Here is a 144,179-nt window from a genome sequence, read left to right as displayed (position 1 = left end):
GTTTGTAGAGTGTGGAGATGTAGAAGGAAATGTCCGCAAGACGCCGACACCGTATGCTTGTAACTGGGCTGCAGGTTCCTAGTAGCATCATTGGTAGTAACAGTAGCAGCCTTATTCGTCTGAGAATCACTTTTATAAGGATATTAAGTATGCCATGGTATTAAAGTTTCTGAGAAGAAGGAAGAAATATAATTCCTATAGGTATCTACCAGATAGGCCCTACAGTTTGACAAGGTTGGTGCTTGTAAACAGCCGTGGTCTTACTGCAGGAACCATCCCGACAGTAGTGTGAAATTAAATAGGGAATCCACGGGAAATCTAAACCAAGATAACCAGAAAGAGAATTCGAGGCCAGCTCGCCTGAAACAGAGCAACCTCATTCCGTTTATCCCTAGCGCACACCACTGTTTTGTTCGTACATTCTTGCAGTGAAGTTGTTCAATGGCATAAAAGGTATTGCACTCTTCATTCGTTTCTCACACCAGTCAACCTTATCACCTCACACGGTACACGCATTACCTGTTTGACTTAATGACCATAAATATGATGTATGGATTCTAGTTTTTGTACCACGCCTTCCCATTTGCTTCCCTGAAAACTGAGTGAGCATCCCTCCATGTTGGGTGATATGTGCAACTCAATTTATCTATCGCAGAGTTTTATATGCAAAGTTTTCCAGAAAAGAAAAAAAACGTAACAGTGTAAAAATGTGTTGTGAAACGATGAGGATGTTTTACTTTTATGTATTTGTGTTACATTTTACGTTAAGAATTTGGTACCCTGTGATTATAGCGCCCAACGCAGTAAACCTATCGGACAAAGGAGACATACTGTTTAACGTGCAGCGCGAACCACGTATACTTCCTGTTGACTCTTCACATCACTGAGAGGCGAAAGTTTCGTTAAAGGCAGGCTGAGGTATTCCTTGGTGCGAACGGTTTCGTCCATCGACCACTCGCCTTCCAGGCACACGTGTTACCAGTAGACCATACTTTTTTTACAAAAATCTTTAATTGTGCTGAATTACAATGAATTACAGCTTTGTATAAAAGTTTAAGCAAAACTTAAGCACTACCAACACAGTCTTCAAACTGTTACATTAAGTAAGAATTAAATTTTAAAAAGCTAAATAAACGAAATGGAAGAAAAATCAGAGCTGGTACAATTGTACATTTGTATCCACAAGAAAATATTTCTTACAATGACGTAAATTCATTTTTTCTGAGCTATGTTGAAGCATTTTTTGAACAGCTTGTAGGCACAAAGTATGGAAACCAAAAAGCAGAATTGTAACAGTTTCCACAGAATATTAGTCTTTCCCTCAACTAAGAATTTCGCCTGTTTTACAAGAAATTGAACATGTAATACTTCTGTACGTTACTGATATGAATGATAAATTTGTTGTAGATAAAGTTTTTTGGCCAAAATTAAACTGCATACATAATAAAATTGGACCATAGATGCAGAACATGTAATTTTCTTCACTTTCACTATCCACACAAAAATGCTTTGCCTCTATCTACATTGCATTTTAATATAACGGTCTTATTCCGTCAGGCGAAGGTGTCTCTGGTTTGAATGTGGACGCCTCGTCGTCAATTTCAGTTTTTAAACTGTCTCGAGAACCACACCAAATAATCGTGCGCTGATGGTCGATCTCTGTCTACCAGATGACACTTTACACAACTGAACAGGTACATCAATGTACACAAATTACAGAACACATGCAAAAATATGCCTCTATTTTTTGTTCGAAATCGGCAGGCTCGATTTCGAAAACAAATTCAGCAATTTTTGGCTTACAAATCCAAATACGAACTCTCTCGTTTGCGAGACAACTGCAGAGTGACTACGTAAATGTGGCAGGCAGTGATTCGCAGGGAGCGCCAAGTAGCGTACCTGATACTATCTATGCATGTGAAAATTCCTGGCACGTTAAAACAGGTTGCCTGACCCAGACTTGAATCCAGGAACTTTGCCTACTCGTTGGTTCCAATCCTTGTCCAGTGAGCAGTTTTAATCTGTCAGGAAGTTTCACATCAGCGCACACCCCGCTGGAAGAGTGTAAGATCCTTTCTGGTATCTTGGGAGGATTCCTTTTTATCCGCGACGTGAGCGCGACTCAGGTGCGAGGTCAGTGGCAAGCTACACACACACACACACACACATACACACACACGTGCCAGCTGCTGACGCGACACCTGCTGTGAGTCAGCGACGGAGCGCGCCTGCTGCTGCTTCTGCTGCCGCTGCTCCCAGACTCCGCAGCCGAGCGAAGGATGGGCGCAGTCAGCGCGGCAGCAGCCTCTGCTGACGTCACGCCGCTTGCCACACCTGCGTGCCGCAGGTAGCGGCGGGTGTCAGGTGATGAGGAAGCGCTCGTACGCGTCAGCTGTTCTGCTGTCTTGTCACACGAAATGAAGCTCCCCGCCTGTCTCCTCCCTTAAGATAACTTCACACCGAAAACCAGCCCCAACAAACAAAAACATATAACTTGTGAGTTTGACAAACTTGCAACTGTTGTGAGTCTGGCAAACTTGCAACTGTTGTGAGTTTGGCAAACCTACAACTGTTGAAAACTGTTGACAACAGTTTCAAACTCTTGTAAACACACGTTCGATGTTTTCATTTTTTGTTACAGAAAAGCAATGGAAATGGATTCTGACTGTGAAGACTTCCCATTTGTTGTGATGCGAGAAAATGCTTTTGTTCTTTCAGAGTACATAATGAAACCACGTGCAGGATGGCAACAGATAGGCAGCCAGGAAAGAATGTTTAATTACCGAATATCTCACGCTGCAAGAATTGTGGAGAATTTTTTTGGAACATTATAAGCAGTTTTTCGTTGTCTTAGGACAACTGTGCACTAAGTACTGAAAAAGCAACATTAAAGACTTTTACAACTGTGTCTTTACACAGTTTTCTTAGAAGAAATAGAGAAAGTGCCATAGTTTTCTCACCACCTGGCAGTTTTGACGTGGGATCCAGTAACAGGCAGTTTCCGGAAGCCAGTTGAAGGATACCTCCGCAAAAAAAAAGTCTTCAGAAAAAAGAACAGCAAAGAATATATGCGATGAATTTGCAGCCTACTTTGTACCGGATGTTGGTAAAGTGAAATGGCAACACAAATATGAGTAAATAAATATCGAGTGAAAAGACAAATGTAATTAAAAACTTCCTAACAAAACCCTTATCGCTTTAGTTATTAACAATATAAGCCATTAATTTGTTAACTACTTCGAATCAGATGTTCACAAAATGATATGACAAGACAAATAAATAAATTTCCGTTGAAAATACAGTTGTAATTATAAAATATCCTACCAAAAGTCTTACAACTTCAGTTACGATGATCAATGACATTTTACTTACGATTGTAAATATTTTTCACCATGGCTTGTTCACCCCTACCAAAAGCTTCATATGCTCGTAAAATAGCCATTTCGGAACGTAGATCTCAGTTGTCCCAGACCCATTGACCAAATTTACAATGCTCACCATTGTACTGTTTTCTTATTTGTCCATTTCCTTTCACACTCCACAAGCAGTACATAAATTTTATCCTTAACTTCTTTCAACAAATCTTTCATTTTCTATGTGCATTTATACGCAGCATCCGAAGGATCCTACAGAGGTTTCCTCATATCAGTTTCCAACAAAAGCTGAATTGTTGGATCTGTTGACGACTCGTGAGTTGCCATTGTCGAAAGAAACAGCAGACGAAGAAAGAAACACAGCAGACGACACGGTAAATCCGCATGCGCTAGGCACACATCTCTGCCGTGTTTTTGCTCACTGACCATAAACTACAAACTGGAGACAAAACTTGCGACTTCAAACAACTGTTGAGAACAGTTGAAAACTAAAACTGCGAGTTGAAAACAGTTGTCAACCGAGTTTGTTGGAGTTGGTTTTCAGTGTGAAGGTACCTTTACAAAGACATCAGATATCTGCAAGCCTTGTGACCGTTACAAATGGATCAAATGCTCTGAGCACTGTGGGACTTAACATCGGAGGTCATCAGTCCCCTAGAACTTAGAACTACTTAAACCTAACTGACCTAAGGACATCACACACATCCATGCCCGAGGCAGGATTCGAACCTGCGACCGTAGCGGTCTCGTGGTTCCAGACTGAAGCGCCTAGAACCGCTGGGCCACAGCGGTCCCCTCGTGACCATTACAGTGTCACTGCCGAGACGCCACTGCGCATGCGCAGAGCGATACTCTTCAGTGCTAATACATTTGGTTGCCTTCAGTTTACCACGTGTGTCCATTCCGAGTGCAATAGAAGCTCGATCGTCCTTTGTGTTTTCCCTGTTTGCGTTACTAGTCTGCGATAACTACAGAATGAAATTATGACACTTATTAGTAATTCAAAATCAAAAACAGGAAACTGAATAGTCAATCTCGGGTGACTGCTCAGGAAAAGTGGTTGATAGAAAGGATTTCCCAATCTAACATTTAACTCCGTACTGATTCTCGGCAATGCTCCATATCACAAAGTTACAATGGAAATGGAAATGTCGTGTGGCTAGGGCCTCCCGTCGGGTAGACCGTTCGCCTGGTGCAGGTCTTTCGATTTGACGCCACTTCGGCGACCTGCGTGTCGATGGGGGTGAAATGATGATGATTAGGACAACACAACACCCAGTCCCTGAGCGGAGACAATTTCCGAACCCAGCCGGGAATCGAACCCGGGCCCTTAGTATTGACAGTCTGTCACGCTGACCACTCAGCTACCGGGGCGGACTGAAGCAAAGGGCCATCGTCTAATTCTACTAAAGACGATATCAGCAAGTGGCAAACAAAGGACCGTATACCGTTCTCGGATAACACGCTGAAACCTGTTCTACGCAAGGTTGTTCGAAGAACCAAGCCAAGGAATGTCGAGTATTCGTTGACAAGATTCTACGAATTGCTGATCACATTTGCCTTACGTCTTCCTCCTTGCCACCCGGAATTAAATCGAATAGGGAATATTCGGTCTATTGTGAAAGGTTGGATAGCTTCTAAGAACGTTCTCTACAGCGTAAGATCATGCTAGGAGAAATTCAATTCAGTGACTAAAGAAGATTGTATTCCTTTGTGCGAACACGTTAAAAAAATTGAGCGAGAATACATGCAGCAGGAAATCCCTTTCAACGATGAAACAGACAAAATAATAATACGTTTAGGTGGCGTAGAAAGTTAAAGCGAAATTGATTACGGCAATTCTTACCCTAAGGTGATAAAGAACTGGAAAGACTAACTGTGCTGCCTAATGGAGACTGAACTGAGTACTTACAGTCAATGTTTCCTGTTCAGCGATCATACGTTTGTTCCGAGCTGCGCAGCAGATCCCTCAGTAACGTATCATATGCTTTCAGATACGTGGTGCAGATCGTTCAGGTTCTTTGGAAAGTGAAGTGTTTCGATGGTGTATCAGTGGCTGAATGAATATGAGAAACGCTGGCCATCATTGCATGACTGTATTCCTTAGAAGCACCAGCAAGTCAAAACAGAAGCGTTACAGAAAAGATCTTCGGAACGTTTTGACCCTCAGATTTAAGGATGGCGATTTACGAGGCGCGTTGAATAATCAAGCTCTCGGTCAGTTTCAGTTGAAAAAATGCGGAATTTGCTGTGGGATTTCGTGGAATATTCCTGCTTCGGTCCCGCATAATTGCACTACTGGCCATTAAAATTTCTACACCACGAAGATGACGTGCTACAGACGCGAAATTTAACCGATAGGAAGAAGATGCTGTGATATGCAAATGATTAGCTTTTCAGAGCATTCACACAAGGTTGGCGCCGGTGGCGACACTTGCAACGTGCTGACATCAGGAAAGTTTCCAACCGATCTCTCATACCCAAACAGCAGTTGACCAGCGTTGCCTGGTGAAACGTTGTTGTGATGCCTCGTGTAAGGAGCAGAAATGCGTACCATCACGTTTCCGACTCTGGTAAAGGTCGGATTGTGGCCGATCGCGATTGTGGTTTATCGTATCGCGACATTGCTGCTCGCGTTGGTCGAGATCCAATGACTGCTATCAGAATATGGAATCGGTGGGTTCAGGAGGGTAATACGGAACGCCGTGCTGGATCCCAATGGCTTCGTATCACTAGCAGTCGAGATGATAGGCATCTTATCCGCATGGCTGTAACGGATCGTGCAGCCACGTCTCGATCCCTGAGTCAACAGATGGGTACGTTTGCAAGACAACAACCATCTGCACCAACAGTTCGACGACGTTTGCAGCTGCTCGGGGACCACGGCTGCGATTACCCTTGACGCTGCATCACAGACAAGAGCACCTGCGAAGGTGTACTCAACGACGAACGTGGGTGCACGAATGGCAAAACGTCATCTTTTCGGATGAATCCAGGTTCTGTTTACAGCATCATGATGGTCGCATCCGTGTTTGGCGACATCGCCATACTGGCGCCTATTGGAAGCGTGTATTCGTCATCGCCATACTGGCGTGTCACCCGGCGTGATGGTATGGGATGCCATTGGTTACACGTCTCGGTCACCTCTTGTTCGCATTGACGCCACTTTGAACAGTGGACATTACATTTCAGATGTGTTACGACCCGTGTTTCTACCCTTCATTCGATCTCTGCGAAACCCTACATTTCAGCAGGATAATGCACGACCGCATGTTTCAGGTCCTGTGCGGGCGTTTCTGGATACAGAAAATTTTCAACTGCTGCCCTGGCCAACAAATTCTCCAGATCTCTCACCAATTGAAAACGACTAGTCAATGGTGGCCGAGCAACTGGATCGTCACAATAGGCCAGTAACTACTCTTGATGAACTGTGGTATCGTGTTGAAGCTGCATGGCAGCTGTACCTGTACACGCCATCCAAGCTCTGTTTGACTCAATGCCCAGGCGTATCAAGGCCGTTATTGCGGCTGGGGGTGGTTGTTCTGGCTACTGATTTCTCAGGAAATATGCACCCAAATTGTGTGAAAATGTAATCACATGTCAGTTCTAGTATAATATATTTGTCCAGTGAATACTCGTTTATCATCTGCATTTCTTCTTGGTGTAGCAATTTTAATGGCCAGTAGTGTAAAAACAGGACTGGTACGGGCAAAATTGGAAATATGCGGTATGTTCCTATGGGACGAAACTGTTGAGGTCATCGGTGCCCAGGCTTACAAACTACTTAATCTAACTTACGCTAAGGGCTGCACACACACTCATGTCCCTGGGTGGACTCGAACCTCCGCGCGAACCGTACAAGGCGCCTGAGACCATGCGGCTTCCACGCGCGGCTGGTACGGGCAAAGAGAGTGTCCCTGAACAAAGGAAGGTATTGATAGGAACCATCGACCTTGATTTGAGGAAGAAATTTCAAAAATGGTTCAAATGGCTCTGAGCACTATGGGACTTAACATCTACGGTCATCAGTCCCCTAGAACTTAGAACTACTTAAACCTAACTAACCTAAGGACATCACACTACACCCAGTCATCACGAGGCAGAGAAAATCCCTGACCCTGCCTGGAATCGAACACGGGAACCCGGGCGTGGGAAGCGAGAACGCTACCGCACGACCACGAGCTGCGGACAGGAAGAAATTTACAACGTTTGGAAAACAGCATTGTATCTGGGTGAATCATAAAGAAACGGAGGGAGAGGAAGTTCCCAGAAAAAGTGTTAGAATGATGAAAGATCGTAAACGAACTTTCAAAGTAAAATTTTTTGTAACTGGGTTTTTAAACAACTCATAGTACTCTTAATGTTATGATTGGTGAATTTCATCAATCACGTGGTTCTAGGTAACTGGCAGGAACCTATCCACAGTATGTACTGAAACTGTGCCCTCTCGTGTCTCCTCAGATGGCCAAATCTTACTGAATCCGAAAACAAAGGAAGTAGGTTACAGTACCCTTGTTCGCCCACTGCTTGAATACTGCTCAGCAGTGTGGGATCCGTAGCAGATAGGGTTGACAGAAGAGATAGAGAAGATCCAACGGAGAGCAGAACGCTTCGTTACAGGATCATTTAGTAATCGCGAAAGCGTTGCGGAGATGATATATAAACTCCAGTGGAAGACTATGCAGGAGAGACGCTCAGTAGCTCGGTACGGGCTTTTGTTGTGTTGTTGTTGTTTCTGGGGTAGGAGACCAGACAGAGAGGTCATCGGTCTCATCGGATTAGGGAAGGTTGGGGAAGGAAGTCGGCCGTGCCCTTTCAGAGGAACCATTTGCCTGGAGTGATTTAGGGAAATCACGGAAAACCTAAATCAGGATGGCCGGACGCGGGATTGAACCGTCGTCCTCCCGAATGCAGTCCAGGGCTTTTGTTAAAGTTTCGGGAACATACCTTCACCGAGAAGTCAAGCAGTATATTGCTCCCTATATCTCGCGAAGAGACCATGAGGATAAAATCAGGGAGATTAGAGCCCACACAGAGGCATACCGACAGTCCTTCTTTCCTCGCACAATACGAGACTGGACTAGAAGGGAGAACCGATAGAAGTACTCAAGGTACCCTCCGCCACACACCGTCAGGTGGCTTGCGGAATATGGATGTAGACGTAGATAGATGTAGAATGATGTACTCTGGAGAGACACGAGCCTGCTAAGGTCGCCACGAGCATGCAGGAGATACAGAAGGCGGCGGCGTGACCTCGCATTAGGAAGACTGTGACACAACGCAGTCGGGACATCTCGGAGGTGGAAGTGTCTCCCCTCCTTGCTAATGGGGCGCGCGTCTCACGTTAGCTCTCGGGCGCAACAGACGCGAACTGTCGTCAGCGCAGCTTCGCCGTCGTGTCCGCCCCACTAGCTCTGCAGTGATGACGCTCGCGGGCTCTCCTTCACCAACTACGCACTGGCCGCGGCTTATTTTCCCGTTCTACCACATTGCCGCCGTTGCTACAAAGTGAACCGGTCTCAGTCGTTTGTGGACTGAATAAAACCGCACATTCTTTAGGTCGCAATAACAAGTCTCCATGTGGACGAGGAAATTTGGAAGTACACTACTGGTCATTAAAATTGCTACACCAAGAAGAAATGCAGATGATATACCGGTATTCATTGGACAAATATATTATACTAAACTGAGATGTGATTACATTTTCACGCAAATTGGGTGCATAGATCCTGGGAAATCAGTACCCAGAACAAACACCGCCTGGTCGTAATAACGGCCTTGATACGCCTGGTCATTGAGTCAAACAGAGCTTGATGGCGTGTACCGGTACAGCTGCCATGCAGAGTAGTGACTGGCGTATTGTGACGATCCAGTTGCTCGGGAACTACTGACCAGACGTTTTCAATTGGTGAGACATCTGGAGAAAGTGCTGGCCAGGTCAGCAGTGGAACATTTTCTGTATCCACAAAGGCCCGTACAGGACCTGCAACATGCGGTCGTGCATTATCCTGCTGAAATGTAGGGTTTCGCAGGGAGGGCGTTTCGTATTACCCTCCTGAACCCACCGATTCCATATTCTGCTAACAGTCATTGGATCTCGACCAACGTGAGCAGCAATGTCGTGATACGATAAGCCGCAATCGCGATAGGCTACAATGCGACCTTTATCAAAGTCGGAAACGTGATGGTACTCATTTCTGCTCCTTACACGAGGCATCACTACAACGTTTCACCAGGCAATGCCGGTCAACTGCTGTTTGTGTATGAGAAATCGGTTGGAAACTTTCCTAACGTCAGCATGTTGTAGGTGTCGCCACCTGCGCCAACCTTGTGTGAATGCTCTGAAAAGCTAATCATTTGCATATCACAGCATCTTCTTCCTGTCGGTTAAATTTCGCGTCTGTAGCACATCATCTTCGTGGTGTAGCAATTTTAATTGGCCATTACTGTATGTTTCTGGCAAATTAAAACTGCGTAGACGTGTGGTAGTCGAACCCGGAGGACAGCATCAGTCAGTAAGGGCATTTGCCCGCGAAAGGAAAGTTGCCGTGTTGCAAGTCTCGCGGCCGCCACAGTTTCAATATGGCTGAAGGTTTCATAACAGCGAACACTCCGTTGCACTGCGAAATATTCGCTGTGGAGATGCAGAACACTCTCCAGACTATAGGAAATCGATCTGTACAGCAATTTGTGAAACTGAGGTAAAAAAACTTGCAGACCCAGTACGTGCAGCAGAGTGCACTGCTAAGAGTCGTGAAGGGGACGACGCAGACTGTGTGAAACTGTTCGTCTGGCAACGTGTCGCGAAGGTTGCTGCAAGCGTGCCTCCGTTGTCACTGCACGGCAAGAATTGTTGTCAGCACGGGAGGTTACCCGTCCAATTGGCGTACCCCACAATGATGTCATTAGAACATTCGTTACCACATACAGAAAACCAAAGCAGAGGGGAAAATCCTATTGAATGGCCAAGTACACGTGCCAAGCAATTCATTATTACCAGAATGAGATTTTCACTCTGCAGCGGAGTGTGCGCTGATATGAAACTTCCTGGCAGATTAAAACTGTGTGCCCGACCGAGACTCGAACTCGGGACCTTTGCCTTTCGCGGGCAAGTGCTCTACCATCTGAGCTACCGAAGAACTACTCACGCCCGCTACTCACAGCTGTACTTCTGCCAGTATCTCGTCTCCTACCTTCCAAACTTTACTGCAAGAGCTTCTGTCACAGTCTGCCTTCGGCGGTGCTACGGCACGGACGTCTGTTTACGTCCCTGCCGGAGAAGTTCGCGATCGCGCAGTTGTTTACCTCTTCGGCGTACTCGTGCGTTTAGACGACTCGATATAGAATGGCACATGCATACCGAAAGTCAAGATTAGTTTTTCGAATGAATATGCGAGACCGAAAGCCTACGAAATAGAACGGCTCCTACGAGACGAAGTTAAACTTGACTACAACGAACTTATCGGAATCCACCTCTCCATAGTGAGCAGTGTCGTTTACGTCAAGCTGATTAACGATGCAGTATGTGACAGAATCATCCGAGCTACTAAACATGGACTCAAATTTCGTCACTCTGATGGACATGTTGGAGAAGTAACTATTGATCATGCAGGACTGGGCTTACGAAACATACGTATTTTCGAACTTCCCTTCGAGGTTCCGTCTGACTTGGTCGTTGACGCCTTACGCCCATATGGAAGAGTGCTTAGCCACGTTGAGGAAAAATGGTCCAACTTCACGACTTACCCCGTTCTCAATGGGGTGCGTCAAATCAGAATAGAACTGACACAACATGTACCCTTGTACTTGTTCATCGGCGGATGCAGAGCTATAGTCATATACGATGGACAACCCAAAACATGCTCAGGCTGCGGGAAAGAGGGCCACGTCCGTTCCGAATGTATGCAGCGGAGGATAGTGCAAGTTCCAAACGGCGAACCCGTACCTCCGTCCACGTTGACGCCGCTGCCACTAACGTATGCGGACGCGTTTCGAACGGATCCCATCCCGAAGAATGACCAGCTACAGAATCCTGACAGTTTACGGCAACCGACTGCGGCAGAGACCGCCTCCAGTGACGAAACGACGCACACCTCTGCCGCTCCGGCGCCGACGACGCACTTAACCGAGCGGAAAGGATCGGTAGGAGAAATGGAAATTGATCCTGCTGTTGTGCCGACAGCTGCTTTCGTCCCTGAGCACCGCGAGTCAATTCCGCACTCGGATACGGAGGCGCACACGCGCAAACAACGATCGCCGAAGCGCCACAAGAAACGACGGCTAGCGCCGTCGGATACCTGCTTACTGCAGTCCACGTCAGACGAACTTGGGTGTAACGTCGATACAGTGCATCCGGATGCGCAACGGGAGGTTCTCCCTCCCACACAGCAGTACGACGCGAATCATGCCACACAGGGGTTAAATACAGACACACCGGACGGAAAGCCGACGGAAGGAGTCCCTCCACCCACCGCAGCAACGCCACAGCCTTCGGTCAGCCCGGCCGGAGAGACACGACGGGAGCTGGACCTCCAGCACAGGAACTGGGCCGACGAATCCGATACTGACCCCCACACCGACGACGCACCCGCCATGGCGAGTGCTGCGTCCACCGGATGTTAACCGCGCAGAAGATGCAGACTGACGCACGGGCAGCATGTCACCGGGCAGCAGCACACAAATTAACATAAGCGTTCATGTGCGCTTTACGCACTGAGGAACAGCGGCAGGCATATCGAACAGCCTCTATTAATATTAATACGATCAGAACGCCTGTCAAATTGCAATTATTACGAGACATGTTGCACGCGTCAGAAGTCGACATCGTTCTGCTGCAGGAAGTATGTGTTGAGAGCTTCCCCGACCTCTATGAGTACGATACGTACATTACACCTACTACCGACGGCGGCAGCGGAACGGCGATACTTCTACGTAGCGGCATAGTAGCCGAGGACGTGGTGTACCTGCCGTCAGCGCGAGGACTGGCGCTCACAGTGCTGGGAGTACGGGTAGTTAACATTTACGCACCGTCGGGGACAGACAGACGGCGCGACCGATCCCGATTTTACGCAGAGGAGATTGCAACACTATTCTTAGGTCGGTATGAACATGTCTTATTTGGAGGCGACTTCAACTGCGTGCTCGCACCAAAAGATCAACACCCACGTTATACTTCGTGCCCGGAGCTGCGGCAACTCATACAGGACATGAATCTCATTGATACATGGGAGAAGATACATGGCGACAGACGTGGATACACCTACGTCACGAGTCACTCTGCAAGTCGTCTCGATCGCATTTACGTAACACGTCGTCTCGAACCTGCGATCCTCGATGCGAAATTGTGGCCTGTCGCCTTTTCAGATCACATAGCATATATATGCACGGTTTCCCTGAGTCGTCAACAAGTGTGGAGGAGTCGCAGTGTTTGGAAACTGAATACAGCACACCTTAGGGAACCTGAGTGCAGACGCTTAGTCGAAGACACTTGGAACGTGTGTGAACGACGCCTCCCGACTTATCCGACGACGTTGCAGTGGTGGCTGGAATGCGTTAAGCCTGCATTGCGCCGAGCGTTAAATGCATACGGAAGAGAGCAGATGATGTGGAGGCGACACACGACGGAATTTTATTTCACGATGCTCCGCGAACTTTCTGTACAAGCACCTTCACAGGAGCGTCGTGCCGGTATAAAGCGAGCACAGGCCCAAATAATTTCCATAACGCGCCGCCGACTGGAGGGTGTCGCAATCCGTGCAAGGGCCTTTGAACGAGTCCGTGGAGACTCCCCGTCGATGTATCACGTTATCAGAGAAAAACAACGTAGCCGCAGAACCTTAATACAGACGGTCGTACTGCCAGATGGTCGCCGCATGACAACGCAAAAAGACATTGCCAACGCTTTCGTGGAACACTACGGTCATCTCTATCAAGAAGCGGAACACGATCAGGCAGCCTTTCATGAGGTCCGACGAACGCTCTCCGCGTGTCTCGACGAGTCGGCCAACCTGGAGTTAACAGGTGAAATCACAGTTGACGACGTAATGGAAGCGATTGATAAGGGAGCGTCGCACAAATCGCCGGGGCCCGACGGGTTTCCGTTAGAGTTCTATCGTACATTTAAAGATCTCATGATTCCACGATGGACTGCCATGTACTGCGAATTGATGTCTCCCAACGTGACTCTTCCACCCTCCTTCGTGGAAGGAATGATCATCCCCATCCACAAACCACTGGCGGCACAGGGATACAGGCCTACCGGCCACTGACCCTTCTTAATTGCGACTACAAGATCTACGCCAGGATACTTGCAGCACGCTTTAAACGCGTGATACGCCAAGTGATTTCACTCGACCAAACCCAGCTAGGAGGAGCTAGCAATATACAAACGGCACTCAGCGACTACCGCGATGTTATCGCACTGGCTTCAACATGTCGTCTCCGGGGTGTATTGGTCTCGATAGACTTCGATCGCGCATTTGACAGGCTGAGTCATGCTTATCTCACGGACGTGATGACGAAAATGAAGTTTCCGGAAAGTTTTGTCACCGTCGCCATGAGACTACTCCACGGAGCCGCATCCAAAGTGCTCATCAATGGACGCTTGGTGGGGCCCATCACCATCTCACGATCGGTCAGACAAGGGTGCCCGCTGTCGACGATATTGTATGCCATCGCTGTCGAGCCGCTGCTTTGCGGGCTCCGGAATCGACTCCAAGGAATGACGATAAGGCACAACACGTTTATATGCCGAACATACGCAGATGACCTAGTGTTTTTAGCACGGTCAGGCGACGAGGCAAGAGTGGCCTTGCATTGGATTAATTTGTATTGTATGGCTACGGGAAGTCGTCTGAACATGGCAAAGTCAGGAGGGATGAACATCGGGAGTGGACTCCCGACAGGAAGTGTAGCACCATTACAGCCGATCAACAAGATGAAATGCCTAGGAATTATCTTCACTACAGACGTTCGACGCACGGCGGCACTGAGTTACAGACATCTTCTGCAAACAATTCGTGCGAGTGTCCGAAGTCACAGGTTAAGGGCACTGGATATGATACAACGGGTCACCTTTGCCAACACTTATCTAGCCTCTCGCATCCCCCACCTGGCACAAGTTCTTCCTATGCCGGTGGTGTTGGCCCGCCGAATCCTGGCGGCACTAGGATATTTTGTGAGCACAGGTCTGCTTTTTAAGGTAGGATACGAAACCCTCACCCTTCCTCGTAGTCGTGGAGGTCTTGGACTAGTCCACGTACGCGACCGAGCAGTGGCTATTTATGTAACCACAATGATAAAGCTGTGGACACGACACCAGACAAGTCTGACGGGCAGCTTGATAGACGAACTCGCTCCACCTTCTCTTTCGGCTCCGGTAGCGGTGGCTCACATCTCACCATCGCTTGCCCATATGCGAACCTTCTTTGTGGAACACAGTTATGTACATATGGAACTACCGACTACCAGGACGGAGACGGCACGTGATATATATATCTTGACTCGACGACGGCCGAATAATGCCATAGAGCGCCGCCAACCAACAGTTACGTGGTCAGTGGTATGGCGTACAGTGCACCACCCACACCTTGATACGGGAACGCGCGCACTGTGGTATCAGGTGGTAAATGGGAAATACGTGGCTCGTTCCAGGTTGCATACAATTCATATGGCGGACGAGCCACTGTGTCCGCAGTGCAATGTTATAGACACAGAGGAGCATCGCCTGATATGCGGTCCTTCGGCGGACGTATGGTGTTTGGTCAAAAAAATGATCGCCTTCCTCCTTCGGGTGGGGCCGCAAACAATAGAACCACGCACACTACTTCTCCCAGATAGGACATATTATCCCCGAACGAAGACAAACGCAGTGACTTGGATTCGAGGTTTGACTGTGCGTTATCTTTTCCGAGACGGCAGTAAGAATGTGCTTGACTTTTGGGCCTTACTACAGGAACATCACTCACAGCTTATGAGACATCCGAGATATCGAACATATTACGCAAATTTTTTAGGGAGTGCCTTGCTTGATCCCCCACCCAGTTGGGGTGTCCCGGGTAGGAGAATGTAATTATTGTCTGTAAGTATCAGAACAAGAACGGACCAGGACAGTGGAGAGGATCCACAACACACGTGAAGACGTACCCGACACCAACGCGAGGTATGCCGGGATTAGGGAGGTACGCGCCTAAAAGAGGAACGTAGAACGTTATTGTTTTGTACTGACAGAAGCAGGATATTTTATTTTCTTTTTTTCACTATTATGTAAAAAAAAAGTCCACTTATTTACGTTTCCCAGAAGAATTTTATTTTATAAAGTCATTGTCTTATATATTTAAAAAAAATGCTAGAAGCAGTTTATGTTTGTTACTGTTACACCAAAAAAAAAGAGATGTTTAGGGCTCGGACTATTAGGCCAGACGTCTCGGGTTCGATTCCTTCTCTTTTTTTTCTTCTGTCTCATTTTCTTTTGTTATTCCACCAATTATTCAGAAAGTTTCCCAAACCTACATTTGCTTAAAAAAAAAAAAAAAAAAAAAAAAACAAGATGGTAGAGCACTTGCCCGCGAAAGGCAAAGGTCCCGAGTTCGAGTCTCGGTCGGGCACACAGTTTTAATCTGCCAGGAAGTTTCAATTCATATTTACACTAATAGATAAAATAATAGAATAACGTTCGTAAAAATATTAATATAATAATACTGTCCAATATAATATTAATAGAACCTAACATCTTTACACTCACTGATCCATGAACCCCTCCACAGAATATTGAAATGAAAAGTCAAATCAGCTGTCACCAAAGTTTTCAAACACTCGCAAACAGTAGTATACCCCCCCCCCCAAAAAAAAACCTCGTCGGCTCTATCCCCCTCTCTCTCTCCCTCACACACACACACACACACACACACACACACACACACACACACACACACACACGGTATAAGGTACAAACATCAAAACTAGAAGTTAGTCTCGAATAGGTAAACATACCAAAGAAGATGAAACACGTAATGGAGTCGCAATATTCAAGTTGTTAAAAACAGTGTACGACGAAATAGTAGTGTCGAGTGAAAAAGAGTGAGAAACATGGTGATCAGTGTGTGGAAGGCGAGAACACAAAGATGTGATTATATGGCAGTGATAAAAGTGTTAGTCGACCTCCAGACCAGATGTGAGAGAACACAGATCAGCAAATCGTAAGTAATTACTTTTTTTACAAAAAAATCACGAAGTGAACCGTTTAATAATCTAAAACTAACGAAACTGTATCGTTATAGATCCTACTGATGATGCCTTAGAACAGGAGAAGGCGAAACGCGTATGCGATAAATAAAATAACTAGCAGCAGGAAAAGGCAGTTTTATATACAGAACAACTATGAACATTCAACCATTGTCATAAAACACAAACAGCTGAAGATCTGCCACATAGTAGTCGCCTGCTGCCGACAACACCAGTAAGATCAATGATACTTGTAGGAGTTGTCGAACGTGAAATCTGGCAGAAAATCCAGATTGCAGGAGTACGTAAGGTACCGGTTGATTGAAAAAAGAAGAAGTCAATCCATTGTTGAAGCGCGACGTACATTCCGACGTCGATTTATAAAGCAGCCACCGCTGCACAAGCATATTTATGACTGACATACAAAATTCTTGTAAGTTGTTTGCATATGCGACCGGAAGAGCCGTGGTCGACTACGCAAGTCTGATGAAAATGTCGAGCGTATCCGAGATGCGTTCACACGGAGCCACTGACATGCAGCAAAGCTGATTGTGTCCTGAAATTCACAAAGATTCCAATGATTTCATTTTTACGTGTAACGCCCCCCCCCCCCCTTTCCCCTTGAGGTGCGGCGTTACCTTGACAACACCATCTCACAACGATGGACCAGAAGATGTGGAGATGTGGATAACGAGACCTTGTTCATTGCTCTTGGCCTCCCAGGTCACCAGGCCTCACACATTGCGACATTTCTCTGTGGGGGTGAGTAAAAGACAGAGCCTTTGTCCATCCCGTCGGAGCTACTTCTCAATCGTTGACAAACCGAACTGTTGAAGCTGTCGATTCGGCAAACAAGGATATGTTCATTCGTGTGTGAAATGAGATGGACTATTGTTTCGATATTTCTCGACCGACGCATGGTTCTCATGTTGCGTGTATGGTACAGTGTCTGTGCGAACATAAAACTTTGAACCTTCCTCTATCGAGTGATATACATAGCGTGTTTCTATTTTCCATGGTTTGTCTGTAATAAACAACTTAAATCTGTTCCTTCTTTTTGAATGACCCTGTACACCCGCAACGAGACACAGTCAATATGCTCACTGTTGCGATAGCAATGGCGATGTTATCGATGACAGCGCTACTAAACTGGAGTTAGTAAAGACGGTTTCTCGAAAATCCTTCGCCAAAGAGGACGCAATAAATATTCCAGAATTCGAATCAAGAACAGCTACAAAAACTAGTAATTTACAAGCAGATAAGCTCGCTGTAGTGAAGCAACTTAAGTCAGTTTGTAAAAGCAACTCTTCCAGTCCAAACTGTGTACCAATGAGCGTCCTTTTGGAGTATGGTGACGCAATAGTTCCATTTGTAGTAATCATATACAACCGCTCGCCCAACGAAATCTTCGTAATTAAAAGACTAGAACGTTACTCAGGTCGCACAAGCACACAAGAAAGGATATAGGAGTGATTCGCTGAATTACAGACCAATATCATTGACTTCGATTTGCAGTAGGACACATATTGCGTTCCAACGTTATGAAATAGCTCGAAGAAAACGACCTATTGACACAAATACAGCACAGACAAAAAATACCATTCTTGTGATACACAGTTTGATATTTATTCACACAAAGTAATGAAATGTGCGTATGGCATTTTTCGCCGGGAATCTCCTTCCGGGGGATTGCTGCCACCTGTTGCAATTCTTTTTCCTTGACACAACTTCGGCGGCTTGCGAGTCGATGGCGATGGGGACAAAACACGCACTGTCTGTATGTCTGTCTGTCTGTCTCTGTCACACACACACACACACTCACACACTCGCACACACAGTCCCGAGCCCAGTTGAGAATCGAACCCGTGGTCCTGTGTTCGAGAGTCAGCAAGCTCCACAAGACCACGAACTATTGCCACACGAAATAATGAATACTATTGGCAGGGGATCTCGAGTTTCTAGATTTTTGGAAGGCTATTGAAACGATTCCTCACCTGCGGCCTCCAATCAGATAGAATGTCTATCGAGCATCGTTTCAGTTTAGAGAATGGACCCCTGAGCTTCTCTCAGACAGGCCACAGTTCGTAGTAACTGACGAAACGTCATCTTGTGAAACAGAAGTGATACCTGGCGCTCCCCGAGGAAATGTTATGGGCCCCCTGAAGTTCCTAATCTGTATAAACGATTTAGGAGACAATCTGGGCAGTTTTCTTAAATTTTTTGCAGATGATGCTGTCATATATGGTGTAGTAAAATCACTAGAAGATCAAAAGAAATTGCAAAATGTTTTAAGTAAGATATCAGTAAGAAGCGAAAAGTTGCAATCGAATGTAAACAATAAAAACTGTGGTGTCCTCTACATGAGTACTGAAAAGAATCTGTTAAATTTCTGTTACACGATAAATCACTGAAATATTAACGTTGTAGATGCAACTAAACACGTAGTGATACAATTACGAACAACTTAAACTGGAACTGTCACATGCGCAATTTGTGAGGATGATGAACCAAAGTATGCGTTTTACTGGTGTAACAGATGTCACAGGTCTAGTAAAGAGAGTGCCTACGATCCGCTTGTCCGTCCTCTTCTGGACTACTGCTGGGCGGTATGGGATCCTTTCTCGATAGGATTGACAAAGGACATCGAAAAACTTCAAATAAGGGCAGTTCGTTTTCTATTATTGTGAAACAGTGGATAGATTGTCACGGATATGATACGCGATTTGGGATGGAAACTAATGACGCAAAGGCTTTTTTTCTTTTCGACGAGACCGTTTCACAAAATTTCAATCTTCTCCTCCTAATACGAAAATATTTTGTTGATTCCTACATACATAGGGAAAAATGAGCATCGTAACAAAATAAGGGAAATGAGAGCTGACACGGAAAGATTCATACGTCCGTTTTTCCCACATGAGTGGGACGGTAGAGAGACAGTCTGATAGTAGTTGCATGAACCCTCTGCAGAGTGTTTAAATATGAACTAAGGAGTAGTCATGTAGTTGTAGTTAGCCTATCGACCCTCATAGAAGTGTGTAGGGGGGCTCCGTATCAATTGTATAACTCAGGCATGCACTCCCACGGGTTTAGCGGGGACATACATGTGTCGTGTTTTGGCCCTGTGTCATGTTAGGGGCACCTCACCACTATCAAGGGCAGTCTGAGGCTATGCACTATAGGGATAATACCCTTATCGTTGAGCCTTACAGTTAACATTTAGACAGTGGGTTCGACTCTGAGGATGGTAATGCACGGACACGCCACACCCGCCTCGACAACTCGCTGCTCCTGGAGGCAGGACTTATCCGAATGGAACGGCTTGCGGTGTCTGCGGATATGACCACGACTGAGCGGCTCAGATTTCCAGTTCGTTTTCACAGGAACGCGCCGTGGTACCTGTAACTCTTTCAGCATATCTTTGAAAAAAGCTTAGTGTCACCTCGATTCGGTCAACCCTTTCGTTAACGAAACAGTTTACTGGAAACCGCACGCGCTGTGTAAATGTATACGCCTCCACTCAGCTGCAATTCAGCTACGCACAACCTGTGTTTTCCCTCGTGTGATAGAATGTTCCGCTGACAAATGCATGTTCTTGGCCGTGACGTTACCGCGGCCTTTTGTGAGAGAGCAGATCTCCATCAGATCGCCGCACACTGACTCAGCTTCCTGCTAGTCTAGAGGCTCCAGGGAATGCACTGCGCTGGACAACTACAGCTGGCTGCAGCCGCCAACGTCCAGGGCCGTTTCATCCGACTGCGGTTACATTCACACTGTACTCTCCTGGCAGATGTGTAACTTACAGTTGACCATCGAGCGACCAGTACAACTCGTACATGGCTTGTCTCAGCCTCCACATGTCAGCACTTCGACACAAAAATCACTGATCATCACAAATCATATATATTGTTTCTCAAGTCAACATCTCTTTTTCTCGACACATCGCGCAGTAATGAATGAGGTATTGTTAGAGGGGTTTCTTTAACAGGCTTCCGACAGTGCATACCGATTTTGCACTAGAACTTACTATATTTGGAAACTCTTCACATAAAAGAGACATTTAACTAACATTCGCATAGGCTCATGGATACCTAGCTTCATACCTGTATTTTACGAGGCTAACTTATTAATCACGATTAAGAAACACCCTTTTCATATTACTTATTACAAATATCATTTTATTTCTCTTAAAGTACTTATTAACTAGATAGTTTGTATGAAGCATTGTCACACATAATACCCCTGACCGCTGCGGTAATCCATTATCTCTGGCCGTCGAACAAATCGACTTATCTAAACGAATATGTTTTTCAAATCGACAAACCTATTCTTCATTGTCGTCTCGAACAGTGATTTACCTACTGCGTCTACGGCCTGACGTGCATTCTGTGGCTGAAAATGTGTGACCTGTTAAAGTTATAGGTTACGTGGCCCTATTGACAGTTCCTCATCTCTGCCCGTCGTAAAAGCCGGGACACATTCCGAGTGCAAAACACATTTTTAATACATTGAAATGTATATACAAAGATGTATCGTAAATTCATGATTGTTATTTCAAGTTGTTCGGTTCATTTTTAAAGATTTTTCTCTTCATTTCCACAACTGCCCTTATCCCAACAACTACAATATTCCAAATACTGTCATTACTTAAAGCTATAAAGTTTCGCACGTGTTCCCTGGTTAGAAAATAATTGCGTAAAGACCACAAACTCTTAAATATACAGGGTGATTCAAAAAGAATACCACAACTTTAAAAATGTGTATTTAATGAAAGAAACATAATATAACCTTCTGTTATACATCATTACAAAGAGTATTTAAAAAGGTTTTTTTTCACTCAAAACCAAAGTTCAGAGATGTTCAATATGGCCCCCTCCAGACACACGAGCAATCTCAACCCGATACTCCAACTCGTTCCATACTCTCTGTAGCATATCAGGCGTAACAGTTTGGATAGCTGCTGTTATTTCTCGTTTCAAATCATCAATGGTGGCTGGGAGAGGTGGCCGAAACACCATATCCTTAACATACCCCCATAAGAAAAAATCGCAGGGGGTAAGATCAGGGCTTCTTGGAGGCCAGTGATGAAGTGCTCTGTCACGGGCTGCCTGGCGGCCGATCCATCGCCTCGGGTAGTTGACGTTCAGGTAGTTACGGACAGATAAGTGCCAATGTGGTGGCGCTCCATCCTGCTGAAATATGAATTGTTGTGCTTCTTGTTCGAGCTGAGGGAACAGCCAATTCTCTAACATCTCCATATACTGTAGTCCAGTTACAGTAGCACCTTCGAAGAAAAAGGGACCAAAAACTTTATTGGCTGAAATGGCGAACAAATGTACAACTAAATGAAACTTTATAGCTCCCTTAATTTGCCGACAGATAGTGCTTAGCTCTGCCTTTTGTCGTTGCAGAGTTTTAAATTTCTAAAGTTGTGGTATTCTTTTTGAATCACCCTGTATATGCGTTCTCACAATTACTTGTATTAATACAAACTGCGGTACTTAGTTTCCACTTGACTTGCATTATGTGCACGAAATGAGGAGGAAATACGGAAAGAAACCTATTCTTATGTACACAGGGTGACAATTATTGAACTATATGAAATGAGATCGTCATAACTTCTGAACGGTTTGCGTTAGGACGTTCAAAATGCACGACTGACCTCGGGGCATGATGGGAATTAGTATGTGCTTTATGGTTTGGTTTAACGACCAGGCCCTCTTTCATTTGGATGGTTTGCATGGGTTCGTCAATATGCAAAATTGGCGCATTTGTGGGACTGGGAATCCGCAACGGGTGACTGACTGTTGTGCAATTTCCAGTCGCGGAATAATCGGTGCGGCAGTCCTTGGTGCTACGGTCACTACCGAACGGTACGTGAAGGTTTTGGATGATGATTTCATCCTCATTATCCAAATTTCCGTATTTCAGCAAGACGTGGTTCATGTAAGACGGAGCTCGACCCCATAGAAGTAGGAGAGTGGCGTCCTGGAAGAGTACTTTGGGGACCGCATTCTGGCTCTGGGGTACCCAGAGGCCACGATTGGCCGCCATATTATCCGGATCTGAACACATGCGACTCCTTTTTGTACGGCTCTGTTAAAGACAAGGCGTACAGCAATAACCCCAAAGCCATTGTTGAGCTGAACACAACCATTCGGGAGGGCATCGACAGCATCGATATTCCGACACTTCAGCGGGCCATGCAGAATTTCTCTATTCCTCTGCGCCACATTATCGCCAATCATGGCAGGCATATCGAACATGTCGTAAAGTAATTCCGAATATCTGTAGCCACATTTACATGGTGAATAAGGTGTGTGAACGTCATAATTTGTAACTACTTTATGTTTTTTTTCTTCATATAGTACAATAACTGTCATCCTGTATATGCAGGCACTGGGACAGTAATAAATGGCTGGAAAACACGCTAGCAAATACTTAACACAAATTTATCATGTATGTATTGCGTACTTCGTGATGCACTGTGGGGCCTTGTGGAGCAGCAAGAATAAAGGTCAAGTAGATTATATGTGAATCTTTCGAATTTGGTCATTAAAAGGAAGCTAGCCTAAATAATGATTTTGTGAAAACAGGTGTTCAGGTTGGCTGGCCCATCTTTTGGTCCTGAGTCCTGATCACATTTTCCATCAGCGTGACCGAATGGCTGCACTCTAGCTGCAATCAGGCCAAAAGCCCGCTTACGGGTTGAGTGTTACAGGCTTTATCTTTTACCTTTTTATGATAAAGAAGTAAAGCAACGAAGGTGGGGCAAAGTGCCCACTCTAAGGGAAATTGAATTTTCACCAAACGATGGTTCCTGATAAAGACTTACAGCTTGTACATTTTGAATCTACGTATTGTAAGGTAGCATAACAAACATTTTTAAGTGAAAAAGAAAATAATTTATAGGAACTATGTTGTGGTATCGATAGCAACGATGCCAGGGCATAGTTTCAAAGGTTGGCACTACCACGAGACACCGACGACAGCGCCCTCTAGCTGGTGCTGTGCAGCTCTACGAGCTCCGCTACAGATTCGTCTCATTTCATCAGGTGCAGCCAGCCAGGAAACTTCGCTACAGCTTTGCTCTACGGGTCTAAGACTTCGCATCTGTACAAAGTTATGTATTCTTCTTGCATCAGTGAACCACTTTTACTCACTGCAGTACCGACGTATTTTTCCTGCTCCTGCTCCTACCAGGCGGAATACAAAATATATGCACTCTTCTGGAGGCTTACACAGTGACCACTACATAAGGCTTAATGTAGCCATTGTTATCACAACAGAACCCATATTTGTTGGTCTAATTTCTGCTCATTTTCTCGCGGCCTCTTGGGGCTCTAGTACCTGAAACAATGCCAGTCTGCTAGAGACCATTTTAAACTATTCTTTGTACTGTATCGAATGTAGTAGACCAGAGAAGATGTTAAACAATATAAAGTAAGTAATTGAAAATCATCACAAAGGTAGAGAATGGAGGATGAGAGAGTTGTGTATATAAATATTTAGAAATCAATATGATCTGTAGTAGTCTTCTCCTTCTTATTCTTGTGGCTTTGTCTCGCATCGGCGCGTACCCCACCAGCATAAGTCTAGTCTTATTCATGTAGATCTAAGTGAAAGTTTTCTAAATGTTCGCGAATCGTATAACTGAGGCGGGACTTGCGTACTAGGCTGGTATTCACCTGGTGGGATGTGGTGAAACCACCTAAAAACCACATCCTTACTGGCCAGAAAAATCGACCACCATCATTAATACCTCGTTCGGATTCCTTCTGGGACCGACGTACCTTTCCATCTTAGAGGCGCTTCTTTAGCACGTGCATGTTAACAGTAAGACTCCTATACTTCTGAAGATAGCAGGGGCAAAATACAGGGAGCGAAAGGCTATTTAAACTTCTACAGCAAGCAAATGGTAGTTATAAAAGTCGAGAGGCGCGAAAGGGAAGCAGTGGTTGACAGGGGCATGAGACAGGGTTGTGTCCTATCCCCGAGTTCATTCTGTCTGTACATTAAATAAGCAGTATAGGAAAGCAAAGAAAAATTTGGAGTAGGAGTTAAAGTTCAGGGAGAAGAAACAAAACCTGCCAACGACATTGTAATTCTGTCAGAGACAGCAAAGAACTTGGAAGAGCAGTTGAATGGAATGGATAGTATCTAAAAAGTAGATTATACAATGAACATCAAAGAAAGCAAAACAAGGATAATGGAATATAATCGAATTACGTCAGGTGATGCTGAAGGTTTTAGATTAGAAAATGATACTCTTAAAGCAGTCGATGAATTTTGTTATTTGCGTAGCAAAATAACTCACAATGGTCAAAGTAGAGAGGATATAAAATGTAGAATCTCAGTGGTAAAAAAGAGTTTCTGAAGAAGGGAACTTTGTTAATATAGACTTAAGGTTTAGGAAGTGTTTTCTGAAGGTACTTGTCGGGAGCGTAGCCAAGTATGGAAGTGAAACATGGGCGATAAACAGTTTAGACAAGAAGAGAATAGCAGCATTTGAAATGCTTTGCTATACAAGAATGTTGAAGATTAGTTGGGCAGATCAAGTAACTAATGAGGAGGTACTAAATAGAACTGGGGAGACAAGAAATTTGTGGCACAACTTTATTAAAAGAAGAGATCGATTGATAGGACACATTCTGAGACATCAAGGGATCACCAATTTACTACTGGAGGGAAGTGTTTGTGTGGGAGGGGGGGGGGTTAAAATCGTATAGGGAGACCCAGAGATGAATACAGTAAGCAGATTCAGAAGGATGTGGGTTGCAGTAGTTGTTGGGAAATGAGGAGGCTTGCACAGGATAGAGTAACGTGGAGAGCTTCATCAGACCACTTTCGGACTGAATACCACAACAACTGTCGAGCAGCTGACCGCCCAGGTGAATCGAGGGTCTACCAAGTGTCTGCTGTTCGTCCGTTCAGCGAACGTTGTTGCTATGGTGCTCCTCAGAAGGCGCCTGATGTGCCATGCTAGCTGCCGTTCATCGGCCACGCTGAGCAGACACGGAAGCGATGGGGAAATCCATTGAGATAAATGACTTTTGTAAAGGGCGGATTATTCTTACGGAGAGCCTGTGAACGAATATCTCGGAATCGACGAAGCTGGTCGAATGTTGACGTGGTACTGTCGTGAGCTTCTATGGAAAGAGATAGAAGGGTAGCTAAACTACCGCTAGGTGCTAAGTGGTTGGCCACCCACGACTCTTAATAGAACGTGAGGTTCGGAGACTTGTGTGTTCTGTAAATTAGGATAGATGGTGATCTGTGGCATCTCTGCCGAGAGAGCACGATGCTGGTGCACGCACAAATCTTTCGGACCACATCGTTCACCGTACATGGAGATCCGCAGCAGACCATCCCTAGATATTCACATTTTGACCCAACGATATCGTCAGTTACGATTGCAGTGAGCATGGAACCATCGGGAATCGACCGCCGATCAATGAATCACATTTTTGCTGCACTAGAACCATGGTCGTCTGAGCGAACGCCGTCATCGATTTGAACGGCGGCTCGAAACGTGCAGCGCGCCACGTACGCAGGGTGTTGACAGCAGTATTATGGTATCGGAGATATTCGTCTGCCCTTGCATGGGATTTGTAGTAATAATCGAAGACACGTTGACAGCTTCCACCAGTATAACTGTCCGTGTTTTGGAACCAGAAGCTTGCCGCAGTGGTCTGAGCCACATTGTAGTGAACTCACATTGATGACTCGGCGACCAAATTCGCCTGGTGGAAATCCTGTAGAACCCATTAGGGTTTCTATCGAGTGCCATCACAGCGTACGCAAATCAGCTGCCTGTTACTTACGCGAATTACATGACCTGCGCATAGACATCTAATACCACATACCTCCACAAAACTACCAACAATCTGTCGGATTTCTCATACACAGAATCAGTGACGTTTTTCGTTCCAAAGACGGACAAACAAGCTATTAAGTAGGTGGTCATAATGCTTTGGTTCATTAGTGTAAAAATTTTCATGGAATTCATAGGTCTACATCAATACTCTGCAAGCCATCTTCCGGTGTGTAGCGGAGGGTACTTCGTGTACCTCTGTCACTTTACCCTTTTCCTGTTCCAATCGCGTATGGCTCACGTGAAGAAGGAGTCAAATCTCTCTCATTTTATCTGCATCATACATAGGAGGAAGCATTATATTGGTGTACTATTACAGTAACGTACTCTCTTGGAATTTTAACTGTTGACCATACCGTGATGCAGAACGCATCTCCTGGAGCGTCTGCCACTTGGCTTGTGACGCTTTGGCGCTTGCCATATGAACCTGTAGCGAAACATGCCGCTCTTCTTTGGATCTTCTGTTTTTCATCTATCAGTCCCATCTGGTACAAATCCCAGACTGACGAGCAGTTTTCAGATACTGGTCGAACGAAGGTTTTGTAAGCTACTTCCTGTGCTGATGAACTACATTTCCATTTCACTCGATACTCATTGAAATAACTGCTTCCAGTGACTTTCCTGCAGTCGTGTAAACACACAACAAGGCTCTTTCTGTCTATGTATTCGAAGTACGTTACATTTGTTTGTGTTGAGGGTCAATTGCTACTGCGCGCACCAAGCGTCGCCCCTCTGCTGGTCTTCCTCTAATTCGCCAATTCGCCACAGTTTTCTAGTGATGCGGCTTCTCTATGTAACAACAGCATTAGCCGCGAAACATCCAACGCTGTTTACTAGGTCACTTATATATGTGGTGAAACCTAGTGGTTTGCGGCACGCCCGAAGTTGCTTCTACGTCTGAAGAGTTATCTCCGTTCAGCATGACGTGCTGTGTTCTCTTTTCTAGAAACTCTTCAGTTCAGTCACACAGCGGGTCCCATATTCTGTAAGCTCGTAATTGCGGCAATGCGAAACTGTATCTAACGCCTTCCGGAGGTCGAGGAACAGGGCACCTATCTGGATACCTATATCTACTGCTTTCCAGCTATTGTGAACGAACAAAGCGAGCTGGATTTCACACGATAGTTGTTTCCGAAATCCTTGTTGAGTTCCGCAGAGGAGATTTTTCGATCTCTAGAAATTTCACTATACGTGGGCATAAAAAATGTTCCAAAATTCTACAGCCGAGCGATGTCAGAGATATAGGCCTGTACTTTTGTGCGTCTGTTCGATGATCTTTCTTCAAAACGGAAATGACGTCTGCTTTTACATCTACATCTACATCTACATTGATACTCCGCAAGCCACCCAACGGTGTGTGGCGGAGGGCACTTTACGTGCCACTGTCATTATCTCGCTTTCCTGTTCCAGTCGCTTATGGTTCGCGGGAAGAACGACTGTCTGAAAGCCTCCGTGCGCGCTCTAATCTCTCTAATTTTACATTCGTGATCTCCTCGGGAGGTATAAGTAGGGGGAAGCAATATATTCGATACCTCATCCAGAAACGCACCCTCTCGAAACCTGGCGAGCAAGCTACACCGCGATGCAGAGCGCCTCTCTTGCAGAGTCTGCCACTTGAGTTTATTAAACATCTCCGTAGCGCTATCACGCTTACCAAATAACCCTGTGACGAAACGCGCCGCTCTTCTTTGGATCTTCTCTATCTCCTCCGTCAGACCGAGCCTTTTAGGCTCCCGTGCCTCAGTCCGTAAAAACGGTACCCTTAGGATGGGACAACTTTGTTGTACCGTCTGTTTGTCAGTCTGCTCTACTATTCAGCATCATTTCTCTCAGGAACCCGTATGCGTATCAAGTTGAATTTTATGTCACATATTAAGGTCCATGGTCTCTTGGATGTATCCTGCCTCGGGCATGGATGTGTGTGATGTCCTTAGGTTAGTTAGGTTTAAGTAGTTCTAAGTTCTAGGGCACTGATGACCACAGCAGTTGAGTCCCATAGTGCTCAGAGACATTTGAACCATTTTGAATCTCTTGGAGGTGTAAATAATTTGAGCTTCTAAGACAATTCAGTCATAAGATACGGCCGTTTACGTCACATATTTCCACACACGAAAACCCACTCATCAAAACTTACAGAGTACTCCCCGTTGACCTAGATGCATGAAATTTGGCAAGAAGCAATGTTCGACAGTACAAGTAAACGGAAAAAATCAGATATTTGTAATTATATAATAGGAAAAAATATTTTTTGCCATTTTTACCCGTCTGTCCGTTTGTCGGTCCGTCTGTTAAGACCCTTTCCTCTGGAACAGTTTGCCGTATCACGATGAAATTTATGTCACGTATGGTCCCTTGACGGCACAATAATTTTAAACTTCTAAGCGAATGCCGTCAAAAGATACAGCCGTTTATGCCATATATTCCGATAATCGAAAACTCACTCAACACAACTTATAGATTACTTCCCGCTGACCTAGGTCCATGGAATTTGGCAAGAAGCAAGGTTTCACAATACAAACTAGTTAATTTGTAATTACCTCACACAAAAAATATTTATTTTGACATTTGCTGCCGAATTCAAACTTGAAATTAAAACATGCTCGAAAGTCTTGGAATTCCTGGGACCGATACCGGTGTCTTGACAGTGTTAAGCCCGTCTCACACGGAGCAAGGTCCGCCGCAAGTTTGCGAGATGGCGTGCATGCCTGCCGGCTTGCAGGGAAAGGAGCCGGCTATCTTCCATGCCGAAGCTCTCCCACGGTGCAAGATCGGCAGCTAGGTGTGTTGTGATCGGCTGCATGTTGTATCGAACGAAGATGGCTGCTTCAGGTACAGATGTTCAGAGCAAACTGGCGTTATTAGCTGTTTTGGTGCTAAACGATGCAGAAATGCACGCTAATGAGAGAAAAAGAAAGAAAGAATGGACGAAAAACTGGATTAAGAGGAGAAACGCTGGAAAAGGTGTGCTCTCCATGCTTCATAAAGAGTTGAGGTTAGTTCGCATAACACCTACTTTTGTTTGAGAAGTATCACCATTTCATTACTGTTTGACTTTATAAATATACCAATAATGACTGTTATATACGGCTTTATTTTATAGGATAGAAGATCGTACATCCTTAGCAAATTTTATAGGAATGGATGTATTGGTATTTGAAGAACTGCTTTGTATGGTTTCGCCTCTTATTCAAAAGAAAGCTACATCGTAATCCATTACCATTCAAGATTATGTGCTTTCAAAAATCGGGTGAATATTCAGTGTGATATTTCTAGGAAATAGTCTTAAATGTTTCCGATTTTTGCAAGTAGTAGGTTTCTACATTCAACACAAAATTCATAGTTTTGTACTTACGTCGTTCATCCCAGTGCCACTGCTTTTCGATGATTTTACTTTGGCGTACTCCATTTTAAACTGAGTACGTAAACTGTGCATTTTGCTATAGCACTACTTGCTCGTCGTATATGGTCGAACAAGACACGCGCCACTTGCAACCCTTTCGAGTGCCTCTGCACGCAAGTGTTTATTAGAATAGTTCGCGCTTTTCACTGTTCTTCCCTATAAGTACATATCAATGCTTCAATCGCTTCCTTCGACAACTGCGGTGCCAGTATTTAATAATTATAAGAACTTCCTATCGCATCACACAACAGCAGAAAAGCGGCTATCAACAAAGGCTTCCCGCCCAAGCTTTCCGCGTCTGACGCCACAAACGAAACGTCTCACAAATGGCCAACGCAGGTAGCACGCAGGGAACCTTACAAGAAAAATAGCACCGTACCTATCCTGGAAATCTTATAAGGTTCCCAGCAAGGTAGCCCGCTAGCAGACGACGGAGCCCGCAAGGTAGCCGCCGCGCGAGCCAGCAAGGAAACTTGCAGCGAATCTTGCTCCGTGTGAGACGGGCTTTAATGTCCATAACAGGCAAATATTCTCAATATCCTCGATTCCGGGATGGATGAACTGTCTGTGCACATAATCAAGTTTGTACGGAACCCTCAATGCACCAGTCCTACCCTCACCTGGCCTTTTTTTTCCAGTCATCAGGAACGCTTCACTCCTCATGGTACGCTACCGCTAGAAGAGCGATGAGTTCTTTCACATATTGTGTGTAGAATCGAAAAGGTATCCCGTCATGTCCATTGGCCTTCCCTCTGCGGAGCGACGTCAGTTGCTTTTCGATCCCTTGGTCACTTTGTCGTTCAGGTGACGATTTAAAGGAGAGACTTTAAAGCTACTTCACTGTCATTAAACTTTGAAAAGACCCACTATATACAGTTGAGAATCTGTAAGAGATTTCCTTCCAGTATACGAATACATACAGATCGAAGAGGTTGACAGTGTTAAATTTCTGGGATAACAAAAAAAAAAAAAGGTTCAAATGGCTCTGAGCACTATGCGACTTAACTTCTGAGGTCATCAGTCGCCTAGAACTTATTAAACCTAACCAACCTAAGGACACCACACACATCCATGCCCGAGACGGGATACGAACCTGCGACCGTAGCGGTCGCGCGGTTCCAGACTGACGCGCCTAGAAGCACTCGGCCACACCGACCGGCTGGGGCTACAACTCGATAACAAATTCAGATGGGAAGGGCATACCACAGAATAGCTTAAGCGCCTAAACAAGTCTGTATCTGCCGTGAGAATGATGTCAGATGTAGAAGATATAAATACAAAAAAGTTTCATACTTTGCTTACTTTCATTCTGTTGTCATATGGGATCATATTGTGGAGTAACTCATCAAAGTGAGCAAAGTTTTTAGCGTGCAAAAGTGTGAACTAACAATCATTTATGGTGTAAATTCAAGAACTTGTAGAAACCTGTTCAAGAAACTTTGTATTCTAACCACTGCTTCTCAGCATATCTACTCCTTAATGAAATTTGTTGCAAGTAGTATATCTCTATTTCCAACCAGTAGCTCAATACATACAAGGGCAGGCCATGATGTTGGAATCACGCGTACTTAAAACTTTGTACACCTTTAGTAGGCCATTAAAACAAGCTTATTTATTTATTTTTTCATCACTAGTCGTATTATTTAAGTTACATGAAATCTGAGAGATAACGAAAGAAAAAAAATATCACATGTATTTTCGTGAAGTATTTGCATGAAGTTTCGGTTTATGTTTTCCATGTATCTATGACAAATACTATCCTGCATCGTGTGATGTCGAGAGCATATTCGACAAGGAATTGTACATCACTCTTGTGGTCTGGTAAATTGTGACTTACTATATTACTGATTGGGAATAATGTCATTCGCGTCATTATTTATCGAGGTTTGACTTGAACTTTCCAAGCCTGTTCCTAGTCCTTGAAAATTTAATTACAAATAGTGAATAGTGAAACAACGTATGAAATTCACTGCAACGTCATAAAAAAGCTTGTAAGTTGGCTGTTTAGGTTTTTATGTTGGTAACGCCACGTATGAAAATCACTGACTGTGCTGTTTGCAGTCTGTGGTTGGTTGGCATTGTTGGATGTGAACAGCGCGTAGCGTTGCGCAGTTGGAGGTGAGCCGCCAGCAGTGGTGGATGTGGGGAGAGAGATGGCAGAATTTTAAGAGGGGACGATCTGAACGTGTGTCCGCCAGAAAGAGTAAATTTGTAATACTGGGTATCATGAACTGATATATATATTATGACTTTTGAACATTATTAAGGTAAATACATTGTTTGTTCTCTATCAAAATCTTTCATTTGCTGACTATGCCTATCAGTAGTTAGTGCCTTCAGTAGTTAGAATCTTTTATTTAGCTGGCAGTAGTGGCGCTCGCTCTATTGCAGTAGTTCGAGTATCGTAGATTTTTGTGATGTAAGTGAATCATGAAAGGTATAGGTTATTGTTAGTCAGGGCCATTCTTTTGTAGGGATTATTAAAAGTCAGATTGCGTTGCGCTAAAAATATTGTGTGTCAATTTAGTGTTGATCATTATAAGTAAAGAGAGTAATGTCTCAGTACGTTCAGTTTTGCTCAGCTGTTTGAAAATCAAATAACGTAGAGGTTTATCAGCATATTAATTCATTAATTTTTCAAAGGGGATGTTTCAAGCTCGTGTTTTTCATTATATTACGTCTCAAATGTCATATAAATTATGTCATATAAATTAAATAATGTGACCAGTGATCCAAAAAATATGTATTAAAAAATAACTCTTAGCGAGATTCGAACAGTCGTCTCGTCCTCGACCTCTTATCGTTGCGTTAACGTTAACCATTTTTATATTTCGTTTTGTTCGTTACTGTTCGTTGCATTTGTTAGGGTCGGACGTCCCACGACACCCGTTCAAATTAATCGTTGATCCATTCACTCACAAGGGAACTTCCCCATCGCACCCCCCTCAGATTTAGTTATAAGTTGGCACAGTGGATAGGCCTTGAAAAACTGAACACAGATCAATAGAGAAAACAGGAAGAAGTTGTGTGAAACTATGAAAAAAATTAATAAAATATACAAACGGAGTAGTCCTTGCGAAGATAGGCAACATCAAGGACAACTGGAGTCAAGGAGCGGCGTGGTCTCCTGGTTAGCGAGAGCAGCTAAGGAACGAGAGGTCCTAGGTTCAAGTCTTCCCTCGAATGAAAATTTTAATTTTTTATTTTCAGTTTATGTGACAAACTCTTATGTTTTCATCACTTTTTTGGGAGTGATTATCACATCCACAAGAAAATCTAAATCGGGCAAGGTAGAAGAATCTTTTTACCCATTCGCTAAGTGTACAAGTTGGGTGGGTCGACAACATATTCCTGTCATGTGACACACATGCCGTCACTAGTGTTGTATAGAATACATCAGACGTGTTTTCCTGTGGAGGAATCGGTTGACCTATGACCTTGTGATCAAATGTTTTCGGTTCCCATTGGAGAGGCACGTCCTTTCGTCTACTAACCGCACGGTTTTGCGGTGCGGTCGCAAAACACAGACACTAAACTTATTACAGTGAACAGAGACGTCAACGAACGAACGGACAGATCATAACTTTGCGAAAATAAAGAAAGTAAAATTTTCAGTCGAGGGAAGACTTGAACCGAGGACCTCTCGCTCCGCAGTCACTCACGCTAACCACGGGACCACAGCGCTCCGTGACTCCCATTTTCCTTGATGTTTCTTATCTTGGCATGGACTACTCCGTTTGTACGTTTTATTAATTTTTTTCATAGTTTCACACAACTTCTTCCTGTTTTCTCGATTGATCTGTGTTCAGTTTTTCAAGCCCTATCCACTGTGCCAACTTATAACTAAATCTGAGGGGGGTGCGATGGGGAGGTTCCCTTGTCAGTTTTTTTTCCGATTTTGGTCGTCTAGGGACCGCGTTAAACAACTATTTTTCAATGTACATTTCTCCTATTGCGCTCCTCCTCTTTTCTCTTCTGCCAATATGTCTTCATCCTCTCTCTGTGCTGCTCCCTTCGGTCTTCTGTCCACACCGTTCCTCCAGTTCTTCTCTTCTTCACTTCAAATCCTTCAAAATGTTGAATTTTGTCTCTCATTAAGTCTCTGTTGGTTGCATCATCTTCTCCTATACCCGTCTCCTCTAAGTCTGCTTTGATTTCTTTGAACCAGGTAATTTGGGTTCTGGGGTTCTTGTCAAAAAACATGAATATTTTCTTTGTCAGCCTTTCATCATTCATTCTTTTCAAATGGGCGTAAAAGCCTACTCTTCTCTTCCTCATAGTATCTCCCACTTTCTCAATTTTGTCATACACTTCTCTATTACTTCTAAGCTTCCAAGTCCCATTCTCAAACCTCGGCCCAAGTACTCTTCTAATGATTGTCAGTTTGTTATTACAGAGTGCAGCTAACTCTCTGACGGAACACGCTGAGCTACCGTGTCGGCTTCCGTTCGACCACAATGACTTCCTACAGCCGGCACCTTAGCACAGACACATCAGTTACGTAACAGGCGCGTAAAACTCCTCTTGCTTTCTTCTCGGGATTGCCAGAGTAGCGCACCTTACTAATTGCACATTATGTTGTTTTAACGGCGTATTGGAAATAGAAATGCCGTGTGGCTAGGGCCTCCCGTCGGGCAGATCGTTCGCCTGGTGCAAGTGTTCCGAGTTGACGCCACTTCGGCGACTTGCGTGTCGATGGGGATGAAATGATGATGATAAGGACAACACTCAGCCGGGAATAGAACCCGGGACGTTAGGTATGACATTCCGTCGCTCTGACCACTCAGCTACCAGGTGCGGAAACGGCGTATTTAAGAAGTACAAACTTTCAAGTAAATCTGTGATCCCAACGTCGTGGCCTCCCCTTGGTAGATCAATACTAGGAATAACAACTGTCTACATAAAGGCCTAAAATCACTTACTTTGGTCCAAAAAGGGATCCAGTGTTCAGAAACGCCGTTTTCAACAAATTGCCAGCTACCATTAAAAACTTGGTTTCAGAGAAATCACAGTTTAACACGTGTTTGAAAGCCATATTGATAGGCAACTCCTTCTACTCTATAGATAAATATCTTAACAGAAACTGCTAAATCAGCTTACGTAAAAATGTCTGTTAGATTTCAGTTTTGACAGCACTTCGTCACAACAGTCAAGATTAGGTATTTTGTGTATGACAAATTCATTAAAAGTGCATAACTATGTTTCATTCTGACACTGTATTAATTCTGCATATATTAGCAGTTCCAGTTTATTGCAGTGTATTAACCTATTTTGACGATCTTCCGACGAACTATCAAGGCACTGAGTATTACAATGAAGCGCCAAAGAAACTAGTATAGGCGTGCGTATTCCAATACAGAGACTTGTAAACAGGCAGAACACAGCGTTGCGGTCGGCAACTCCTATATAACACAACAAGTGTCTGGCACAGTTGTTAGATCGGTTACTGCTGCTACGGTGGCAGGTTATCGAGATTTAAGTGAGTTTGAACATGGTGTTATAGTCGGCGCACGAGCAATGGAACACAGCATCTCCGAGGTAGCGATGCAGTGGGGATTTTCCCGTACGACCATTTCACGACTGTATCGTGAATATCAGGAATACGGTAAAACTTGAAATTTTCGACATCGCTGCGGCCAGAAAAAGTCCTGCAACAACGGGACCAACGATGACTGAAGAGAATCAGTCAACGTGACAGAAGTGCAACCCTTCCGCAAATTGCTGCAGATTTCATTGTTGGGTCATCAACAAGTGTCAGCGTGCGAATGATTCAACGAAACATCATCGACAAGGGCTTTCGGAGCCGAAGGCCCACTCGTGCGTGCGCCCTTGTTGACACGTGACACAAAGCTTTACGCCTCGCTTGGGCCTGTCAACACCGACATTGGACTGTTGACTGGAAATATGTTGCCTGCTCGAACGAGTCTCGTTTCAAGTTGTACCGAGTGCATGGACGTGTACGGGTAAGGAGACAGCCTTATGAATCCATGGAACATGTATGTCAGCAGGGGGCTGTTGAAGCTGGTGGAGGTTCTGTAATGGTGTGGGGCGTGTGCAGGTGGAGTGATATGGGTCCCCTGATACGTCTAGATACACTCTGACAGGTGACACATAAGTAAGCGTCCTGTCAAATCACTTGCGTCCATTCCGAAGGACTTAGGCAACTCCACCAGGACGCTGGACACCCAATATGACCAGAATTGTTACAGAGCAGCAACACTCTTCTGAGTTTAAACACTTCCGCTGGCCACAAACTCCCCAGACATAAACATTATGAGCATGTTTGGGTTACTAAAATGTAGACTTTCACGGCCGGAAATGTCATGTCCATTATAATTATCCGGGCTGTTATGCCGTGGTCGGTTGATGAATTATGTGTCAATACCCAACGTTTCGTCTCCGTCTGCGGAGGACATCTTCAAGGGGGTCTGTAGCTCGATGGAAGGTAAAACACACCCATTGGCTCGCTACTGACTGTCGCTAAATTCCGTGTCCGCGCGCTCCCGCGTCGAGGCGCGACGTCACGAGTTTTGAAAACGTCAGTGCAATTGCCATACTCAGTAGTGGACGGCTGGTACAAATCTTCTTCAACACCGGCATCCATATACTGTTTAATTTCGCGCTCATCTTCTTTCGATTAAATTATTAGGGTGTTTGGCGATTTCAATTGCCTCCCTGTAGAGCCTTTCGTAATATCCGCTTGTGGCCGCTAGTACCTGCGTCTCCTCGAAACGAATATGGTGGTTACCCGGCTGGAAAGCATGCTCCGTTTCTCCTCTTCTACAATTGCCATGTGCTCTTCAAACGGAACGATCAGCTGTTGCGGAGCATGCTTTCCAACCAGGTAACCACCATATTCGTTTCGAGGAGACGCAAGTACTAGCGGCCACAAGCGAATATTACGAAAGGCTCTACAGGGAGGCAATTGAAATCGCCAAACACCCAAATAATTTCAATCGAAAGGAGGAGAGCATGAAATTAAACGGTATATGGATGCCGGTGTTGAAGAAGATTTGTACCAGCCGTCCACTACTGGGTGATGGCCATGACGATCGACTGCAGCGGATAGCGGCCAATTGCACTGACTTTTTCAAAACACGTGACGTCATGCCTCGGCGCGGGAGCGCGCGGACACGGAATTTAGCGGCAGTCAGTAGCGAGCCAATGGATGTGTTGGACCTTCCATCGAGCTACAGACCCTCCTGAAGATGTCCTCCGCAGACGGGGACGAAACGTTGGATATTGACACAGAATTCATCAACCGACCGCGGCATAACAGCCCGGATAATTATAATGGACATGTTTTGGATCCCTTGCAACGTGCTGTTGAGAAGAGATCACCAGCCCGTCGTACTCTTACGGATTTATGGGCAGCCCTAGAGGATTCATGGTGTCATTTCCCTCCACACATTATTGGAGTCCATGCCACGTCACTTTGCGGCACTTCTGCCTGCTCGAGGCGATCCTACACGGTATTAGGCAGGTATACCAGTTTCTTTATAATACTTTCTGACATGTTCCACACCCAGTAGAATCATCTCATTTTTTGGTACATGGAACGCAAACTGAATCTAATCTAAAAGATTCCAGTGCAAGCTTTCTCTGTAAAACAGCCATGGAAAAAGACGTTTAGTATTTCGGCCTTTTATGCGTCAACCTTGTTTCAGTGTGTGTCCGTGTGCCACGTTGCTTTCCTGTCCCTTGGTCACTTTGTCGTTCATTAGACGATTTAAAGGAGGACTACAGTGCGAACTTTCTGTATGGAACATCTTTGGAAAAAGACGTTTAGTACTTGAGCCTTTTGTGTCTACATCTACATCTACAACTACATGGATACTCTGTAAATCACATTTAAGTACCTGGCAGAGGGTTCATCCAACCACCTTCACAATTCTCTATTATTCCAATCTCGTACAGCGTGCGGAAAGAAACAACACCTATATCTTTCCATACGAGCTCTGATTTCCCATATTTTAACATGGTGATCGTTTCTCCCTATGTAGGTCGGTGTCAACAAAATATTTTCGCATTCGGAGGAGAAAGTTGGTGATTGGAATTTCGTCGCAACGAAAAACGTCTTTCTTTTAATGATTTCGAGCCCAAATCCTGCATCATTTCTGTGACACTCCCTCCCATATTTCGCGATAACACAAAACGTGCTGCCTTTCTTTGAACTTTTTCGATGTACTCCGTCAGTCCTATTTGGTAAGGATCCCACACCGCGCAGCAGTATTCTAAAAAGGACGGACAAGCGTAGTGTAGGCAGTCTCCTTAGTAGGTCTATTACATATTCTAAGTGTCCTGCCAATAAAACGCAGCCTTTAGTTAGCCTTCTCCACAACACTTTCTTTGTGCTCTTGCATCGTCCCCTTAGAAAAATTAATGAAATACTGTGCTGGTAAGCCCCTACATTATTTGATTTTCAAACAGTTGAGCAGAACTGAACGTACTCAGACATTTCGCATTTCGCTCTTTACCTATTCTGATCAACACTAAAATGACACACAATACTTTTAGCGCAACGCAATCTGACTTTCAATAATCCCTACAAAAGAATGGCCCTGACTAACATTAAACTATACCATTCACAAATCACTTACTCCACAAAAATCTTCGTTACTCAAGCTACTGCAATACAGCGAGCGCCACTACTGCCAGCTAAATAAAAGATTCAAACTACTGATAGGCATACTAAGCAAATGAAAGATTTTGATAGAGAACAAACAATGTATTTACCTTAATAATGTTCAAAAGTCATCATATATATATCAGTTCATGATATCCAGTATTATAAATTTATTCTTTCTGGCGGACACACGTCCAGTTCGTCCGCTCTTAAAATTCTGCCATCTCTCTCCCCACATCCACCAGTGCTGGTGGCTCACCTCCAACTGCGCAACGCTACGTGCTGTTAACAGCCAACTGCCCAACACTACAATGGCAGACAACAATGCAAACTAGCCACAGACTGCACACAACACAGCCAGTGATTTTCATACAGAGCGCTACGTGGCGTTACCAATAAGAAAACCTAAACAGCCTACTTACACTCTGTTCAATTTAAGTTGTTCGTAATTGTAATACTTAGGTATTTAGTTGAATTTACCGCTTTTAGATTAGACTGATTTATTGTGTAACCGAAGTTTAACGAGTTCCTTATAGCACTCATGTGGATGACCTCATACTTTTCGTTATTTAGGGTCAACTGCTATTTTTCGCAGCATTCAGATATTTTTTCTAAATCGTTTTGCAGTTTGTTTTGATCTTCTGATGACTTTATTAGTAGATAAACGACAGTGTCATCTGCAAACAACCGAATGCGGCTGCTCAGATTGTCTCCCACATCGTTTACATAGATAAGAAACAGAAAAAAGGCCTGTAACACTACTTTGGAGAACGCCTGAAATCACTTGCGTTTTACTCGATGACTTTCCGTCAATTACTACGAACTGTGACCTCTCTGACAGGAAATCGCAAATCCAGTCACAGAAATGGTTCAAACGGCTCTGAGCACTATGGGACTTAACTTCTAAGGTCATCAGTCCCCTAGAACTTAGAACTACTTAAACCTAACTAACCTAAGGACGTCACACACATCCATGCCCGAGGCAGGATTCGAACCTGCGACCGTAGCGGTCACGCGGTTCCAGACTGTAGCGCCTTTAACCGCTTGGCCACACCGGCCGGCCCAGTCACATAACTGAGACGGTATTCCATAAGCACTCCATTTCACTACGAGCAGCTTGTGTGGTACAGTGTGAAAAGCCTTCCGGAAATCCATAAATACGGAATCGATCTGAAATCCCTTCTCAATAGCACTCAGCACTTCATGTGAATAAAGAGCTAGTTGCGTTTCACAGGAACGATGTTTTCTAAAGCCATGTTGACTGTGTGTCAATAGACCGCTTCCTTCGAGGTAATTCATAATGTTCGAACGCAATATATGCTCTGAAATCCTGCTGCATATCGACATTAACGATATGGGCCTGTAATTTAGTGGATTACTCCTACTACGTTTCTTGAATATAAGTGTGCCCTGTGCAACTTTCCAGTCTTTGGGTACGGATCTTTCGTCGAGCGAACCGTTGTATATGATTGTTAAGTATGGAGCTAATGCATCAGCATACTCGGAAAGGAACCTAATTGGTATACAGTCTTTTATGAAGTGATTATTGGTATACAGTCATTTATTAAGTGATTTGAGTTGCTTCACTACTCCGAGGATATTTATTACGCAGTGTGTGTGTGTGTGTGTGTGTGTGTGTGTGTGACATGCTGAGAAATTTAGCCTTGACCTAACAGCAAACAAACAACGCGGTCCACTCCGGTTTGTCACGCTGGCTGACTCGGGAAGACGCAAGACCACACAGGTACTGTTTGTGTTGTGCCGCCTGACCTTGAGCGAATACTGCGAGATGAGAGCGGCGCGTTGCGCCAGGCTGTGCGGTAACGGTCGGCGGCTCACACAGGCCGGGCCTGTGACGCCCGCAGCGCGGCTGTGCGTCCGTCTCTCTACCTGCGGAAGGTGTGACAAAGGCGGCAGGGGCCCGCGAATTGGCGAGTCGGCGCGCGCCAAGGCCGAGTCCGCCCCCGCAAAGTGTCGCCTTCCGCGGCCTCCCTCGGCCAGACTGCCCGCTCTGTGCCAGCTCGTTAGTGCTCTCGCTCCCTCGCTGGGCTCACTTTCTCGGCGGCCTGCACCTCTGCTCGAGCACACCCACTCTCCCTTTCCGTCTGCTCGCCTCGTCATCAAACTTACCTGTGAGGGTCAGTGGCAAGTCAACAACAGAAAACAGAGGGCCACGTTACAAATGATACTACAGGAAGGCTAATAAGGATCGAAGGACATGGAAGGGAGCCGCTAGGGATTAGCCGAGCGGTCTTAGGCGCTGCAGTCATGGACTGTGCAGCTGGTCCTGTCGGAGGTTCGAGTCCCCCCTCGGGCATGGGTGTGTGTATTTGTCCTTAGGATAATTCAGGTTAAGTAGTGTGTAAGCTTAGGGACTGATGACCTTAGCAGTTAAGTCCCATAAGATTTCACACACATTTGAACATGGAAGGGAGGTAGTAACTGAGAAAGGAGTGAGGCAGCTTTCTACAGCGTCTTTTAAAAATACGTCTACAAACTTTGGGAAAGGTTGCTTACACCAAAACAATAAAAATGTATAGTAAACCCTGAAATGCGTACCTTAAGACCTGTGAGCACTTGTTCAATAGCCGGCCGGAGTGGCCGTGCGGTTCTAGGCGCTCCAGTCTGGAATCGCGTGACCGCTACGGTCGCAGGTTCGAATCCTGCCTCGAGCATGGATGTGTGTGATGTCCTTAGGTTAGTTAGGTTTTTTTTTTATTTTGTCATCAGGGAATATTTTGAAGAGTTGCTCAATGTAGGTGAAAATACGATCAGTAATGTTTCAGATTTCGAGGTAGAATGGGATAGGAATGATGATGGAAATAGGATCACGTTTGAGGAAGTGGAGAAAATGGTCAATAGATTGCAGTGCAACAAAGCAGCTGGGGTGGATGAAATTAAGTCGGAACTCATCAAGTACAGTGGAATGTCAGGTCTTAAATGGCTACACAGGATAATTGAAATGGCCTGGGAGTCGGGACAGGTTCCATCAGACTGGACAAAAGCAGTAATCACACCAATCTTTAAACATGGAAACAGAAAAGATTGTAACAACTACAGAGGTATCTCTTTAATCAGCGTTGTGGGTAAAATCTTCTCAGGTATTGTTGAAAGGAAAGTGCGAGTATTAGTTGAGGAGGAATTGGATGAAAATCAGTGTGGGTTTAGGCCTCTTAGAGGTTGTCAGGACCAGATCTTTAGCTTACGACAAATAATGGAGAAGTGTTATGAGTGGAACAGGGAATTGTATCTATGCTTTATAGATCTAGAAAAGGCATATGACGGGTTCCTAGGAGGAAGTTATTGTCTGTTCTACGAGATTATGGAATAGGAGGCAAACTTTTGCAAGCAATTAAAGGTCTTTACATGGATAGTCAGGCAGCAGTTAGAGTTGACGGTAAACTGAGTTCATGGTTCAGAGTAGTTTCAGGGGTAAGACAAGGCTGCAACCTGTCTCCACTGTTGTTCATATTATTTATGGATCATATGTTGAAAACAATAGACTGGCTGGGTGAGATTAAGATATGTGAACACAAAATAAGCAGTCTTGCATATGCGGATGACTTAGTTGTGATGGCAGATTCGATTGAAAGTTTGCAGAGTAATATTTCAGAGCTAGATCAGAAATGTAAGGACTATGGTATGAAGATTAGCATCTCCAAAACGAAAGTAATGTCAGTGGGAAAGAAATATAAACGGATTGATGCCAAATAGGAGGAACAAAGTTAGAACAGGTGGACGGTTTCAAGTACTTAGGATGCATATTCTCACAGGATGGCAACATAGTGAAAGAACTGGAAGCGAGGTGTAGCAAGGCTAAGGCAGTGAGCGCTCAGCTACGATCTACTCTCTTCTGCAAGAAGGAAGTCAGTACCAAGACTAAGTTATCTGTGCACCGTTCAATCTTTCGACCAACTTTGTAGTATGGGAGCGAAAGCTGGGTGGATTCAGGTTACCTTATCAACAAGGTTGAGGTTACGGATATGAAAGTGGCTAGGATGATTGCAGGTACTAGAAGATGGGAACAATGGCAGGAGGGTGTCCACAATGAGGAAATCAAAGAAAAACTGGGAATGAACTCTATAGATGTAGCAGTCAGGGCAAACAGGCTTAGATGGTGGGGTCATGTTACACGCGTGGGAGAAGCAAGGTTACCCAAGAGATTCATGGGTTCAGTAGTAGAGGGTAGGAGGAGTCGAGGCAGACCGAGGAGAAGGTACCTGGATTCGGTTAAGAATGATTTTGAAGTAATAGGTTTAACATCAGAAGAGGCACCAATGTTAGCACTGAATAGGGGATGATGGAGGAATTTTATAAGGGGGGGCTATGCTCCAGACTGAACGGCGAAAGGCATAATCAGTCTTAAATGATGATGATGATGATGATGATGATGTCATCAGTCTACTGACTGGTTTGATGCAGCCCGCCACGAATTCCTCTCCTGTGCTAACCTCTTCATATCAGAATAGCACTTGCACCCTACGTCCTCAATTATTTGCTTGACGTATTCCAATCTCTGTCTTCCTCTACAGTTTTTGCCCTCTACAGCTCCCTCTTGTACCATGGAAGTCATTCCCTCACGTCTTCGCAGATGTCCTATCATCCTGTCCCTTCTCCTTATCAGTGTTTTCCACATATTCCTATCCTCTCCGATTCTGCGTAGAACGTCCTCATTCCTTATCAGTCCACCTAATTTTCCACATTCGTCTATAGCACCACATCTCAAATGCTTCGATTCTCTTCTGTTCCGGTTTTCCCACAGTCCATGTTTCACTACCATACAATGCTGTACTCCAGACGTACATCCTCAGAAATTTCTTCCTCAAATTAAGGCCGGTATTTGATATTAGTAGACTTCTCTTGGCCAGAAATGCCTTTTTGGTCTGCTTTTGATGTCCTCCTTGCTCCGTCCGACATTGGTTATTTTACTGCCTAGGTAGCAGAATTCCTTAACTTCATTGACTTCGTGACCATCAATCCTGATGTTAAGTTTCTCGCTGTTCTCATTTCTACTACTTCTTATTACCTTCGTCTTTCTCCGATTTACTCTCAAACCATACTGTGTACTCATTAGACTGTTCATTCCGTTCAGCAGATCATTTAATTATTCTTCACTTTCACTCAGGATAGCAATGTCATCAGCGAATCGTATCATTGATATCCTTTCACCTTGTATTTTAATTCCACTCCTGAACCTTTCTTTTATTTCCATCATTGCTTCCTCGATGTACAGATTGAAGAGTAGGGGCGAAAGGCTACAGCCTTGTCTTACACCCTTCTTAATACGAGCACTTCGTTCTTGATCGTCCACTCTTATTATTCCCTCTTGGTTGTTGTACATATTGTATATGACCCGTCTCCTCCCTATAACTTACCCCTACTTTTTCAAGAACCTCGAACAGCTTGCACCATTTTATATTGTCGAACTCTTTTTCCAGGTCGACAAATCCTATGAAAGTGTCTTGATTTTTCTTTAGCCTTGCTTCCATTATTAGCCGTAACGTCAGAATTGCCTCTCTCGTCCCTTTACTTTTCCTAAAGCCAAACTGATCGTCACCTAGCGCATTCTCAATTTTCTTTTCCATTCTTCTATATATTATTCTTGTAAGCAGCTTCGATGCATGAGCTGTTAAGCTGATTGTGCGATAATTCTCGCACTTGTCAGCTCTTGCCGTCTTCGGAATTGTGTGGATAATGCTTTTCCGAAAGTTAGATGGTATATCGTCAGACTCATATATTCTACATACCAACGTGAATAGTCGTTTTGTTGCCACTTCCCCCAATGATTTTAGAAATTCTGATGGAATGTTATCTATCCCTTCTGCCTTATATGACCGTAAGTCCTCCAAAGCTCTTTTAAATTCCGATTCTAATACTGGATCCCCTATCTCTTCTAAATCGACTCCTGTTTCTTCTTCTATCACATCAGACAAATCTTCACCCTCATAGAGGCTTTCAATGTATTCTTTCCACCTATCTGCTCTCTGCTCTGCATTTAACAGTGGAATTCCCGTTGCACCCCTAATGTTACCACCGTTGCTTTTAATGTAACCAAAGTTTGTTTTGACTTTCCTGTGTTCAGAGCCTGTCCTTCCAACAATCATATCTTTTTCGATGTCTTCACATTTTTCCTGCAGCCATTTCGTCTTAGCTTCCCTGCACTTCCTATTTATTTCATTCCTCAGCGACTTGTATTTCTGCATTCCGGATTTTCCCGGAACATGTTTGTACTTCCTCCTTTCATCAATCAACTGAAGTATTTCTTCTGTTACCCATGGTTTCTTCGCAGCTACCTTCTTTGTACCTATGTTTTCCTTCCCAACTTCTGTGATGGGCCTTTTTAGAGATGTCCATTCCTCTTCAACTGTACTGCCTACTGCGCTATTCCTGTATCTATAGCGTTAGAGAACTTCAAACGTATCTCGTCATTCCTTAGTACTTCCGTATCCCACTTCTTTGCGTATTGATTCTTCTTGACTAATGTCTTGAACTTCAGCCTACTCTTCATCACTACTATATTGTGATCTGAGTTTATATCTGCTCCTGGGTACGCCTTACAATCCAGTATCTGATTTCGGAATCTCTGTCTGACCATGATGTAATCTAATTGAAATCTTCCCGTATCTCCCGGCCTTTTCCAAGTATACCTCCTCCTCTTGTGATTCTTGAACAGGGTATTCGCTATTACTAGCTGAAACTTGTTACAGAACTCAATTAGTCTTTCTCCTCTTTCATTCCTAGTCCCAAGCCCATATTCTCCTGTAACCTTTTCTTCTACTCCTTCTCCTACAACTGCATTCCAGTCGCCCATGACTATTAAATTTTCGTCCCCCTTTACATACTGCATTACCCTTTCAATATCCTCATACACTTTCTCTATCTGTTCATCTTCAGCTTGCGACGTCGGCATCTATACAAACACACTTCGTGCAGACTTTTTTATTGCAATTTCCTGACGTATATCCGCAATTCCACTTGGCGGACGCCGTCCTAAAATTCATCACTGTCTCTCTAATTCACTTTGTAATACATAAATAACAAGTGCAACTACAAACAAGGAACCAGAAACCTGATGGGAAGTTCGAGAATAAAATGACGTCATAAGCGCGTGACTGCGTGTGAGATCGCTCTCTAAGTTTTCATCTATTTTTAGGTTTCAGATATATATTTTAACTGTTTTGTGATAATATTTACTGTATAAGTGACTTATTAGTGGTTTCTTCATTCACCTCTGCATTTCTTGTGTTGTGGCCTGATATTTGCTAGTGTTTCGTATCGAGCAACTTAACCTCTTACCCGTGTTTACATTCCGCGCTGACCAGTTGTAGCTGTAGCGGCGCATCGAAAGCTAAGTACTAATTAATTGTTTGTGTATAGTAGTTTATTTAGGAACTTTAGTAGTCTTCAACCGGTGTTCTTAGTGTTTTCCGGTGAAATAACTTCAGAAGAAATTTTTGCGAACTGCTTTCAGTTTCGTTAATGTCATTAGACGTTTGACTTTCTTTCTGTGTTAGTATTTTGTTATATTCTCATTTGTTGTTGATTAATACTGTCAATAATAGTAGTTACTTCCCTTGTAGAGCAATTTTGTGATAATTGTAGTCAGTTTTTAACATCTTCTTATTGTAGTAGCGGAACTTAGATAAAGTTGTTTTCTTGTTTCAATAATTGTAAAATTTTACCATGAGTGAGAAGTGTGGGCTTTGCCGTAGGTTCGTGAGTAGTGGATTGCGGTGTGAGACTTCTTCGAAGTATTTTCACTGGGGGGAATGCAGTGGGGAAGCCAGTGGGCATTCTGGTGAGATCCTCTCCTGGAACTGCAGGTTATGTAGCAAGAGTAAGTTGATAGAGGAGCAGGAGCGTAAGATCTGTGCCCTTCAGGTGCAGTTGAAAAACGCACAGGAGGAGCTAGATAGGATGAGGAGGGAGAAGGGGGTTGGGGAATGGGAGCTGGCTGTTGGCAAGAGATCTGCTAGGAGAAGGAGATTTTCAGATAGTTTTACTATTGGTGTTTGTAATAGATATGACCAACTGTCAGAGTCTAGTGGAGAGGAATCTCTAGTAGCTGTAGATGTAGGAAGTATGCAGCAGACCTCAGCAGTTACGGTGGCTAGGACAGTTGCAAAGTCTAAGAGAAAGAAGAAGGTTCTGCTGTTAGGTAGTTCTCATGGTAGAGGTGTAGGCCAGCAGTTGCAGGAAGTTTTGGGGAGTGAGTACCAGGTCACCAGCATTGTGAAGCCTAATGTGGGTGGGGCTGGTAATAGTATTGATAGGGATGGGGAGTATGACATAGATGGTGACCTGGAAAAGATAGCCACTCAGACTGGCAACACGAATGTGCATTTCGTGGAACTGTTTCAGCGTCACGATCGGCCTCATCTTAATACAGCCGTCAGGCGTAATAACATGAGACTTGGGGGTGCGCTGATGACAGAAGGTATGAGTCACATTTCAATGGTGTCGGTGGAGTCTATCAGTAGGACGGGTTTCACTAGACATGGCCTGCACCTTAACAGGTATGGGAAGGGGAGGTTGGCAAAACTTATAGGTGACGGCATAGGTGGGGGTGGTGGGATCACTCATGGGAAAATTCCGGTAGTTGCGGGTGCTAGAGCTGTACCTTTTTTAGATTGAAGTCAGGTGATAGGTATTCCTGCTTAAGGGAAGTCTCTCTAACAAAGAAACCACTTTCTACAAAGCTTGGGTATCCGATTAATGAGGGAATTAGTATATTTCATCAAAATATACAAGGTATTAGAGATAAAGTTAGTGAACTGCTTATAGATGTTGACTCTGAAATTATTGGTATATCTGAACACTTCTTAAATAAGGAGATAATTCAGAGGCTTCCTTTACCAGGATACTGGTTGGCTGGCAGCTTTTCTAGGAGCTCTTTGCGGTGTGGGGGAGTAGCCATGTATGTGAAAAACGGTATCCCATTTGAGTCAATTGATGTTTCAAAGTACTGCACTGAGAAGGTGTTTGAATGTTGTGCAGGTGTGGTTAAATTTAGTGGAGCTAAACTTCTTACTGTTGTTATTTATAGATCCCCAGACTCCGATTTCACAACATTTTTGCTAAAGCTAGAGGAGGTTCTTGGTTCACTTTATAGGAAATACAATAAGTTAGTTACATGTGGTGACTTCAATATTAATTGTATAAGTGATTGTGCAAGGAAAAGGATGCTGGTAGACCTCCTTAATTCATATAATCTTATGCAAACCGTATTCTTTCCAACGAGAGTGCAAGGGAACAGTAGAACAACCATAGACAATATTTTTGTTCATTCGTCATTATTAGAAGGGCATTCTGTTAGCAAAAAGGTGAATGGCCTTTCAGATCATGATGCACAAATTTTAAGTCTAAAAGATTTTTGTGCTGCAACACATGTTAAATATAGTTACCAACTTTTTAGGAAAGCTGATCCAGTTGCTGTACAGACTTTTGTAAACCTTATCAAGGAACAAGAGTGGCAAGATGTTTATAGTGCTGATACAGTAGATGATAAATATAATGCTTTCCTCAAGACTTTTCTCGTGCTCTTTGAAAGTTGCTTTCCGTTAGAACGTTCAAAACAGGGTACTAGCACAAACAGGCAGCCTGGGTGGCTGACTAAAGGGATAAGAATATCTTGTAGAACAAAGTGGCAATTATATCAAAACGTTAGAAACAGTCAAAATCTAAATGCAGCAGCCCATTACAAACAGTATTGTAAGGTGCTTAAAAAAGTTATTAGGAAGGCAAAAAGTATGTGGTATGCAGATAGAATAGCTAAGTCTCAGGATAAAATTAAAACCATATGGTCACTCGTAAAGGAAGTGGCTGGTCTGCAGAGACAGGTCGAGAATATAGAATCAGTGCGTAGTGGGGATGTCCGTGTTACTGATAAGTCGCATATATGTACAGTACTTAATAATCACTTTCTGAATATAGCAGGTGAACTAAATAGAAACCTAGTCCCAACAGGGAATCATATAGCGCTTTTAGAAAAAAGTGTTCCGAGACTGTTACCTGAAATGCTCCTCCATAATACTGACAAGAGGGAGATTGAGTTAATAATTAAATCACTAAAGACCAAGAACCTCATGGATATGACGGGGTACCTAGCAGAATACTGAAGTATTGTTCCACGTATGTTAGCTCAGTACTTAGCCATATCTGTAACTTTTCCTTTAGGAGTGGTCGGTTTCCTGACCGATTAAAGTACTCGGTAGTGAAGCCATTTTATAAAAAGGGAGACAGGGATAATGTGACAATTATAGACCTATTTCTATGCCATCGGTGTTTGCTAAAGTTATCGAGAGGGTTGTATATACAAGGTTACTGCAGCATTTAAATTCACATAATTTGCTGTCAAATGTACAGTTTGGTTTTAGAAATGGCTTAACAACTGAAAATGCTATAGTCTCTTTTCTCTGTGAGGTTTTGGACGGATTAAATAAAAGGTTGCGAACGTTAGGTGTTTTCTTTGATTTAACGAAGGCTTTTGACTGTGTTGACCACAAAATATTACTGCAGAAGTTGGAACATTATGGAGTAAGGGGAGTAGCTTACAATTGGTTCGCCTCCTACTTTAAGAACAGAAAGCAGAAGGTAATCCTCCGCAATATTGAGAGTGGTAATGATGTTCAGTCCCAATGGGGCACTGTTAAATGGGGCGTTCCCCAAGGGTCGGTGCTGGGGACACTGCTGTTTCTTATTTATGTAAATGATATGCCTTCTAGTATTACAGGTGATTCAAAAATATTTCTGTTTGCTGATGACACCACCTTGGTAGTGAAGGATCTTGTGTGTAATATTGAAACATTATCAAATAATGTAGTTCATTATATAAGTTCGTGGCTTGTGGCAAATAATTTGATGCTAAATCACAGTAAGACTCAGTTTTTACAGTTTCTAACCCACAATTCAACAAGAACTGACATTTTAATCAGACAGAATGGGCATGTTATAAGCGAGACGGAACAGTTCAAGTTCCTAGGCGTACGGATAGATAGTAAGCTGTTGTGGAAAGCCCATGTTCAGGATCTTGTTCAGAAACTAAATGCCGCTTTATTTACATTAGAGCAGTATCTGAAATAAGTGACATTTCAACACGAAAAGTAGTATACTTCGCATATTTTCATACGCTTATGTCATATGGTATTATTTTTTGGGGTAATTCTTGTGATTCAAAAAGGGTATTTTTGGCTCAAAAACGGGCTGTTCGAGCTATGTATGGTATAAGTTCGAAAACCTCTTGTCGACCCCTATTCAATAGTCTGGGAATTTTGACATTGCCCTCACAGTATGTATTTTCTTTAATGTCGTTTGTTGTTGGCAATATTAGCTTATTCCCAAGAGTTAGCAGCTTTCACTCAGTTAATACTAGGCAGAAATCAAATCTGCATGTGGAATGCACTTCCTTGACTCTTGTGCAGAAAGGAGTGCAATATTCTGCTGCATCCATTTTCAATAAGCTACCACAAGAACTCAAAAATCTTAGCAGTAGCCCAAACACTTTTAAGTCTAAACTGAAGAGTTTCCTCATGGCACACTCCTTCTATTCTGTCGAGTAGCTCCTGGAAGTGCTAAAAAATTAAGCAAATTCCAGTGTTACATTCTTGATTTTCTTTATTTAAACTAACGACTTGTCGCCTGAATATGTTTCTTATATTTCATTTTATCTGTTTCTACAATCGTGTTATAATTTCATGTATTGACTCGTTCCATGACCATGGAGACTTCTCCTAAATGTGGTCCCACGGAACAATAAATAAATAAATAATATACCTGAACTATCGTTGTCGGTGTTGGTCTGCTGTCGATTCTGATTAGAACAACCCGGTCACTGAACTGTTCACAGTAACACACCCTCTGCCCTACCTTCCTATTCATAACGAATCCTACACCTGTTATACCATTTTCTGCTGCTGTTGCTATTACCCGATACTCATCTGACCAGAAATCCTTGTCATCCTTCCACTTCACTTCACTGACCCCTACTGTATCTAGATTGAGCCTTTGCATTTCCCTTTTCAGATTTTCTAGTTTCCCTACCACGTTAAAGCTTCTGACATTCCACGCCCCGACTCGTAGAACGTTATCCTTTCGTTGATTATTCAATCTTTTTCTCATGGTAACCTCCCCCTTGGCAGTCCCCTCCCGGAGATCCGAATGGGGGACTATTCCGGAATCTTTTGCCAATGGAGAGATCATCATGATACTTCTTCAATTACAGGCCACATGTCCTGTGGATACACGTTACGTGTCTTTAATGCGGTTAGGTTTAAGTAGTTCTAAGGTCTAGGGGACTGATGACCACAGCAGTTACGTCTCATAGTGCTCAGAGCCATTTTTGAACTTGTTCAATAGAAGCGTTGTGTTTCACAGTAACCACGATAAACAAGTGCTCTATCCATTAAGGTATACATTTTAGAGCAGATGCCTATTGCACATTTTCTTGTTTTTGTTTTTATTTTCTTCTTTTGGTCCATACTAGCTGCTCCAAAATATGGAAAGCAAAGAGCTTGCAGTAGAAGAGATGTGTTTCACAGTATCGAGGATGAACAAATGCTTATGGCTCTTAAGACATGCATTTTAGAGCCCATGTTTACTAGATTTTTCTTGTTTGGTTTGAGTAACCGGTCCCCAGCTTATTAAAATATAGGGTGTAGCAAAATATCCGCGACCAGTCACAATAAAAGGTTATTTATTTGTCACACGACCGGTTTCGAGATTGCGCCTATCCTCAGGTGTTTATACATTGATGTACATGTTTATACTGTTGGAGATCACTGTATAAATACAAAAAAAAAATATTTGCTGGTGACTACAAAAATACAACTGGGACAATTGTAAGTGGTAAGGCTGCATTTGACGAAAATATATCTGTACTTACATAAAGATGAAGCACCATTATTAGAGTTATGCTGTGGTGATAGTTTTGCCGCTTAGTTACACACTTATTATCATTTTCACGTCCATGTTTCAGTCTCACCAAGTATAGCTTCATATGGAAGTGAAAATGACAATAAATGTGTAACTAAGTGGCAAAACCATCACCACAGCATAACTGTAATAATGGTGCTTCATCTTTTTGTAAGTACAGGTATATTTTCGTCAAATGCTGCCTTACCACTTACAATTGTCCCACTTGTATCTGTGTAGTCACCAGAAAATAATTTTTTTTGTATTTATACAGTGATCTCCAACAGTATAAATATGTACTTGAATGTATACACACCTGAGGATGGGCGCAAGTCCGAAACCGGTCGAGTGACAAATAAATAACCTTTTATTGTGACTGGTCGCGGATATTTTGCTGCACCCTATAAAGGAACAGTCACGGAGTTCGACAACATCCACTATGGATAAAATTTAGTTACTGTTAAAATATTTTTGAAACAGTCTTTATATTCGCCACTTTATAGAGTGTGTATACGAAGCAAATAGTAATTGAAACCAAAGATAAAATTTAGAAGGAAATTAACGTTGACGGAAGTGAAACATAACTATAAATCATGCCGATGACGCTGTAATTCTGTTGGAAACGGCAGTGGATTAGTGGAAGTTCAGCTGAACGGATGGACAGCGTCTCGGAAAGAGACTAGAATTAAATCAGGCGAAGCTGAGTAAATTAGAATAGAAAATGAAGTGCAGAAAAGTAACTGGCGGTGGTACAACTGGAGACGACACAAAATGTCGATTGGCAATAACAAGATAACTATTTCAAAAAATAAAGAAATTCGCTAAAACCTAATACAAATATGGATGTTTGGAATCTTCTGAGAGCATTTGTCTCATGTTTACTCTTGTACGGAAGCGAAATGCGGACGATAAACGATACAGATGAGGAAAAAATAGATCTCTTTTCAGATGTGGTGTTGCATAGAAATTGCTCTCTCTCTTAACTTTTTCGAGATACGGCTATGCGAATTAGACAATAGTGATAGTAAAAGTTTCGCATAATCATCCTCGAATAGCAGTTGCCTCAAATTACCCAAGTGGGCTTCGTGATAAAAACGTTTTTATACCAAAGGTCTCAATTAAGGTCTCTGAATATCGTTTTTATGTTTTCATATGGGATACTGAGATAATTATGAACCAGAAACTGCACCTGTAATTCTCTTAGGCAGCAGACAATCTAATACTGAAAGTTATAGTAGGTATTTCAGTCAGAGACGTAGGAACATCCAAGAAAGATTAGTCGCAGAAGTTGAGAAAACAAATTGGGTACAACGAATGTAACAGCAAAGAAACTTGCAGTGATTTTACTTCAATTATCGATGGTAGAAGGAAGAAAAGGTACAGGAAAACAAGGAATAAAGCAATATGTCACTTAGAAATATAATCACCATAGAGTTCAAGGAAGCTACAGCCAAATGGCTTCAGGAAAAATGTTCATAGGAAGGATAGATTCGTCGTGCAGGAAAGTCAGACTAACTTTCTAACTGAAAGCAAAGCGTTAACATTAATGAACTCCACTTTTGATCGCAGAGGAGAGAGCGGTTGCCTGAAAGAATACATTGAGACCTTTGCAAGGGCGAGGTATGTCTGTTGACCCAGTAGTAGAAGAAACCGATGCCGATTTCGAGAGTTTAAAGAACCCAGAATTAGTCTGACTTACCATCAGATGAATTTCTTGGTCAACAAGGTTGAACTTTCTAAAGTCATTGGGGGGAAGTGGCAATCATCACACATATCATATCATCAATATTATCCTCACAATCGTGAAGATAGTGTTCCTTCTGTTTCTTCATGTCTAATTCTACCGGGAACCGTGTCCACCATGATCGTATTATTGTCAATATATCTTGGATAAATGGCAGCATCGCTTCTGCTTCTATTGATATTATACCTTCAGGTAAGAAGGTAGTTGTTCTTTCAGTCAAAATTACTTTGAGGTGATGGCGTATTTGTAAAGATACTGGGGATACTTGATTACTAGCCAACATAGTGCAACGTACTTTCGGAAATCGAGGAAAACGGAATCCATCCCTTCACCTGCACCTACCGTTTGCAACGTATCGTGTGTGTGTAGGAAGTGAACTACGTTGCACACGAGTGACAGCGAGCTGGTTTACCGAAAGGACATTCTTTTCTTTGACATACATTACAGTGTTCGAGTTAAGAATATTGTGCCGGATCTTACAACATACGGGCGTTATTGTAATTGGTCCCTATTTCTGCCCATCACATATGTAGAGATAGGAGAGAAAGTAAATTATAGCAAACAGCGACACGCAAGAAGGAGGCTCTAAATACACTCCTGGAAATGGAAAAAAGAACACATTGACACCGGTGTGTCAGACCCACCATACTTGCTCCGGACACTGCGAGAGGGCTGTACAAGCAATGATCACACGCACGGCACAGCGGACACACCAGGAACCGCGGTGTTGGCCGTCGAATGGCGCTAGCTGCGCAGCATTTGTGCACCGCCGCCGTCAGTGTCAGCCAGTTTGCCGTGGCATACGGAGCTCCATCGCAGTCTTTAACACTGGTAGCATGCCGCGACAGCGTGGACGTGAACCGTATGTGCAGTTGACGGACTTTGAGCGAGGGCGTATAGTGGGCATGCGGGAGGCCGGGTGGACGTACCGCCGAATTGCTCAACACGTGGGGCGTGAGGTCTCCACAGTACATCGATGTTGTCGCCAGTGGTCGGCGGAAGGTGCACGTGCCCGTCGACCTGGGACCGGACCGCAGCGACGCACGGATGCACGCCAAGACCGTAGGATCCTACGCAGTGCCGTAGGGGACCGCACCGCCACTTCCCAGCAAATTAGGGACACTGTTGCTCCTGGGGTATCGGCGAGGACCATTCGCAACCGTCTCCATGAAGCTGGGCTACGGTCCCGCACACCGTTAGGCCGTCTTCCGCTCACGCCCCAACATCGTGCAGCCCGCCTCCAGTGGTGTCGCGACAGGCGTGAATGGAGGGACGAATGGAGACGTGTCGTCTTCAGCGATGAGAGTCGCTTCTGCCTTGGTGCCAATGATGGTCGTATGCGTGTTTGGCGCCGTGCAGGTGAGCGCCACAATCAGGACTGCATACGACCGAGGCACACAGGGCCAACACCCGGCATCATGGTGTGGGGAGCGATCTCCTACACTGGCCGAACACCACTGGTGATCGTCGAGGGGACACTGAATAGTGCACGGTACATCCAAACCGTCATCGAACTCATCGTTCTACCATTCCTAGACCGGAAAGGGAACTTGCTGTTCCAACAGGACAATGCACGTCCGCATGTATCCCGTGCCACCCAACGTGCTCTAGAAGGTGTAAGTCAACTACCCTGGCCAGCAAGATCTCCGGATCTGTCCCCCCTTGAGCATGTTTGGGACTGGATGAAGCGTCGTCTCACGCGGTCTGCACGTCCAGCACGAACGCTGGTCCAACTGAGGCGCCAGGTGGAAATGGCATGGCAAGCCGTTCCACAGGACTACATCCAGCATCTCTACGATCGTCTCCATGGGAGAATAGCAGCCTGCATTGCTGCGAAAGGTGGATACACACTGTACTAGTGCCGACATTGTGCATGCTCTGTTGCCTGTGTCTATGTGCCTGTGGTTCTGTCAGTGTGATCATGTGATGTATCTGACCCCAGGAATGTGTCAATAAAGTTTCCCCTTCCTGGGACAATGAATTCACGGTGTTCTTATTTCAATTTCCAGGAGTGTATAAATGCGCCTCCTCTGTTTATTTGCTTCGTTTTCATTTCCACCTAGCTGTATAATAGGAGAATGGTAACTTTCTGCAATGCAACGGCTGTGAATTAGTAAACGAATAAGAGACAGTAAGTTACGGAGCTTGAAAGGAAAAGGGGCTGTGTTGCTATGTGTCCAGACAAAGTTAACTTGATGCTGTCACCGATGGAAGTCACAAGCTAATGGAACAGTAAACGATTAGAGTACGTAAAACACCAACTGTTCAGTCAGAACATTATGGCCACCTGTCTAATATTCGGTATGTTCACCACTGGTACGGATAACAGCGGCGATGCGCCGTGGCGTGGAAGCAATGAGGCCTTTGCAGGTTGCTGGAGGGAGTTCGCACACACAAGTGACAATAAATTCCGAGGAATAACCCATCTATGTTCGATCGGGCTCAGATATGGCGAGCTGGGGTGCCAGCACATTAACTGGAACTTGCCACTGTGTTCCTCGAACCACTCCTGACCTTATTGAAAAATGCCACTGCCATCGGGAAAGATGATCGTCATGAAGGGGGATACGTGCTATGCAACCAGTGTACCATACTCCTCGACAGTCATGGCACCTTGGACGAGCTCCACTCGACCCATGGATGCCCACGTGAATGATCCCCAGAACATAATGGAGTCACCTTCAGATTGTCTCCGTCCCGCAGTACAGGTGTCAAGGAGCTGTTCGCCTGGAAAACGACGGATTCGCGCCCTCCCATCAGCTTTATGAAGAAGGGATTGGGATTCATCAGACCATGCAACGCTACGTCACTGCCCCATCACCCAGTGCCGATGGTCACGTGCCCGTTTCAGTCGTAGTTGCCGATGTCGTTGTGTTAACAATGGCACGTGCATTGGTCGTCTGCTGTGGAGGCCCATCGTTAGGTGTGTTCGGTGCACTGTGTGTTCAGACATGCTAGTGCTCTGCCCACCATTGAAATCTGATGTTAGTTCCGCCGCACTTCGCTGCTTGTCGTGTCCTAGTAATGTATTCAAGAGTAGCTTCACATATCTGCAAAAATGAAGTACTAACAAAATGTCAGTTTGATTTCCAGAAAGGTTTTTCAACAGAAAATGCCATATATGCTTTCACCAGTGAAATTTTGAATGATCTGAATAACGGAACACCACCCATTGGGATTTTTTGTGATCTCTCAAAGGCTTTTGATTGTGTAAATCATGAAATTCTGCTAGATAAGCTCAAGTATTGTGGCACGAGTGGGACAGTGCACAAATGGTTTAATTCGTACCTAACTGGAAGAGTGCAGAAAGTTGAAATAAGTAGTTCTCGTAACATGCAAAGATCAGCACATTCCTCAAACTGGGGAACTATCAAGAATGGGGTTCCACAAGGGTCAGTCTTGGGTCCTTTGTTGTTCTTATTATATATTAATGACTTGCCATTCTATATTCATGAAGAGGCAAAGTTAGTTCTCTTTGCTGATGATACAAGTATAGTAATCACACCTGAGAAACAAGAATTAACTGATGAAATTGTCAATACTGTCTTTCAGAAAATTACTAAGTGGTTCCTTGTAAACGGACTCTCACTGAATTTTGATAAGACACAGTACATACAGTTCCGTACAGTGAATGGTATGACGCCATTAATAAATATAGACCTTAATCAGAAGCATATAGCTAAGGTAGAATATTCCAAATTTTTAGGTATGTCCATTGATGAGAGATTATATTGGAAGAAACACATTGATGATCTGCTGAAACGTTTGAGTTCAGCTACTTATGCAATAAGGGTCATTGTAAATTTTGGTGATAAACATCTTAGTAAATTAGCTTACTACGCCTATTTTCACTCATTGCTTTCATATGGCATCATATTTTGGGGTAATTCATCACTGAGGAATAAAGTATTTATTGCACAAAAGCGTGTAATCAGAATAATAGCTGGAGTCCACCCAAGATCATCCTGCAGACATTTATTTAAGGGTCTAGGGATATTCACAGTAGCTTCTCAGTATATATACTCTCTTATGAAATTTGTTATTAACAATCAAACCCAATTCAAAAGTAATACAATACTAGGAGAAAGGACGATCTTCACTATTCAAGATTAAATCTAACTTTGGCACAGAAAGGGTGAATTATACTGGCACTAAAGTCTTTGGTCACTTACCAAATAGTATCAAAAGTCTGACAGATAACCAACAAGAATTTAAGAAGAAATTAAAAGAATTTCTGAATGACAACTCCTTCTACTCCATAGAGGAATTTTTAGATATAAATTAAGAAAAAAAGAAAAAAAAAAACAAAACAAAAACATAAAAAAATAAAAAAATAAAAAAAATAAAAAATAAAGAAAAACAAAAAACACAAAAAAATAAATTTGTTATATTAACTTAAGTATGTTGTTAAATTAACCTAATTATGTCATGTATTGGAAAATTCGACTCGTTCCACATCATTACGAAATATCGTATTCATGATCCATGGAACTAGTATTAATCTAATCTAATCTAATCTAATCTACCAGTCTTCCCATCCTACAACGTCTGATGCCTGTAATGGATGGACGCCCAACCCCACAACGTCTGGACGGTGTTTCACCTTGGTTTCGCTGTCTGTTGAAGAAACTCTCCACACCACTTCTCTAACACCTGTCAAGTCGTGCCGTTTCCGAAATGCTAGTCCCGAACCTGTGGGCCATCACAATCTGCCCTTCATCAAACCCAGATAAATCACACGTCTTCCCCATTCTACACACGGATACCGCGCTACTGATACTACATGCAATGTGTGTGTGTCTGACTAGCAGTCATTCCTCGCCAGGTGACGCTGCTATCTCCTGGACGGTTTTATATTGGTAGTGGGTCGGTTGTCGTAATGTTCTGGCTGATCAGTATACAGCGTGGTCCGTTGATCGTGACCGGGCCAAATATCTCACGAAATAAGCGTCAGACGAAAAAACTGCAAAGAACGAAACTTGTCTAGTTTGATGGGAGGAACCAGATGGCGCTATGGTTGACCTGCTAGATGGCGCTGCCATAGGTCAAACGGATATCAACTGCGTTTTTTAAAATAGGAACCTCCATTTTATTCGTATAGTACGTAAAGAAATATGAATGTTTTAGTTGGACCACTTTTTTCGCTTTGTGATAGATGACGCTGTAATAATCACAAACACATGGCTCACAAGTTTAGACGAGCAGTTGGTAATAGGTAGGTTTTTTAAATTAAAATACAGAACGTAGGTACGTTTGAGTATCTTATTTCGGTTGTTCCAATGTGATACACGTACCTTTGCGAACTTATCATTTCTGAGAACGCATGCTGTTACAGCGTGATTACCAGTATTTACCACATTAATGGAATAAATGCTCAAAATGATGTCCGTCAACCTCAATGCATTTGGCAATACGTGTAACGACATTCCTCTCAACAGCGAGTAGTTCGCCTTGCGTAATGTTCGTACATGAATTGACAATGCGCTGACGCATGTTGTCAGGCGTTGTCGGTAGATCACGATAGCAAATATCCTTCAACTTCCCCCACAGAAAGAAATACGGGGACGTCAGATCCGGTGAACGTGCGGGCCACGGTATGGACTACCAAGCCACCTGTCATAAAATATGCTTTTCAATGCCGCTTCAACCGCACGCGAGCTATGTGCCGGACATCCATCGTGTTGGCAGTACATCGCCATTCTGTCATTCAGTGATACATCATAATGCCGCACCATACATTAACCCGCCAAGGCCGCTGATACAAAATTGTTAAGGCTTTCGTGGCCACTTGTTGACAAACTGCCTATTGGCTTTTCTGACGTTCTTCTGACGTTTCGCCAGCACGAGTGGCTGGCATTGTCAAAGCTTCACCCTCCATTGCCGGTGGTGAAGCTTTGACAGTGCCAGCCACTCGTGCTGGCAAAACGTCAGAAAAATCATTAGATGAACGTCGGCCGAAGAACCCGAGACAGAAGCCAATAGGCAGTTTGTCAAGGTCGCTGATGTTCCACTTGTCGCAGCCATCGTGGATTTTCCGTTGTCCAATAGTGCATATTATGCCGGTTTACGTTACCGCTGCTGGTGAATGACGCTTCGTCGCTAAATAGAACCCGTGCAAAAAATCTGTCATAGTCCAGTAATTTCTCTTGTGCCTAGTGGCAGAACTGTACACGACGTTCAATGTCGTCGCCAGGCAATTCCTGGTGCATAGAAATATGGTGAGGGTGCAATCGATGTTCATGTAGCATTCTCAACACCGACGGTTTTGAGATTCCCGATGGTCGCGCAATTTGTCTGCTACTGATGTGCGTATTAGCCGCGACAGCAGCTAAAACACCTACTTGGGCATCATCATTTGTTACAGGTCGTGGTTGACGTTTCACATGCGGCTGAAACTTCCTGTTTCCTTAAATAACGTAACTATCCGGCGAACGGTCCGGACACTTGGATGATGTCGTCCAGGATACCGAGCAGTATACATAGAACACGCCCGTTGGGCATTTTGATCACAGTAGCCATACATCAACACGATATCGACCTTTTTCGCAATTGGTAAACGGTCCATTTTAAGACGGGTAATGTATCACGAAGCAAATACCGTCCGCACTGACAGAATGTTACGTGATACCACGTACTTATACGTTTGTGACTGTTACAGCGCCATCTATCACAAGGCGAAAAGTGATCCAACTAAAACATTCATATTTCTTTACGTACTACACGAATATGTAATAAGAAATGGGGGTGCCTATTTAAAAAAACGCAGTTGATATCCGTTTGACCCATGGCAGCGACATCTAACGGGCCAACCATAGCGCCATCTGGTTTCCCACTTCAAGCTAGACAAGTTTCGTTCTTTGTAGTTTTTTTCGTTTGACGCTTATTTCGCGAGATATTTGGCCCGGTCACAATCAATGGACCACCCTGTATAGCTTGGGATGCTGCTGGGTGTTGTAAATGTGTGGTGAAGAAAGTGTTAGGGAATGGCAGGAAGTGACACAGGACCGAGTCAAACAGCATGAATGGTGCCGACAAAGAACAGACATGCTTATTTGACTAAAAAAAAAACCGAAAACAGAAAAACTGTCTAAGAGACATGAAAACGATTCTGGGAGACGGCACTGAAAGAGAGAGATGCAGGATTGCATCATCCTTTCCTCGGAGTCTGCATTCCTGCCGCGTTGCGCCATTAGCCTGCGGTCCGTGGTGCAGAGAAGTCCGAGGATCGCGGGCAGGGACTCTGCGGCGGCGATGACTCCACACAGAAGCATCTGCACTCCCGGCAGCTGCGCCTTTCCTCAATATCTTCGCATCTAGCTGCGAGGAAACAACTTCAGGGAAAAATTGCGTAGCATATTTCGTGGGAATGAGCAGCTCTGGAAGCTGGGAGTAGAGATAGACTTGAATACAAAGCGTGAAACCCGCTGAATCCTCACCATACGTAGAGGTTCCGTTACAAAGATTCTAAATCACTGATTACCTTGTTCTCCCCGAACAGGAGTAAAATAACATAGAGGGTGCAGCAGAATAAATAACGACTTTAGTTTCAGGAAAAATGTGGACAATAAATTTCATGACACGTCTCTTTCTCTGTTCATATCGTTAATAAGACTGCTACCCATCATTATTGATTTCAGTCGACAGTACCTAGAGGATGCTGTACTGAACAAGTTGAGGCATGGAACCTGCAGTCGGAGAAGACAGCTTAAGGAGATAATATACATCCGTATACAGACATATAAAATATGATACATGAAATTTTTCCGACGAGCTGATGTTCAAAAAATGTTCAGGGAAATAGCTGAGGCGTAACCAATTCTTCCTCACACTTTTTGGCTAAAGACGTGCAACTGTACTATAGCTAACAAGAATAAATAAACAATATCTATGCCATAGAATCTCCAACACAAGAGGTGGCCAGATATCTCGCCTGCTTGCTGCAACCTAACATTGGCAGAACGGACAGTTACATTAAAAACGCGGAGCATTTTATTGAAAAACTGAGGGAGATTAACGTCAGCTCAAGTGACATTCTTGTGAGCTTCGATGTAGTGTTATTGTTTACTATGGTGCCTGTAAACGAAGCTATTTCATATGTAGCAGATATTATTCCTACTGACATAGTGGCTTTATTTAAACACTGCCTGACGACAACTTATTTCCAGTACAACAACGAGTTTACGAACAGATCGACGGGTTGGCGATGGGAAGCCCTCTCAGACCAGCTATTGCCAATTTATTTATGGAGATCTTCGAACAGCGAGCGCTGCAGACTGCCAGTAAAAAGCCAGCTAAATGGTACCGCTATGTTGATGACATATTTGTAGTGTGGACTCATGCTGAAGAAGAGTTGGATGTCTTCTTGGTGCACCTGAACAGTATTAAGCCGAAGATACAGTTTACGATGGAGAAAGAGAGCAACCGTCAACTGTTTCCTGGATGTGTCGGTAATTAAACGGCTGGATGGGACGCTGGCCCACAAGGTATATAGAAAGAACACTCACACGGATCGATACCTCCACAAGGAATCAAACCATCTAGGCAAAAAAGAGGTCTCATGAAAACCTTGGTGGACAAAGCCAACAAAATCTGTGAGCCGGCTTACTTAAAAGATGAACTAAATCACTTACTGTCAGCCTTCATGAAAAACGGAGATATCAGCAAGGAAATTGATCGAGCCCTCCATCAAAGAAGAAAACAAGCCAGAATTCCAGAGCAACAACGGTCGCTTACTGGAAAAGTTTTCCTACCGTTCATTAATAAAATCACCGACAGTATCGGGGAAGTTCTGGCCAAGTATGGGATCGAAATAATCTTCAGACCCACCAAGAAGATTAAGGAATATTTAAGAACTGTAATGACGCCCGACACCCCCTAGCAAGACCTATGGTATACAAAATTCCACGCAGTTGTGGACAAGTATATATTCGAACAACAAAAAGAAGTGTAAACACCCTCTTAGCCGAACATGAAAGAAATTGTCGCTTAGGACACATCGAAAAATCGGCCGTAGCTGAGCATGTTTTTCGAGATGGGAACCACGAAATTAAGTTTAATGAGACAAGCATTCTAGCACGAACATCCCATCATCATGCGCGCATGTATAGAGAAGCAATAGAGATTCACAAACACCATAACAAATTTAACAGAAAAGAGGAAGTTTTAAAGTTAGACACAATATGAATGTCAATGTTGCGCCAGCAGAATGACAATCGATTACTCTCAATCGAGAATGATGACGCCTTCCAAAGATAGGCATACTGTCAGCAACACGTGACGAATGGTGATGTCCTCTATGCGCTCTATAAATGCGAGAGTACTTGGAGCCTTAGTGGCAGTAGCCGGACGGCCTCAGAAGATGTCTCCCGCAGATGGAGACGAAACGTTAGGTGGAAATTTTATTCATCGACCACGGCCTCTCAGCCTGGAAGTTTCAATTGAAGACAACACCGGCCGTGAAAGCCTACATTGTATGATTAATATCTATATAACTGAATGCTGGCTGCCAAGTTAAACAAACTTAGTTGAGTGTCTATAAAGGCTGCTGGTCCATTTGGCATTTATGTTTATAGTCTATCGTACGCGAAACAGATGAAACTGAATTAATAATTTTCGTTAATTGTGACTAGATATCTATTTCCGCAGAAAGAAATTCAATGTCTTCATCGCCCACCTGATGTTGAATCTCTGTCTTCAAAATCAGACAAATGTGAATGTCGTTAGCTCCTGTAATCCAGCAAATACCAGCGCTGCAAAATATATCTGCCAAAAAAACCTGAAAATCTTTGCTGAAATCAATTATCGGTGACTTACTGTGTCTGCTATGAAATGCAGCTTCTTATTTAAGAACCAGGGAATTTGTCTGATGTGCTATGATGAACCTCAGCGTGGAGTACGATCGAGTATTCTGGCTGTGTTGTTCATTGACATCCATTTCCATTTTCTAAAAGTTTACGTGAATCGCAAAGACCGCGTTGCCGGATTCGAGCAACCAGTCAGCCTTCAGGCTTCCCCGTATCTTATAGGGAGAAAGTACCTGGTACATGTCAAACATGACTCAATAATCATCGAGGAATTCCAAGCCGGATGTGACGTCCAGAATCGTATACGTTTGCAACGGTACAGTGCCTAACTGTTCTAACTATAAACTCTCCTGAGAGCAAAGACAGCAAGTCCGTCTGTACCAACAAAGCTGATATCGAGCGACCGTCACACGTGGGAGCTCACAACGGAAGACCACGTCTCTCCACCGCTTGCCTTCCGGCCCTACTGCAATAGCGGCCGTCCGTCACCCTATTGTGCTCCAGAGCTCAGGTGCCACGACATCCGTCTATCTACTTCATGTGGTTAATCAGGACCAACACCTGTGCGGGTCTTCCACCCAGAGCTTGAGTTCTGCTTGCCGTTTCATCTCCATTGGCGCTCCAACCTCTACTAGTATAGGCAATCATTCATTATGCCGTTTTTATAATAAAGACTCTCCGTCACCTTTCAGGAAATAAGCGTTAACATTTATTTACGAGGCGTACGTGACAATGTCTGTCTCCTTTAAATATTCATATATACGATGTACAACCTATCAAATGATATCTAATTGTGGTTGTATTTTACGGCAAAGTATGTGAATGAATGTTTGTAAGGTGCGAAATTATAGCCACCTTACAACCCTATGACAGTCCTATGGAAGGGTTGTTTGGCGAATGCCTGAAGAATGTTACCTGTCATCATGCGTAGTACCAACAGTGAAGTTTGCAAGAGGTCGTCTTATGATTTGGGTTATTTTTTCGTAGTTGGTGTGTGGTCATTTTATAGTGCTTAAGGAAACGTTAATTGCAGAAGATACTGAATACATGTTACAGCATTGTGTACTACATGTAACAGAGGAACAATTCGGAGATAATGCTTATTTCTACCAACACAAGAATGCAACAGCTGTGAGGCAATGCTTTGTAGATAACAGGCTAGCCTGATCAGAATCCCGACACGAACTTAGTGGAACACCTTTGGGACCAGTTATAATGTTGTCTTCACTCCAAACCCCAGCATCCAATGTCACTACCTCCTCTGGCTTGGACTCCTGAGGAAGAATGGTTGTCACTCTGCCACAGACGTTCACACACCTCACTGAAAGTGTCCCCATCTCATTTCCACTAACATATGTCCAGATATTTGTGATCAGATAGTTTAATTCGGCCCCAAAATTAAGGAGCTGTGCTGCAACATGCGCATGTCGTAGCATTTACCTTCAAACTTTCTCTGTTAGGTTCCTCCATTTGTTGCAATAGACGTAAACTTCACAGTGCCATCCGAAGAAACAAATGTGGTCAAATGAGTTCTATTAAGAAGTATACCTCCTCTGTTTTATTTCAGGGCCCGTAAACTTCCTCTTGAAATGCTGAGAATAGCTTTGGCGACACAGAATCTCTTTTACTGATTCCTCTTTCAATTCTAAATTTTTCACTGTCGTGAATTAAGGCTAACGGGAAATGTAGCTGTTTCTCACCATGTTGAAAATGAACCAAATCCTCTTGAAGATATATGAAAGCCAAGCAAAACACTAATTCATGCTCATTATTTAGTATTTATAATTTATTTCTCGACTTTCAAATTGTCCAAAGAAGTAAATTTACTTCTAAAGCCAGTTTATTCCTTTCCATGATTAAAATCCCATGTTTTTTTCCATGTGGTCGATGACAATTTTAGTGAATTTCCTGCGAGTGCGTAACAAGCAAAAACTGATAATGGAGGAGTGCCGTAGGCCTTGGCTGTCCCAACTGAACCAACTGGTTGTCGAAAGCGATGTTGCAAATTAATACGAACATCACCTGGCTGTGTCCCTGCGTCATACCCGCCATTGCCGTCCTTGTAAATTCCTGCATTACGCCCTTTTCTATCCAAACACTTCTCTCTTTATATTTCAGTGTTATTGTTCCCCCTTGCTTGATGAAAATTTTACAATTTCTCGTTCTTCCCTGTAGCGAATACATATGTTTGCACCGCTTTATATAGTCGAACGCTTTTTCTAGGTAGCCAAAGGCTACGAAGGTGTCTTGCTCTTTTTGTTAGGTCTTCTATTACAAACCGTAACGTCGGAACTACTACGTTGATGTATTTTCCTTTACTAAACCAAACTAGTTATCATAAAACAGTTAAAACAGTTTCATATGAGACACATATCCATGCAATCTACTGTTCTACGAGAAACATTCAGCAATTAAAGAGACAAATTGACGTAGAAATGAAACTGTTTGTAGGAGTAATTCCGTACTGTCATTACTTCAGTCTGGCATCGCTGGGATGGGCCGAGAACAACTGGCGAATAAAAATTATTTTGTTTTAACCTGAGTACTGCATTTAAAGATGACTTGAAGTTTAACACTAGTTGAAAACGTTCAGTGATACGTTTTATGCTTTCTACAGGTGAAAATCCTGATAAAATATTTTCTTGGATGAGTTTACACTATGGTGAAAGTTGTATGAACCGCAGAAATTTTTGTAAGTGGGTTAAAAACGGCAGGACCTCAGTGATTGAAAAGCAACGTCACGGTCGGCAACTTGAAGTGTCAACTTCTGCTTGGGACCCGCAATGACGACATTATTCGTGAAAACTGACTTGACACAGTTGAACGTATTGCGTAAACACTTGCAGTAATGGTTGTCACAGTTCATAACGTTATCTGTAACAAGCTCAAGGACAGCAAAACAGGTGCAAGGTGGGTCCCGAAACAGCTTATGCAACAACACAAGTAAACTTGACTCAAAATGTGTTCAGACCTGAAAGAACACTATGAAAGTGGAGATGATTCTTTTCGAAACAAAATCGCAACGCGTGGAGAAACTTCGGTTCACCATTTTTAACCGGAGTCCAAAATACAACGCATGGAATGGAATCACACCATCTCACCCGTACGAAACAAATTCAGAACGCAAGTGTTAGTGGGAAAAGTCATGTTAACCGTCTTTTGGGATGCCCAAGACGTCGTCTTTTGTGATTATTTGGAAGGTCAGCGTACAATAAATAGTGCCTACTACTCAGGTATGTTGATGAACAATGCAAATCCAATAACGAGAGAAAAAAGTCGCGGAACTCAAAGGAAACGCGTGATATTGCAACACGAAAATGCCCGGCCTCACACAGCCCAAGAAACCACTGAATTGATACTGATTCGTCCTCCATACAGTCCAGATTAGGCTCTCTCGCTTACTCAAGGCGACATTACATTCAAGAACAACGAGGCGGTCAAAGACTTTGTGGAAAAGTGGCTCAAACAACATGTCAAAGAGCTCTTTGCATTAGGCAAAAAGAAAAGGCTTGTTGATTGTTGGGGTGAGTGTAGTAACATTGGTGAGAATTATGTTGAGAAGTAGTAAGAGTCTCATTTTGAAAAAATACACAATTTTTTTTCACGTCAATTTGTCTCCTTAATTACTGAATGCCCTTCGTAACAGCCAAAGACGAAACTATTGTCCTTCAACGAATACTGCGAGTCAGTGAACCTAGCACAAAATAAGGTAATCGAACAGAGTACAGTACTGATTTTCTGATGAGGGGAAATCGTCGGTGTTGGGTGTGTCCGTACAGCTCGAGGAACTTCCCTTCTAGTTTCGCAGTCCTCTCACACCTTTCTGTTCCAGGGACGATGAGTTACTGCTGTACAGGTCTGTCGCAATAGAAACCGCTCTTCTTCGAAGAGAAATGACTGAGATGTCCTGTTTCCTCTCGATACTAAACCCTCTTCTAACGAATCACTTGGATGACACTAGGCAGAAACGTGTGCGCAAGCGGCAGTTACTTGGAGAGCGCATCATACGCTGAAGAATACTCAGAACGTTTTAGCTACTCAAACGTAGGTTCCTGTATCCAGTACGTAATCAGTATGCCGCCGGCACCCGAATTCGTTTGTTTCCAGACGTGCGAGAGGAGCCTAATAGAACCTTAAAAGCGCCGATGGGGAAAAACAAATCCCGGTTCCCCGTCATTAGGAAGGTGCCTGTCCCCTGAGTCGAACTTGTCATTGTTCTGGCAACCCAATACCAGGCCAGGAGACCTTCCGTGGAATCTTCACCGCAGCGGATACCCCCGCCTCGGGAATTGGATTTGCAAGTAGAGTGCCCTATCTCACAGATAGTCGTCGGTAGTAAAGTCACGGCTGGCGCAGACGTGGTAAGGAAGCCAAACGGTGTTACGCTAGCGAATAAGCTCGCTGGTACTAAGCGCTCGCAGACAATTCTGTCCACTTGGCGAACGAATCCGCTTGAGATCCTGCGTTTCATCAATCGGAAAATGGTCGGGGATGGATCAAAATGTGTTCAGACATCGCTGCTGCCCCATATAACTGATTCTGACATCTCTACACAGAATCTTTATTATTGGATTACTTCCACTCTTGACCGTATTTTGCTATAGATCCTATGAAAAATTTTCCCCGTGGTTTTATAAGAGTACTGACAATACTCGTCTAACAAAAAAAGCAAATCTGACCATCAGAACTATAGTCCTCTAACAATCACATTTACTTGTAGAAAAATCCTATAACATTTTCTAAACCGAAAGCTTATGACATACCTGGAACCAAGTAACCTTCTCCATGGAAAGTAGCACGATTTCCGGGAACAATGATCAACCAGAATTCAACTCGAACTCTTCCCACATTATAACGCATTAGCTTACATAGTGTTAATCCGCCCCTGGTAGCTGCGTGGTCAGCCCGACGGAATGTCATACCTAACGGCCCGGGTTCGATTCCCGGCTGAGATGGAGATTTTCTCCGCTCAGGGACTGGGTGTTGTGTTGTCCTAATCATCATCATCATTTCATCCCCATCGACACGCAAGTCGCCGCAGTGGCGTCAACTCGAAAGACTTGCACCAGGTGTAACGTTCCCTGGCAGCACACACACTATTAATAAAATGAAATGACACACAGAATTGCTCAACTCGAGCGTGCACATTTGCAAATGCTTAACAACAACTGTGGCACGCCTGTTAGGAACGTGTACGGTAATGAGAACACTACGTACAGTTCATACCAACAAAAAAGCAATTCGTATGTACTGTAATTGTTTAACAAAAAATATTATTTAATTTTGTGTAAAGGACGTTGGTTATTATTGTAATATTTTCTGTAATAATATTCTCGATGTATTTATGATTGTAATATTTCTATACTCATAATGTAATTACGAAATATGTTAATATCTGCGATGAAAAAATGTAAAATATAGCCACAGAGGAAAATAATGTAAGATTACAAAGAGATATTCATTATCAGCAATACTATAAAAAGCACTACATAATGTGCATTCTTTGTCGTCTTCCTCGAGAGCTGAGAGAGAGAGGAACCTGTGACGTAGCATTATATGAATGAGTAGACTTCTTTTGTCTGTATCTATCTTTAGCCGCCATTAGAGGAGAAATTATAAAGGTGTGTAATTTTAATTATTGTTATGGTCTAAATACATTATAATTTATCAAAATTGTGTATTACTAATGTAAATTAGCTTGTCCATATCATCTATAATATTTCTATAAAGAATTTTCAGCACTTTTAGCGATTATCGTGGGTGTTGCTGGGCTGTGCCGCGACCGAACGATTTGCAGCGGCGGCACATTTAAAAAATTGTTCCGCTATAAAATTAACCAAACCCGTAAATCGGGAGCAGGTAAAATTAGCAGTGAATTACGAAATATTTTTCTTTTACAGCGATCATGAGGCTGACTGAATTTATTACTGGTTTTACATTTGTGCATTCATAGGCGGATAATTAACGTTGAAGTTGTTAATCTGTTGGTTCTTTCAATTTGTAAAGCAAATAACTTAAACGTATAGTGAAGTGTGTTTTGTCAATGATAATTAAACGTTCAGGTCGGCTTGGCAGTATTTAACCATTTTATGCTAACAGAGACAGTCTTGTGTTCCATAGCTATCGCCGGGAAAGAATTCAGTAAATAATTAAAAAACCACTGCATTTAGAAAATATGTGCCAAGGCCGAAATACATAAAAAAAATTTAATTTAAATAATTTTCAAAGTCATAAATGTTATTAATCAATGAGTTTGAATTTATCAGCAGAAGAGGGTTGCTAAGGTTCACGTAATTTTAAATGTGCTTAATTCTGTCTAAATGAATTTTTATTACCACACATAAATGAGGGGTTCTACAACAATGTTTGTACTGAAAGAGTAAATAACAAAAATATTTAAAGCCATTTCTTCCCCATTTTCATCCATTCATTTTTTTACATAATAATATTTGTTTTTCATCAAACAGGCGAACGACCTACCCGACGGGAGGCCCTAGCCACACGGCTCCACGTAGTCATACACTGCACAACAGACTTAATGTATCCTTTTTCGAAGCTCCATAATTCTCACCTACTGCGACGTGCAAGTTTGAAGCTCGGCTCAAAGTTGCGTACAACCTACCTCTGTAATAGTGCGCGTATCTTATACGCATTTCACCCCTGGTTTTTCGGCGTCTCCAGTGGAGATCAGAACCACGACACCCAGCATTGAAACCAAGCGGTTCTCTTGCGAGTGGCCGAGGGAAATATTCCGGGAACACTGCCGCTCAGAAGAGACACGAAAAGGCCGCAAGAGGTGGCATAAAGGACGTCAGTGAAACAGCCTCATCCCTGAGGCGTTGATTCCCAGACATTTCGTAGTTCGTCGGGCGTTTCAACCTTTCTCTAGGAACATCGTAGGGCTGCATCCACAGCAGACGCCATTGCACTCGTTTGGAGCACAGAGTGACCGCAACTTTTGCTCTCGTGTACAGGCTGGAACCACAGGGACCGCTCAAAACCTTTTGAACGTGATAGAAAGCGGCAAAAGGGTGCTGATGCTGTTTCATCCCTCCTATTTTGTGGCCTCCTGTGGCGTTAACACGGTAAGTCCAACACTGACACAAGACCGAATTAAGTGGTGAAAGTTCCTCTAAGACCCCCAGTTCGGCAAAAGTCTCGGTGGCGCCTGCCCGTATTTACTGAGAATTTTAAGAATGTGTCTGTACAGACAGAACCCGTGAAGAAGTCCTAAGCACTTGCAGACTGGAAATGTCTTCAGCATCCTCCATTTCTAAATAGCCTACTATCAGGCGCAAGAGCAGCAGTGTAGCCTGCCTGCAGGCGCCTTGGACTCTCGTCATGTGTCCTGTCTGTATAGGCACATTGTTAAAGTGCTCAACGAAGGTTGGTGGGTGACACCGATGATTTTTCCGAACTGGGGGTCTTAGATGTACGGAAGTGTCAATGTTCGTCCCTCCATAATCACATCAGAGGACAACACAAAACAGGAGGGATGCAAAAGCAGAAGCACCCTTTATCATCACGTTCAAATTTCGTCGAATGGTGTTGAATGGTCCCTAGGGATCCTAGCCAGAGCGTGACAACAAAGGTGTCAGATCATTCTTGAGGTTATTTTTGTTCTGTCGTTGCAGCTACAAAAATGCGTGATTTTCTTCACCAGAAGCGTTTCGCTTTATTGAGGTAAAGCATCTGTAATTAAGTTATTTACATTTTTGAATCGCTTTTAGATCGAGAAACAGTTCGTTAAGACTAAACAGGTTTGTACTTACGGTGATTTTCTGTTGATTTATCGCTTACATCGGGAAATGCCGACTGCTAGCACATCGTTGTTTTCCTGCGCTAGATACTGATAATTTTGGTCTAATTTTTAGATGTTCCGCAGCACTACGCATTTCTTATGTTTTTCACAACGCACTTTCATGCACACTACTGTATTCTGTTTGTGTTTGTACTTTAAGTATGTGTTGTGGTTTGTGTTTTGTAGCGTTGCCAACATAACCTCTCCACTACTTTGTCTTTGACCTACAACATTTTTTTAAATTAGATTTTGTATGTGTGTAATTCTATTTAATTATGTCCCTGTGTATTTATGTACTGTGTAAGAGTAGAGAAGAAATAGCGATGAAGGGATTTTTTTTGTTGCTGTAGGGGATAGGGAAACCATGATGAGTGGACATAAGTATATAGCAGTGTGATGGAGTGTTAATTAGAAGAGAAGGTGCTGAGCGAGAAGTGATATGAAACTGCGAGTGGGGGGGGGGGGTTGTCAAATTATGTTTAATGGAGATGCAGCACAACTTTGTCCTCAGAAGAGGGCTAAAAAGTCCGAAGGTGTATCAGTGTCAAAAGGTATCAAGAATGTCTTCCTGTTGCTCTTCACATTGCAAACTGTCGTTTTCGACCGAAAAATACGTGTGAATCAACACAAAAGGGAAAGAGGAGCTGTGTCTTACACTATCAAAAATGAAAAAGTGCTCATAGTTCCTCAGGTATAGATTTTAGAGCCCATGAAGCTGCATATCCTACATTATTAGCTACAACAGCACTGGCGCACGTATTTCACTCTCACAGATATTAGAAAGATTTTCGCTTGTAACTTTCCACTCTTTCGTTTGTGAACCAGGGGCTGTTACCTCAAATTAACATATTTATCTGTCTGCACCGTCCTTGGAAGTTTATAATATCTTCAGGAATCACCATATACATCCACACAGGCGCTAGCACCTCTAACTTGGACGCTCTGTAGTGTCGTTGAATGACGTTCTCAGACAAGGGTTCCTATTAAAAATATTGGTTATTCACTTCCCTCTGCAAGTTCTAGAAGCTTGTAACAGGAATTTCTGAAAACTCAGTATAATTTCAACAAGAGATTACTAGTTTCAGCCGTCACGCGTTCTTTTCATATTGGTGCGTAGTCTCCTCTAGTCGACTGCGTCTGATCCGCTATTAACACTCTTTCGCTAGAAAAGATTGTAAGAGGCTGGTGTGAATGGATGTTGGTAATTTCGTTGCACTTCGAAGAACAAAGTGGTAAGGCGATGGTGATTTGTAGGTCACATAGACGTCTTGTGGAACGTAGCACTATGTTACAATGTTTTAATCGATTACTGGCTCACGGGACACCATGGAGTTGATGCGTTTTCCACATGATCTCGCTCGACAGTTTAATGAATTCATTGTAGAGTTATTCAGGCTCCTAAAACTTCTGTGTGCAGTTCATTAAAATGTCTAGGCATAGTTTTACATAACTGCTCACATCGTCTACAACTATGTCTGTACTCGGCAAACCATAGGGTATATATCAGAGGTTACGTGTAGACTACTTCTTCTTCTTCTTGCGTTACGGCCTCTGTAGGACCACGGGTAGCACCTTCGTGGACTGCATTTTCCTCTTCTTCTCCCAGAACCTCTTCATTCTTTCTCTTCTCCTCTCCCGCTCTTCTTCCGAGATCTTCAGTTTCCGTTTCTCCTGGCGCCTCCACTGGTGACATTCTAATCTTTTCCTGTATTCTTCTCTGTCATTGATCTGCGGTATATTTGTCGGTGTATATTTGTTCCTTCAATTTACCTTTCCTTCGACTTTGATCCCCAATTCCAACCAGTTCTTCCGAAGTTCAACAATCCACTTGGTTACTGTCTTTCCCCTTCTCCTCCCTGTTGTTTCCCACACTCTCTTCGTCATTTTGTCCATTCTCATCCTAACTACATGCCCAGCAAACCTTGCCCTTTTGAGTCTGATTTCCCCGGATATTGTTCTCATGTTCCGGTACAATTCTTCCCTAGGTCTTCGCATCCACCTCTCTCCACCTCTTTTGGGACCTAGTATTTTTGTCAGTATTTTCCTCTCTTCTTTCTCTAGTTGCTCTGCCCCATATCTTCCTAGTGTCATCGTCTCAGCAGCATATAATACCTCATTCCTCACTGTTGCCTTGTAGTGGCTTATCTTTGCCTCTGTGGATATATTCTTTTTATTGTATACCTTTCTCGTCATGCAGAAGGCTGACTTCATTTTCCTTATCTTCTCTGTTATTCCCTCCTTGCTCCTGTTCCTTCCTGCTACAAATTCTCCCAGGTATTTAAATTTGTTCACCATTTGCACAGTGCCTTCCGGTGTTTCCCAGTTTAGTCTTTGTCTTGTTATAAGCGATCCTCAGTCCCACCTGTCTGGCTATCTTACTTAATTTGTCGAGTTGTGTCTTTGCGTCTTCTTCCGTCTCACTATTGCTATGTCATGTGCAAAGGCTAGGCAGTCCACTTGAGCCCTGTTGTCCTTTTTGTCCCCCACATGTGTCTTTGGTATTCGCATTTCCTTGTTTATTGCTCTCCACTGCCTGATCACTTCGTCCAGTTCTATATTGAACAACAATGGTGACAATCCATCACCCTGTTTAACACCAGTCTTGATCTCAAATTCTTCTGACAGTGCTCCTCTGAATCTCACCCTTGCTTTTGTGTCTGTCAGAATTCCTTTTATGAGTTCTTGTGTAGTTCCATCAAGTCCTCTGTTCTTCAGGATCCTAACAAGAGTCTGTCTGTCGATGGAGTCATATACCTTTGTGAAGTCCACGAAGGTTATTACTGTCTTTTTGTTTTTTAAGGCCCTATGTTCTATCAGTTGCTTCAGGATAAATATCTGTTCTACACAACCTCTTCCCTTCCTGAATCCCGCTTGGTAGTCGCCAACTGTACTTTCTACCTGTTCTCCTACTCTCTTGAGCCATAGTCTTGACAGCACCTTGTATCCGACCTCTAGCAGCGATATTCCTCTGTAGTTGTTTGCATCTCTCTTGTCCCCCTTCTTGTGTATTGGTATTACTATTGCATTCTTCCATCTACAGTATACCAGAATCATATCGTCCTTGTCGTATTCCACTTTCGGAAGAAAGTTTGCCGATAGCCCTCTAGCATACTTATTTCCCCTATTGTACTCTTGTGGTCGTTAAGAGAGATGAACTGGAAGACGCCATGTGTTTCCTGACTCCGTCTGAACGTCGACATCAGACACTTGAGAGTAAATCTTTCCGAATCGCAAGCGCCTTTTTGCAGTGTCTCGCACTGGAGTTTGTCCAGCATTTCCATAACATTTTGACGCTGACTGAACACAGCGCTCAGCACTTCTTTCGATCTTCTCATTCTTTTTTAATTAACCCTACTGGACAAATATCCAACAGCAACGAACTATACCCAAATATTCGCCGAACGATTGTTTTGCAAGCTACTTTTTTCGTGCTTGAATTACACTGCTTTAGAACTCTTCCAGTAAATCTGTATCTGGAAACTCTCTTCCTAAAGGTGACATTCACCTCGTCACTCCAGAGTGACACTCCCGAGTATTTGAAGGTAATGGCTGTTACCGGTGATCGTTTGGCGATTGCGCAGCTGTATTGCATTGGATACTTCCTTGAATGTACGCGGATTACATTACTATTATTTGTGTTTGCAGCCATATGTTAGTAACTGCGCTGATCGTTTCAAAGTCTATCTGGACTTCACCAACAGTTTTAAGGGAGGCACTCTGAAAGTGGCCTCTATACTCGCAAGTGTTTCACGCATTTCCTGTAGTGCTGTTAACTGATGTGCTTTGGCACCGTCAATTAGGTACTTGCCTGTGATGTCCTTGTCGTAACACATATAGACACGATGGGGCGCTGTCTTAGAACGTGTCGATGTTTACTGCGGATTGTTGGTGAACGCTGAAAGCATATTATGTAGTTGCAATTCCGACTGTCATATATTCAACGTATTTCCCGTTTAAACAGGAAGCTCACATGATCCCAACAATAATCACAAAATATCAAGAATAACTACATTTACAACAAATTTACTTTGCAGTATTACAAACATAGCAGCCGATCTCAGCTAGTCCTAAAATTTTGAACATAGAATATTTCGTCCATAAACGACGGCACTATGAGGACTGCAACTATTGACCAAGGGAAATAAAACAGTTTCCTGCGCCAGTCACTTGTTTACTTTGCCACTACACGTTTCGATGAATCACACCATCATCCTCAGGTGTTTAATTAAATAGCTGATGTAGGTAAAAAGCACCGACTCCTTTCCACAGCAGCGGACGAAGCGCAAGGCTGCTCACATCGCGCTGGTTATAAAATTGTGTTTTTAGAAAAGGCACTATTAAAGGTATGAAACATGAATTTGTGAAAGTAAAGTGTCCTTTCAAGGAAAGTAAAGTCGAATAAAGGCTGCATAGTGCTACTTGTTGCCTGTGCTCTCCACTGTATATTATGTTTACACTGTCACTTCAAAGAAGTTATACATGTTACAGATATTCTTGCTTACAATGAGTATATTGTAAGGTACAATTGTCGGAACTTCGTTATTCGTCACTCTTCATCGCAATTTGATTATTATATTAAATAGCTACGTACACAAATATCTTTTCGCTGTATTTTAAGAACTATGCCGGCCGCTGTGGCCGAGTGGTTCTAGGCGCTTCAGTCCGGAACTGCGCTGCTGCTTTGGTCGCAGGTTCGAATCCTGCCTCGGATGGGGATGTGTGTGATGTCCTTACGTTAGTTAGGTTTAAGTAGTTCTAAGTCTAGGGGACTGATGACCTCAGATGTTAAGTCCCATAGTGCTCAGAGCCATTTCAACAATTTTTTTAAGAACTGTTGTGGGTTGCAAGAACACAGTAAATGTGCACAACTCAGTTATTATATTTAAGTTCATAGATATAAAAGAGATAATAACAAATCATACATATCTACTGTAGGGTGGAGTTATTGAGAAATGAATGGAAGAGATTACATAAATCACCGTGCATTGGAAGTAGAAATGGTGAAAATTATTTAAATACAATAAATTAGTCAGTGACGCAGAAATTTGTTTTATTTATATTCGAAACCCAGGTTATGCATTTTATCAATCTAAAGAAACAAGCACAAAAACACACACACACACACACACACACACACACACACACACACACACACACACACACACACACACACACACACATAACCGTGACGTAAGTAGCGTGAAGCGCGAACATGGTTCGCTATTAATCACGCGACTTTAGCTGAAGCCTCCTTAAACCCTGTAAACCTAAACAGATACGCATTTCTCCCTCTTCACAGTATGTAATCCTGATCATTGGCAACTTAAGATACACTATGTGATCAGAAGTGTTCGAACACCTGGCTGAAAATGACTTACAAGTTCGTGGCGCTCTCCATCGGTACTGCTGGAATTCAATATGGTGTTGGCCCATCCTTTGCCTTGATGACAGCTCGCACTCTCGCAGGCATACGTTCAGTCAGGTGCTGGAAGGTTTGTTGGGGAATGGCAACCCATTCTTCACGGAATGCTACACTGAGGAGAGTTATCGATGTTGGTCGGTAAAGACTGGCATGAAGTCGGAGTTTCAAAACATCCCAAAAGTTTTCTATAGGTTTCAGGTCAGGACTCTGTGCAGACCAATCCATTATTGTCGTGTAACGACTCCGCCACAGGTCGTGCATTATGAACAGGAGCTCAATCGTGTTGAAAGATGCAGTTGCCATCCCCGAATTCAACAGTGGGAAGCAAGAAGGTGTTTAAAACATCAATGTAGACCTGTGCTGTGATAGTGCCACGCAAAGCAACAAGGAGTCCAAGCCCCCTCCCTGAAAAACACGACTACACCATAACACCGCGGCCTCCGAATTTTACTGTTGCCACTTAACACGCCGGCAGATGACGTTCACCGGGCAGTCGACGTACCCACACCCTGCCATCGGATCGGTGATTCGTCACTCCACACAACGTTTTTCCACTGCTCAGTCGTCCACTGTTTACGCTCCTTTCACCAAGCGAAGCGTCGTTTGGCATTTACCGGCGTGATGTGTGGCTTACGAGTAGCCGCTCGACCATGAAATACAAGTTTTCTCACCTACCGCCTAACTTTCATGGTACTTGCTGTGGATACTGATGCAGTTTGGAATTTCTGTGTGATGGTCTGGATAGATGTCTGCCTATTACACATTACGACCCTCTTCAACTGTCGGCGGTCTCTGTCAGTCAACAGGCGAGGTCGGCCTGTACGTTTTTGTGCTGTACGTGTCCCTTCACTATCACATCGGAAACAGTGGACCTAGGGATGTTTAGGAGTGTGGAAATCTCGCGTAAAAACGTATGACATAAGTGACACCCAATTACCTGACCACATTCGAAGTCCGTGAGTTCTGTGGAGCGCCCCATTCTGCTCTCTCACGACCTCTAATGACTACTGATGTCGCTGATATGGAGTAACTGGCAGTGGGTAGCAGCACAATGCACCTAATATGGAAAACGTATGTTTTTGGGAGTGTCCGGATACTTTTGATCACATAGTGTATACGAGTGGAGCCGTTTTCTTATATGTCGTGTATCCAGCACGGCAGTCAGTTTCGGTTAGACGTATCCAAATTAACGCGGTATTCAATTCCTTATCTGAATTATCGTTTAACATTGTATGCAGGTTTTACACAAAAGACGTAAAGAGGTTTCATTTATCCTATTTATCATCAAATCTACAAACTGAGCACATCAAGGCATACTGGTGTGCAAAACGTATGGACGAAAGTAATTTTCGTATGACGTGTCACTTTCGTAGCTCGATGAATCTTGGACCCTACATAGAAAGAACTACTACGGAATAGTAAAGAAGGTAATTGGATGAAACACACAGTGTGACGATCAGTAATGACACTGTCATTCAAATACTGTAATTATACTGAAGTCACGGCGATTAATAATGGTCCCCTGGACGTGGCTGGACACGTTTCTTCATAATGTATGTGACCACCACGGACGGCAATGCGTGCTCTGCATCGTTGTTTGGGAACATCAAGTCCATGAATGGGTGCTGATGGTCCCCAGCCAACCGAACATAACCTGCTGCAGTCAATTATCGGTTCAGTCGGATCAGAGGACCGAATCATTTCCACGTAAACACAGCCCACACTAATATAGAGCCACCACCAGCTTGCAAAGTACCTTTTTGATAGCTTGGTTCCATGGCTTCATGGAGTCTGCGCCGCACTTGAACCCTATTATCAGATCTTACCAACTGAAATCTGGACTCATATGAGTAGGCCACTGTCTTCCAGTCGTCTAGGATCCAATCGATACGGCCACGAGCCCAGGAGAGGCGCTGCAAGCGATGTCGTGCTGTTAGCAAAGGCACTCGCGTCGCTCGTCTGCTGCCACAGCCCATTAACGCCAAATTTCACTGCACTGTCCTAAAGGATACGTTAGACGTACGTCCAGCATTGATTTCGGCAGCCATTTTACGCAGTGTTGCTTGTCTCTTAGTACTAACGACTATAAACAAACGCCCCTGCACTCGGTTGTTATTTGAAGGCAGTCGGCCACTGCATTGTCCTTTGGTATTCTCGACACACTCTTGATACTGTGGATCTCGGTGTACTGAATTCCATAATGATTTCCGAAATGGAATGTCCCATGTGTCTAGCTTCAACTACCATTCCACGTTCAGAGTTTATTAATGCCTGTCGTACGGCCAAAATCACGTCGGAAACCGTTTCACACATATTACCTGAGTACAAATAACAGCTCCTCCAATGCACTGCCCTTTTATACTTTGTGTACCCGATACTACCGCCATCTGTACACGTGCATATCACTCTCCCATGACTTTTGTCACCTCAGAGGATGTGTGATCTGGTGGATAACGTCACAGACTGCGTGGACTGTTCGTAGAGGATGCTGTTGTACATAAGAAAAGCCACAACGCCAGAAAACTGTAGGGAAATGCAGAAAGACTTGCAGAGAATCTTCGGTTACTATATACATGGACTGGCAGTTCCAACTCAACGTAATTAAATGTAACCCATTGCACAAGCGCCGGCCGCTGCGACCGAGCGGTTCAAGGCGCTTCGGTCTGGAACCCCGCGACCGCTACGGTTGCAGGTTCGAATCCTGCCTCGGGCATGGATGTGTGTAATGTCCTTCGGTTCGTTAGCTTTAAGTAGTCCTAAGTTCTAGGGGTCTGATGACCTCAGATGTTAAGTCCCATAGTGTTCAGAGCCATTTGAACCATTACACAAGCGTAGGCAGAAACATTATTGCTTTATTACACTATTGATGATCAATCACTGGAAACTGTAACAATCTTTAAAAGGGGTATGTGTCCGAAGGGACTGGGACGATATCATTTGTGGACCTGGAAAAATCGTTCGACAGAGAAGAATGGAGCAAGATGTTCGAAATAATGAGAAAAATAGTGATAAGCCATATGGGAAGATAGATGACATACAATATATACAGAGATAAGAGGAAAGCATCAGAGTGGATGACCAAGAACAAAATGCTCAGATTAAAATCGGTGTAGCCTTTCGCCCCCTCTATTCAAACTATACATCGAAGAAGCAATCATGGAAATAAAAGAAAGGTTCAAGAGTCGCATTAAAATTCAGGGTGAAAGAAAATCAATGATAAGTTTCTCTGATGACATTGCCATCCTCAGTGAAAGTGAAGAATAATTAAAGTATGTGTTCAGTGGAATGAATAGTCTAATGGGTGCAGAACATGGATTGAGAATAAACTGAAGAAAGGCGAAAGCCATGAAACGTAGCAGAAATGTGAACAGCGAGATACTTACCATCAGAGTTAGGTATCACGAAGTAGACAAAGTTAAGGATTTCTGCTGTCTAGCCAGCAAAATAACTCGTGATGGACGGAGTAAAGAGAACATAATAGCAGACCAGCACTGCAAAAAAGGGCATTGATGGCCAGGAGAAGTCTGCTAGTATCAAACATAGACTGTAATTTGAGAAGTAAATTTCTGAGAATGTGCGTTTGGAGTGGCGCACTGTATGGTAGTGAAACATGGACTACGGGAAAACCGGAAAAGAAGAAAATCGACGCATTTGAGATGTGGTGCTACAGAAGAATATTGAAAATTAGGTGGGCTGTTAAGGTAAGGAATATGGTGGTTATCTGTAGAATCGGGAAGGAAAGGATTGTAAGGAAAACAGTGACAAGAAGAAGGAACAGGATGGCAGGATATCTGTGAAGACATAACGGAATAAGTTTCATGGAATTGGTGGGAACTATAGAGGGCAAAAACAGTAGAGGAAGATGGAGATTGGAATACATCCAGCAAATAACTGAGGACTTACAAGTGCTATTCTGAGATGAAGAAGTTCGCACAGGAGAGTAATTCGTGTCGGACCGCATCAAACCCGTCAGAACACTGGTGACTCAAAAAAAAAATCTCTCTCAGGAGGATATCCAACAACTCTACCAGTCAGTGCCAAGTAGAATAACTGCTTGCCTAAGGGCCAGCGGTGGAACAATTTGTGAAGCTCTATAGCTTAAATAAATCATCCACTTTTTCTGAAATTGTCTGTATATATACATCACATCTACCGATTTGCGTCTCATTCGACGAATTCCTTCGTGGCGTCTTTCTTTTTATTAGAATGTACATTATTTTTTATTAGAATGTACATGTCAAACTCCGGTAACAGACACTGCAAGAAAGACATCCTGCCCTACAGAGACGCTTACTGCTAACGTTTCGAGAGCGTGCGTTCCAGACAAAGTCAAACAATAAACAACTTCCTGTATTATACAGGCTATCTAGCACTATATATAGACAGAAGCTTTTGAAATGTGCTGCTGCAGAAGGGTGCTGAAGATTAGGTGGGTAGATTATGTAATAAAAGAGGAAGTACTGAACAGAAATGGGGAGCAAAGAAATTTATGGCACAACCTGACTGGTTGGTAGGACGTACTATGCGACATCAAGGGATCACCAATTTACTGCTGGAGGGAAGTGGGGGCGGGGGGGATAAAATTGTAGAGGGAGGCAAAGAGATTTATACAGAAAGCAGATGCAGAAGGATGTAGGTTTGTAGGTTGCTGTAGTTGCTCGGAGATGAAGAGGCCTGCTCAGGATAGAGCAGCTTGAAGAGCTGCTTTAAACTAGTCTTCGAGTCTTCGGAATGAAGGACTCAACAACAACAACAAGTTAGTGAAATTACCATGACGGGAAAAACATCTAAGAAATTAACTCTTCCTTTTCGCCATAAGCGAAGATAACAGTAATTGGGGAAAGGGGGGGGGGTGGGGAAATGGTATTGTTACACGAAGAATCGTCCACCACAAACTGGCAGAGTAAAACTGTATGCCGTACCGGAACTCGAACTGGAGACCTTCGCCTTTCGCCTGCAAGTGTTGTACCAACTGACTTATCGAACTACAAATTTAAAATTTTTTCTGGAAACTGCAATTGGCTTCGAGGAACAGATGTGATGTAGATGTAACAGATTTGAACATAAGAGAAGGATATTTTGAAAGCTAGGAACAGAAAACAACAAAGACAATTCGAGACCAAGGATCCGGACTTTCCATTACAAGAGCGTATCCAGATCACACACGTCACTCATACAACGGCGGAGCTCTGTGGCACTGCAGCCATGTCGAGGAGATAACATAGGAATTCACGTATACTGAACATAGAGATATTTTAATTGTTCATTAAGCCCGCGGCCTTAACTGAAATGTGGGCTCTGTTTTTCCGGTAACTCGATTAACAAAGCACGGTTATCCATTCCAGGTGGCCGAAGGCATAAAAATCTTTAAAGGAATGTTACTTCCAATGAAAGATGGTTGGTGGAAACATAGAAAGTTTCCAGTAGGTAGACCGGAGCTGACTATCAGGCTCGGTCAGTGGGGAGATCCCATTACGGAGTCATCTTCTGCTGAAGTCTGTTCACACGCCTGCATCTCAATGACCGACACATTGTGATCTGGCTGCCAACTACAGACGATGAGCATTTGATGTCACTCTTCTTTGACACACATACCTGTCAAAGTAGATTTCACTTTAGTACTGCCTACTATCGACAAGCACATTTTCTAGTATTGCAAATCTCTTGACATGAAATTGTGAGCTGTATAAATTTTAATTTTCTGCTAACATTTTAATCAAATTAAGGGGTATTTACTCATAAGAGGTCTCTCAGTAGACTGATTAGATGTCTTCATTTACTTAGTAATCCTCTGATTATCTTGAGAGAGAAAGACCTTGTATCATCTCCACTGATAGCTGCATGGAAGTTAACTCTTCTCCATAACTATTAGCACTAAATACATACAGCATTTGTGATTATAACTGAATTATTCTGCTGGTGGTCTTGTTTTTATCAATGGCTTTATACCCATAGCCACACCAATAAATAACTAAATGATAAAATTTAAATAGATGGGAGATATTTCTTTTCTGCACCAACAAAGTAAACTGTCTTATCTACTTTAAATTAGAAATATCAGCCGAACATTAATAAATAAAGTAATATGACACAGAAGTTAGTGTTCGTCTGTGTTCTTCATTTGATTAAAAAAAACTTAACATTGAAAGATGCTGTATCATCAGGCTCAAAAAATTTCAGTATTTCTGTATTACCACCATGAGAGCCACGTCTATGGAAACATTCAAGTCTTCCCAACTACAATACGACTTGTACCACACTACTACAAGTTTACATGTTACCAGTTCTACGGACGATTGAAAAATGGAAGGAGATATGACTAGATAAAATAAACTACTGAGTTCATTCAGAGAGAGATGACAATTTAATGAAGAGGAAGGAAAGAAAAAGTATTAGAAGAACATGGACTCCAGAAAAGGAATGAAAGCAGAGCACAGAATTCGATTTAATCATTCTTGGTTTAAGAATGATGAAAGAGTTTCTACACATGGAAGAGGTCTGAAGACACTGGAAGGTAAGATAGTGATTTGCGAACACGATTTTATCTTGTAAAAGACCCCCAGGGGCAGGTGGACTCTGAGCTTAATTTATTGCTTACAGTCTGCAGAAAGCTAGGAAATTCAGGGGACGGAACCATGAAAGGCTTTTTCTTTTTGCAGTCAGGGCTTATTAAACTGATGGTTCGGTAATATTTAAATGTGTCAGTACCTGCCCTTTTTTGGAAAAAAAATGCGGGTGTTATTACATTCTTCTTTCAGTATGAAGGTATTTAATATACTTGAGATTATAAGAAAAATACAAAATGGCAAAATGGCAAAGCAGGAATGGCTACAGAAGAAATGGAAAGCTGGCAAATACATGACTACGGGTAACATATTTTTTTTATTTATTTATTTAACCCGATCTCAATAGGGTGATCAGTTCCTCTCTTACATTGGACTATGTTTCAACACGTGTAGTATGTGTTACATCATAGTGATCTAAGAAATAACAATTTTATATGACAAATAGTATTAAAATGATTTGAGTGTCTATAGTGATAATGTGAGAAAATAATACTGACTGTGACTAATAAAGTTAACATTGTCTGCACTTCTGCTATTGATGCTGCTGCTACCACTAGTAATGATAACAGTAAAAGTAATAATAATACTAACAATAAAAATAAAGGCAGTGGTTGATACAAAAAGAATTTATAGACGTACAACACGGATGTTTTTTGATATAACGAGTTTTGGAGAAAGGAAGTTTGAGGAGACTGCACCATCTAAGAATACTAGGATATGAAGATGATCTGGTTGGGAAGAAGGATGTACATGGGTAACGAGTGCGTACGAGGATAATGGCAGTCATTATTGTTGCTTGTGTAGATATGTTATTAACTGTTTGCTTCAGCTGGAGATGCTATTAAGTTCCCTAATGTAATGAGGGAGGTTACTTCGGAATCGTGTTCCTACTACTGAGAAGGAAAGTGGCTGAACGATGGAGTGGGAGAGAAAAGATTTTGCTCTGATGGGAACAGGTGTTTCTACCATGTTGTTCAGACACGAGCGTAAAGGTCGAGGAGAGATATGAGGGACAGTGTATGTTGTACACAGTCCAGGACCGTCTTCGGACGAAATGCAGGAAGTATCCTACGTGCGGCAACTGTGTTCGAACACGGGTTGTTTACGTGAAGGACCCCGGGCAACAGACAGTGCCATGGCTGTTGTACCTGGAAATTCTTACACAATGGCTCTTACCGCAGTTGACTGATAACAAGAAGGATTTCATACTGCAACAGGATGTGGCACCAATTCATTTCCACTGACAGGTCAGAGCGTTTTTAAACTGACAACTACCAGAGATATCGATCGGATGCTGGACGGACGGTTATCACTTGTTTTTACCCTGCCGGTAACGTTCGCTAGCCCTGACACCCCATGCGACGTTTTCGTGTGGGTGTAGGTCAAAGAGTGTGCCTCCGTTGCTCAGTCGTTTGGTTACTATCCGGAGAATTCCAGGTACTGCCGAGGAGTTTTCCATGAAGGGAGGACTCTGACGGCGCACAGTCAGCGTCGCTGTGCCAATTGACAGGGGATGCCATTGACAGAGGATGACACAGTGGTCGGTCGGTCCCGATTGTTAAAGATCAAGTTTTCGTCCCTTGTCTACCTGAAGCAGCGTATGCGAGCTGCCTTCTTAAACATCACCACTGATATCTTGGTGTGTATGCGAAGAGAGATGTGTGTCAAAAGTGACGTATGGCAGTCATATTTAGCATTTGCAATGCATGTAGAAAAAAAACTGTAAAAACTTTACGGGTTGTAGTAGACAACAATATGAAATTAGTACACAACAAAGGTTTATAACAACCCTATATGGAATGAAGTCTTGTTCGACAGTGAAACTTTGACGACAAACAACACAGACCAGAAGAGAATGGAAGCTTTTCGAATGTGGTGCTAAAAGTTAATCTTGAAGGTTAGATGGGTAGATTGAGTAACTAATGAGGAAATACTGAGTGGAACTGGGGAAAAAAGAAATTTATGGCGCAACATGACTAAAAGATGGGATCGGTTGATAGGACACATGCTGAAGCATCAAGGAATGGCCAATTTAGTAATGAAAAGAAGTGTAGGAGTGAAAAATAGTAGCGATATTATCAAAGCTTAACATACTGCGTGAAGAGTTTGACAGAGCACTGAAAGACCTAAGCCGAAGCAAGGCCCCAGGAGTAGACAACATTCCATTAGAACTACATGCGAGAGCCAGCCCTGACAAAACTCTACCATCTGGTGAGCAAGATGTATGAGACAGGCGAAATACTCTCAGACTTCAAGAAGAATATAATAATTCCAATCCCACAGAAAGCAGGTGTTGACAGATGTGGAAATTACCGAACTACCAGTTTAATAAGTCACGGCTGCAAAATACTAACACGAATTCTTTACAGACGAATGGAAAAACTAGTAGAAGCCGACCTCGCGGAAGATGAGTTTGGATTCCGTAGAAATGTTGGAACACATTAGGCAATACTTACCCTACTTACCTTAGAAAATAGTTTAAGGAAAGGCAAACCTACATTTCTAGCATTTGTAGACTTAGAGAAAGCTTTTGACAATGTTGACTGGAATACTCTCTTTCAAATTCTGAAGGTGGCAGGGGTAAAATACAGGGACCGAAAGGTTATTTACAATTTGTACAGAAACCAGATGGTAGTTATAAGAGTAGAGGGGCATGAATGGGAAGCAGTGGTTCGGAAGGGAGTGAGAAAGGGGTGGAGCCTCTCCCTGATGTTATTCAATCTGTATATTGAGCAAGCAGTAAAGGAAACAAACGAAAAATTAGGAGTAGGAATTAAAATTCATGGAGAAGAAATAAAACTTTGAGGTTCGCCGATAACATCGTAATTCTGTCAGAGATAGCAAAGGACCTGGAAGAGCAGCTGAACCGAATGGAGAGCGTCTTGAAAGGAGGATATAAGATGAACACAACAAAAGCAAAACGAGGGCAATGGAATGTAGTCTAATTAAGTCGGGTGATGCTGAGGGAATTAGATTAGGAAATGAGATGGTTAAAGTAGTAAAGGAGTTTTGTTATTTGGGGAGCAAAATAACTGATGATGGTCGATGTAGAGAGGATATAAAATGTAGACTGGCAAGGAAAGCGTTTCTGAGAAAGAGAAATTTGTTAACATCGAGTATAGATTTAAGTGTCAGGAAGTCGTTTCTGAAAGTATTTGTATGGAGTGTAGCCATGTATGGAAGTGAAACATGGACTATAAATAGTTTGGACAAGAATAGAATAGAAGCTTTCGAAATGTGGTGCTACAGAAGAATGCTGAAGATTAGATGGGTAGTTCACATAACTAATGAGGAGGTATTGAATAGAATTGGGGAGAAGAGAAATTTGTAGCACACCTTGACTAGAAGAAGGGATCAGTTGGTAGAACATGTTCTGAGGCATCAAGGGATCACCAATTCAGTATTGGAGGACAGCGTGGGGGTAAAAATCGTAGAGGGAGACCAAGAGTTGAATACACTAAGCCGATTCAGAAGGATGAAGGTTGCAGTAGTTACTTGGAGATGCTTGCACAGGATAGAGTAGCATGGAGAGTTGCATCAAACCAGTCTCAGGACTGTAGACCACAACAACAACAACAACTTCAGTAAGCAGCTTCAGATGGATACCAGTTACAGTAGTTGTGCAGAGACTAAGACACTTGCACAGGATAGGGTTGATAGCTGCAGCGAAGCAGTCTCCGTATTGAAGACCTCAACAACAATTAAAGAGAAGCATAGAATGACGCTGGCACCCTCTCTACTAGCTGCTCATCGTACTGCTGTTTTGTGGACCACAGACGCACAGTAGACGCAGAAAGGAGCTGGCCGCCCACTGCTGGTAGTGACGTCACGTCGCCCAGCAGCTGGCCACTCACTGCTGGTAGTGACGTCACGTCGCCCATGTTGGCGGTAAGTCGTACTGGAAGATTCCACAAGAGCGCGCTGTGTTCGGCTGCTGCCGGCCTCAGCACGCAGGGCACGCACCAGCCAGCTGCGGTGCGGGGGCGGGCGGCGGCTGTGGGGGCGGACAGCGGCTCCGGAAGGCGTGCCGTGCTCGTCTGTGCCATGCCGTGTGTGTAGCTCCGGTGTGGGGATCTGTACCACAGATTCATCATCCTGCACAATACGAATACTGAGCGCGCTTCTTCACCACGTCTTGCTGATGGTTTTTCTCGAGTAGTTGTGTCATGTGGCTTGGCACCTGTCCTGTGTCTCTTCCTATCTTGAGTTCGTATTGACATACCTGGCCAACTTCGATACCACGGTCCTCGATAATTCTGAAACTCATTCTTTTGGAAGCTATTGACATGAAGATTGGTAGAATAATTATCTGATTTAGATTTTGATTGAGGCTGATTTTCTGCTTTCTTGTAAATGCCTCCTTCGCTTCAGTCTTATGGCACAATTTTGCTTCTTAGATTCTACAATTTTGCTTTATTTCATTCTTTCTTCAATTTTGACATTTCGCCGTGAGCAAATGTTCTTTCTACTGCCCTTCATCAGTATCGTCTTCCATAAATATCGTAGTATCCTTTTTTTTCCTTAATCGGACTAGTGCGTGAATAAGCGCCAAAAATCGATTCCTTAATAATTTTATGAACAAGAAAAAGTTTACTTCGAGGTAGTTGTAGCTAAGAAAGCTTCAAAATCAGAGAAATTCAGAAGTATCTACACACATGTCGGCGCCCCTACGTCAAGAAGACAGCTGTGCTAAAAACAGAATTTTGTCCTCACGTTTCTTATGAGTTTTTAGTTTCTAATGTCTTAGTGACACAAGAATATTAGAGATATAATTACATGGTAGGACTGAAAACCCAAATGAGAGTTTTAACAACTGTAAATAGGAACAGACGGCAAAAACTGTTCTGGCAGAACCAAATATTTTGAAAATAGGTGCGCTGGATGCTTTTTTATGTTTCATTGATGGTGCAGTGTCAAGGTTTATGGTTATAGTATCCAAGGGAATGCCTGGTCGACAAAATATGCAAAGGACTTTAACTGTCACAGACCACAGGAGACTCTTCAAAGCAGAAAAATCAGTGTTTGAAACCACTTAAGAAGCAAGAATAAGAAGAAGTAGTATCAAAAAGAAAAGGGAGGGAAAAACACCAGAAACGAGATGAACACGGACCTGTGATGCATTACTGTTATCCATGGTGGGTAGAGAAACAAGCTTTTATCCGAATTTCTAAATCTAATTCTTAACTAAGAAGTAGCTTATTCTCGTGATTTAAAATTGAAAACTAAAAACTCTTGTTAAAGAAAAATTATTAGTTAATCAATGAAATTTTTGTGAATCATTATTCAAAAATAACCATAATTTATGGCAGTCTCCTTTAAACATAATAGTATAACGTACTTCCAGAAAAAAATCAAGCTTCTATGTTGTACATAAATAATTAACATGCTTTATTTCACTTGCAACACAAAATATGATTCAGGAAAAACTGTGAGGCCAAAAGCTATGGTTCATGCATCAAGTTGATCCCAAAAGATGTGCTAAAAGACTGTAAGCATTACTTGGACTTAACAACTCTTACTCTTTGAGCTACACAATTTAGAAAACTTTGTGTTCACGAGCCAGTACCCTTCTTTTCTTATTAGAAATCAAAGCCTTCCTTCCGATAGGTCAGAAGTACTACCACGTTTTTGAATTCCGCCTCCTATGTACTTTTATTGCTTGTGAAAGACAATACTATCCAAAACTGTCAACTGTATGCTTTATTTTTTAATCAAATTATTAACTACTGCTTGTACCGTTACCTCCTTTCTGCGTAGTTGTTGTGTTGTGGAATTAATTTTAGTTGTTTCACATAAGTCAGTGCAGATAGCTACGCGCGGTTTGAAATACTCGCACAGGTTGTACTGTTTCTCCTGGGTGGACTTGGGCTTAAAGAAAATGTAAACTAAATGTTACGATAAATTTTATAAACAATCGACAAGTACGCCAAAGAAGAAGAGATAGAACTACAATGGACATGTTATTCCATGGACTCTTGCTTCTATGCATGAAATATCTTTCCTTTGTCATTCGCTTAACTTATCTGCTTGGATTAGGGCCTAAGAGGACGTTCTTGTGTAAAGCTCATCTTGCTGTACCAGCTGATAATCTAAGTTGTACTTAAAACCCGAAAAGTATTTTTGTATGTGGTCAATCTATTGTTAATCTGATACCTAGACTGCCTTAAGTAGATATGGGCCTTGACAAAGAATTTTAATTGTGAGGCGCCATCTTAGAAAAATCTTTAACATTTTTCTTTTAGCTCATCTACGAGACGTGCCGTCGGTTAGGACAACTAACTTTATTTCAGATCCCACGAGACCGGAGGCAGCTACTAACAATTTAACAATTTTACTTACAGGTGTTCTTTATATAACGAGATAACATTCCAGGCAGAAAAGTTATGGTTATAGAATTCCATTTCCATTATAGGATTTTATTTGTAGATGGTACTCTTGTTATCTTATATTGGGGAATCGAGACGAAACCACGACATTAAGTTACGTACTACAGTAGTTTACATCGAACAGACTTGGCAAATATTCTCTGGTGCAATAAGCACACGACTTCTCACGAGCCTAGTGGCTAGTGTTGGATAAATAAGAAAAGGACAATTAATTACAGACAATTACGTACCTACCCTGAGAACTGAGTGCTTATACAAGTCGGGCTAAATTAAACAACATATTACACTGTTAATAATATTCCGACATTAGTTATTTCTCTTTTATGGTGAGTGTCAGTCGCAACCTACAGCGATGGTAATGTAACGTAGAAGTTCAAATTTTGCTTATTGTTTTTGGGAACGCCACATATATTCTGAGCGCGACTGAATGCGTCATAAATATACATAACGTGACTTAATTTCAATGCGCAGGCAAAAATTTATTTATTATCAATGGAAATGTTACACTCTCTTTCAATGAATGACAACATAACGTAACCCGCAACTAACTCAGCGATAATAAAGAGCATGAAATGATTTCTTTTCCCATCAAATTAATCAAATTTTACACAGAAAGAAACACTGGTGCAAACAGCTGCGTATTATTAAAATAAATGAAAAGAATTTCTTTAACTTTGTCTCTTTAATAATTGTTCAAGATGCTACACCACTGCTACTACACTAAAGAGCCAAAGAAACAGGTACACCTGGCTAATACCATGTAGGGCCCCCGCGAGCACGTAGAAATGCCGCAACACGACGTGGTATGAACACGACTAATGTCTCAAGTAGTGCTGTAGGGAACTGACACAACGAATCCTGCTTGACTGTCCATAAATCTGTCTGCACCTTATGTTTGGAACAATTTTTCGAGACATAACAGTTGGAATATACAATTGTCGTACGTCCGGCCTTTGTGTCTGCACGTTGAGTGTACTAATGTGTGTAAACTTACCTTACCACTTAGCGCGCAAATGGACAAAACATATGAACTGTTCTCAAGCTAAGCGTATTAAACAGACATTCTAAATAAATATGACGCTGGCCTTGTAAGGCAGCTAATATCGGGTGCAGATACTAACAAAAACCACTAGAAATGCTGCTGTCACGTACCTAGAATGCTTGAATTAATAAAAGTGAAAGTTTGGAGCCTATTCTAGAAAACAGCTATTCCCTTTTTTATTCTACATATAATTTATCAACTTGTGCTTTCAGGGGTCAAGTGATAAACAATAATCATATTCAATTACTTTTGACACTCAATAACAAAATATTTAACTTTTGGACATATTGAAATGACGATTATTAAAATCGTTATCTCTACACATGAAAAATTTTTATCACAGGAAAGAATGATTATTAAAAATCCTCATCAGCTCATTTAAACCTACGTTGTTTTAGCTGGTCAATGCGCTGTGTTGGCGGAGAGTAAATTTACTTTTTGAACCAATGAAAAAACTCTCATGTACTCAATGTGAGGGTAGGTTAGCATCCTAGCTTTTAATATTCAATGGTCAAAGCGTACGCTAGTTGGAGTGAGCAAAATCTGGACTCAACATTTACTGTGGCCTAATGCGCGATAGTGCTTTACCAAACAGCATCTGCAACGGCGTTGTCTCTGTGCTGGATCTGGAACGCTAATTCCCTACTCTGGCCTTCACTGAATTCACTCAGTCGCAACTTTCCTGCGTTCCGTAGAACGTTAATCTTTCCCTAGTAGAAATAATGGCTATTGCACACTCGTCATAGGTTGGAGCGACGTGCACAATTTCTTTGCCAACAGAAATTCCCGCAGGAATAATTAACTACCGCTTTGTTATCTGTCGCCACGATACGCGAAGTGTATCGTCCTCGCTTCTCAGAAAGCAAACTCTCAATGCCTCCACTTACTTCCGCACACTTGTGCAGTCCGCCGCGAGACGAGGGAGGTAGAAATTTTAGGTCTCAAAAATCTTTTATATAAAGGGGATCTTCCGACCGTGTCGCGTCTGTGTCGCCAAACACAGTCTCGTTAGAGATGAATACATTTTTATTTTTCTTACTGGGTCGCAGCGTAGCCCTGTCAATGACTTGCAGCCATTTACCCTCATTCCCAGCCTTATTTACGTTAAAAGGAATAATGTTTTGTTCTGGCCTTATCCCTTTCTGTGCTGAAGCTCGCTTTTCTCTTGCTAAATGGGAGTTTCATGATATCATTAACCACCTGCTCGGTTCGTCTCCAAAATGCATTTCACGTTAACTTGTTTGTTCATGCCAGTCCATATATTGGTAGATATTGCTTTGTCAGTTTTCGGTACCTGAGATTAACTGCAATTGCCTTTTGTTGATAGAATATAATTATTATTTTCTGAGTATCTCGTAATGTATTGTACTCTCATTATGGATCAGGCTTATGTAAGGTTCATAAAATACGAACGCCATACACAATAACACATATAATAACCCATGTTATCAAAAGGAATTTAACTAATATTACAAAATTATTTTGTATGCCCTTTCAAAAATGGCAGTCCCCATCCTTCTTTAGACTTGAGGCCCATGCTCTCTGTCATTCATCCATCCCTAAGACATAGGTTGAGGCAAGAAATATTAATGTATCCTAATCTTTTCAAGGTGGTTGTCCAATAAATTACATGTGCTTCAAGTAGCCATTAACATACAAAACAATCAGATACATTAATTAATCTAGAGGTTATCTATTGATCATTATACAATTATACAAAATTCTGTGAAACATCCTGCATATATTTTACGTGGTCATATTTTTGCTCTTGGCTTGCATTAAAAAAAAAAAAAAAAGCATCATTCCACAAGCTGATTGTCCAAGTCTAGTCTTTCCGTAATGTGTATACTCTTTAAATGTTTCAAAAATCTTATGTTATAAAGCGTTATTTGACAAATTGCATTTACATTTACTGTGACAACTAATATTTGTAATAAGAGTATAGATCGACCACCAATTTTAGCTAGTGCTCTTGTTCACAGTGTATAAAATGTAATATATGAAACACATTAAAACCCATATCATCATTATCAAATTAAGTGACAAGCAATAATTTTACGTAAATAAATATGCAAATATTTAAAAACTTTGTAGCACATAGCATCATTATCAAAGAGAATGACAAATAATAGTTTATATGAATATATACACAAATATTTTTTTAAGATTACCCTGAAAATTAAGTACAAGATGTTTAAAAAAAATGATAAATATATTGAAAACTGTTAGTTTGTGGGTGTAACTGTTCAGTATTCATCAAATTATACACTTTCTTTAATCAAGAGTCACACACTGTTTCGGATTTTGCAACACACTTTCATGTTCATTTGTGTACGGGGATGGAAGCTACAGTTTTTGTGATGTTTAGGAAGTGAAGAGTGGTTCAACAACTTGTCTGAGATTGGTCATGGTGGCTTTGCAAGTCAGCCTTTGGACCCTCAGCCCATTGTTGATCTCATCAGGTTACAAGTCTCTCACAGAGTTGATTATGTAGAAGGATCCTCAGAATATACAGCAACATAAGTGGGTGTATGTTTTGAAACAGCTCAGTTTTCAAAGAATTTGCACACACTATGAGAGAGGTACACTCAGGTAGGATCTATATAGGTCACCAAAAATTCTTCTGCGTTGGCTAAGAGAAGGTTAATGGTATCTAGTCTTCAGTTCTTCGTGTTTTTTTTTCTTTTTACTATGTTTGTGTTCCTACTCTTCTGTTCTACATGTCGCTTCTTTCTCTTGATATAAATATTTTATTGTGGATAAGGATATAGGTAACTGTAAACAGCTAGCTTACCTGTTTGATGACATTATACATGGAACTTGAGTCGTTATGTGTGACCCAGATTCCTCAGAAGTCAGTGCCAGGTGAGTGACTGCTACAGATTATGATGTTTATCATTCTGTCTGGCAGATAACAGCAGAAGGAAAAGCAAATAGAGTTAACAGTTCCGTACAGCTATTAGCAGTTGCGCTGTAGGATAAAATGACTGTATAATGTGTGCAATTTGTTTATCTCGTCTCCACCGCATAGTACAACAGTGAAGACAAGTCATTTGTGGCTGTTTAAACACCCATCTAGGCTCTACCCAGCAGGGCTGCTGCAGATTGCCACGCTACCTGCTCTGTCATTGCCGGCCTCCTAAGGTCTCCTGGAACCCGGATTTGAATAAGCCTTCTGTTTGCCCACATCTGCGACATGGCATTGGCTTGCCGACAGCATCCCTTGCATCCACTTTTCTCTGCAGCTGTGCCGTTAGCCTCCCGTTCCAATCGCATCCCGTTGTTGCTTCCAGTGGGTCTCACAAAAATTTCTTTTTGTGAAACCTGTATCCACTAATATATACAATTAGTTTCCGATTTACACAAATACTATACAATACATAACATGAAGTTATTGAGATGTTTCTGATATATATATATATATATATATATATATATATATATATATATATATATATATATAAGATGCACTCACCAGTGAGGTCATTTTTCTTTACATTTATTATTGTTCTAGTTGTACACTCAGCGAAGATGCTCACTTATTTACTCTTATTATTCTGATCAAAATTTCATGTACAAAGTTTAAGTTTATTATAAAAGAACATACCCATCAACCTATGTAGGTTAACTGTTAAATATCTGTCAGGACCTGTATACCTATGAAAAAAATACACATAACAGTAGAATTATGATCATCACCAGATCCCAATGTCAATAATTGCAAATACTTGTTGTTGAACTACTTGTTAAACTACTGGCCAGTAGGATGTTTATACTAGTCTAACTACAACCCAATTCCAAGTACTACACTGTTCTTTAGTATCACAAGATGGTCTGATCTCATGGGTCTTTGTTTCATCATGGATGTCATCGTGAATATCTGTGAGCTAGAAAGCGCACGTCTGCACAAACATACACAAATGAATGATTAGACGGGCCTCTTCTTCATTTCATGCTTTGGCTTGCTTCCTGTGGATAATTATAAACTACATAGCAAGTTTAGTACAAAATTACTGATAGCTTCTTTAATCAACTGTCACGTACCTTCTTTCATGTTTTTACTCAGTAATACCTTCTCTGTCACTGTCCTTTTTCCGGAGCTGCTACTATTACCTTTTCTTGTCGTTAACTCTTCCTTTTATGTTAATAAAGTTATATTTTATTTTAGTAGAGGTACCTGCAAATATACAGATTTTAGTGCCTTTTATAAAATTACTGCTCATCAACATGACTGCCATGCCCTTATGTATTATCATCGGTGTCATGTGCTTTGAACATATAGCATTTCTTACTTCCTTTATTAATTTTTACGCATCTATATCCCCTTATTACTTCCATTTCATGTCGCTATAACACTCAAACAATATTTCGGTGAGATCATACGGTTTTCCACAGAACTGGCCACCCTGTACACAATTTTTCCATTTCTCTGAACACACATAAATACAACACTTCCATATACAAATAACAGTGCACCCTCGCACAGCCACGTGGAGCAGGCCACCTAGTAACTCTTGTTTGTCAGAATGGAGACAAATCATACTTGGACGACACACCTGCATATCACCACAAACCACTACTAGCAAGTCACTCATTCGTGATCCCATTGCTGAACATAGAAAATAGACACTCATTTCATGAAGTAGTTCTAAAATTTTTTCAAAATGCTGACGTTCTCTGCGAATACATTCCACATCAATTGGATAACTAACTTACCTATTCACATACCTTAACAACATTTTTGCAGTACCACACGTTTCTCATATTTTCTTTATTCCTTCATGGACAGATAGCACATCTTAAACTCCAAAACATTCAAATTGTATGCTCAGCTTGCTGTGCACATAGTTATAGCCTACACAAAGGAAGATACCCTAATTTTCTCACCCTCAACCTCCTGCCCCTTTTATGCACTTTAGCACCTCTTTTAACATGATAATAGCACAGAAAATATTGATAAATCTACATATCCCTTCATTGCAATAACTTAACTTAATTGCTAACTATACACAATATACTTATTTTCGCCATACAAGCTCATTTTAATTCTTCCTACTTTTTCTATGTCATTTTTCTGTTCTCTCCCAGGGTTAGGTGGTCTAATTTCAATTGATTGTTCCCGATTCCTGTTGTTATTCATTCCACTCCATCCTTGGTCAGACCATTGACGAGTTCCTGTATTGTCGCCCCATGATGCGCCATTACTTAGTGCCTCCATTACCCTCATCTTTGTAACACTGGAATTTTCGTACAGAGATAAAATGCTTAAAATCGAAAATTTCATTAAAGATTCTTCCCGCTCGGCCTACCACTTTCTCACTACCGTTACCTTGGGCATACTCTCTTCTACTCCCTGTCACGTTTTCATCACCGGAAAAATGTTCCGTGTTGCGCATTATTGGGTAACAATTATGCATGTGAAATATTTCATTGCTGTCCTCCATATTCGCAATTTGCGCCCCAGTTGTGCCCTGTGTAGACGCGGGGGCCATATCTCTAGCGATATTTCGTTGCTCTGCAGTTACCCTTTCAGTTGACTAGCAACTCTTACATTCGAGAACATTCTAATATCGTCTGGGCTTGGAATGATAGTGCTAAGTTTGAACTGGTTCTTTCGGTTTCTGTTGTTTCCCAGTCGCCTTCTATTTCTTTTCTGAGATGTGATTTTTGACTAGGTTGCGACCTGACTTCTTGAGATAATCGCTTAATTTCACTTTCTGTGTTTCGTTTAAATTGGGAGAGCTCCACGGTCAGTACCTTATTTGGTGCAATTTTTGTCTTTTGCAGCTGCGTTATTTCTACTTGTTTCATGAACATCTACAACTTCATTAATGCACCTCTACCTATCTTTGTCGTGTTTTCTGTCTTCTCTGATGTTGCAAGAGCAATCCGCTTTGCCCTCCTCGCTAGTAACAGTGCCTCGTTTGCGGTTCTTCTGACCTCCACAATCTCTCGTTCTAGTTTTGTTCGGAGCATCAGTACCTCATTTTTCACTTCCTTCATTTCATGTTTTATCGACTGAATCTCGACACTAAGGTTTTGAATTTTACGTCCCATTTCAGTGCGTACTTCATCACTCCCCCTTTTTATTTGGCTTGCCAATTCAGAGCTGACCTTTTTTATTTGGTTTGCCATTTCAGAGCTGACATACATACTCTGGACCTATGGTAAAATAAAAGTTTAATTAATAATCTTCTTGTTCTTTCGAAAACTAAGCCTTTGATTCGTCCCAGCCTTTCTCTCTCATTCGGACTTCCTCCTTTCCTAAGGCTTGCACAAAGCCACTACCTTTGATAATCGATAATACTCCATTCAACTGTGATGCTGACTCCATTGTTCACATTTGTTAATAATTTAGTCACTGATAGGATAAATACTCATTACGTGGCAGACGTGTTCACTCCTTATTTTGTCTACTCTTCTACGTCCTATAGCGTCCTTCAAATCACATTTTTATTGTTTGCATTAGTTGATCATCTTCCTTTCCATAAGTAATGAAGTATCATTTCTATATAACATAGAATATCTCATTAACAGTCTCCCGACACCTATTATTGGACGCCAGTATTGGGTGTGTCCACCCTTTATGACGGCTTTAAATCTGCTGGAGACAATCAAGGTAGTGTCTGAATGTCTGTGGAGGAATGGCAGCTCTCCTCAGGAATCCGCGCGGGGTAACCGCGCGGTCTGAGACGCCTTGTCACGGTCCGTGCGGGTCCCTCCGTCGGAGGTTCGAGTCCTCCCTCAGGCATTAGTGTGTGTTTTGTCCTTAGCGTAAGTTAGTTTAAGTTAGATTAAGTAGTGCATAAGCTTAGGAACCGATGACCTCAGCAGTTTGGTCCCATAAGACCTCACCACAAATTTCCAAATTTTCTTCTCAGGAGCCGAAATCACAGAAACTAGTGATGCTGGATGCTGATGTCTGGAGCGAAGTCGATGCTCTAACTAATCCCAGAGTTATTCCATTGTGTTGAGGTCGGAACTCTTGGCAGGCCAGTCCATTTCAGGAATGTAATTGTCCACAAATCATTGTCTCAAAGATGACGAGGTGCACTGCCAAGCTGATGCAGTCATCGTGTCCGAACTTTTCCTCCACCGTACGCAATACACAATGGTGTAAAATGTCTTCATGTCCTTATGCATATAACGTTTTCCTGAGCGCAATCAGGATACCACAACCTAATCATGAAAAAAAATTCCATAGTATAGTTGGATTAAAAGTTAAGATGAAAGGATTAAGGATATCAATGATGACATTGCTATCCTAGGTGAAAGTCAAGAAGAGTTACAGGATTTAATGAATGAAATGAAAAGTTTAACGAGTACAGAGTATGGACTGAGAGTAAATCGAAGAAAACGAAAGCAACGAGAAGTAGCTGAAATGAGAACAGCAAGACACTTAAGATCATAATTAGGGATCACGAAGTAGGTAGAGTTAAGGAATTCTAAATGATAATTACTCTAAACCCTCAGCTGCAGACTGGTGTTGTTGATATACCTCAATAGGGACAGCTGAAAACGTGTGCCCTGACCGGGACTCGAACCCGGGATCTCCTGCTTACATGGCAGACGCTCTATCCATCTGAGCCACCGAGGTAGCAGGGAAAGCTTGCAAGCGATAAGTCCCTGAAGTCGCGCTGTTCATCTGTGTCCTCGGTGGCTCAGATGGACAGAGCGTCTGCCATGTAAGCAGGAGATCCCTGGTTCGAGACCCGGTCGGGGCACACATTTTCAGCTGTCCCCATTGAGGTATGTCAACAACACCTGTCTGCAGCTGGGGGTTTCGATTAATTATCATTTATTCTAGAGGAGCTGCATGGTCATCAATGGTTTCTGTTCTTTCGAGAACAGTTACTGTCTTCATATTAAGGAATTCTGCTACCTAGGCAGCAAAATAACCCATGATGCATGGACTAAGGAGGACATAAAAATCAGACTAATAGTATCAAACATAGGCCTTTATGCACCTTTGGAGTGGAGCATTGTATCGTAGTGAAACACGACTGTGGGAAAACTGTAAAAGAATAAGCATTGAGGTGTGGTGCTACAGAAGAATATCTAAAATTAGATTGATTGATAAGGTAAGGAATATGGAGGTTTTCCGGAGAACCGGCGAGGAAAGAAGTGTATCGAAAACAGAGACAACAAGAAAGAATAGGTTGGTAGGACATCCGTTAAGACATCACGGAATAATTTTCATAGCACTAGAGGGAGCTGTTTACGGCAAAAACCGTAGAGGAAGACAAATATCGGAATACATCCAGCAAATAATTGAGGACGTAGGATGGATATGTTAGTATGAGACGAAAAGATTGGCACAGGAAGGGACTTCGTGCAGGCTGCATCAGCTCCTCAGAAGACTGATGACTTAACATTTAAAAGTATAACACCACCTTCTACGAAGTCCACTGTTGGCAGTACACGTTATGGCAAGTAACGTTCTTTAACCATTCGACAAACTGAAACCCTTCCATCGAATTGCGGCAGGGTATAGTGTGTTTCACCACTCCAAATCACTTGTTTCCAGTCACCCAATGTCCAATGGCGTCACTTTTTGGACAACCGAAAATGTTGCTTAGTACTGACTACAGAAATGTGTTGGTTATGATTAGGGACTCGACCCATTCTTTTTAAATCGCTACACACGGTAATTGTGGTAGCTGGACTTGTAGTAGCAATCTGTAACTAACAAGTGATTCCTTCCGCGATGTGATTTTTTACAACTAGCCTCCGCAATGCTCGAAGGATCCTGCCCGTCAGCACGTAATATCTGCCTGGTTTTTAGTTAAGCTGTGGCTGTTCCTTCGCGTTTCCACTTCACAGTCACCAGTAGTCGGCCCTGACGTGTTTGTTATTAAGATAACGTCCAGTGACTAGTCCACATTCGAAGTCACTGTTACCGCTTCTGTACTGGGAGCACCATACTTCCCGTCTCCTCTACGTTGGTGGGTCTGCTTGTCGTGACATTCAGAGGTCAATTCTGCCTTATACAGGGTTGCAAGGATATTTTTGATCCTATAGCGTAGTTAGAACTGACATTGTTTTATAGAAATTTTATAGAACACGCTATCAATGAGGCATATACAGCAACAGACAGAACACAGAAAAAAATTAGGAAGCTCACAAAAACTTTTCAATAGAAACTAGAGACCCATCAGGTGTTCCCAAGAAAGTGTAATAGAACCGTTATGGCAATCACAACATAGCCATAGATAAGTTTTCTAAAAAAAAATGCGTGGTGTACAACGGAAATGTTAGACTTTGATGTCATCTAAAAATTATAAAATACGGCACTACCTATTACTAACTGTCAACAGTAGCCATTACTTGTTTCATATATGATGATGGCATATGATTACATGATGATGGCGTCCTCTTGGGCAAAATATTCCGGAGGTAAAATAGTCCCCCATTCTGATCTCCGGGCGGGGACTACTCAAGAGGATGTCGTTATCAGGAGAAAGAAAACTGGCGTTCTACGGATCGGAGCGTGGAATGTCAGATCCCTTAATCGGGCAGGTAGGTTAGAAAATTTAAGAAGAGAAATGGATAGGTTAAAGTTAGATATAGTGGGAATTAGTGAAGTTCGGTGGCAGGAGAAACAAGACTTCTGGTCAGGTGACTACAGGGTTATAAACACAAAATCAAGTAGGGGTAATGCAGGAGTAGGTTTAATAATGAATAGGAAAATAGGAATGCGGGTAAGCTACTACAAACAGCATAGTGAACGCATTATTGTGGCCAAGATAGATACGAAGCCCACACCTACTACAGTAGTACAAGTTTATATGCCAACTAGCTCTGCAGATGACGAAGAAATTGAAGAAATGTATGATGAAATTATTCAGATTGTGAAGGGAGACGAAAATTTAATAGTCATGGGTGACTGGAATTCGAGTGCAGGAAAAGGGAGAGAAGGAAACATAGTAGGTGAATATGGATTGGGGCTAAGAAATGAAAGAGGAAGCCGCCTGGTAGAATTTTGCACAGAGCACAACATAATCATAACTAACACTTGGTTTAAGAATCATGAAAGAAGTTTGTATACATGGAAGAACCCTGGAGATGCTAAAAAGTATCAGATAGATTATATAATGGTAAGACAGAGATTTAGGAACCAGGTTTTAAATTGTAAGACATTTCCAGGGGCAGATGTGGACTCTGACCACAATCTATTGGTTGTGACCTGTAGATTAAAACTGAAGAAACTGCAAAAAGGTGGGAATTTAAGGAGATGGGACCTGGATGAACTAAAAGAACCAGAGGTTGTACAGAGTTTCAGGGAGAGCATAAGGGAGGAATTGACAGGAATGGGGGAAATAAATACAGTAGAAGAAGAATGGGTAGCTTTGAGGGATGAAGTAGTGAAGGCAGCAGAGGATCAAGTAGGTAAAAAGACGAGGGCTAGTAGAAATCCTTGGGTAACAGAAGAAATATTGAATTTAATTGATGAAAGGAGAAAATATAAAAATTCAGTAAGTGAAGCAGGCAAAAAGGAATACAAACGTCTCAAAAATGAGATAGACAGGAAGTGCAAAATGGCTAAGCAGGGATGGCTAGAGGACAAATGTAAGGATGTAGAGGCTTGTCTCACTAGGGGTAAGATAGATACCGCCTACAGGAAAATTAAAGAGACCTTTGGAGATAAAAGAACGACTTGTATGAATATCAAGAGCTCAGATGGAAACCCAGTTCTAAGCAAAGAAGGGAAAGCAGAAAGGTGGAAGGCGTATATAGAGGGTCTATACAAGGGCGATGTACTTGAGGACAATATTATGGAAACGGAAGAGGATGTAGATGAAGATGAAATGGGAGATACGATACTGCGTGAAGAGTTTGACAGAGCACTGAAAGACCTGAGTCGAAACAAGGCCCCCGGTGTAGACAATATTCCATTGGAACTACTGACGGCCGTGGGAGAGCCAGTCCTGACAAAACTCTGCCATCTGGTGAGCAAGATGTATGAAACAGGCGAAATACCCTCAGACTTCAAGAAGAATATAATAATTCCAATCCCAAAGAAAGCAGGTGTTGACAGATGTGAAAATTACCGAACTATCAGTTTAATAAGTCACAGCTGCAAAATACTAACACGAATTCTTTACAGACGAATGTAAAAACTAGTAGAAGCCAACCTCGAGGAAGATCAGTTTGGATTCCGTAGAAACACTGGAACACGTGAGGCAATACTGACCTTACGACTTATCTTAGAAGAAAGATTAAGGAAAGGCAAACCTACGTTTCTAGCATTTGTAGACTTAGAGAAAGCTTTTGACAATGTTGACTGGAATATTCTCTTTCAAATTCTAAAGGTGGCAGGGGTAAAATACAGGGAGCGAAAGGCTATTTGGCTGGCCGCGGTGGTCGTGCGGTTCTAGGCGCTGCAGTCCGGAACCGCGGGACTGCTACGGTCGCAGGTTCGAATCCTGCCTCGGGCATGGATGTGTGTGATGTCCTTAGGTTAGTTAAGTTTAATTAGTTCTAAGTTCTAGGGGACTGGTGACCTAAGATGTTAAGTCCCATAGTGCTCAGAACCATTGAAAGGCTATTTACAATTTGTACAGAAACCAGATGGCAGTTATAAGAGTCGAGGGACATGAAAGGGAAGCAGTGGTTGGGAAGGGAGTAAGACAGGGGTGTAGCCTCTCCCCGACGTTGTTCAATCTGTATATTGAGCAAGCAGTAAAGGAAACAAAAGAAAAATTCGGAGTAGGTATTAAAATTCATGGAGAAGAAATAAAAACTTTGAGGTTCGCCGATGACGTTGTGATTCTGTCAGAGACAACAAAGGACTTGGAAGAGCAGTTGAATGGAATGGACAGTGTCTTGAAAGGAGTATATAAGATGAACATCAACAAAAGCAAAACGAGGATAATGGAATGTAGTCGAATTAAGTCGGGTGATGCTGAGGGAATTAGATTAGGAAATGAGGCACTTAAAGTAGTAAAGGAGTTTTTTTATTTGAGGAGCAAAATAACTGATGATGGTCGAAGTAGAGAGGATATAAAATGTAGGCTGGTAATGGCAAGGAAAGCGTTTCTGAAGAAGAGAAATTTGTTAACATCCAGTATTGATTTAAGTGTCAGGAAGTCATTTCTGAAAGTATTCGTATGGAGTGTAGCCATGTATGGAAGTGAAACGTGGACGATAAACAGTTTAGACAAGAAGAGAATAGAAGCTTTCGAAATGTGGTGCTACAGAAGAATGCTGAAGATTAGATGGGTAAATCACATAACTAATGAGGAAGTATTGAATAGGATTGGGGAGAAGAGAAGTTTGTGGCACAACTTGACCAGAAGAAGGGATCGGTTGGTAGGACATGTTCTAAGGCATCAAGGGATCACCAGCTTAGTGTTGGAGGGCAGCGTGGAGGGTAAAAATCGTAGAGGGAAACCAAGAGATGAATACACTAAGCAGATTCAGAAGGATGTAGGTTGCAGTAGGTACTGGGAGATGAAAAAGCTTGCACAGGATAGAGTAGCATGGAGAGCTGCATCAAACCAGTCTCAGGACTGAAGACCACAACAACAACAACAATATAGAGGAGTTTGGACTAGTAATGGAGTAGCGGTTAAGTGGTCGTGGTGTTGGACTGCCTATCAGGCGAGCCGTGCTCACACCTCCTTCGAGCCAAATTTCTTTTTTTTTTTTTTTTTCGCTGTATTCAAATTTATGTCCGTGTTGTGGTGTAACGTCCGTTTGCTACAGCGAGGTGTAAGGTGGGATCTACAATGACAGTTGATTCTGCACAACTACTCTATTAGCAGCCTAAAGGAAGTCGCTTTCGAACGGGAACCGCAAACGTTTGATGACATGGCGACAAGTCAACCGAATCCTCCACCGGAAAACACGTCTGGTGTGTCATATGCGGCATTAGTGACAGTACGTGTGTCATACCATTGGAATCTCATATCGACGCACCTAATTTGTACGCCTGGTAAGTGAGTGAGACATGTCTCCTTGCCCCATTTAAGTGTTCGTAAGAAAGTGAACGTGCTCACTGCCGAGGAAGAGATGAAAACAGAATAATTTGCCACACAAACTGCAGCAAATGGACGCAACAGCTGCACAATCACACAGTTTTCTGTGCTCTGTCAAAATACAAGTTCTTAACATTTTTAAGTTGCGTTCCGTTTTGGAAATTTTGACTCTTGGATTCCTTTGTTGTAACATACTTCACACCCGTTCACTTGTTGCTTTCATTTCTGTGAGACGTCTATGTGGTATCTCGCCTGCTGTCACTATTAACCACATTTACATACCACGTCACTCATATTCTACACTGAAGAAACAGGTACGCCTGGCTAATATCGTGTAGGGCCCCCGCGAGCACACAGAAATGCCGTAACACGAGTGGTATGGACTCGACTAATGTCTGAAGTAGTGCTAGAGGGAATTGACACAATGAATCCTGCATGGATGTCCATAAATCTGTAAGAGTACAGGGGGTGGAGTACTCTTCTGAACAGCACGTTGCAAGGCATCCCAGATATGATCAATAATGTTCATGTCTGGGAAGTTTGGTGGCCAGCGGAAGTGTTTAAACTCAGAAGAGCCACTTTGTAGCAATTCTGGACGTTAGGGGTGTCACATTGGCCTGCTGGAATTACCAAAGTCCATCGGAATGCACAATGGACATGAACGGATGTAAATGATCAGACAGGATGCTTACGTACGTGTGACCTGTCAGAGTCGAATCGAGACGTATCGGGGGTCCCTTATCACTCCTACAACACACGTCCCACACCATGACAGAGCCTTCCCCAGCTTGAACAGTCTAGATTCATGATGTTGTCTCCATGCCCGTACACGTCCATCCTCTCCATACAATTTGAAACGAGGCTCGTTAGGCCAGGCAACATGTTTCCAGTCATCGATAGTCCAATGTCGGTGTCGAGGGGCCCAGGCGAGACGTAATGCTTTGTGTCGTGCAATGGTCAAGGATGCACGAGCGGGGCTTCGCCTCCCGAAGCCCATATCGATGATGTTTTGTTGAATGATTCGCACGCTGACACTTATTGATGGCCCAGCACTGAAATCTGCAGCAGTTTGCGGAAGTGTTTCTCTTCTGTCACGTTGAACAATTCTCTTCAGTCGTCGTTGGTCCTGTTCGTGCAGGATCTTTTTTCCGGCCGCAGCAAAGTCGGAGATTTGATGTTTTACCGGATTCCTGATATTCACGGTACACTCGTGAAATGGTCATACGGGGAAATCCCCACTTCGTCGCTGCCTCGATGATGCTGTGTCCCATCGCTCGTGCGCCGAAAATAACACCACGTTGAAACAGAATTAAATCTTGATAACCTGCGATTGTAGCTGCAGTAACCTATCTAACTACTGCGCCAGATGCTTGTTGTTTTGTATAGGCGTTACCGACCGCAGCGCCGTATTCAGCCCGTTTTCCTGTGTTTGAGTAGGCATGCCTGTACCGGTTTGCTTGGCTTTCAGTGTATAACCAATGTATGGTGTGACAACTGCCAAAACTACAAAAAGAGTACAAACATTTCAAAGACTGGACGAACAGTTCAGAATGTTGTGGAAAAAAGGGAGAGTGAGTTTGTACAAGGGTCGACCGCTTGGCAGTCCAATATCGTGACCACTTAACCACGACGCTGTTACTGTTTCAGCCTGCCCTATATTGCTCTACTTATTCTTGGATCGTTTACTATTTTTTCTTTTTTTTACAGTTCAGTACACTTTCTTCCTGTTTTCATGCTTGATCTGTCTTCAGTTTTTAATAGGCTATCCACTGGGCCATCTTACCACCGAATCTGAGGGGTGTGATAGGAAATTTCCCTTGTCAGCTTACGGCAAGAAAAAAGGAATAAAAGTGAGATAGTATTAATACTTTCATCCTTCTTTACCTCCTCTGCATTACTGCAGATGACATGTCACTGAGCACATTTGTACTGTGCATGCAGTACACGTGAGGTGCCTAGTTGTTTCCACTGCCCTGTGTGGAATACATAAGTTCTTGTACACTTCACTAACCTGCTGTCTTCATGATGATGATGATGCTGATGGTGTCCCCAGCGTAGAAAACAGCACGCAGGTCGTGGATTCTTTTTCTTGAGGCTGAAATTAACTTCGCAAGGAACTGCTGCTACGAATAAACTATAACTCATTTGGGATGCCACTCGCGTTTTTATTGATACAGACACGAGAAACTATTCTTGATCACAACGTATTGAACATATCTTTCCACAGTCATTGTATCTGGCTAAAATAACATGAAATACATCGTGCCACAGACATTATAACTGTCTACTGGAACCGTCAGAACTGGACAACAAAATTACATGAATCAAATACTACTATTACAGACAACATGTCTGTACCTAGCGACGGTCGGAACTGTAGTAAATAAAATTGCATGAAACAAATACTGCTATAACAGACAACATGTCTGTTATAGCAGCCACCAAAGTGCATCGGCAGTAATATCGTCAGTCTTTTGTTTTAGTAATACTTTGATTTTAATAATTTTGAAATGACTGATTGAGAACTGGCTGTTGAGAGATGTTTATTTAAAAAAATGAAGTAATTTGGATGACAGTTTTAATTAATAATAGTGTTGTGTACATAGTTCCGCGTAGTCAGCGCGTACACAACTTTCCCAATAGAGCGCGCCCCACTAAGCACAACGGCGCAGGCGTAGCGCTCGTCCGTCTCCGCACTACGAGATGGCGCTGTCTTAGAGACGGACCAAATTCTGCTTCCGCCGATCCGCGTATTAATATGTAACGCAGCCAATGAGATTGCTGCTAACATAGAACCTTTTCTCCTCGCGGATCACACTCGCGCAGTGATACCTGAATGTGCGAGGTATTATAACGAGTGTACAGACCTCCGATCAGTCTGCATCAGTCTGCATTAGTCTGCATTAGTTTGCGCGAGTCTGCATCTGTCTGTACCAGTCTATAGTCAAGTTTCAGTCTGCGCCTAATAAGATTATCATACTCCTGTACATAGCCATGAAGAGAAATGAATAGACACTTTGTCAAGTATCAGAGATATGTGAGAATAAGATTAACGTACCAAGACCAAAGGAACTTCAGATTGTCAATTGTAAATAGCATCCAGAACCAAGTTAAGTTATTTTTATGCTTGTTATTATTTTAATAAATGTGTTTGAAAATTAATCAAGTTCTGTTTAAAGTTGGTCACCGTCAATCTGCTACTCTAAGCGTGCAAGTGGCATTTCTATCGTCTGACCTAACAGCAGAAGATAAACGCGCCACGATAAGACCACGAGACATATTGCTGACACTCGCCTACTTCATTAGAGCGACAAGTCAAATAATGTGATGGTGTGTGTACGGAAGGTCTTACAGTACGCACACCACAAATAGCAACTAAAGTTTATCGTTTTGGCGCCCTACCGCCGAACACAGCAGCCAATCACAGAGCAGCAGCATCATGCAGGCGGTCTTCTCACGGGAATGGTACCGAATCTAACATCTATCACCGGTACCTCATCCCACATTGCGTCATCTCTATGCTTCTTGCATCTCCATTGCCCTGGAAATAGCTTCCTGGAGCCTAATATGATGGCCGAATGAGCCAGAAATATTACAAGCTTTTGAACTGAAACTGTAGGACAGCGAGTCAGAGAATCCACTGGTCTCAGGGGTCCCTCCCGGCTGCCATCCATCGTCGCTGACGAGGCCCACGTCGAGGGTCGCAGACACTTGGCCATCAGAGGGTGGCCCCACCGTTCCCCATCTTCGCCACCCGACACCTCCGAGGCGCCCTGCCGTCTTGTACGTACGACCGCACTACACCTTCTCCCGTACCTTCTTCCCAGTCCGCTTCTCTCCTCTCCACCTCTGTGTTCCTTTCGCTTTTTTTTACCGAATAGCTTGATGATTGCCTGGCCGGCAGCGATAAAAAAGCGCAGCATCTGCTGTTTAAATTCCTATCAATTTCGAGGGGGAGGCTGGCCGCCGGCCGGCAGGTGTGGGCCGCAGATGTTGCGTCCCGCACGCGCCAGATAAACGAGCGTCACCCCCCCCCCCTTCCTCTCCTCTCCACTCCCCCTTCTCGCTCTCTCTCATTTTTTCCATCTTCCCCTCTCCCCTCCACACCATCCGCCGCGGCTGCTGCTGTTACATTACCCCTCTCCTCCCATCCTTCTCGCAGACGGCTGGCACGCGACTGCCAGACGAGACTAATGCGCTTTCCTCTCTCAGCTGGTTGCTTCCCCGATCCTGGGACCGGCTGCCTCCTCTCCAAGTTACCCTCTCCCCTCATTCTCGTCTAAACGGCACCTCTCACTTCTGCTGTCTTTCCGCCGCTTCGTTTAAGAGTCATTCCCCCTGGTGGCTTGGCGCTGCTCGGTTTGCCGGTCACGCAACGGTCACAGAGCAGTTAGGCAGAATGGATATTGGGACAAACCGTGCACGCAGTACAGGCAAGAGGCTGATAGCGAAACTGAGTCTCTCTCATACCTGTGAGAGGAAAGCACTCAGATTTCACAGAAGTTCCGCGAGGAATTCGTGAACTGCCAGCGTATCCTCCAGGAAAGGCCTTCAGGATATTCATTTATCATTGCAATGTCACGAAAACGTCCCATCACCCGAGACTACTCAATCTCCCCATTTCGCCCCCCCCCCCTCCCCCCATCGTTTCACCACCTCTCACCGCCACCGACTCAACGGCTAAAGAAACAAGTGGAACGGCCAAAGACACAAGTGGAACTAAATTGTGGCAGAGTAGTAAAAATGATGCAAAGATGAAAATCACAAAACAACGTCACTCAGACTACTTAAATGTACACGAAGTAATAAGTTACAAATTTACAAGAAAGAATCCGGGGCCACTACAGATATTTACACTTACATTTCTACACATCTAAGCAATCAAAGATCTACGCATTGTTTGAGACTGTTTCTGGAACAGTGTTTTTGTTTTTGCTAAATGCTTTTTCCACTTCGGAACCGAGCGAGGTGGCGCATTGGTTAGCACACTGGACTCGTATTCGGGAGGACGACGGTTCAAACCCGCGTCCGGCCACCCTGATTTAGGTTTTCCGTGATTTCCCTAAATCGCTTCACGCTAATGCCGGGATGGTTCCTTCGATAGGGCACAGCCGACTTCCTTCCCTATCCTTCCCTAATCCGAGCTTGCGCTCCGACTCCAATGACCTCGTTGTCGACGGGACGTTAAACACTAATTTCCTCCTCGTCCTCCACTTCGAAACAGTGTTCGTTTTCTACACTTCTTAGTTTCTAGACGCCACCTTCTCTTCTCTCGGTGTTTACAAAGTATAACGCCGTATGTAATGTGATGCACGACAAGAAAAGTAGCCTGAGATCGCTGAAGTGTTTTTGTTTTATTTGATTCGCTTTCACCTTTATATTTTCGTTCATCTTTTGCACAAAGACCTTTTTCTGCAGTGTTCAGTGCCACAGGTTATTCCAAAGTCGTAATACAACACTTGTGTGACGTATTAATCCACATAAAATCCACTGATGGTGGAGATTTAAACCTTCTAAAGGGATTGCGAAAAAAAAAAAGTTCAAATGTGTGTGAAATCTTATGGGACACAACTGCTAAGGTCATCAGTCCCTAAGCTTACACACTACTTAACCTAAATTATCCTAAGGACCAACACACACACCAATGCCCTAGGGAGGACTTGAACCGCGGCCGGGACCAGCCGCAAGGTCTATGACTGCAGCGCCTAAGACCGCTCGGCTAATCCCGCGCGGCGCGTAAATAAATTAACAGTCTCTGGTAACAGTAAACTTGTTTCATTCGGCGAAAAGGGATATCTGCATGTGTTCATTTGTAAACAGAGACCCCAGTCAGGCAACAAATGTACTTCATAAGTGTACGCCAAATGATGCAACATAATTAGTGTTGCACATAATTAAAAAATTAAATATTTGGTATTTTTTTTTTTGGTCATCAGTCTACTGACTGCTTTGATGCGGCCCGCCACGAATTCCTTTCCTGTGCTAACCTCTTCATCTCAGAGTAGCACTTGCAACCTACGTCCTCAATTATTTGCTTGACGTATTCCAATCTCTGTCTTCCTCTACTGTTTTTGCCCTCTACAGCTCACTCTAGTACCATGGAAGTCATTCCCTCATGTCTTAGCAGATGTCCTATCATCCTGTCCCTTCTCCTTATCAGTGTTTTCCACATATTCCTTTCCTCTCCGATTCTGCGTAGAACCTCCTCATTCCATACCTTATCAGTCCACCTAATTTTCCACATTCGTCTATAGCACCACATCTCAAATGCTTCGATTCTCTTCTGTTCCGGTTTTCCCACACTCCATGTTTCACTACCATACAATGCTGTACTCCTAACGTACATCCTCAGAAATTTCTTCCTCAAATTAAGGCCGGTATTTGATATTAGTAGACTTCTCTTGGCCATAAATGCCTTTTTTGCCATAGCGAGTCTGCTTTTAATGTCCTCCTTGCTCCGTCCGTCATTGGTTATTTTACTGCCTAGGTAGCAGAATTCCTTAACTTCATTTACTTCGTGACCATCAATCCTGATGTTAAGTTTCTCGCTGTTCTCATTTCTACTACTTCTCATTACCTTCGTCTTTCTCCGATTTACTCTCAAACCATACTGTGTTCTCATTAGACTGTTCATTCCGTTCAGCAGATCATTTAATTCTTCTTCACTTTCACTCAGGATAGCAATGTCATCAGCGAATCGTATCATTGATATCCTTTCACCTTGTATTTTAATTCCACTCCGAACCTTTCTTTTATTTCCCTCATTGCTTTCTCGATGTACAGATTGAAGAGTAGGGGCGAAAGGCTACAGCCCTGTCTTACACCCTTCTTAATACGAGCACTTCGTTCTTAATCGTCCGCTCTTATTATTCCCTCTTGGCTGTTGTACATATTGTATATGACCCGTCTCTCCCTATAGCTTGCTCCTACTTTTTTAAGAATCTCGAACAGCTTGCACCATTTTATATTGTCGAACGCTTTTTCCAGGTCGACAGATCCTATGAAAGTGTCTTGATTTTTCTTTAGCCTTGCTTCCATAATTAGCCGTAACGTCAGAATTGCCTCTCTCGTCCCTTTACTTTTCCTAAAGCCAAACTGATCGTCACCTAGCGCATTCTCAATTTTCTTTTCCGTTCTTCTGTATATTATTCTTGTAAGCAGCTTCGATGCATGAGCTGTTAAGCTGATTGTGCGATAATTCTCGCACTTGTCAGCTCTTGCCGTCTTCGGAATTGTGTGGATGATGCTTTTCCGAAAGTCAGATGGTATATCGCCAGACTCATATATTCTACACACCAACGTGAATAGTCGTTTTGTTGCCACTTCCCCCAATGATTTTAGAAATTCTGATGGAATGTTATCTATCCCTTCTGCCTTATATGACCGTACGTCCTCCAAAGCTCTTTTAAATTCCGATTCTAATATTGGATCCCCTGTCTCTTCTAAATCGACTCCTGTTTCTTCTTCTATCACATCAGACAAATCTTCACCCTCATAGAGGCTTTCAATGTATTCTTTCCACCTATCTGCACTCTCCTCTGCATTTAACAGTGGAATTCCCGTTGCACTCCTAATGTTACCACCGTTGCTTTTAATGTCACCAAGGGTTGTTTTGACTTTCCTGTATGCTGAGTCTGTCCTTCCGACAATCATATCTTTTTCGATGTCTTCACATTTTTCCTGCAGCCATTACGTCTTAGCTTCCCTGCGCTTCCTACTTATTTCATTCCTCAGCGACTTGTATTTCTGCATTCCGGATCTTCCAGGAACATGTTTGTACTTCCTCCTTTCATCAATCAACTGAAGTATTTCTTCTGTTACCCATGGTTTCTTCGCAGCTACCTTCTTTGTACCTATGTTTTCCTTCCCAACTCTGTGATGGCCCTTTTTAGAGATGTCCATTCCTCTTCAACTGTACTGCCTACCGCGCTATTCCTTATTGCTGTATCTATAGCGTTAGAGAACTTCAAACGTATCTCGTCATTCCTTAGTACTTCCGTATCCCACTTCTTTGCGTATTGATTCTTCCTGACTAATGTCTTGAACTTCAGCCCACTCTTCATCTCTGTCTGACCATGATGTAATCTAATTGAAATCTTCCCGTATCTCCCGGCCTTTTCCAAGTATACCTCCTCCTCTTGTGATTCTTGAACGGGGTATTCGCTATTACTAGCTGAAACTTGTTACAGAACTCAATTAGTCTTTCTCCTCTTTCATTACTTGTCCCAAGCCCATATTCTCCTGTAACCTTTTCTTTTACTCCTTCCCCTACAACTGCATTCCAGTCGCCCATGACTATTAGATTTTCGTCCCCCTTTACATAGTGCATTACCCTTTCAATATCATCATACACTTTCTCTATCTGTTCATCTTCAGCTTGCGACGTCGGCATGTATACCTGAACTATCGTTGTCGGTGTTGGTCTGCTGTCGATTCTGATTAGAACAACCCGGTCACTGAACTTTTCACAGTAACACACCCTCTGCCCTACCTTCCTATTCATAACGAATCCTACACCTGTTATACCATTTTCTGCTGCTGTTGATATTACCCGATACTCATCTGACCAGAAATCCTTGTCTTCCTTCTACTTCACTTCACTGACCCCTACTATATCTAGATTGAGCCTTTGCATTTCCCTTTTCAGATTTTCTAGTTTCCCTACCACGTTAAAGCTTCTGACATTCCACGCCCCGACTCGTAGAACGTTATCCTTTCGTTGATTATTCAATCTTTTTCTCATGGTAACCTCCCCCTTGGCAGTCCCCTCCCGGAGATCCGAATGGGGGACTATTCCGGAATCTTTTGCCAATGGAGAGATCATCATGACACTTCTTCAATTACAGACCACATGTCCTGTAGATACACGTTACGAGTCTTTAATGCAGTGGTTTCCATTGCCTTCTGCATCCTCAGGTCGTTGATCATTGCTGATTCTTCCACCTTTAGGGGCAATTTTCCCACCACTAGGACAAGAGAGTGCCCTGAACCTCTATCCGCTCCTCCGCCCTCTTTGACAAGGCCGTTGGCAGAATGAGGCTGAATTCTTATGCCGGAAGTCTTCGGCCGCCAATGCTGATTATGTATCAAAATTTAGGCAGTGGCGGGGATCGAACCCCGGGCCGAAGACGTTTTGATTATGAATCAAAGACGCTACCCCCCCCCCTTTTTTTTAAATCTCATTTTGTTCGTATTTGTTCGTTGAATCTGATCGGGGCGGACGTCGGAAGACACCCTTTTAAGTTCGTTGTTGATCTATTAACTCAGTTATTTTGTTACAGAGGGCAGCTAACCCTCTGACCGAACACGCTGAGCTACCGTGTCGACTTAGTGTCAAGTGATGCCTAACGTAACCTATAAAGTAACCTATAAAGCATAAGTTTTCCTTAAAATCTAGCCTATTTTATTTGTTGGTGATTTCTAGGTCTCCTTCTTCAGTTCTTAATTTGAGGGTTAGTTAGCAAGAATCTGGTCGCAGCAGATCTAAGCTTCTCACGTCTTTCTGCCATATTTATTACTGTGTACAAGTTACAACCGAAAGTTTTCATAATTTGGGCTATGTACTTCAGTCTTCCTCTAGTTCTTTTTCCATTAATTTATGCCCTATTATTGTTTTTAGGAGCCCGTCGTGGGTGACCAATAATGTGATCTCTCTCTGTCTATCTTTTTTACAATAATGTCCCATAAACTACTCTTCTACTGTTCTTTCCCACTTTTGGAAGACTTCATCATTCGTGATCTTACCAGTCTATTTCATTTCTTAGGTTGCGCCTTTAACACGAAATCTCGAAAGAATTCAATTTTTTCCTTTCTTCTGTAACCAGAATCTAGCTTTCATAACCATACAATGCCCAATCCAAACACATGTTTTCAGAAATATTTCCCTGACCTGTAGGCTGTTAATTTTTGAGCTTAATATCTTGATTTTGTTGAAGGCACATTTTTTTTATACTGAAGGCTGTTCTGCTTCATACTACTCCTTTTCTTCTTCCATCTCTAGTGATCTATCTTCCCCAATGACTACATGAGTCAACTTGTTGCAGTAGCACCTCACGCACATGAGCTTTTGATTGATGTCCTTTGTCACAAACCACTACATGTTTTTTTTTTTTTTTACATTCGTACATTTTCCTGTTATATTCTTTTCCCGTAAATTTATCTGTTCTATTTAGCACGGCTTCGGCGTCTTCTTCATTTTCAGCTGAAACTGCTATATCATCAGCATATCTATTCTATTGCCATGTGTTATTACAACCGTCTCCAATCGTTCTCTCACTGTTTTCAGTCCCTCCGCTATGTACAGATTAAAAATAATTATTGGTTGTGCACAGTGCCGTACTATTTTGAAATCTCGTTCTGTAATGAAACAATTTAATAACGACCTCAGTCATGTATGGTGTTGTATAGTTGTAGTTCACTCACAATATCAAACAGCTTCTACTACAATTCTTATCACTGTGTGTAAACCCGTCGTATGGCGCCCGATACAACGAAATAAAATAAGTTATAGGAGTACCTGAGGCCAGACTGATTCACAAGAAGAGTTCTAGGGAAATGGAGTTCATCCACAATGGACGTGGCTCACAAAACACAAGTTCGGTCTAGTGATGAGTATTGTTCGGCTCTGAGGATCACAAACCAGTTGCAATTATGAAACTGGAGAGAAGAGATTCAAAGAGGATAAAAGAAGTATTATAGGCCGTCAGCTGCTCTAGACCTACATAAATAATTTGGGAGACAATCTGAGCAGCAATCTTAGATTTCTTGCAGATGATACTGTCATTTACCGCCTAGTAATCAGAAGATGAAAACCAATTGCAAACCGGCAATTGACCCTAAATAATGAAAACTGTGTGAAGTCATGCACATGACTACTGACAGGAATCCGTTAAATTTCTGTCACACGATAATCACACGAATGTAAAGGCTGTCAATTCAGCTAAATGCATTGTTGTTGTTGTGGTCTTCAGTCCAGAGACTGGTTTGATGCAGCTCTCCATGCTACTCTATCCTGTGCAAGCTTCTTCATCTCCCAGTACCTACTGCAACCTACATCCTTCTGAATCTGTTTGGTGTATTCGTCTCTTGGTCTCCCTCTACGTTTTTACCCTCCACGCTGCCCTCCAGTACTAAATTGGTGATCCCTTGATGCCTCAGAATATGCCCTACCAACCGATCCCTTCTTTTAGTCAAGTTGTGCCACAAATTTCTCTTATCTCCAATTCTCTTCAATACCTCCTCATTAGTTATGTGATCTACCCATCTAATCTTCAGCATTCTTTTGTAGCACCACATTTCGAAAGCTTCTATTCTCTTCTTGTCTAAACTATTTGTCGTCCACGCTAAATACAGAAGAATTACAATTACGAACAACTTAAAATTGGAACTACCACACAAATAATTCAGATAATATTGAGGGGAAGGCGAACCAGACACAGCTTTATTGGCCAGAACACTTAGTAGGTGCTAATACCCCTGTACTGCGCTTCTCCGCCCTCTATTATTGCTGTGTAGAAAGGGATCCTTACCAGACCGGATTGATGGAGGATATAGTAAAAGTTCTAAGAAGGCCAGCTCGATTTGTATAATCGTGAAATAGAGGAGAAAGTGTCACGGATATGATACGCGAACTGAGGTGACAATCAGTAAAACAAAGGCGTTTTCCGAGGCGGCGAGATCTTTTCCCGAAATATCATTCTCTATCATTCTGCTCGGAATGCGATAATATTTTGTTGACACCCACCTACAAAGGAAGAAAGCCGTGTGCGGGGCTCGCGTTGGTGCCGTTGGTAAGTTGGCATCGTGTAATAGGGATAGTGGCGCCTCGTTTTCTTCTTCTCTTTACTGGCGCCACTACGTTTGTTAGCGTTGTGTGTCCGCGAGTGGCAGCTGCAGCGTTTATCGATATCTAGTACCCGTACTATCTTTGGAAGGACGTGAAGTGTTTCCCGGTTCGGGTGTGTCGGTAGTTCTGTTGGGGGACGGATCAGCAGTGAGGTCCGCACCGCCAGTACTCGCCCGACCGTTGGCGGCACACATGCGCTTCCCGACGGAAGGATGTGGTCGTGGGAGTGCACGACCACGTCAAGGACCGGATTCAGCGAGTTTTAGTTGAATGGATCGTTATATTCCAGTAATGCAACCTTCTCTTCTGTGCGTGTCTCCTTCCGTCGAAGTGACCTCATGGCAATAAGTTGTCAGTCGACGATTCCTACTCAAACCTTTCTTGACTTGAGCAGGAACGACCGTTGGTTGGTCGTTCGGTCGGTCGTCTCAGCGGACGAAGCGTATTTGGTTTACCGGCCGTTTCTGGCTCCTCTGTGTTTGTGTCCACTTGTAATTCGTCCTGTTGCTCCACAGTGACTGGTTTAATATTGTTTGAGTTGTTTGTGGTATTGTTTTCGCCGATCCGTGTGTATGTAGTGTGGTTTTGAATGAGCAGTCATTTTAACGCTATCTGCGTACTGTATTCGTGGAGGCACCTTCTTGTGATTACTCTCGTTTGAACATGTTCTCTTGTATAATGTTTGTCGTTTTACGATGTCAAGAGTGTAGTTCGCCCGTCTGCCTAGCATGGTTTGTTCCATCGTTGCACTGGGCATCGGACGTTAGGTAGATTTTGCGAGATTGTCTTGCGTTTAAACTGCGACTGGTTTGAGTTGCCATCCCTAAGTGAGTATAACACTGAGCTGCCTGTCTCACCTTACTTACGTTTGAGAGACTTTCACAGGTCGATCCTTCGAGCACTGTCTGTGGATCACTCCCTTCTTTATTTTGTTTGATTCTGTCAATTGTTTAAAAATAATGTTTTGTTTAAATTATTCCTATTGCTTGTGGCCTTCAGCCGAGAAAGAATTTGAATTCTTCTTAATAAAGCCTTCAGCCGTCAGTGTAGCTTGTGTTACAATCAATTTTTTTAATGATTGTTTTAAAAAATGATTTTGGTATTTTCAATGTGTAATTGTCTTCCTCATTTGTAATTCAGGCCTTCAGCGGTTAATTGTTCTGAAGTATTGTTCGTGGCCTTCAGTCGACATATAATTTGAATTCTTTCTTAATAAGGCCTTCAGCCATCAATGTTGCTCGTGTTACAGTCAGTTTTTTTAAATGATTGTTTTTAAAAAATTAAATTCTTAAACAAAGTGTACGTGTTTACTTTGCCCACAATGGTATCTGATTAGGCCCCGTCCACACCTTTTCCTGCCTTCCCTAAGTCCCACGTATCAATCATTGCAATAAAATAACAGAAATCGGAGCTCGCACGGCAAGATTTAAGTGTTCGTTTTTCCCGAGCGCTGTTCGAAAGTGGAACGGCAGAGAAATAAAGTGAAAGTGATTCGATGAACACCTCTGCCAACATCTTATGTGTGAATAGGAGAGCAGTTACGTAGTTGTAGATGTGTGCGTTTCCTCGTATGTTTTTTGGATTATTTACCTTTAGAGGCTTGACCGACTACATGATACACACTGCAAGAGAGACGATATGCATGAGTATGATGCTTATTAATAAAACTGCGAGAACGCACATAGGAAGAAACGCTAATCAACAATCGCGTTCTCACACGGATACGTCACGAAAATTCGATGACACTGCAAAACCATAGAAATTCGAGTTTGCAACACTCATTCTTCCACATCGTACAATTCGCGAGTGGAAAGTTGAAACGTCCCCTTAGAAAAATTATAAATTACTGTGCTGGTAAACTTCTACGTTATTTGATACAAAGACAGCTGAGTAAAACTCAACGTACTCAAACAGTTTTCTCTTTTCTTATTCTGATCATCACTAAACTGACACACAATATTTTTAGCGCAAAGCAATCTGACTTCCAATAATCCCTACAAAAGAATGGCCCTGACTAACAATAACCTATAACTTTCATGAATCACTTACCTCACAAAAATGTTCGTTACTCGAACTACTGCAATACAGCGAGCACCAATACTGCCAGCTAAATAAAAGATTAAAAGATTCTAACTACTGAAGGCACTAACTACTGATAGGCATAGTTAGCAAATGAAAGATTTTGATAGAGAACAAACAATGTATTTACCTTAATAGCGTTCAAAAGTCTTCTGCGACATCCAATTAAACAAATTTCATTTTTCTGACGGACACACGTCCAGATCGTCCGCTCAGAACTCCGGCATCTCTCTCTCCACATCCACCACTACTGGCGGTTCACCTCCAACTGCACAACGCTACGCGCTGTTCACATCCAACTGCCCAACACTACACAAGCGAATATTCCAACAATGAGTCCAACCAGCCACAGACTGCACACAGCACAGTCAGTGATTTTCATACAGAGTGCTACGTGGCGTTACCAACATAAAAACCTGAACAGCCTACTTACAACGTGATGGTGGTAAGGAAATGTGGCATGCTCTGGTGACAGATGTATCCCCCCCGTACAACGCACAATTGCTGAATGTTTACTGTGACGTCGCTGGACCATTAGACCAAATATGGTTCCCAGTTCCCATGTTATAACAACTGTTGCCATTAGCAAGTTCAATACTTCGTAAGAATTCCATTAAAACTAAAGATCGATTATAGTAGATGTGGTTACTTAACTGTATATGAATAGAGGGAATCAGTGGAAGGCAATCTGACAGGAACTAGGTGTCGTGGGCACTTTTTGACAGACCACCCTGTCACAGTTGCATCACATGAAATGCTTCCCATTGTGGACACTCTGACCACTTCCTGTGTCATATTTTCCATTCTTTTGAGCGTCTCCCATCCTCCCCACCACCACCACCAATTGCAGATATACCCATTTTGATTAAGTAGGCAGCGGTTGAAGTGTGAGCGGCAGAGTAGCAGGGAGTGAGAGACGGCCGCTGGACAGATGGGGCAGCCGTGGAGCGGGGCAAATGCTGTCTTCCTGTCCTGTCTGCGGCGCGAGCCGACTGCTGTCTCAGCTGGCGCGGTGCTGACCCACCAACCACTCGCTGCCGTATCACCTCATTCCTACCTTCTGTCTCACCAGACAAAACCACTCGTAAATTACGCCTGTAGTCACAGTCAGTTTTCAATCATGCGTAATGAAATATGTCACATTAGGCACAAAGATATTTTCGGGTGTTTTCCGCATTTAGCATCATGTACACCATCATCATAATCATCAACATCACCATTTATACCACTTGAACAGGCTATTTAGGCCCATGACAGGTTGTTCTAGTCTTCATTCCAGAGACTGGTTTGATGCAACCCACCATGCTACTCTATCCTGTACAAGCTTCTCCATTTCCAAGTAACTACGGCAACCTGCATCCTTCTGAATTTGCTTAGTGTATTCATCTCTTGGTCTCCCAATACGATTTTTATCCTCCACGCTGCCCTCCAATACTAAATTGGCAATCCGTTGATGTCCCAGAACACCTCCTATCAACCAATCCCTTCTTCTACTCAAGTTGTGCCACAAATTCCTCTTCCCCCCAGTTCGATTCAGTACCTCTTTATTAGTTACGTGGTCTACTCATCTAATCTTCAGCGTTCTTCTGTAGCACCACATTTCGAAGGCTTGTATTCTCTTCTTGTGTAAACTATTTATTTTCCACTTCCATACATGGCTATACTCCATACAAATACTTCCAGAAAAGACTTCCTGACACTTAAATCTACATACGATGTTAACAAATTTCACTTCTTCAGAAATGCTTTCCTTACCATCGCCAGTCTACATTTTGTATCCTCTCTACTTCGACCATCATGTCATTTTGCTCCCCAAATAGCAAAACTCATCTACTACTTTAAATGTCTCATTTCCTAATCTAATCCCTTCAACATCACCTGATTTATTTCTACTACATGCCATTATCCTCGTTGTGCTTTTGTTAATGTTCATCTTATATTCTTCTTTCAACATACTGTCCATTCCGTTCAACTACTCTTTCAGGTCCTTTGCTGTCTCTGACAGAATTACAATGTCATCGGCCAACCTTAAAGTTTTTATTTCTTCACCATGGACTTTAATTCTTCCTCCAAATTTTTCTTTTGTTTCGTTTACTGCTTGCTCAATATACAGATTGAATAACATCGGGGATGGGCTACAACCCTGTCTCACTCCCTTCCCAACCACTGCTTCCCTTTCATGCCCCTCGACTCATAACTGCTATCTGGTTTCTGTACAAATTGTAAGTAGCCTTTCACTCCCTGTATTTTACCCCTGCCACATTCAGAATTTGAAAGAGAGTATTCCAGTCAACATCTGTGAGTGTGTGGGTTTTATTTTGTCAAATTGTGCAATGGATTGATCCAAAAAGTACCCTTTGGCTCCTGCCAGAAACAATTTCCACCTCACACTATTACAAAAGTCAGACAGACACTCCTAATGTACCAACAAGAACTGCTTGAAAAACATTCAGCAACAAATATCTTCCGGAGTCGCCTGCTGTAAGGAAAAGACACAATAATATTCTATATTCTTTCGTAACTAGTGGAATACTTGGGTACTAGAGTATTGTTAGTTAGTGTAAGAAAAACATTAAACGAACGAAAAATATTATTTATTACAAAAAAATACTGAGTAATCAAGTGAAACTTTTTCTTATAAATTAATAAATTTCCAGGTTCTTTTCAGAACAGTAGATTGCCTCTTATGGATAGGAATGCTATTATTTTACAAAGTATGGAAAGGTTCTTTTCTCTCTTTTCTTTAAGAATGTTATTTACTCGGCAGACTGGATGAAAGCCGCACCTACACAACTTGAATAACTTTTCTAGTTATGGTCAAGGCTGTCGCATGAGAAATGCAGTGGAGTGTACTGTTAGAGAGGAAAGATGGGGCTCGCGTGCGCTGTAGCGCACATTACCGTGAGCTGCGGCGACTGCTGCCTGCGTCGCTCGCTGCTGACAAAAAACACAACTGTCTCTTTCTATCTGGATTGACCTTCGCCAATCAAACTCTCCCTACGCCCTGATGAAGTCAAGGGCTCCTATCCACCCCTAGTCTAACTATTGGCGTTGTACACTGGTCAGATAACCAGTCCACCACGATGCAACTCAATATTCTCTTGCCGGCGTTTAACTAGTACTCTGTCCGTGTTCACACCCACAATATGATTGGCGGCCAACAAAGTGAACAACGCTTAATCGCGAGCAACTCAATATACAGTATCGCTCCGATTCGCTAACGACAGAGGTGGTCTCCCAGTGAAGTACTAAGGAGAGACGCTCTTTGAGTACACGTACGAGCGCACCCACTCTCGTTACGTGTTCCCGCTCCAAGAGCGACAACGGAACGGCTCCTTTTCCTGGAAAAGTTGCAAGGGTATCATTCGCTGTCTTCCCTCACTCCTCTGGTGCTTTGCGTCAGAAATATTCCGCCAATCAGCATTGCTCTTTTAAATGGGATAATGGCGTTTCGTTTGAGTCGACCAATGCGGAAATATGTAGCATGTCCATTGGGCGTATACTATCCTCTGAGAATTCCGTAACTACGTAGTCTGTCCATCCAAAAACGCGTCTTCTGGGCGCTCCCACACAATGTAGCGGAATTTGCTTTTAAGTCGAACATGGTGGACGTTATCTCTTCGCTCTGGCAAAAGCTGTCCTCTCTCTGGGCGGTCGCTCCAGCCGAAGTGCGTGTGTTGTCTCACCCCTCTCAAGGCTGATTTAGAATGAAAATTCCTGTGGCCGTCATGTTGTGTACGCCAGCCTCGACTTTTTCAACCTCGGTGAGCACTTGCAATTTACTTATTAGATTCGCATATTGCTTACATTAATTCATACAAAATTTACTCTACCTTATCGAGTTTGGGTTCGAATGAAGCGTCTTGATGTGCAGAATACGATTGTGAGGATGGAAGATGTAAGAATTACAGGTCAGGAGACCACCCCACCATACACATTCTCAAAATCTTTCTCTAAGTCTACAAATGCAAGAAACATAACTTTGACTTTTCTTAATCTATCTTCTAAGATGGGTTGTAGTGCCAGTATTGCCTCATGTGTTCCAACATTTCTGTGGAATCCAAACTGATCTTCCCCGATGTTGGCTTCTAGCAGTCTTTCCATTCATCTGTAAAGAATTTGTGTTAGTCTTTTGCAGCCATGACTTATTAAACTGATAGGTCGATAATTTTCACACCTGTCAACACCTGCTTTCTTTGGGATTGGAATTATTATATTCTTCTTGAAGTCTAAAGGTATTTCGCCTGTCTTATACATCCTGCAGAGAAAACGCACAAATACATAAACATGAAACATATCGAAATGATCAAAACATCCACACCACCAGTCATGACCAAGTAGAATAACTGTAACATCACAATAATTGATTGCATACTCAATGGTGGCTGCTGTATTTGCTTCTTCCAGGGCCCCTAAAGTTAACTGTCTTTCCATCTTGCTCGCAGGTGACCTCTTGAATGTCTACCATTTGGCTGACGTACTAATACTTTCTTAGGGAGAATATCCTCTGCTCTGAGAACATGTCCCGCCCATTGTAGTCTTCTCCTTGCAATCATTCTCTCAGTATTTGCCTTCTTAACACCTCTATATACTGTAATTTTAAAAAGTATAAAATCAGGGATCAATTTTTTTACTTTAATACTTAATAAACTATTATTGGAATAACAGCAAATTATTTTATTTCAAAAATGATACAAAGTCATTAAAATGAATACAACATTCAGAGAACCTGTAAGTTCTGACAGCATTATACAGGCGAAGTCCATTACAGACTGAGAAGTCCCAATAGGATCATACAGCTTGGATTACTGCTTCTGGCGATTCTTATAAAAACATTTCTTTATTTCTTAACACACAACAAAATATTACACTCTGAACACTTGGACGGGGTCTAGATTTCACCTTTGTAGATGAGCAAAGTTCACATCTGCCTCTTGAGCTGACAATTGTTGGCCATTGAGATCCAGTATTGTGAAAACATAAACCGTTTGGCACCGAAAATTCTGCCTTTCTTCTCTGTTGGAGTTGAAAGAGAAGAATCTTGGTCGTTTTTGGACCTTCCCCGATTTTTGGACATTTGCTTTCCAAGTGTTACTGGACCAAGTGCTGTTCGACGTTTGAAATCAATCAATTCAAGTGTCCATTTCACGTCACAGTATGAAATACACGAATCCACAAGGGTCATTTCCACTATTACCAATACGTTTTTTGACCTGTCTATTTCATAAAGAGACCGATTATGTTGTATGCCTGCCGGAAGTCAATGAATGTAAGTTGTAGATCTTTATCGAATTCATAAAGCTTCTCCATCATTTGTCTCAATGTGAAGACATGGTCGGTGGTTGAGCGCCTCAGGGTAATTTCACACTGATACGTGCCTACAATTCATCCTAGCAATGATTTTAGTCGCCTCAGTACCAGAATGGTGTCATCCTTATACACTATCTCCAGCACCGAGATCCCTCGGAAATTATACAAATTCTTGACATCTCCTTTTCAAAAATCGGGCATACAGTTGCCTTTTTCCATTCTGCGGGGATCTCCTAAGCTGACCATATTTCTGCCAGAAGCTGTCTCATATACATCACGCACATGATAATCATAAATAAAAAGCACTACATTGCGTATGATCAAAATTACTAATTTATCCGATTAACCGGTTTTCAGTTTACACGGGCATCATAAGCCTTTAACTGGCTATTGCCATCAAATAAGGTAAAATGTTTGTAAACACTGGAAGAGATGTTACTCGTCTAGAATGAAGGACAAACGTGCAGTAAATGCCGACTTTGACAGTGCGGAGGCGATGCAGTTTATTAGGTAAAAAGTGGAATAACAAATAAATATAAAAGGAGCAAACCAGGAAAAACGTTAAACTCGAAAAACGGTACCTATATGGCAGTTTACATTAAATTAATGATCCCAATAAAATAAAATTACTACTTGACAAGACTACCTGAAGAGGTATTACACATGGAAAGTGATACAGAAACCGAATAAAAGAAATAGCAATTATAACAAAGAATATATGAAGTACATAGACAATCACGTCAAATTAAACGAAAATAAATTAATAAATACACGAAAATGGATGAATGGGAAGGATCTTCCTCGTCTTTGTCTTAGACAAGGGGTCCAATTAAAACGTCTACACCATATTAGCCGATGTTGCTCTATCTTGGCCGGCCGCGGTGGTCTAGCGGTTCAGGCGCTCAGTCCGGAACCGCGGGACTGCTACGGTCGCAGGTTCGAATCCTGCCTCAGGCATGGATGTGTGTGATGTCCTTAGGTTAGTTAGGTTTAAGTAGTTCTAAGTTCTAGGGGACTGATGACCACAGATGTTAAGTCCCATAGTGCTCAGAGCCATTTGAACCATTTTTTTTGCTCTATCTTGCCTATAATGGACGTCATCTTCATTCTTTCTTTGTATTTGGCGCCTCTTCCAACCATCAGACTCTGCAGCCTCTTCACCACATTCATCTTCAGATTTTGTAATTATCTTTCTTGTTTTTTGGTTAAGTCTCATACTTCTGGTACACTCAGTCTAATTCCCTTGAGTGTGATTATGTGTTGTGCTATTATATGACACGATTTTAATTGAACGTTATGACATGCTACCATTGCAGTGGTCTTAGCTGTAATGTTTCCATCATACTCTTAGAAGTACTACGCAAAATACCGTGCTTCATATACAACACAGAACCATAGCAATATTTGCCGTCTCTGATTACAGGTCACCAAAACGAACTTATGTAAGACGTTATTCCACATAACGTTATTTATATACAGTTTAGTCACTGTTTTCAACTTAAACTAAAAACTATCCAGCGAAGATCAGACATGTTGTTTTTGTTGTGGTCTTCAGTCCTGAGACTGGTTTGATGCAGCTCTCCATGCTAATCTATCCTGTGCAAACTCCTTCATCTCCCAGTACCTACTGCAACCTACATCCTTCTGAATCTGCTTAGTGTATTCATCGCTTGGTCTCCCTCTACGATTTTTACCCTCCACGTTGCCCTCTAATGCTAAATTTGTGATCCCCTGATGCCTCAGGACATGTCCTACCAACCGATCCCTTCTTCTAGTCAAGTTGTGCCACAAACTTCTCTTCTCCCCAATCCTATTCAATACCTCCTCATTAGTTACGTGATCTAACCACCTAATCTTCAACATTCTTCTGTAGCACCACATTTCGAAAGCTTCTATTCTCTTCTTGTCCAAACTATTTATCGTCCACGTTTCACTTCCATACATGGCTACACTCCATACAAATACTTTCAGAAACGACTTCGTGACACATAAAACTATACTTGATGTTAACAAATTTCTCTTCTTCAGAAACGCTTTCCTTCCCATTGCCAATCTACATTTTATATCCTCTCTACTTCGACCATCATCAGTTATTTTGCTCCCCAAATAGCAAAACTCTTTTACTACTTTAAGTGCCTAATTACCTAATCTAATTCCCTCAGCATCACCCGACTTAATTCGACTACATTCCATTATCCGCGTTTTGCTTTTGTTGATGTTTATCTTATATCCTCCTTTCAAGACACTGTCCATTCCATTCAACTGCTTTTCCAAGTCCTTTGCTGTTTCTGACAGAATTACAATGTCAACAGCGAACCTCAAAGTTTTTATTTCTTCTCCCTGGATTTTAAGACCTATTCCAAATTTTTCTTTTGTTTCCTTTACTGCTTGCTCAATATACAGGTTGAATAACATCGGGGAGAGGCTACAACCCTGTCTCACTCCGTTCCCAACCATTGCTTCCCTTTCATGCCCCTCTACTCTTATAACTGCCATCTGGTTTCTGTACAAATTGTAAATAACCTTTCGCTCCCTGTATTTTATCCCTGACACCTTTAGAATTTGAAAGAGAGTATTCGAGTCAACATTGTCAAAAGCTTTCTCTAAGTCTACAAATGCTAGAAACGTAGGTTTGCCTTTCCTTAATCTTTCTTCTAAGATAAGTCGTAAGGTCAGTATTGCCTCACGTGTTCCAACATTTCTACGGAATCCAAACTGATCTTCCCTGAGGTCGGCTTTTACCAGTTTTTCCATTCGTCTGTAAATAATTCGTGTTAGTATTTTGCAGCTGTGACTTATTAAACTGATAGTTCGGTAATTTTCACATCTGTCAACACGTGCTTTCTTTGGGATTGGAATTATTATATTCTTCTTGATGTCTGAGGGTATTTCGCCTGTCTCGTACATCTTGCTCACCAGATGGTAAAGTTTTGTCAGGACTGGCTCTCCCAAGGCCGTCAGTAGTTCTAATGGAATGTTGTCTACTCCCGGGGCCTTGTTGCGACTCAGGTCTTTCAGTGCTCTGTCAAACTCTTCACGCAGTACCATATCTCCCATTTCATCTACATCCTCTTCCATTTCCATAATATTGTCCTCAAGTACATCGCCCTTGTATAGACGCTCTATATACTCCTTCCACCTTTCTGCTTTCCCCTCTTTGCTTAGAACTGGGTTTCCATCTGAGCTCTTGATATTCATACAAGCGGCTCTCTTTTCTCCAAAGGTCTCTTTAATTTTCCTGTAGGCTGTATCTATCTTACCCCTAGTGAGATAAGCCTCCACATCCATACATTTGTCCTCTAGCCATGCCTGCTTAGCCATTTTGCACTTCCTGTCGATCTCATTTTTGAGACGTTTGTATTCCTTTTTGCCTGCTTCATTTACTGCATTTTTATATTTTCTCCTTTCATCAATTAAATTCAATATTTCTTCTGTTACCCAAGGATTTCTACTAGCTCTCGTCTTTTTACCTACTTGATCCTCTGCTGCCTTCACTACTTCATGCCTCAGAGCTACCCATTCGTCTTCTACTGTATTTATTTCCCCCATTCCTGTCAATTGTTCCCTTATGTTCTCCCTGAAACTCTGTACAACCTCTCGTTTAGTCAGTTTATCCAGGTCGCATCTCCTTAAATTGCCACCTTTTTGCAATTTCTTCTGTTTTAATCTACTGTTCATAACCAATAGATTGTGGTCAGAGTCCACATCTGCCCTTGGAAATGTCCTACAATTTAAATCCTGGTTCCTAAATCTCTGTCTTACCATTATATAATGTATCTGACACCTTTTAGTATCTCCAGGATTCTTCCATGTATACAACCTTCATTTCTGTAAAACACTTGTTAATAGGATACTTGAAGATGTGCATTGAAATTTTGCAATAGTGCGAAAATAAACTAAAATCGTTGAAATAACTTACGGGGACGCAGCTGGGGGATGCCTTCGACAACAGCAAAGTTAAATTACAACACAAACAATTGCAGGAGGTATGGAGTCATTTAATTAATACATATCTCCTGGATTTGCTCCACTAAATATCTTTTAATTGTTAGATCCTCTGCCCCTGGTTCGTTCGGTGTTCTACATCCTTTCCACAACCCGGATGCATATCCAAAAAGGTCTCAATTTTTCTCAAGTCTGAACAATGCTTCGTTAATACTGAAGTCTCCTACATCAGACACTACCTTCAATTACTCCATCTTTGCTAAATTTATTTCAAGCTCCTCGCCTTTATATCATTTTGTGAAACTTCTGAATCATGTACCTAGCGTCTTCAACATTGGCACTAACTTCCACCGGGTCTTCTGCTAACAGTAACGTGTAAAGCAAGAATCACAAATATAAAATCTCGTTGACTCGACTAGAGAATCAGAGTTAAAAAAAGGCGATACAGTAATCCAATTCTGAAGTATGTACAGTGCAACACACTTCAGTACAGACAATCAAGAACGAATTCGGACAAATACAGCAGACACTGACACAAGAACTGCCTCAGTGGCAAGACAGTGTACAATCTTACCTTAGTACTCATCTAGGTACTGTGGAAGGAGTATGGAATGATGTTAAGGAACAAGTATGAAATGGTACAGCTAATGCAGTTAGGACTAATGATGTCTACAGTCCATATTACTTCGAAAACATGTATGCTGACGGAGAATATAGTAGTAATCTCTTCCACCATTTTGTTAGAAAGAGAATCTCTTAAAAAACACAGACAGTTCCAGACGTTTATTCCAGTAAAGAAAAGTGTAAACGCGGTCATTTTTATTCAGTCTTCCAAAGATGTGTTACCCAAAACGTAGTATGACCTTATACGATTTATCACAGTATTTGTACAGAATGGGGCCGCCCTTTGGGCAACCGAAACCGCTAGTATTGTCAAATATATGAACAATTTGAGAGTGCTCTTCTGGTGTAGTATTGGTGAGGAAAAACTCCGTAGAAGAGTAGTTTTAACAATGCCCAGTGATTTCCGCGGAATGGCATTCGTGTTAGACATCCGTAACAGGTTGTAGAACTCCAGAGATGAATGTCGGACAAATTAATGCCATTAGGTTCTCCCTTATGATGCCTGAGATCTGGAAGATAGATGAAAATTTAGGGATATATACACTCCTGGAAATTGAAATAAGAACACCGTGAATTCATTGTCCCTGGAAGGGGAAACTTTATTGACACATTCCTGGGGTCAGATACATCACATGATCACACTGACAGAACCACAGGCACATAGACACAGGCAACAGAGCATGCACAATGTCGGCACTAGTACAGTGTATATCCACCTTTCGCAGCAATGCAGGCTGCTATTCTCCCATGGAGACGATCGTAGAGATGCTGGATGTAGTCCTGTGGAACGGCTTGCCATGCCATTTCCACCTGGCGCCTCAGTTGGACCAGCGTTCGTGCTGGACGTGCAGACCGCGTGAGACGACGCTTCATCCAGTCCCAAACATGCTCAATTTGGGACAGATCCGGAGATCTTGCTGGCCAGGGTAGTTGACTTACACCTTCTAGAGCACGTTGGGTGGCACGTGATACATGCGGACGTGCATTGTCCTGTAGGAACAGCAAGTTCCCTTGCCGGTCTAGGAAAGGTAGAACGATGGGTTCGATGACGGTTTGGATGTACCGTGCACTATTCAGTGTCCCCTCGACGATCACCAGTGGTGTACGGCCAGTGTAGGAGATCGCTCCCCACACCATGATGCCGGGTGTTGGCCCTGTGTGCCTCGGTCGTATGCAGTCCTGATTGTGGCGCTCACCTGCACGGCGCCAAACACGCATACGACCATCATTGGCACCAAGGTAGAAGCGACTCTCATCGCTGAAGACGACACGTCTCCATTCGTCCCTCCATTCACGCCTGTCGCGACACCACTGGAGGCGGGCTGCACGATGTTGGGGCGTGAGCGGAAGACGGCCTAACGGTGTGCGGGACCGTAGCCCAGCTTCATGGAGACGGTTGCGAAAGGTCCTCGCCGATACCCCAGGAGCAACAGTGACCCTAATTTGCTGGGAAGTGGCGGTGCGGTCCCCTACGGCACTGCGTAGGATCCTACGGTCTTGGCGTGCATCCGTGCGTCGCTGCGGTCCGGTCCCAGGTCGACGGGCACGTGCACCTTCCGCCGACCACTGGCGACAACATCGATGTACTGTGGAGACCTCACGCCCCACATGTTGAGCAATTCGGCGGTACGTCCACCCGGCCTCCCGCATGCCCACTATACGCCCTCGCTCAAAGTCCGTGAACTGCACATACGGTTCACGTCCACGCTGTCGCGGCATGCTACCAGTGTTAAAGACTGCGATGGAGATCCGCATGCCACGGCAAACTGGCTGACACTGACGGCGGCGGTGCACAAATGCTGCGCAGCTAGCGCCATTCGACGGCCAACACCGCGGTTCCTGGTGTGTCCGCTGTGCCGTGCGTGTGATCATTGCTTGTACAGCCCTCTCGCAGTGTCCGGAGCAAGTTTGGTGGGTCTGACACACCGGTGTCAATGTGTTCTTTTTTCCATTTCCAGGAGTGTATATTGTACACACAGGAACCATAGACAAATATCGGGAAAATACTACAGGTGTCATCTATAGCTCAGGCAATATTAACAGTGAAGAAGCCGATGGCAGCCATAGTTATATTACGCAAGGACTTTGCAGGAGCAAATATGCAACAATACAATGAGCACATAGTAACTAGCCGGCCGGAGTGGCCGAGTGGTTAAGGGCGCTACAGTCTGGAACCGCACGACCGCTACGGTCGCGGGTTCGAATCCTGCCTCGGGCATGGATGTGTGTGATGTCCTTAGGTTAGTTAGGTTTAAGTAGTTCTAAATTCTAGGGGACTTATGACCGCAGCAGTTGAGTCCCATAGTGCTCAGAGCCACATAGTAACTATAGATATCACAACGGCAGCGGGAGGGAATCTAATGACGAACATTTACTTTCAGAATGGGCACAAATTTCATTTCTACCTGGGATGTTAGCCTTGATGACAGCTTCCATTCTCGCAGGTTGTAACGTTGTTACTTTATTTTTCTATGAAAGCGGTACTGATAGTCAATAAAAGCAGGTTAAAAAATTGTGAGCTGTCTGGGGAAGTTAACCTTGCATTACTGCGCAACTGTTTCACCAGGTATCCAGTCTAGCTTACCAAATTCCCAACCAGACTAACATTAATTATAATCTTTTAATAGTCATACGACAACCGGTGATATATATATAAAAAAGAGAATTAAAATAAAAAAGAAATAAATCAGTTTGTATTTGGAAATTTATTTTAACATTCATCATTGAAATTTCAGTATATTAAACTTGACTCCTAACTAAACTGGTGTCTTATTTAGGATTGTGTAAATGTGAGATTGTAATCTTACGGAACACATCAAATATGGAGCAAAGATTGTGAGACTGCATACAACGCTGCATTCATAAAATAACACACAAAGAACGTTGAAACATAGGCAAGAGGAAATTAACCACAACCAACCGATTCAATTTTCACCCAAAGAAATTACCTTCGCAGCACAATCCTGTCCGTCATGTAATTCCACACACTGGTATACTAAATTCATACTAACTCTCTGTGAAATCTTCCCAAAAAGAATAGCTGAGGGCTACTTTGATGATTACACCACATGCTTCACGTGGTCGACTTGGTTTACACAAAGCGTATAACTCCACAATAATTTTGATAATTGAAATAAATTAGATCGAAAAGCAATTTGCAAAAGAAAAACCTCGAACTGGTTACTAACGTCTTACTATTAACCTGATGGATCAAACAATTACATAAGCACGTGGTAGTGGTCTCACAAAGTACACCCCACGTGGGTTGAACATAAAGAAAAGTTGCTATATTGAAAAATATTGTCAAGACGAGACGTTATAATCTCACGCACATTCGCATTTAAGATTGATGAACTTAGTTAGAGTTACTGATCAACACGTGGTTCCACTTTACTCACAAAGTAGTGACAAAGCAACTACCGGAATATATTCTGAACTTCACACGAGAATTACACTGCGCTGCAATTTAAGATAACATTAGATATTTTAGAGCTAAACCTGAAATAAAGGTGATTAAATTTTCAGTTAGGCTGAACTTAAGAAATCCATTGTCCTACGGACTCAGCAGACACGCGCTTAGCCGGAGATCTTACCACTTCAGACGCTCGCCACGGACCGACTGCCTGGTCCCTTCCTGAGGGGTGGCTCACAAATACAAACGGAAGTGGCCAGAGGGGCAGCTTCCTATACCAACATGACAACGGACGGACAGGACCATACTAAGGATAGAAACCTCTTTGCTTTTAGAAAGCGTAGCTACCTGTTCCGACGTTGGTCCTACTGTTCTCTAGCAGAGAGGCTTGTTTGCTACCCTCAAGCATGCAACTAGAAATACATTTGCTCATTCATCCTCTCACACAGAAGGGAAGGGGGATGACAGTATCTTATCATATACAGTATATAAAAGAAAGCGGATGTAGCTTCCGTATGAGACTATGTGACATGAATTACATATAAACTGTGTTTTAAAGTGTAGTAGTGTGACAGATCGTTCTTGTTTATGTGTAAAAGTAACACGTTCCACTACTCAGTCTCCTCCCAGATAGTCAGAAACGCCACAGTAAATTTAGAAGAGGAATTTATGCTGTAAATGACAACAGATTTAAGAAATTAAACATGAAAGGAATCCAACAGAGACCTTTCAAGGTATACGTTCAATGAGTTGCTGGAAGGTTTCTTGGGGAATGGCAGCCCATTCTTCACGGAGTGCTGCACTGAGGAGAGGTATCGATGTCGGTCGGTGCGGCCTGGCACGAAATCGGCGTTCCAAAACTTCCCAAAGGTGTTCTGTAGGATTCAGGTCAGGACTGTGCAGGCCAGTCCATTACAGGGATGTTAATGTCGTTTAACCACTCCGCCACATACCGTGCATTATTAACAGGTGCTCGATCGTTTTGAAAGATGCAATCGCCATCCCCGAATTGTTGTTGAACAGTGAAAAGCAGAAAGGTGCTTAAAACATCATTACACACGCTGGCAGATAACGTTCACGGGGCATTCGCCATACCCACACCCTGCCATCGGAACGCCACATTGTGTACCGTGATTCGTCACTCCACGCAACGTTTTCACACTGTTCTTTCGTCCAATGTTTACGCTCCTTACACCAAGCGAGGCGTCGGTTGGCATTTACCGGCGCGATGTGTGGCGTACGAGCAACATCTCGAGCATGAAATCCAAGTTTTCTCACCTCCCGTCTAACTGTCATAGTACTTGCAGTGGAACCTAATGCAGTTTGGAGTTCCTATGTGATGGTCTGGATAGATGTCTGCCTATTACACATTACGACCCTCTTCAACTGTCGGCGGTCTCTGTTAGTCAACAGACGAAGTCGGCCTGTACGTTTTTGTGCTGTATGTGTCCTTTCACGTTTCCACTTCACTATAACATCAGAAACAGTGGGCCTAGGGATGTTTAGGGGTATCGAAATCTCGCGTACAGATGTGTGACACAAGTGACACCCAGTCACCTGACCACGTTCGAAGTCCGTGAGTTCCGCGGAGCGCCCCATTCTCCTCTATCACGATGTCTATCACTGATGTCGCTGATATGGAATACCTGGCAGTCGATGGCAGCACAATGCACCTAATATGAAGAACGTATGTTTTTGGTGGAGTCCGTATAGTGTAAATGTAGATTTGGCAAACTGTCAAGTTATTAACGACAAGTCTTCGCATTGCGTGACAGATAGTCGACCACAAGCGACAACAGCCGATGCTCTTCATTCTGAAGGCCGAAAGTACAGAATTGGTGAGCCCTGCCGGCAGAAACTGACCCAAGGAGAGAAAAATATGAATTGGGAATTATTCGGAGCGAATTCATCATACAGACTCTACAAAATACGGGTCACGATGTAGATGAAAAAGCACTGTACCTACCCAAATTTTTCCTATTCTCCCCCCCCCCTCCCCCACTAATCAAAACGCGCACACACACACACACACAAGGAGCGCACACGCTAGCAATAACAATAACATGAAGCACACATTAACTTGAGCTGCATACAGCCACCGTAACACACTCGAAGGCAACAGAGGAACGCACTAAAGTAGTTGGCAACATTACAACAGCAAACACCCAAAGAACACAGACGATTTGAAATATTCAGTGGTGAAAATAGGACATATACATGTAAATATCAAGAAAAAGTAAAAAATACAAAGTCCACCGTTTGTGAAGAAATTACAATGGGAAATTGTGAGTGGAACCGAAAACTGTTAAAACAGAAATAAGGTTGGAAGCCAAAAAGTTGTTTTCATCTCAAAATAACCAGAAAACTGTAACATAGAACATGTTCAGATCTATGTGAAATGCTCTGATCAACCAGAACAGAACAATATGACCACCGATCTACTATCGACATAAACCCGGCCAGGCGACAGCAGCGCCACGTGGCGAGGAATGACTGCTATTCAGACACACGCATAGTACATGTAATATCAGTGAGCGTGCTTTCCGCGTGTAGACTGAGGGAGGTGTGCAATGTATCTGAGTTTGAACGATGGCAGATTGTGACGGCCCGGAGGCTCGGCACGAGCATTTCCAAAACTGCACGGCTTGTAATGTGTTCGAGAAGTGCTGTGGTGACAAAACACGTCTAGGCGCCTTGCGGTTTGGCAGCCACCCCTCATTACAAATTTCGGACGTCGTAGGCTAGGCAAACTGGTAAAGCAAGACAGGCGGCGAACTAACATCAGACTTTAATGCTAGGGAGAGTACAAGTGTTACGGCAAGAAAGGAAGAATGAATTGATTGTTGGTGTTAATAACGATCATCCTCCTTCACCTCGAAACTTACTGGCAGATTAAAACTGTGTGCCCGACCGAGACTCGAACTCGGGACCTTTGCCTTTCGCGGGCAAGTGCTCTACCATCTGAGCTAACGAAGCACGACTCACGCCCGGTACTCACAGCTCTACTTCTGACAGCATCTCGTCTCCTACCTTTGGAAGGTAGGAGACGAGATGCTACCTTTGGAAGGTAGGAGACGAGATGCTGGCAGAAGTAAAGCTGTGAGTACCGGGCGTGAGTCGTGCTTCGGTAGCTCAGATGGTAGAGCACTTGCCCACGAAAGGCAAAGATCCCGAGTTCGAGTCTCGGTCGGGCACACAGTTTTAATCTGCCAGGAAGTTTCATATCAGCGCACACTCCGCTGCAGAGTGAAAATCTCATTCTGCAAACATCCCCCAGGCTGTGGCTAAGCCATGTCTCCGCTATATCGTTTCTTTCAGGAGTGCTAGTTCTGCAAGGTTCGCAGGAGAGCTTCTGTAAAGTTTGGAAGGTAGGAGACGAGATGCTGGCAGAAGTAAAGCTGTGAGTACCGGCCGTGAGTCGTGCTTCGGTAGCTCAGATGGTAGAGCACTTGCCCGCGAAAGGCAAAGGTCCCGAGTTCGAGTCTCGGTCGGGCACACAGTTTTAATCTGCCAGGAAGTTTCATATCAGCGCACACTCCGCTGCAGAGTGAAAATCTCATTCTGGCTCCTTTACCTCCTCCGAAATCTGCAGATGACGTGTCACTGAGCACATTTGTTCTGTGCATGTAGTACACGTGAGGCGCCTAGTTGTTTCCACTGCACTGTTTGGAATACGAAGGTTCTGTTGTAGTTCACTAACCTGTTGTCTTCAAGTTGATGTCCCCAGCGCAGAAAACAGCACGCAGGTCGTAGGTTCTCTATCTTGAGGCTGAAATTGACTTTTAGCGAGGTTCTGTTCTGAAATAATGCCACTCGCGTATTTTAATATAGCCACACGAGAAGACTACATGATCTTAACACAACACCTTCTGATACAGCAAAGTACATGATGAAACACAATGTTTACGAAAATGTATCTTTACACTATTTGTGGCACGTGTCTGTGCCTCATGACTACCGGAGTGAATCTTTTAACACTGAATACTGGCAAACACATCCTGCCACAGACAACATGACAGTACGTCTCGACTGCCTAATCCAGAGTGACTAACAGGAACTTAAATAAAAATTGGAAACACATCCTACGACAGACAACATGTCTGTCCTTCTCGACTGCCTAATCCAGAGTGGCGAACAGCCCGAAACACTTCTCGCGCTATACCAGAAAAGCGTGACCCGAACGCTTCTGAAGTGCTTCGTCTGCAATTTCGTCAGTCTTTTGCTTTTGATTTAAACTGTTTTTAATAATTCTAAAATAACTGATGGGTAGTCAGTTGTTGAGAGATATTTACATTAAAAAGTGAAGTCATTTCAATGAGTAGTTTAACTAATAATTATAACTATACTTCAACGTTTTGGCGCCCTTGCTCCGTACACAGCAGCCAATCACAGAGCAGTAGCATTATGCAGGCGGTCTTTCTCACGGGAATGGTACCGAATCTAACATCTCTCTCAGATACCTGACACCACATTTCGTCATCTATATACTACTTGCGTCTCCACTACTCTGGGAACAGCTTCTTGGAGCCTAATATAATGGCTGACTAAGCCAGAAATATTACAGTGTGTCTGAACATACATTGCACCGAACGCTCCTAACGATGGGCCTGCACAGCCGACGACCCATGCTTGTGCCTTTGTTAACACCACGACATCGGCAACTAGGACTGAAATGGGCACCTGACCATCGGCACTGGACGTCGGCGCAGTGGCAGAGCGTTGCATGGTCTGATGAATCCCGATACTTTCTTCATCATAGCGATGGGAGGGCTCGAATCCGTCGTATTCCAGGGGAACAGCTCCTTGACACCTGTACCGCGGAATGGAGAGAAGGTGGCGGCGACTCCATTATGCTCTGGGGAACATTCATGTGGGGAAGCCATGGGTCCAGTGGAGCTCGTGCAAAGCACCAAGACTTCCAAGGAGTATCGTACACTGATTGCAGACAGCGTACACCCCTTCGTGATGATCATATTCCTCGATGGCAGTGGCAGTTTTCAACAAGATAATGTGTCATGTCACAAGGCCAGGAGTGTGATGGAGTGGTGCGAGGAACACAATGGCCAGTTCCAGTTGATGTGCTGGCCCATCAACTCGCCAGATCTGTACCCGATCGAACACATCTGGGATGTGATCGTGGTGTCGGAGCTCAATGCCACCTTCCCCGGAATTTACAGAAATTACCTTATTTATGTGTGCAGATGTGGTGCCAAATTCCTCCAGCTGTACTCACCTGAAGATGGCCAAAAGACTTTGTGCCGAAATATCGTGGCAAGATGTTACTGACTTACGGCAGTTTTCCCGTGTTTTTATGGAACAATCAGTACGCCGCGAAAATTTCAAACATCACATACAGCGTATCATCCAGTCGCAGAGAGGTAACTTTCAGGCCTACGCTAAGAAGGAGCTAAAAACTGTGTAAATGGGTTAGACCTCTGGTTATCAGTCTGTAAAAATATTTAAAATCCACCCGGCCAGTAGACGGACACATCCTGAATTCGTAACGAGAATTTCATACTTACCGTACGCGAATAGGTGATAGCAAGCACCTACGATGCGAGAGTGAAAGGTAAGAACCTTGAAATCGACAGCTTTTGAGCAACATCTTCAGCCGGCAGAATAAGAGCTTTGGTGAACATCGGTACCCTAGACCACTGGTAATAAAACATATATTAATCCTAGGGACAAACAAATACAAACAAAAAACAGACATCTCCCAACTACTTGCTCCCCCAGCAGTACCCAGATCACGCTCGGCAAATCTAATCAAATCGATGTCGGACATTGCCTAGTGTGGAGCCACACACAAAAAAGGCATTCAGGTCACAGTAACACTCCAAGATAAACATAATTATATACACATAAGTAATCAACTTGTGTCTGGTTTAGTATTTTGTTCGTGATATCTTTTAAGTAACGAAAACCGCTTTCAAGAAAAGAAAGTAGGAATCTGAAGTTCCGACAAATGCAACTTGGTCAGACGTTTTCTAACCACAGATAATTAAGGACGGGGGACAAAAAATTATCCGTGGACTTTCTCTAGCCTTCGCCTGACGTAATTTAGGAATATCGTGGCAAGCGCAGAGCAAAAATTCCACACAGCGCTTAGAATTTGTCCACTCAATACTTTAATCACTACGCCACATCTTTCGAGAAACGTTTGCAGGTGAATACACAATATCCAGATCTGCAGCTGCGCAGCAAATAAAATTTCTGTTAGCAACTAAGACCCTCTTAAACTGCTCGCATTGCTCGTGCGGAAATACACCGTCGAGGTGAGTAAGCCGTTACGGGTAACTTTCTGGTCTACTCCTTTGGTGTACTACTAAAGGTAATTTCTTTCTGCAGTCCTAGGACGTCGCCAGTTTACAAATTCCGTTTGCCGTCACAGACTGTTAAGGTGGTAAGAGTAATGCAGTCGACAGTGAAGTCCTCAAACAAACAGCGCTCTTCTGGTCTATTCACAAACGCCTGCCAGAACGCTGACGTAAACGAAAACTTTCAGTCGTCGCCGTCCAGTACCCAGCAAACAGCGTAAATTTCTTACAACTTTCCGAGCACTGTTTGTCGACAGTGAAGTCTACCCCTCACTGGAGAAGTATTTAGACCTCGTTTGTGCAGAACGCTACTACCTACCACTGGTTCCTAATATAAGTTCAGTGACGTTAACTACCATAAACCACAGCTCCTCAGACTTTCCAGCAGTCATCTAGAATAGCCAAGCAGCAAATTAACAGGGTAATTCGCCTAAGACGTAACATTCCTTTTATTTTCGAACGATTCAAGATATCGAAACCAGTTTGTCGGGAAACGATAGTACGTAAGCGCGCACTTAATTTTATTACTTGACTAATTCTATTAACACTTGTATCTGTCGAGATCTAGAGGAGGCATTTTCTTTAGTAATACGTTGTCATACGCAAGCACCTAAAAATCCGACGCGGCGGTTCTGCATCTAATCCCCCCTGGCGAATTAGCGACGAAGGTCAGTGATCTGGACACCCTGACTTTGGTTTTTAGGTCTGATGCCCACGTACCCACTATAGGAAGAGATGGGTAATATACAAGATGAACAAGTGCCAAGAGGGAGTAATAAAAGTGGACGATCAAGAACGAAGTGCTCAGATTAAAAAGGGTGTAGACAAGGATGTAGTATTTCGCCCCTACTGTTCAATCTGTACATCTAAGAACCAATGATGGAAATAAAAGAGAGGTTCAGTTGTGGAATTAAAATTCAAAGTGAAGGGATACCAATGTTACGACTCGCTGATGTTGTTATCTTGAGTGCAAGTGAAGAAAAATTACATGATCTGCTGAATAAAATGAACAGTCTAATGAGTTCAGAATATGGAGTGACAGTAAATTGACGAAAGACGAAAGTAATGCGAATTATCGGAATGAGAACAGTGACAAATTGAACATCAGGATTGATGATCACGAAGTAGATGAAGTTGAGCAATTCTACTACCCATACAGCAACATAACCAATGACGGACGAGCAAAGAGGACATCAAAAGCAGACTAGCAGTGGCATAAAGGGCATTCCTGCTCAAGAGAAGCCTAGTAGTCTCAAACATAGGGCTTAATTTCAGAGAGAAATGCCTGAGAATGTATACTATTGCTACACCACGGAAATGACGTGCTACAGATACGATATTTAACCGACAGGAAGAAGATGGTGTGATATGCAAATCATTAGCTTTTTAGAGCGTTCGCACAAGGTTGGCGCCGGTGGCGACACCTACAACGTGCTGACATGAGGAACGTTTCCAACCGATTTCTCATACACAACCAGCAGTTGACCGGCGTTGCCTGGTGAAACGTTGTTGTGATGCCTCGTGTAAGGAGGAGAAATGCGTACCATCACGTTTCCGACTTTGATAAAGGTCGGATTGTAGCCTATCGCGATTGCGGGTTATAGTATCGCGACATTGCTTCTCGGGTTGGTAGAGATCCAGTGACTGTTAGCAGAGTATGGAATCGGTTGGTTCAGGAGGGTAATAAGGAACGCCGTGCTTGATCCCAAAGGCCTCGTATCACTAGCAGTCGAAATGACAGTAACGGATCGTGCAGCCACATCTCGATCCCTGAGTCAACTGATGCGGACGTTTGCAATACAACAACTATCTGCACGAACAGTTTGATGACGTTTGCAGCAGCATGGACTGTCAGCTCGGACAGCTGCGGTTACTCTTGGCGCTGCATCACAGACAGGAGCACCTGTGATGGTGTACTCAACGTCGAACCTAGGTGCACGAATGGCAAAACGTCATTTTCTCGGATGAATCCAGGTTCTATTTACAGCATCATGATGGTCGCATCCGTGTTTGGCGACATCGCGGTGAACGCACATTGGAAGCGTGTATTCGTAATCGCCATACTGGCGTATCACCCGGTGTGATGGTATGGGATGCCATTGGTTACACGTCTCTGTCACCTCTTGTTCGCATTGACGGCACTTTGAACAGTGGACGTTACATTTCAGATGTGTTACGACCTGTGGCTCTACCCTTCATTCGATCACTGTGAAACCCTACATTTCACAGGATAATGCACGACCACATGTTGCAGGTCCTGTACGGCCCTTTCTGGATACAGAAAATGTTTGACTGCTGCCCTGGTCAGCACATTCTCCAGATCTCTCACCAATTGAAAACGTCTGGTCAATGGTGGCCGAGCAACTGGCTCATCACAATACGCCAGTCACTACTCTTGATGAACTGTGGTATCGTGTTGAAGCTGCATGCGTAGCTGTACCTGTACACGCCATCCAAGCTTTGTTTGACTCAATGCCCAGGCGTATTAAGGCCGTTATTACGGCCAGATGTGTTGTTCTAGGTGCTGATTTCTCAGAATCTATTCACCCAAATTGCGTGAAAATGTAAACACATGTCAGTTCTGCTATAATATATGTGTCCACTGAATACCCATTTATCATCTGCATTTCTTCTTGGTGTAGCAATTTTAATGGCCATTAGTGTACTTAAGCCTAACTAACCTAAGGACATCACACACATCCATGTCCGAGGCATGATTCGAACCTGCAGCCGTAGCAGTCTCGCGGTTCCAGACTAAAGCGCCTAGAACCGCTCGGCCACGCCGGCCGGCGAGGAAGCACCGGTGAGCCTCAGAAGTATGTTCCGCTGAATTCGTCGCAATATTGTTTTGTAGCTGCCTAGTCGAAAGCGATGCTCCTACACGGTGGCAGCGAAGCCCACAATGGCGATGAAGAAGGCTTCGTGGTACGACTGCACCACGTACAACGGCAATTTATACTCAGCAGTGCCAACACGGGCAGCCTTATGCATAATTTTAGCCGCTGTCTGAATAACAGATTTTACATGTTCTATGATCTTCCTTTTCACGTCTAGAAGAACTCCTGAATATTTGCAAATAGTAACCACTACGCAGCAGACGTAAAGGGAGCGAGGTCTTGTCTGATGACGTGACAGAAGGAGAAACAGGGGTCTTTGGAAGACTTAAGATCAAATAGGGCAGGAGGGATAGATAATATTCCATCAGTATTTTTAAATCATTGGGGAAGTGGCAACAAAACGACTATTCACGTTGGTGTATGGAATATATGAGACTATCGGTATACCATCTGATTACCGCAGGAACATCATCCACACAATTCGAAAGATTGCAATAACCGACAAGTGCTAGAATTATCGATTACCGGCCTTTACATCCCTTGCGTTCAAGTTGATGTCCAGAATAATATACAGAAGAATGGAAAATAAGTTTGAGCATCTGTTAGATGACTATCAATTTGGCTTTAGGAAATGTACAAGCACCAAAGAGACATTTCTGACATAGCGGTTGATAATGGAAGCAAGACAATTTCACAATATTTGTCGACTTAGAGAAAGCGTTCGACAATGACAAATGGCGCAAGAAGTTCGAGATTCTGAGAAAATCAGTGGTAATCTGTAGGGAAAGAAGGATAATATACAATAACCAGGAGGGAACAATAAGAGTGGAAGACCAAGAACGAAGTGCTCGGATTAACGAGAATGTAAGACAGGGATGTAGTCTTCCGTCCCTAGTGTTCAAACTATACTTCGAAGAAGCAATGACGGAAATGAAAGAAAGGTTGAAGAGGGGTATTAAAATTCAAGGTGAAAAGATATCAATGGTAAGATTCGGTGATGACGTTGCGATCCTCAGTGAAACTGAAGAAGAACTGCAGGATGTCTTGAATGGCATGAATAGTGTAATGAGTACAGAATATGGATTAAGAGTAAATCGAAGAAAGGCGAAAGTAATGAGAAGTAGCAGAAATGAGAACAGAGAGAAACGTATCATCATAACTGGGGGTCACGAAGTAGTTGAAGTTAATGAATTCTGTTACCTAGGCAGGAGAATAACCCATGACGAACGGGGCAAGGAGAACATAAGAAGCAGACTAGAGCTGGAAAAAGGGCATTCCTGGCCAAAAGAAATGTACTAATATTAAAGGTAGACCTTAATTTGTGGAAAGGTAACGGTCTTGCCGCAGTGGATACACCGGTTCCCGTGAGATCACCGAAGTTAAGCGCTGTCGGGCGTGTCCGTCACGTGGATGGGTCACCAACCAGGCCGCCATGCGCTGTTGCCATTTTTCGGGGTGCACTCACCTCGTGATGCCAATTGAGGAGCTACTCGATCGAATAGTAGCGGTTCCGCTCAAAGAAAACCATCATAACGACCGGGAGAACGATGTGCTGACAACACGCCCCTCCTAACCACATCCTTAGTGAGGATGACACGGCGGTCGGATGGTCCCGATGGGTGACTTGTGGCCTGAAGACGGAGTGCTTTTAATTTGTGGAAGAAATTTCTGAGAATATGCGCTTGGAGCACAGCATTTTATGGTAGCGAAACATGGACCGTGGCCGGCCGAAGTGGCCGTGCAGTTAAAGGCGCTGCAGTCTGGAACCGCAAGACCGCTACGGTCGCAGGTTCGAATCCTGCCTCGGGCATGGATGTTTGTGATGTCCTTAGGTTAGTTAGGTTTAACTAGTTCTAAGTTCTAGGGGACTAATGACCTCAGCAGTTGAGTCCCATAGTGCTCAGAGCCATTTGAACCATTTTGAACCATGGACCGTGGGAAAACCGGAACAGAAAAGAATAGAAGCATTTGAGATGTGGTGCTAAAGAAGAATTTGAAAAATTAGAGGCACTGGTAGAATAAGGTATGAGACGGTTCTGGCAGAATCGGCGAGGAGAGGAATATATGGAAAACACTGACAAGAAAAAAGGAAAGGATGGTAGGACATCTTTTAAAGAGACCATGGAATGGCTTCCACGGTACTAAAGGAAGCTGTAGACGCTAAACACTGTAGAGAAAGACAGTGGTTGAAATAAATCCGTCAAATAATTGATGATGTAGGTTGCAAGTGCTACTCTGAGAAGAAGACAAGAGAGGAATTCGTGGCGGGCAGCATCCAAACAAAGGACTGACGACTCAAAAAAAAAAAAAAAATGTGGTATCACTCTTGTTCGACATGTGTCAGACGTCGTGCGTATAAGACATGTGTCTCTGGAGAAAAAGAATGTGTCCCTCGTAAGCTGCTCGTCCGCTGACCATCAGCTGATCGTTTGTGATGAACACTGTCTCAACATAACGGTACAGTTTCTGTCCGAGAAGGAATAGCGCTGAAACCGTGCAGTCTTCCCTGTCACGCAGCGTTGGCGAAAAGGGCTGGAGGAAGCGGAAGTTTGCAGCGAGCGGGTGGTCCGTTGCGGCAGAGCAGCGGTGGGTGTGAGACGGGACGACTGGGAAGTGTGTCCGCAGCCGCAGCTGCGGCGCAACATCTGCCCCGGCGCCTGCAATCAGCCCAGCAGCCAGCAGACAGCGGCAGCTGCAGCTGCAGCCACGGCCGCGTCATCTGCTCCCACGCCAACATCGACAGCCCAATCAAGCCGGCGACGTCGGCAAGCCCTCTGACTTGCACCGTCTCTACACAGACGCAGTAACGTACGTACAGCTTTTGTATGGGGGGGGGGGGGGTCCAACACTATCATTTGGGAAGGTAAACCTGTCTTCGCCGACCACATAAAAAGGTTTTGCTGTTAACGCCAATAGAGTCAATCAAGCAGAAATTAAAAAACCCACAAATACGTTAGCATCCTAATTACATGCGGGTAAAACTGTAGAGAAACACTAATTGATCCAAGCGTCTTTAAATAAAACATATGTATTGTAGCTGTTGAGGTATTTATTAATGAAAAAGCAACTAATTGTAAGCTAACATTGGAGGTAATTATATATATTTAATATCACTATTAATTATTTAAATTAAGTAATAATATTATTATATTAGTCTTTGTATTTAAATTGTGACACTTTGGCATTTTGCTGTAACTTCAGGTCGTAAGTTAATTTAAAAATAAACATTAATTAATTTAAAGTATTATATTTAGCCTTTTACGTCTTGCTGCTAACTTTCTAATAATTTCTTCACAATCTAGTTGCACCGCCAGGGGTGCAAATTTTTTTTATCCGCCACTGTTTGTCACATTTACTTTTCAGCCAATGAACAATCACCATTTTTGCTGCCACAAAAAAGCTACTTTAACATGGACAAAGTTGCAACCATTATTCAGTATTAAACTTCATAAAATTATATCACACTGTACAGTCTCAGTGATCGTAGTTTCAAGATCAGGTACCACAAAAAGAGAGCTCCAAAACAATCACATGCTTTCTATGTTTATATTGTCCATGGAAAACTTATTTTAGAAAAATTATAAGAAACTTTCAATAAGTGATTGAATAATTCTGTAAGTTGAGATTTACACTGCCAATACATGTGCCTGTAACCACATGAAATTTCATTAACATCAGACTAACACGTTTCAAGAGTTTTGAAGAGAGTAGTTCCTAGGGAAAACGCCCATAATCTAGGCAATTGTTACTATAAATAGAAAATAGTTATTAAACATTATAACCAAATTGTCTCATATAATAGCCTCCCACAGAATTAAACTAGAAAAAATTGGTGTAACGTATGTTGCGATAGGCCCATTTGTTCACTTGTAATTAAATGTTAAACTAGAAGGTTCTTCTTTATTTTTTACAAAACTGCGACTCAAAATCATATAACCCTTCTTATAATGGTAAATAGGAGACTCACCCTTCTTTGCTTCATCCTCAGTTTTCCGGGATGGTCCCGCTTCTTCATGCTGGGATTCCGCCACTCTCTTTCGAAACAAGTGCATCAGAATTCTGTGTCTCTTTTTTAGAAAAAAAAACAGAAGGGATATCTGTCTTGTCCGTTTCACAGCCTTTTTTTCCAAACACTACTCTTTTAACAACTAAACACATGCACGCACAGTTTAAGCTGGCTTAATACACGACGCCCGAAACTTCGTCACTCTAATTGTGACTGCCCAAGGGAAAGCGACAGAACACACTGGATTGGTTCCGTTCAGTGCCAAAAATAAGTTAATTCCGCTACGAGCACATCCAAATTCCACTACAGTTTCAAATGTAATTTATGATATAGTCTACATAATTACTGACGATATACAGGCTAAATAAATAATTTAAGCTATAAACAAATATATTCCAAATCTTTCCAGGTGGGGCATTTAATGATCAGCGACAGCTAGGACGACAGCGTCCAGAGATGAACCTGAATATCGTGCTTCATACAAATAGTTGCCGTTAATATAGTAATTGTAGTTTGATGCGACAGGTAATTTTCCTCTTTATATGGAATCTGAACTGGCTAAGGCGTAAGGACTTAATTTACAAGGTTTTTTTTTTTTAGCATTGTGTGTGTGAAACGTTTCAATGTCTATTAAAACCACAGTGAAAGGTATGAATTTG

Source organism: Schistocerca serialis, chromosome 8 (genome assembly GCF_023864345.2).
Source record: "Schistocerca serialis cubense isolate TAMUIC-IGC-003099 chromosome 8, iqSchSeri2.2, whole genome shotgun sequence".
Classification (NCBI taxonomy): domain Eukaryota; kingdom Metazoa; phylum Arthropoda; class Insecta; order Orthoptera; family Acrididae; genus Schistocerca; species Schistocerca serialis.
This window is presented reverse-complemented; position numbering follows the sequence as displayed.